A 124,570-nucleotide genomic window follows, 5' to 3' on the forward strand; every position below is an offset into this window, starting at 1 on the left:
AGATGGCTAGTTTCTCTGGATCACTGCATGAACAGCTCAGACAATGGTTAGGACTGTATCTTAACCAACAGGCAGTTCAGGGTCGGGCTGACCCCACACACTATTGTTTGCAGAGTTCTGTGTGGGTCTGAGATGGAGACAGGGTCTCCTGAAAAGCTGGCTGCGCTATGTCAATGCTAAAGATGACAGAGTGGTGACCCTAGAAAGAGCCCTGACTTGTCTTTGGCGTCCTCCCACCTGGTCCGCTGATACTGAAGACCATGCTGGTGCCACACAACAAGCTCATCTCTAAAAAACAAAGTCATGCTTCAGGTTCTCTGGCCAAGCTCTCAGCACTGTAACCCGGGCTCAGAGAGAGATCTCCTCATCCCCTCAAAGAGACCCCACATAGACAAGGTTTTCTTTTCTTTTTTTTTTTTTTTTTTGGTTTTTCGAGACAGGGTTTCTTTGTGTGGCTTTGCACCTTTTCCTGGAGCTCACTTGGTAGCCCAGGCTGGCCTCGAACTCACAGAGTTCCGCCTGGCTCTGCCTCCCGAGTGCTGGGATTAAAGGCGTGCGCCACCACCACCCGGCAACAAGGTTTTCAAAACCACACAAATCCATGTAGGCAGTAGACAAAATTACCTATTTGTTGAAAAAAAAAAAAAAAAAAAAAAAAGCCCAGTAGGTGCAGCGGCACAAGCCCAGAGCCCTGGGCACTTGAGAGGCGAAGACTGAAGGATGGACTTGAACCCAGGAGTTCAAGGCTGGGCTGGGCAACAAAGCCAGAGTGCATATCAAAAACTAAAACAAAACCAACTAAAATCACACCAGCAAATGAAAAAATGAAGGCTGTATTATGATCACAAAAGTTATTGTAGAAATGTCTCCCTACCAAGTGACTTCCACGTGTGTTTTAAGAACAAAAGGAGCTCACAGAAACTGTGAGGAAGAAGACCCCCACCCCCACCCCACAGGAGCAAGGCTAAGACAGGACGGGTGTGATTAAACCCAGCCTGACTGTTGTTTTTATTTTGTACTTGTGACCTTCTCTGTATGTGTCTGGTGGGTGTTGGCAACCCTTCTGTGCACTTGAAAAACAAAACAAAAACCTATGAAATTAAAGTGATTCTGAGTGCCAGAGAAGTCTACAATTACAGAACCACAGAGTCTTTAAGGCGGGGTCTCTGCCATCAGGGATGGGGAGACAGACAAGATCAGGCCAACAGTGAATAAGGCAAACTGGCTTCCGGGTTTGAGACTGTCACCAGGAAGGCCCGCTGAGAAGGAAGAGGAGCCAGCCAATGGCAAATCAGTGGTGAGGTAAATGGGGTAACAATCACAGTTAGTGGGGGTGACTTGGGCAGGCTGTAAGCCCTTGAAACATCAAGGTCCATGTCTTTGCAGGGCACAACTCCAAGCAGCAGTTTCTGGGGTTTGGAGGTTGGTTACTTTTTTGACCTTTTCCACCCCCAAAAGACACGAAGATGGAGCCCATGAAGAGATGAAATCAAGGAAGGAGCCTCTTCTGGGTGAGCTGGGCAAGGGTCAGGTGACTTCCGGTAGCATGGATCTACCATTTCCCCTATGGCTGGCTAGCCAAGTCCTACAAGCGCTTGTAGGTGCCCAGGAGCGCCTTGCAGTTGGGGCAGTAATGGTCCACGTCTTGCAGGGCGTCTACACAGAATGGGATGAAGCAGCAGCCAGCGATGCACCTGGGAGAACAGAGACATAAGGAACTCGTCACCAACACCAAAACATGGGTTCACATCCTTGTGCTGGAACCTCCTGAAGGGTCTTTGATGGGCTGGCGTGGAGCTGAAGACCTGAGCTGGTAGAATTTGTCCCTGTATGAACGAAGCCCAGCATCTGATCCCCAATATCAAGTGTGCGAGCCTATAACCCCAGCACTCAGGAGAGAGGAGGAGAAGCAGGAGTTCAAGGTCATTGTTGACTCCCTGGTGAGTTGGATACATGAGACCCTGACTTAAAAAGGAAGGGGGAGGGTCTTTGCAAAAGTAATTAAGTATCTTGATACAGGACCATGCTGGAAACTCAAAAAGATATGCCACACAGAGTAAAGATGACATGTGGTAGAGCCAGGCATGGTGGTACATCCTATCACTAGAAAGACAGAAGCAGGAAGATTTTGAGTTCAAAGCCAGCCTGGGCTATACAGTGAGACTCAAAAAGCAACAGAGCACCAGCACTCAGAATGTAGCTCAGTGGTGGAACACTTGCCCACCATGTGGGAGGGCTGGGCTCTAGCCTCAGCACTAAAAAAAAAACTTAGGAGGAACATTCTGAGGCTGTAGCTCAATGGGTAGAGGGCTTGCCCGCCATGCACAAAGTCCTGGGTCCCACCCCACACACCACATCAGACCGGATGTGGTGGTGTAGGGCTGTGATCCCTACAGGAGGATCAGGAGTTCAAGGACATCCTTGGGTACACTGTGACTTCAAGGCCAGCCTGAGCTACACTAGACCCTATATAAAAGAAGGAGGAGAAGGATGGAGAGGAAGAGGGGGAGGAGGGAGAGGAGGGTTGGCAAACTGCTTTGTAAAGGGCCGCAGTCCACGTATTGGACACGTTGGACGGCCACATGGCCTGTGTTTCACCTGCTCGGCAGCCCTCCTGGTAGCATGACCGTGAAGAACCAACAAACGAGGCTGGCAGCATCCAAACAGGAGTGGGCTGAGTTTTGCCTGGGGACAAAGTTGTCTTCAGGGTCCCAGTGACCAGGAAATCTATTTCCCCACACGACCCCTCCTCAGAGCCACCTCTGCACACAAATGGGACTTCCACAGCCCCGACCCATGGTGGGGACACTGGCTGCTGCTGCCCGCTCACTCCTCTCACCTGTGAGGTCCCTGTGACCCCAGATACACTGACCTCATCCTCACCACACCCCCAGGAGACAGATGTGGGTGCTCAAACACAGAGAAGGGAAGTCATCTGTCTTGAGGGAATCTGATTCATAGTGAGACCATGTCTCCAAATAATTAAAGTTGGGAAATAAAAGAGGCAGAAAGCCAGCTTCCACTCAGCAGTTGGCTCAGGTGAGGCTGACCTCGTGCCCCATCCCAGTTTCAAAGACAAAAGTTAGTTTTCATACAAATATCTCAAAGCAGTGAAAACAGGGTCTCATGTAGCCCAGATTAGCCTCAAACTCCCTATGTGCTGGAGCTGGCCTTAAACTACCGATCCTCCTGCCTCAGCCTCGGCATGCTGGGAGTGCAGGTGTGCGCCACGATGCACGGCTTTCTTTTTGTTTTGTGGACAGTCTCACTCAGGTGCCCAGGCAGAGCCTGAGCTTGTGATCCTCCTGCCTCACACCTAAGTGCTGGGATGGCAGAGCTGGTTAGCGAAGAACTTTTATTTAAGTCTGCCCAGAGGATGGATGTTAGAGTCCACAACGGAGCCGCACAGGCAAGACAGAGAAGAATGGGTGGACAGGCCTGCGTACGCTTGAGAGCTCCCTTTGAAATAAAGAACAACGCTTTCTTCTCCACCTAAAGTCACAAGCAGACAGTGAGGTGGGCCAGTCACCTAGCAGCTGAGGTACCTGCTCTTCCAGGAAAACACACGCAGCAGTGGCTTCCTAAGTGGACACAGGCCAGAAAGGGCGAGGCTCCTGCTATTACCTGCTTTAGGAAAAACATGCCATTGCTTTTGCTCAGCTTTCTCTCCCAGAGAAGAGACAGCATCTCTTTCAGGGCAGACATAAATATTTATGTAATCCCCTGCACAGGCAACGGGAAAATAGCAGGGTTTTAAGGGAGAAGCATGGCTGAGGAGAGGCCTATAACGTGTGTTAGTGTACAGAGTGTTTGAAGCTTCCCTCGGGGTCACGCAAAAATTAGTATTTAGGTCATGAAATTCTAGAAGGAAAAGAAGCCCGAGGATCCCACCCTCTGCAGATGTGAACAGCTGCTCCGTGGGTCTCTACATGAACATGCCCAGTGATTCCCACATGTGTTTGAGCGGAGTTCCCACCTGGAGGCACCCTGCAGATCCAGGGTGGTTTTTAGTGGCTGCCCTGTGGGGAGGGGGCCGTATGAACGTCTAGAAAGCCAAGAGCAGGGGTGTTGCCCCAGGCTTTCATTTTTAATTTTCATATTCATTCATTCATTGTGTAGATGCGAATACCTATGTGTCACAGCACAAATGTGGAAGTTGGGGGACAACCTTTGGGAGTCAGGTCTCTCTGTGTGGGTTCTGGGGATCAACCCCAGATTGTGAGGCGTGGTGACAAGCACCCTTACCTGCTGGGCCATCTTGCTAGTTCTGTTTTGTGTTTTATTGAGACAAGGTCTCACTCTGTAACCCAGGCTGCCCTCAGATTTTCACCCCCCTGCCTTCACCTCCTGTTAGTGCTGAAATTACAGGAGCATGCCGCCATGCTCAGCCTCCAGCATCCTACACAGGCTGAGGGTGTATAGACAGGGAGCTAGCCTAGCATGCACGTCCTGAGTGCCGCTGGGCCCAGTAGCATAAAACAGAAGAAAAACAATTCCTACAGGAATCTGGGGGATAGCACAGTCGGTAAGGAGCTTGCCTTGCAGGCATGAGGACCTGAGTTCAAGTCCCCTGAACCACACGGTGGAAGCGAACTGACCACTGAAAGTTGTCCTCTGACCTTGACATGTGCACCATGGTACATGTCCATGAACACACATACACAAGAAAGAACAAGGGAAGTCATTTTAAAACTGTCTGTGAGAGAGTAAGGAACCAGACACGAAGGAACCAGCTTGTAATCCTGGGGTTGGGAAGTCAGAGGGCTCTCCAGGGCTCACTGTTCAGCCACCCTAACCCACTTGGCAGGACTAAGAGCAGTGAGCGCTTGTCTCAAGAGAAAAGACAAAGAGCTAACCTCGGCCTCCAGGCTCAGACACACACACTGAATATCAATCACCACATAGGGGGAACCCTCCAGAGGCTAAGGGGGTACACTCACCCCAGCAGACACAGACTGCCACAGGACAGCCAGGTGAGGGCGCCGGCGTTGTAGGACAGCTGGGTCACGATCATCTTGCTGCAGGACGGACAGCACATCTGGACAGGGCGGTCATAAAAGGAGACGGGCTGCTGCACATACACAGTCTGTACGGCAACTGTCGGTGGAAGACAACACTGGTCAGTGAACAGGGAAGGAGCGCTCGCTTGTCCACACACAAGAACCCAAGCTCATAACGCTGTCACTAAATCACCTGTGGCTCCCAAGGATGAAAGGATAAGTAAACTGTAGTTGCCTGGACAACCACAGCTCAGCCTTAAAGGGACACTGTGCTGAGTGAAATAAGCCAGCCACCAAAAGAAAAGCACCGGTTACTCCAGAGATGCCTACAGGAGCCCACTGCAGTCAGCGCCTGGGGGTGGGGGGTGGGGTGGGGGTGAGCGGGGTGAGGGGGTGAGGGGGTGGGAAGACGGAAGGTTCAGAGACTAAGAGTGGAGGTGGACAACATGTGTTTACCTGACACCACTGAGCTGCACTCTCAGATGTTTCAAGAGGTAGGAAGGCCTTGAAGTTGGGAAGAGGACAGCAAGGGGAGGGCGGAGGGAGGTAGAGAGGAATGGATGTGGATATGATCAAGACTATAAATATATGTGTTTATATATATATATATATATATATATAAACACATATATATACACTATAAACATACACACATATGCATAAAATGTTCTAAATACAAGTATTATTTTTTTAAATGGAATAATTAAAATGGTTGATTTTTTTTTTCCATTTTTTTGTGATCATGAGACTCTCATCATATAGCCCACACTATGTTTCAGTTTGTGATCCTCCTGCCTCAGCAGCCTCCTCAGTTCTGGACTTACCATGTAGTCAAATGGTAGATTTTATGCCATGTTGAATCTGTGTGTACACACTGTTTAGGAAGGGGTGGGGTGGAACATGGCCTCACTATGTAGTCCTGGCTAGCCTGGAACTTACTACATGGACCAGGCTGACCTTGAATCTGTGGCAATTCTCCTGCCTCTGCCTCCTAAGTATCATGTACATGTAAAACACCCACGCAGAGAAAAGAAAGAATGAAAAAGGAGATAGAAAACAGTGGCAGATTTTCAGAGGAGTTTTTAAAGTCTACAGAAAGACTTTGTGTCCTGCTGGCAGACCCTGGCTCTCCTGCAGCACCTGTCCTGTGGGGTTCTTACTGAAGACACCAGTTCCCAGGCTCTGGGCCTAGGGGTCGGACTCAAGCGTGAGCAGCAGGGTCCCCAAACTACTTCTTGAGCTCTGCAGATGGCTCTGCTGAGGTGGTTGGCAGAAGGGGTTAGAGAAGCAGGGACATGATGGGTGTGAGCCAAGCGCGGCTGCCAGAAGCTAAGAGGAGGGAGGGACACGCACCACCACTCCTGGTTGGCCTCTGACACCTGATGATAAAGGTATGAAGTTTGCCAACTGGGAAACACAAGCCCACAGCCAGCAAACGGAGCTGACACACAAGTCAAACAAGGCTAAGAGAGCCATGAGCCAAGGAGAAGACACTCATGGAGGTCAGGAGACGATCTCCATGACAGAGGTGCTGAGGCCGCTTCAGCTGTATCCCCGTCAGTGACCCCCCTCCACTGCTAGGTCCTTGGGATGTCATTTACACAACCTGGAGCTGGGGAACCAGAGACTACCTACCGAGAATTCACTCGCCAGCACCAAGACTGCTTCCCGAAAGCAGGAAGAAGCATACTTCAGTTATATAGAAGTTTTGTTTTGGTTCAAGAATAAGTTATTTCTTGATCACAGGATGGTCTAAAGACTAAAGTAGCAGGCTACTGACATGGGCAGTTGGTTGAGTGGTTGTCTAGGATGTGCAACCCCCAGGATTTCAAAAACTGGGCATGGTGACACACTCAGGAGTTAGAGACAATAAAACCAGAAGTCTGAGGCTACCCTGGTCTACATACTGAATTCCAGACCAACTAGGGCTACATAGTAATACCCCATCTCAAAAAAGCTATTAGCTTACTCTCCGCCCCAAGAAGTCAGAACTGGACACAATGACCAGTTTCTTCTTATCAGGTGATGACCCAGGAAGTTAATTTTAACAGAATGACCCACTAACTCAGAGACATGCTGATGATGAAACCGAGCCATTAGAAAGGTGAGTAAGGGGGTTAGAGAGATGTGTCAGCCATTAAGAGCACTGGCTGCTCTTCCAGAGCTCGGGCTCTGTTCCCACACCCACATGATGGCTCACAAGCACCTGCAAGTCCATTCCCAGCGGATACAAGGCTCCTTTGGGCCCTCTTGTGTGTAAGGCACGCAACATCGTGCACATACATGTGTGCGCGCATTTTTACGGAACAAGGTGGATAGCTCCTGTGGTTGACCTCTGACCTCCACAGGTACACACACAAACAAAACTGAAAACAGAAGGGCAGGGCACAAGCTCTGCGGGTCTGAGTCACACACAGGCTTGCTCTCTCAGGTGGCTGTCATCAGCTCACGATGCTGGCCTTCGAGGGCTCTCCCAACGAGGACTCTGGAGAAACCTTCCAAGGGTCCAGGTGAGACCCTGGTCCAACAGAGGGCAGCAGCTTTGCCTCCTTTTCTCACTCAGCACTGTTTCCTGCTCCTGTCCCCACCGCAGCTGGCCTCAGGACAGGAGTTCTCTGTCCACCCTGGCTCTGAACACATAAACTCCCACTCCCAAGTTCTCTGGGTGGTGAGGTGCTGGGAGCCCAGCCGGCATGGGGAGGATCCCACATATTTTGCTGGGGATTTTTGTTTTCGTTGTTTGTTTTGATTACATTTATTGTTAATGTCTGTGCATGTGAATGTGGAGATCAAAGGGCAACTTTGGGGAGCCATTCTTTCCACCATTCGAGTCCTGGGGAGCAAACTCAGGCTTAGCAGCCAGCACCTTGAACCCACTGAGCCACCTTGCTGGCCACTGCATGTGTTCTATGATAGGGGAATTTCAGGCCTCGACAACGGAACGCCTGAAATATCCATGAGAAACCAGGGTGGGGTGGACGTCACAGTGCTTGTCACTTGGCTTTGACGCTTTGTCACCTCACTGCGGTCCTCTACCTCTCAGGGTCCACAGGCTTGGTGACTAAGGAGCTGCAAAGAGGACGGGGGACATACGTACTTGCGTTGGCATTGGGGACAGGCACGGGCTGGGTGTAGTACGAAGGTGGATTCATGCCCTTCCCATCTGGGCCTGTGATGAGCCCTGTGGCCGGCCCCGGAACAGGTGCTGGGGGCACTGGGTAGTAGCTGTTGACACCCACTGTCTCTTCGTAGGTTGGGGGTGCAGTGGGCATTGCAGAAGGGCCTGCAGCCGCCTGGTAAGGTCCTGGAGCCGACATTTTACCTAAAGCAAAGGCAGAAGACACCGTAAGGAGGTCACCTGACCTGGGGGTGGCACATGCCTGAGACCCCAGTGCTGGGGAGGTGGAGCAGACATTCAAGATCATCTCCCACTGTCAACAAGTGTTGGCGACCAGCCTGGGCTACTTAAGACTGTCTCAAAACCAACTCTAAAGGGAGCAGGGAGAAAGATGTTCCCGTGCCCCCTGCCCATCCCCCACAGAACAAGTTTCAATCTCTGATCTGGCAAACAGAACAGCCAAGGAGGCCATCACCTTCACAAGGGCCTTTCAAGCATAGACGAAAAGTAAGTTATTGGCCCAGACAACTGGACTCTCGCAAGCTGCCTCTGAGAAGCTTCCCTCAGGCCACCCACTCCAAACCAGCATTTCTTCTGTTAAACCAATGTGTCATGAGTGACAGAAGTGACAGCAGCCGAGACTTGACCATTTATGTTGTGTTGTTGTGTTTGTTTTCAATGTGAATGTGTGCAGGGTATGGAGGTCCACACTGTAACCTCAGCATTGGGGAGGAAGAGGCAAGTTCAAGGACAGCCTCAGAGACATAACAAAGTGCCCAATGAATCTGCCTCTTTTTTATTCACTCTTGAAAATCTTTCTTTTTAATTATGCGTGTTTCTGTACATGTGTGAGTGCAGTATCAGAAAAGGCCATCAGACGCCCTGGAGCTGGAGTGACAGACAGTTTTCAGCCACTTGCCATGGATGCTGGGGCCTGAACTCAGGTCCTCTGGGAGAGCAATGTATGCTCTTCAAATCACTGAGCCATCACTCCAGTCCTAGGCTGCCTCCTTGTAAAGGAGGACTGCTCTTTCAGGAGCCACATGAGGTCACAATCACCGGAAACTCCAGTTCTAGGAAACTGGTGTTTTCTTCCTGGCCTCTGCAGACAGGGCACATATGTGATGCATAGACATGTGTACTGGCAAAACAAACAAACACATCATTTTTTTAACTCAAAATTTAGCATATTAGCTGGGGCTCTGTTGGTAAAGCACTTGCCTAGCATGCATGAGGCCCAGGGCTTGATCCCCAACATTTCAAAAACCTGATAGGGCAGCAAATATTTGTAATCTCAGTACTTGAGAGGCAGAGGGACAGGCAGGAGGATCAGAAGTTTAAGGCCATCATTGGCTACATACATAGCAACCTGGGATACATAGCAAGATCCTGTCTCAAAACAGCCCCAGAGTAACCCCATCACCACTTCTTGTTTGGAAAGTGGAACCCCAGGGCAGCTAGGATACAGTGCCTTCAGTGAGGGAGAAGGTTTCTGCCCCTGGCAGAAGAACTGTTACCTGCCTGGACTGCTGCCTGCCCAGAATCATATTCCGGGACCCAGGCTGTGCCCTGGCCTGCTGATGCTCGGCAGTCATGGGGCAGCTTCGGTGGGACACAGGGCTGTCCTTTGTGTGGCTGTTTCCCAACCAGACAGGACAGGCTCTACAGCTTTAGAAGAGTTATTCAAGCCTGTCTCAGGAGACATGGGCAGCCGGGACTGAGGGCGGTGTGCTGCGGCATCAGGACTGGGCAGTCCTGACACCTCCATCCACAGAAACCAGTTCCTGTTGCAGAATGTGTGGGAAGCAAAGAGATGGGCCGGGCTACAGGAAGAAGTTCCAAAGGGCATCTCAAAGTGGGCAAGAAGCAAGGGCTGGGGGTGGGGTGCTTGGTAAAACAGCCAGCAGTAAGGTGGCCCAGTGGGTAAAGGTGCTTCACGCTAAGCATGACGATCTGAGTTCAGTCCTCAAGACCCACATGGTGAAGAAAAAGACCCAGTTCCTGCAAACTGTGCTCTCCTGCCTCCCTCCACAGACGTGTCCTGCCACGTGTGCCAGCCACCGATGATAGATAGACGGACAGACAGACAGATACATACGTACATACATACATACATACATAGATGTGTGTTCACTCCCAATAAATAAATAAATAAATATGTATTTAAAAATTAACATCTGCTAGGCAGTGGTGGCGCACGCCTTTAATCTCAGCACTTGGGAGGCAGAGACAGGAAGATCTCTGAGTTCAAAGCCAGCCTGGTCTACAGAGTGAGTTCCAGGACAGCCAGGGCTACACAGAGAAACTCTGTCTCAAAAAACAAAATCAAAAAAACAAAATTAACATCCAATATCAGGTAGGATGTCGAAGTAAAGTACAGCCTAGATTTTAAAAACTTACTACACAAGACTAATGCAAGACAGCCCATCAGAACTTAGACACTGGTGACATGTTCAATGTTGGTTACATATGGGATTAAGTTAATTTCAGCTCCATCGGTGTCTTTTCAAGAGCAAAGCTTTGGAAGAACTTGAAGTGAGCTACATGGTTCAAGATGACGTCTTACATGAAGCAAACCGGAAGCCCCGCGTGTAGGTGGCAGGGAGAAGGAGGCACCAAGTTCTCCAGGAGGGAAGGAAGGGGGATTCAAAAGATCACAGCAGGGTGCTGTGAAAACCACTTCAGAGCTAGAAATAAAAAGACCAAAAGAATGAGACAGGGCCCACAAGCAGTTTGAGGTGCTCTGTGGGTTTCCTCTGACAGGAAAAGAAATGCAGAGAGGCAAGGCGACAGGCTGATCATCTGGAAGATGACCTACCCCACTCCATCTGCTTCTAGCACTGACGCAGCCTGCAGAAACTCCTGACAGAGAGGCAATGCAGTTCCTGCTTGGCAGCAGCAGACATTATCCTGCCATGGGAGGGACGGATGTGAGGGACGCGCTGTCCTTTCCTGGTTCAAGAACAGCCAGCCGCAAACCTGCTTCATAGACTCACTATGAAAATTAGGACACGTAAAAAATTACAAGATGGTGTGTTCAGAAATCCTAAAATTGCCCCTGGCAGGGGCGTGGGGCATTGGGGTCAATGTGCTGGAGGGGAAGAAAGGGCATACAGCTGTGAAGCTGGCCTGGGCCACCAGCTGAGCTGACTCCACGCAGCTGGAGAGCCATCCTGGTACCCACGTTTGATTTTGATTATCCTGAGACAAGACTTCTATGTTGACCAGGCTGGTCTAGAACTGTGACTTGCCACTTCCTCAGCTCCCCAGGGGTGGGATTACAGCCCTGGATCACCATGCCTGGCTTTATACTGCATTTTAAAAGAACTGACCTCCAGGTTTGGGGATGAGGAGGGTGGGGTTCTCACCATCACCTTCAAAGGAAGAAAGGGGATGGACTTCTTGGCCTGGAGAGTAAGGCCTTGACTTCCCCCACCCCTCACACACTCTCATGAACTGAGTCACATTCACATGCTCAGACTGAACTTTCCAGAAAATGCAGACAAACACTGTCTCCCAGGGCACTGCTTTTGGATCCAACAGATGCATAAACGCATTTATAATTCTACCAAAAGAAAGAAAAGCAAAGGCCAGCAAAGGGCTGAGACAGAAAGGGCGCTTGCCCCAAGGCTGGTTCCTCCACCCACATGTGGGGAAAAAGAGCCGATTCCTGCAAGTTGCCCTCTGACCGCCACACCAAAGCTAGCCATGACGTAAGTGTGCCCCGTCGCTCGCAAAATAAATTAATTTTGTTTGTCTAAAGAGAGTCCAGCCTTGTAACATCTCTTTGGTGGCCCTGGGCCGTCGAGTGGCCACACTAGTTAAGTCAGGTGATCCTGGCAGAATCTGGTTGCCATAGTTACTGGGAGCTGTGTGGAGGAAATCGGCTGTACCTTTCCTTCCTCCCCATTGTTTAGCTGTCACTAAGATCTTTCAGACTCACCTTCTCCCAGCATTCACCAAGAAATCACAGGGAGCTGGAGTGGCTGTCCCACCATCTCAGAAGGACTCCTCTGTCCTTAGCAAGTCCCAAACTTGGACGGAGGCATTCCTGTACAAACCTGTCAAGTCCAAATCTTGCTTGTTTGGTTGGTTTTTGTTTTGAAGACAGTCTCATTCTGTAGCCCTGGCTGGCCTGAAACTCAGAGATCCACCTGTCTCCACCTCCCAAATGCTGAGATTAAGGGGGGATACCACTATGCCTAACTCCACATCTACTTCGTAAAGGTAAGAGGTGGAGTCGAGAGGCTGGCTTCAGGGGTGGCATGCGGGGCATGGGGGATGACAAGGCCAGATGCCTAGACATTCCAGGTTCTGCTTTAGAAGGGCCCAGAGCAACAGTTCTCAACCTGTGGGATCTAAGGACACTTTCACAGGGGTCGCCTAAAACCATCAGAAAACATAGATATTTACAATTCATAACAGTAACAAAATTATAGTTATGAGGTAACAACGAAAATAATTTTAAGATTGGGGGTCACCACAACATGAGGAACTGTATTCAAGAGCAGCAGCGTTAGGAAGGCTGAGAAACAGTGGCCTAGAGTCATGCTTGGCACAATGTCCCTGTGTGGCCACCCTAAATACAATTCTTGCCACTTTTGAGGCCAGGCTCTGTGTTAACACACTGTAGAGGGCTTGAGAACTGGGAAACCAACTCCCACCTCCTGCAGACAGCAAGGAGAACTGGAGACTGGGCCGGTTTTGAGAATGCCCCTGTCCTATCCAAACCCACTTAAAATCCCTCGTATCCGGGCCTCAGTGATCTGCTTTGGGGCAGATGGCATCCTAAATGACACCAGGGAGGACGAGGACACACAGATGACAGTCATCTCTGGCCTGCAGGGCTGTGTCTAGGAGACTCAAGTGAACCTGTTACAGAGAAGGGCTTCTCACTCAGGCCTGTTTTCTTTACTGCCACTCCATCCCAGGCAGAATAATTAAGTTATGTTTAACTCAATTAATTAATTAGATATAATTTAATTTCTGCCTAACAAGAGGAACTAAAATTAGGAAATCAGATTTTGTTGGGGAGAGCTGAGGGCCTCACACCACCATCATATTTATTATGACTTTGTCTTCACCCTCTGTCACTCTCTAGTGAGTACACTCTTGAGAAGGTCAGCCTGTCCCTCAGCCAGGGAGAGATGTCACAGCGCTGTCACGGATGTCACCCTTCCGCCACTGACTGAACCTGGCTCTCCTTCCATCTGCCCAGTCTGGGCCCTCCAGGACAGTCGCGGCACACTTGTGGTGACAGACACATGGGACCTGAGGAATGCCCCTCCACTGCTCTGGGGCCAGGCACAGCTGAGCTGGCTGGTGTCCACCTCCACCCTGCCACTGAGTCACCCCTCAGCGTCACCATCCAGTCTTCATCACTGAAAACACTCTGTGCTTGGCGCCAGAAGGAGGAAGGCAGGGCCAGTGGCTCCCAACATTGCTAATTATTTTGTGTGTGCATGTGTGTGCACACACACGTGTGTGCTTGTGCCCACGGAGATCAGACGTCAGGGGTCTCTTTCTTGTCACTCTCAGCAAAGCTGATGCTCAGTGAGGTTGGCTAACTGGCTGGCCGGCGAGCCCTGGATCTTCCCGTCGCCGCCTCCCTGGTGCTGTGGACTACAGGCGTGCCTGGCTTTTATGTGGACTCTGGGGATCTGAACTCGGGCCCTCACTCTCTGCGCAGCAGGCACTTTGCCAACTGAGCCCTACTGGGCATTTCCTTTGTGTGCTGAGATTCTGGCTTGGACAAATTGATTACAGTACTCATCTCTTTTGGTACCCATTCTTCTCCTGGATTCATACCAGGATGGGGGCTTGGGATGTGACTTAGTGGTAGAGTATGCATGTGTGCAGGCCCTGGGTTCCACCTCTAACACCATAAAATAAGACAAAACACCAAGACGAACCTCGCCTCCCTCTTGCATTACCTAACAGACTAATTTGGCCCTTTACATGAGTCGGTGAGACAGAATATTATGATGATTACGATCATCCCAATTTGTACCTAAACAAACGGGCTCAGAGAGGTTAAACTGCTCATTGGAAGTCACACAGGGAGGAAGGTGAGAAACTGGGGCCTGACACGCATCCATTAGACTCCAGAGCTCTTTACACCTTACCGAAGCCCCTCCCACCCGGGAGAACATCAGAAGCAGCAGCCTTACTTTGTACAAGTTGACCACACACCTCGGTGACAGCCCCAAATCTGGCTAGCAAGGGCACCGCTTTTTCCGCCATTCTAACACACGACATATTTTTAGTAAAGAAAGTTTTTTTGTATGGTAAAGTAAGATTTCCACACACCCATACACCAAGTATAAATTTCAACTATTTTATCACCAAGCACTTTTAATTGAAAATTATCTGCTTCTTCTGAATCAGGGGTCTGGCTTGGTTGGGGGTGGGGAGATGCAAAATTCACAGGGCTGGTCCCTCTCCATCTGCTTCAGAGACAAAAAGCCAAAGGCTCTGGGGACCCTCCCCTGAGAGCAAGCTGGTAACGCTGCTGAAGAGAAAACACCCCCAAACCCTGGGCAGACGCTGCATTATCGGCCCCCGTGATCGTTAGTGTTCTCAACTATGCTCAGCAAACGTCAGGGTGTGGAGAGACACCCCATGTTCACGCGGATTTGTTTCTAAGGAATTTGTCCTCAACAGCTCAGGAAACTGACTCAGTTACTCCAGGCGCTGCCTGTAAACCCAGGCCTTCTGGGCCCGTGCCCATGGCAGACATGTCTTCCGTGTTGATTGAGCCAGACTGGCTGTCCCCACACAGGTCAGCTGAGCCCCCAATTTAAAGCTAAAGATGAGGCTGCCAAAGGCTGAGAAGCCGCCAGGCCGCTGGCTCCTCACTAGTGGTTCGGGTTCCCAGCCCTGGCTGCTAATGACCCTCGAAATCATTCTGTTAAGAGTCCAGACACAAAAGACTCTGGCCCTGCAGTCCTGTTGATGCCAAATGCCCAGAACAGGGAAGTCCGCAGACACGGGAAGCAAGCTGGCTGGGCCAGGGACTGGGGGATGGCATGGGAGGGAAACAGGGCACTTTTGGAGGTGATGAGATGTGATAGATGGAGGTGATAGTTACACAGCATGGTGAGGTATAAAAAGCCACTGTTGCCTTTAAATGGTTAATTCTGCCAGGCATGCTAGTACATGCCTATAACCTCAAATTCAGGCAGTAGAGACAAGAGGACCTTAACTCCAAGGCCAGATTGGGCTACACAGTGAGACCCTGTAGTAAAAGCACTCGCTAGGAGCAGGACCCATGGCTCTGTCTGTAAGTACCTGAGTTCTCATGGCCAGCACCCATACATCTGCAACCCCAGCACTGAGGAAGTGTGGAGAGGACAAAGAGCCTTGTGCCCTGGAGAAGCCCTGGACCGTTTAACACACAGCTCACCTCTTCAACAGAATGAGGCGCACACCTGCTCTTCCTGGAATGAAAGGCTGGGAATGATGTCCTTTTACAACCTGGTGAGCCTCTGCAGTCCAGTGAGTCCAGTCCAGGCCCTGACCGTATCTCCCAGAATTTAGGTTTTTACTTATCCAAGACCTTTCCCCCTAAATCTTGAGATCTAAAATGCTTTTAGACCATAAACCCACTCCTATGAGTGAGGTCACTTGTGCTTTACAGCAGCCTAAGTGACTTCTATGTCATCTGAGGGCCAGGCCAATCCTGACACCCACAGGCATTATGTTTACCTCAGTCAAACTCCCTAGATCCTAAATCTTGGGCATTATCTCATCAACAGTACACATTCTTGTGAGAGAAGCCAGGTGTACTTTGTAAGGAATCTCAATGTAAACATGTCTTAAATTGTTGTGCACTCGGGACTGAGTTAATTGTTATCTGAATACTTTTTTCAAAAATTGTGCTGTGCTTAAATACGACTTAAGCAAAATGATATTTTTTTGCCAACTGGAGGATCCAGTTACAACCGGGCAGTGAGGCTGGCCACCTTCACAGCCACAAGTCCTGGTTCAGCACTGGTCACAATAAAATCAGGCTAAGCTGAGTTTCATTCTTGTCTCTTTGAGGATCATTTTGTCCCTGCCTGCTGTAAAGCCTGCAGGGAGTCACCACAGAGGTGGAGACTGGAGCCCCAGAGAACCACAGCCAGTCAGTCTAGCCAGCTGGCAGCTCTGAATTCAGTGAGACCCTATCTCAAAAGATAAAGTGGAGAGAGGTGAAGGAGGACTCCCAACATCACCACACACACACCAAGAGGTCTTGTCTTGGAAAAAATCAGGCGACTCTCCCCTGAGGAGCCAGTACCCAGTGTCTGTCTTACTTGCTGTGACTCTGTCTTTTGGGTGTGTTTTCCTTTCTTCTGAGCACCCCTTTTTCCCCTAGTCCTTGTGCTTAAGCATATATTAAAATGTCTTTACTAAAATCTCCACCCCTGGGGGTAGCGGGAGCATGAAGACATTGCCAGAATGTTCCAGGCACAGCTTAATATTCAAGCCTGCATATCGGTCCTCAGGCCTTCCAAGGACTGAAGATCTGAAACCAAGCCAGTGACCACCCCCACTGTGCCCTGACTAGGGTGATCAATGTCCTGCCTTTCAAAGACCAAGAGGGTTTCCCTTACTGCCCACTCGGTCATCACTGCAAATGTCTGCACTGGCACCTTGCTTCCGTGTCCCCACGCAGGCTTTCTCACTTCGCCTCCACAGACGCCCTGGATGGCTGGGCCAGCCCCTCCTCATTCCCTATACCCAGGTCGGCACTGTGTGCCTTCTGAGAAGCTGCGCTGGCCGCCTCAGAGCACAGCAAGGGCAGGGTGCACACCCCGGCTCCCGTGCCCTGTGGCGGGACGCTAGTGCTGGGTGCCGTACAAGAGGCACACAGTAGGTGCTTCCTCTCCCCTTCGAAGGAGCACACGGGACAGGCGCCCTGCCTAAGCTGCCGCTGTCCCCATTTCTTCTGTAGCTGTCCAGGGCACTTTTTCTTCATCTGTCTTCCTGACTACCCCGTGGGCTCTGTAAGAGCAACAACAGAAACGTTTGGCCAGAACCACAGCCAAACATCACGGTGACGCACAGGTGAGCCATACCCCAGCTTACCTGGGGCAGAGGGCTTCCCTGAAGAGGGAACATTTTGGGTACAAAATCCAGGAAAGTCTCAAGCAATGCAGGACAAGAGGGTCTCCCAGTGGTAGGTAGGAAACACTTGCAGAGAACAGTGGCCATGTTTAAATATCACCCAGCTCCATCAACGTCAAGATTTGGGAGCAGAGAGTGAGGTGTGGTGGCACAGGCCTGTAATTCCTGAGGAGGCTGGGCAAGAGAATCAAGGCCATTCTGGGCTACACAGACTCTCTTCAAAAAAGGGGGTGTCATACATTGGGGAGATAGGTCAGTTGGTGATATGTCTGTCTTGAGTTTGATCCCCAGAAGCCGTTTCAAAAAAGCTAGGCACAGTTGTGATAAAGCCCTGGGGAGGTGGAGACAGGCAGATCTCCCTCCGGGTCACTGGCCAGCCAGCCTAACCTCCTTGGTGACTTCTAGGTCAGTGAGGGACCCTGTTTCAAGAAACAAGGTGGATGACTCCCGGGGGACTACGGCCAAGGCTGACATCTGGCCTCCACATGTGAGCACACACAGACACAGTGGATGATCTGGACACAAAAGCCATTAGGATCTAAGAAGAGGGAGGGTGCATTCACACAGGCACCCTCACACCCTCACACTTCCGTTCAGACACGAGGATCCAGTTACAAGCAGGCAGTGAGGCTGGCCACCTTCAGAACTGAGCCAGCGGCCCTTTGCAGCCTCCAGATTCCGGAGGGGGGAGTAGCCTCAACAGGGTGCCCTGGAATGTCCAGGTAGGAGGTCAAGTCACGATGTGGGTGGACAGACGTGGAACAGGGAAGTGTGGAGGCGGTGGAGCAAGTTGAAATCAGAGGAAGAAAAAGGAAAATGCCGGTCTACCAGCCTCCAGGCTTGGTCATCCCTCAAGAAAGGTCGCAGCAACACAAATCTCCAGCTCTGTGGAAGGGGCTTCTCCCTAGGTTTTGTCTCCACCCACCCTCGGTTCTAGGAAGAATGGGAAGAATGTAGGGAGGGGTGGAAAGGCCCGACCCTTCCTCTCTACATGAGGGTCCAAGGGGCCAAAACCGCTTCAAAGGTACCAGAGAGCAGACAGGGACTTCTGAGCCTCCCAATGTCCTAGGCTAAAGCCTTTCAACAGACCCCAGTGTCACCCCCACAAGCAGCCTGTTCTGAGCCCCACAATGAGATCCCTTCAAAGCTCGACTCAAGAGTCGGCTCTTCCTGGTAGCTCCCTACTTGGCTCAGAAGTACCTGCCATTCTGAACCAACCCTGCCTTTTCCTGGGACGTAAGTAAATCCTGAAATTTTAGCTTGGTGTGCCCCAGGATGCTACACGCCAAAGGCAGTGTGTGGAGGGCTGCAGTCATCATAAATGCCCTTATAAAAGGGAAGGCGTGTCAGAGGCTATAGGCAAAGGGAGAGCTCCCAGCCCCCACCCCAGAAGCCAGGGAAGCCCAAAAGACACTCCCACCAGATTAGAGCCAAGTGAGCACCTAACTTTGGCCCAAGGACACGCCTGAGGATGTGTCTTGTCCCTGGCCATCCCCTAACTGTCAGTTATTTTTATTGTTGTTTTTAGGCAGGGTCTCATGTATCCCAGGCTAGCATCAAACTGACTATGAAGCTGAGGATGACCTTGAACTTATGGCCCTCCTTGCTTCTACCTCTCTAGTACTGGAATAACAGGCCTGCACCACCACAACTGGGGCTTGAACTCAGGTCTTCATACATGCTAGGCAAGCACGCTGCCAACTGAGCTATGTTCTTAGCCCCTCCAGCTCCATTTTGATCTGTGGTCTTCAGGCCTCACAGGGGTCCACCTCTTCTCTGTCACAGTGAAAAGTCCAGTCTTTGGCCCTGCCACCTGCCTCTCTCACAGGTCCACCTTCCACAAGGCTTCTTCTTTCCCTGGCCACATCCTCTTCCTGGTTTCTGTTTGCCTCAGGCTCTGAGCACAGCCTTGGAGACCACATCCTCCTAGCAAGATAATGCCACAGTGGCATGCCAGTTTAATGCCACACTGACCCAGACCTTTCAAAGTGGGTCTCCAAGGACTTGGGGTTCCTTCACTGCTCAACCTCAAACAACCCCACCAATGGAGCACAGTCCTTCTCTGGGCCCATGCATCTGTCTCCAACCTTCTAAGCAGGCTCCATCCCTCTCAAAACAGAGAGATTCCAGAAGACCAGAGTTCACAGTCAGGAGAAGCCAGGTGGGCTCCATTCTCCACACTCCTGGCACATTTGGATCATAAGAAAACCCGTCACGGGGAACACAGTCAGCACACCTCAGAACAGTCCAGATCACAGCCAATGAGCCAGAACAACCACTGTGGCAGTGGAGCGAGACATGACAGCTGAAGACAATGTGGGATCCTGGACAGGACCTCGGAACAGCAGAACTGGAGACATTCAAACGAAATATGGGGTTCAGCTGAAGGGCGGCATGCCCATGTCAGCTCCTCCGTCAGGAGATGTCCCCTGGTGAGGTAAGGCCGAACAACAGACAACGCTGAGCACTGGGTCCAACCTGTCCTCAAAACAGTGTGTTCAAAACCTGCTCCCAACACTTCAGTTCTGGGAATCTGGGTCTAACGAACATACCAATGTACTCTAGTGTACGGGATCATTATAAAAGGCAAGTTAGGTTAGTGCCCTTTCCCCTACCTCAGGCCTCTGCCACGTGATAGGCAGAAGGCCCCCACCAGATACCATTTGCTAATGGACAACTGTGAACCAGTGTCTGTTCATTATAAGTGTACCCTGTCCCAGGAGAAGGACAGGGCTCAATGGGTAGTGCTTGCCTAGCGTACATGAAGCCTTGAGTTTGATCCCCAGCACCTAAACAAGAAGAAGCAGGAGAATGGGAAGTTCAAGGTCATTTTCAGTTATACAGGGAGCTCAAGGGCAGCCAGAGAGTCATGGTGAGACGGTTTCTCAAAGAGAAAGACGGAGAGAGAGGGAAGAGGAAGGGAAGGAGGAAAGAGAAGGGAAAAAGAGAAAAAGAAAGGAGAGAGAGAGAGAGAGAAGAAAAAAGCTTTTTTTAAAAACTAGGATTAGAAGAAGCCAGTGGTGGCGCACGCCTTTAACACCAGTCCTCAGAGGCAGGCGGATCTCTGTGAGCTCAAGGCCAGCCTGGGCTACACATCAAGTTCCAGGCCAGCCAAAGCTACATATAGAGGGACCCTGTCTCAAAAACAATTAGTAAATAAAGTAGGGCTAGAGCTCGGCTGGCAGAATGCTTGGCCTGAGATGGATTGTTTTAATTACAGGAGTTCCATGTATCCTCCCACTGTAGTAAACACAGGATGAGGACTGAGGGGGTGGGTGCTGCCCTAGTGGATGGCTGAAATGTACACATCTTTGGAACTGAGTGACAGGCAGAGGTGGGGAGGCCAGCAGCCAGGGAAAGGGAGAGGAAAGTGGCTTTAAGGGGACTTCTGAGTGAGACCATCCTAAGTCACCAGAGCAGTCACAGCCAGGAGGCCTCAGAGGAAAACTAGAGAGCAGGCCCCGCCTGTTCTAAAGCAGTAAAAGCTGGGCAGAACCATGGGCATACCCTGAGGAGCTACGGGAGGCAGAACGTAAAAGCCACATTTGGCAGAAGATGTTGAAGCGCTATGTGACTGCTTTTAAACACATCTAGCAAAATGAAGAAAGAAATGACTTCGCGGAAGGGGGGCGCAGGCAGAGAGGAGCCTGGGAATCTCAGTCTGGCATCCCCAGAGGAACGAGGGTGTGGCCGGGAACCATCCTCTGAAGAGAAGAGCTTAGAGGGAGTCTGTGGACAACGACAGCAGGCAGCCATGTTGGAGATCCAGGCGAGCTGGAACCTCAAGGCCAGCTTTCCAGAAGAGCCTAGAAGACCTCAAGACAACCTCACCCCAACTCTGGTGAGGAACCCTCAATCCAGCAGGTGCTGAAGCAGATATGGGGTAGGGTCGGCACACAGCTTCTTCCACCTACCTATACCTCAAGGATACACAGGCAACCTGGGTGCTTCCCAGGTGTCACAGGAGACACCACTGTGAGTCCCCATCAGGTTGACAACTGGTGGAACCACAGGGTGAAGCCACCAGACAGTGAGTGAGCCTGTGAGAGCTACTCAGTGGGGGAAGCAGGGCACGTGGCTGCCCCAGGACTTCAGGCGCTGGCACAGGGAAGGAAAGAATATTCTGCCAGGTATGGCAAGGCTTGCCTATAGAAAAAAAACAAAACAAAACAAAACAAAAACAGGTGTGGTGGTGCATGCCTTTGGGAGGCAGAGGTAGGGGGAATCTCTGTGAGTGAGTTCAAGACCTGGTCTACAAATTGAGTTCCAGGACAGCTAGAGCTGTTACACAGAGAAAGCCAGTCTCAAAAACAACAACAATAAACAAACAGGCAAATGAATGAATGAATGAATGAATGAACGAACGAACGAATGCTGGGGGACCAGGAGTCCAAGGCCATTCTGGGGTACATAAGACCATGTCTCAAAAAGAGAAAGAAATGTATATTTAAAAAAAAATCTTGGGGTATGAGCCTATGCTCATATCTTAATTTTCAAGGGGCAGAGGCAGAAAAATCACAAGTTCAAAGTCAGCTTGATACACAGCAAGACCCTGTCTCTAAAAGGGGGTTGGGGGCTAGAAAGATGGCAGAGTGGTTACGAGCACTTACTGCTCTTGCAGAGGACCCAAGTTCAATTCCCAGCACCCACGTCAAGTAGCTCACAGGTGCCTGTAACTAGCTCTGGATGATCCAACACCTCTAGCTTCCACAGGCACTGGCACCAGGATTCTCATACGCGCCCAAAATTTAAAAATAAATAAATCATTTAAAAAAGCAAAAACAAACAAACAAACCCACAACTTTTGGCTTGGGAGAAGGTTCGTCAGAGCTCAACACGTAAGCACAGGGACCCGAGTCGGTGTGACGTCAGAACTGGAGGGTGGGGTGGGATGGGTGGTGGAGCCGGCGGACGGTTCCGTTAACTCGTTAACTCGATCATGAGGAGCAGGTTCAAGCGAGAGGCACTTTCTCAAATGCACACCCGCAGGTTAGACACTCTGTCCTATCAGAGCTGGCTCCTTTCTTCTTACCCGGTCCTCTCTAAGGGAATGTCCTCCACCCACAACTTTTTTCACAGGCTTTTAGCTGAGAGAAAATTGCTGAGTTTGTGTCCGAAGTCTCATCCATATCTGACTTCAGGGAGATATGGACCATGGACTAGAGCTGGGCTGAACAAGCCTTTGACACGATGGGAATGGGATGGACTTCACATGTGACAGGGACATGTGAGAGGCCAGGAGCAGAACACTGTGTTCTGAATGTATTTTATAACCCCCCAGTCCCCACAGGGACCCTGAGAGGGCACAACAAAGAAAACCCTCCCTCACTGGGTACCAATCAGAATCTTGTAGTTCAGCCTCTTGACCCAAGCAGACATGTTTCTATTTGTTCCAATTCACTCAGCCTCTTACTGTAGTGAAGTGCACTAAAGGTGCACAGGAACTTTCTGGGCTAATTTGGCAGCTTTTCTGTAAATCTGAAGCTACTCTAAAGTAAAATGTTTATTTAGGGCTGGAGAGACAGCTGAACAGGTAAAGCGATGGCCTTGTAACTGTAGAGACTTGAGTTTAACGGGTGTGGGGGGGCAGACAAGCACAGATAAAGTGTGGCAACATTCACTTGTAATTCCAGAGCTGGGGGGACAGAAGCGGGTGGGTCCCTGGAGCTGCTGGGTAGTTCTGTTAACCCGGATCACGAGCTGCAGGTTCACTGAGAGACCCTGCCTCAAACGCACACATGTAAGGCCAGCACTGGACTCTCTGGCAAGCTGCGGTGCCCATTTGGTGAGCCCCGGCTAGTGAAAGACGCTATTGCAAAAGAAAGATGTGAGCAGCGCCTGAGGAATAACATCCAGGTTGTCCTCTGGCCTTCACATGCACACACTTGTGCATACACAAACATGAACACACACACACACACACACACACACACACACACTAAAATAAAAAGCTTATCTGGGAGGGAAAAAACCCCAGCCTGGTTAAATCTTATGTGGAGCTGGCTGGGGTGTAGATACACAGGCCTCCACTGACAGCAAACTGAGGCTCGTGGCTAAGAGTGAACGTACATGAGTGTGTGGCCATGGATTTCCCCACCTGTGTGGTGAACCTGGCATGGCTCTGACCACCAGAACCCAGAGCTCTCTCTGTAGAGCTGCTGGACAGGGCTGTGGACCGCCCAGTCACCCTGCCACACAGGGACGTGGATACAGCCTTCAAAGAAGAAGCAGGACATTTGGTGTGCAGAAACACATCTCTGAGAAAGGCTGTGTTGTGAACAAGCCAGAATGGCAACAAGATGCCACCACCTCCATCATCCACAGGTCCTTCTCGCACACGTATAACACACCTGGGACACAAGGAATGATGCGGGGTCCCTGCAGGAAGCAGAGGAGGGCAGAGGAGGGAGGGACCAACCTTTGCCACAGCCAGAATCACATCCAACAAATAAATCCTTTTCTTAGGCGAATACAATGTCCTCGGCCAACCTGTCTCTACCTGCCCCCACTCCCAGGCATCTCTCTTAGGCTAAAGTAACATGACCACAACCCTTTGTCCTGTGAACTGTGTCTCAGGTCCCTCCTGTTTGCAGAGTGCCAAAGGCTCTAATTACAGGCTGAGGAAAGAACCTATCTGTGGTGACCACATCCGCAGTCAACCGACCATGGACTAAAGACATTTGGAAAAAACCAAACCAGCTGCACTAAAAGTATGCACACACTTCTTATTATTCCTGAGACAATACAATAGAGTGATTATTTACCTACTGTTACACTGTTTTAGCATTTTTTTTTTTTGGATTTAAAAAAAAAAAGGATTTTTTACACACACACATATACATATATATTCACACATGAGAATAGTTGCCCACAGAGGCCAGAAAAAGGCCATCGATCCCTGGAGGCTGGAGTTACAGACACTTATGAGTCACCTAACGTGGTTTCTGAGAACTGAACCTTGATCCTTGGCAAGGTGGTAAGGCCTCTTAACCACTGAGCCACCTCTCCAAACTCCTTCTTTTGGGTTTTTGAGACAGCCTTGAACCTGATCCTTTTGCCTCAGCCTCCCCAAGTGCTGGGATTATGGGCAGGTGACACCACATCTGGCTTTGTTTTAGGTCTTATAAGTAATTATTAGAGAGGTTTCTGGGATGATTAGCAGTGTGTGGTGGGAATCTGTAGGTTCAACACAAATACCATACCTTTTTTTTTTTTTTTTTTTTTTTGGTTAGAGGCCAGAGCACCCATAAATTGTGATGTCCAAGGAGTTGTACAATTAAAGAGCAGTTTTATCATTCAGCAAGAGGACTCTTATCCTATCATTCTCCCACTTTGCAGTTTCTTTGCTGGTTTTGTTGTTGTTGTGTTTGTTTTTGTTTTCGAGACAGGGTTTCTCTGTGTAGCTTTGCGCCTTTCCTAGAACTCACTGTGTAGACCAGGCTGGCCTCGAACTCACAGAGATCTGCCTGCCTCTGCCGCCCGAGTGCTGGGATCACAGGTGTGCTCCACCACCGCCTCTGCTGGTATTTTGTGCTATGGCCTGTTCTCATGCCGAGACTTCAGAGGGTCGAGGGTGAGTGAGGCACGGGAAGCTGAGCACCCTTCCTTGCCGGCCTAAGGAGTCTGCAGGGAGGCAAACGCTGACAACCAGCAGGCCCCAGGAGACACAGGAGGCGGGAGCGGGGATGGCAAAGGCAAGAAGCAGGGTTGACATCTGCCCAGAGGCAGCACGTCTGTGTCCTGGGGTGGGGGGCAACAGGGAGGTGGGTCAGGCGGGTACAGTCCAGTTTCCAGGGCCTTCACATCAGGGAGGTACCAGTCTGGGCCTCCGGATGATCCAGCAGTTCCCCAAGTCACTTAACCCTTATCAAGAGGGAGTTCAGATCCTCAAAATAACCCTCCAACCCCAGAATGCCAGGAGCCCCCCAGCAACTCACAACAACACAAAACATATCAAAAGCTGAGGGCGCCACTCACAAATGCAAGAGTCCCAGGCTCCACCCTTTCAGTCCTGCTCTCAAGCTCTTCAAATGTTTCCACGAACCAGGATCTTCTTCTTTTTTTTTTTTTTTTTTTTTTGGGAGGGGGGGTTGTGTTGAGACAGGATTTCTCTGTGTAGCTTTTGGAGCCTATCCTGGATCTTGCTCTGTAGACCAGGCTGGCCTCAAACTCACAGAGATCCGCCTGCCTCTGCCCCCCGAGTGCTGGGATTAAAGGCGTGTGCCACCACCGCCCAGTGAAACAGTATCCTTTCAAAAGACTCATTTATTTTTATTTTATGTGTGGATGTTTTGCCCACATGAAATGTATGTACACCAGATGTACGCCTGGTGCCTGCAGAGACCAGAAGGCGGCACTGGGTACCCTAGATCTGGGGCTACAGAGACAAACATCAAACGTGGGTCCTCTGCAAGAGTAGCCAACACTCTGAACCTCTGAGCCATCTCTCCCTCCCCGAAACAGTATCTTAACTTTTCTTCTAAAATTGACCCCATATTTCTCTCTGCTTTCTTTAAGTCTGGGAGAAGATGGGAAATGAAAAGATGGGGAGAAGGGAGAGAGAGGGTCTGTCTACACTTTTTGGTTCTAATTCATCCCTGGCTACACCGGGGGCCATGGCAGTACACCACCACCACCTTCTCCAACATGCTGCCATGAAGTTTTGAGGACTTGGACCCCATCAGAACCAAGTGTGTAAGAACTCCATACAAACAGTTACTATAGTGTTGTGACTCAAAACACTGGTGCGTCAGGGCTAGGGTGTGACTTGGTTGGTAGGGTGATTGCCCTGCATGCATGAATCCCTGGGTTCAATCCCCACAAACCCTAGTGGTGCAGGTCTGCAATCCCAATACTCAAGAGGCGGAACCAGGAGAATCAGAAGTTCAAGGTCACTCTCAGCTACACAAAGGGTTTGAGTCCAGCCTGGGCTACACAGATCCTGTCTCAAAGGCAAAGGGGCAGGAGAGAAAGAAGACTGCTGTTAGAACACCAGCTGCCCTTGTGAAAAGACCCTGACTGCTGTTCCCCCACACACATCTGGCAGTTCAAAACTCCTGTAATTCCAGTTCCAGGGGACTCCAAGTTCTCTTGAAGCCCTTAAGAGCACTGTATGCAACACACACACACACTTACAGAAAAAATTACCCCCAAAGCCCAGCTCTTTGTTTGACCTAAAGGAGTTTCAGGACTCAGCCTTTTCCATGAAAACAGGAGTGTTCTGACCAACTCCATCGTCTGACAGACTCCATCAATCTGGCCCTCTGCCAGGAAGGCTTCTCATCAGACAGGCTCATACGTACAGCTTAGGAAAGATGACCAAAAGTCAATACCACGTGTGGCTGGACTTTGTCACAGGCTAGCTGTCACCTGTTACACAGACTGTCCCCACAGTCACGTCTGGAGGGCGTGGCTAGATGTTGCCTGCTTCTCTTTCTTGTAATGCATATCCTAACAGTGTAAGTTATCTGTAAACATTTCCTCCTGCCAGAGAAGAGCTGTTCCTACGCTGTAGTACTTCCTGGGAGTGACGAAGCCAGATGGCCATCTGCTCTCGTCACTGGGATCTCTAGTCCCCCAGGGTCCCAAGATCTCCCTTGACATCATTCAGCTACGAGCCCAATATGATGGCGCACACAGGTAATCTGACCATCAAGGGCTACACAATGACTCAAGGCTGAGGCACATGCGTGCTCACACACATACATACATGGGAGATAAATACCTTAAAAATGAAAAGGAGCCCAGACAAGCGGAAGCTCTCGGACAGCGCACACTGGACAAGCACGAGCTGACAGCGGCCCAGGGGATCCGCGCCCACCTCTGCAGGCCTTACTGTAGTCTTTTTCCTTGTTTAAAAATATTTTATTTTGAAATGGTCTTGCTAAGTAGGCCTGGCTTAAACTTGCAGTGATCCTCCTGCCTCTGCTTCCCAGTACTGGGATTACAGGTATGCACCACCACACCTAGCTTATTCTGAACTCTCTAGAACAGTTTTTAAAATGTATCTTTTATTATTATGGGGGTGGGGAGGGAGCTGGTGTGGAAGTCAGAGGACGACTTTCTGGAGTCAGTTCTCTCCTTCCATCTTAGGTGGGTGTCAGGGATTGAATTCAGGTCGACAGGCTTGCACACAAACACACTGACCGGATGGGCCACCTCACCTGCCCCAGAACCAGCGGCTTTCCCTGAGGCACTGTCCTGTCCAGGTGACTGACAGGCGCATTTGGAGTATCTTGTAGTGCTCAGTTCTCAGGCCCCTAGCTAGTCTTCTTCAACCCCAGACCTCAGTAGATGGAGGCATCAGGCCATCTTGGAATACATTAGACCCTGTCAAGAAAGGAGGAGGGAGGGAGGGAGGGAGGGAGGGAGGGAGGGAGGGAAGAAATAAAGGAAGGAAGGAAGGAAGGAAAGCCAGCCAGTAATCCAAGGTGTTTGGAGTCCTGGGACCGGGTTTAGGTAGTTATCTAGTACGGCCTTCCAGGGCCATTCTTCCACCTGTTTACCAGGAGGGAGGGGTCCAGCTACAATGTCCCACAAGCCTATAAACATCTAACAGCTCCCTAATATTTGAGGTGCTGTGGAGTCTGACATCTACTTCCTGGCCCAGTGTTGACAGACTCCAATGGCTGCAGGCGACCAGCTTAGGTGGCTTTGGGAAGGATGCCTTGAGTAAGACTTCGGGTCATGTGAAAACACCTATGACATCCAGCATTCTCTTCAGGCCCACCCTACTTCCCAGGGCCACCCACACACAACCAGTCCTGATGGCACATGACTGCCTCCTGGGCCCTGACTGCTTCTTACTCTAGGCAGGTTCTGTTTCTGCAACTGGACTGTACTATGCTCCTCTGTGGCAAGAGCCCACTTGAACTGGATTCCCAGCACCAACATGGCCGCTCACAACAGTCTGTAACTCCATTTCCAGGGGATCTGATCCCGTCTTCTGACTTGTGTGGGCACCAGGCATGCAAACACACAGGCATATCACTCATACACAAAAAATAAAATTAAGCCAGGCATGGCGGCGCACACCTTTAATCCCAGCACTCAGAGGCAGAAGGAGGCGGAACTCTGTGAGTTCCAGAATAGCCAGGGCTGTTGTTACACAGAGAAACCCTGTCTCAAAAAAAATAAAAATAAAAATAAAGTTAATTTTTTAAAGCTATTTTCTTTAGGCCAAGCAGGAGGGCCAAGATCTATAATCACAGCTCTTAGGAGACTGAGGCAGGAGGTTAATGAATTTAAATCTGACCTGGGATATTCAGGGAGACTGGGGTAGTCTGAATATAATTGGCCCCCATAGTTCATAGGGAATGGTACTATTAGGAGGTGTGGCTTTTTTGGAGTGGGTGTGGCCTTATTGAAGGAAGTGTGTCACAGGGGGTGGGTTTTGAGGTCTTCTATAATCAAAACACTCAGGGTACTCAGTTCACTTCCTGTTGACTGCAGATCAAGATGTAGGACCCTCAGCTACTTCTCCAGCACCATGTCTGCCTGCACACTGCCATGTCCCACCATGATGATAATGGACTGAACCTCTAAACTGTAAGCCACCCCAGTTAAATGTTTTCCTGTATAAGAGTTTCTGTGGTCATGGAGTCTCTTCACAGAAATAGAAACTCTAACTAAGACAGAGACCCTGTCTCAAACAAACAGACATAAATTTTTAAAACTGTGTGCATCTTCTTTTTTTAATCTAGGTGTACTGATGAATGCATGTCTTTAATCCCAGCACTTCTGAGGCAGAGGCAGGTGGATCTCTGTGAGCTGAGGCCAGGCTGGGCTACAGAGTAAGTTCTAGAACAGCCAGAGCTACATAACAGAGACCTTGTTTCAAAAGAAAGAAAGGAAGAAAGAAGGAAAGGAAGAGAAGTAAGGACTGGAGGGATGTCTCAGTGGAAAGAGACTTACCCTACAAGTGTGAGGACCAGAGTTCAGATCCTGGAACCCATGTAAAAAAGGCAGGCATTGCAGCTGCCTGTAATTCCAGCATTCCAGAGTCAGACACAGGGGTTGAGGGTGAGGGTGGGGCAGCTGGCTAGCTAGCCAATGGGGAGCTCTAGGTTCAGCACAAGACCCTGCCTCAACAGTTAAAGTAGAAGTCAAGTGAGGAAGAAGTCTGACATCAACTTTTGGTGTCCACACTCACCCATACAGATATGCACACACACACACACACACACACACACACACACACACACAAATATGCACGTGCATTATATATGTGTATGTATAAATATATATATATATATATATATATATATATGTATGTATAATATATACCACACATACACACACTTAAAAGAAGAAAAGTAGGCCGGGCGGTGGTGGCGCACGCCTTTAATCCCAGCACTCGGGAGGCAGAGGCAGGCGGATCTCTGTAAGTTCGAGGCCAGCCTGGGCTACCAAGTGAGTTCCAGGAAAAGGCGCAAAACTACACAGAGAAACCCTGTCTCGAAAAACCAAAAAAAAAAAAAAGAAAGAAAGAAAAGAAAAGTAGCCATGTTTAGTGGTATATCCCTGTAATTTCAGAACTTAGGAAATGGGGGCAGGAGGACAAGGAGTTCAAACTTAGCCAGACCTGGGGAGTTAGTGGCCAACCTGAGCTATATGAGACCGTCTCAAAAAGAGAGAATGGAAAAAAGTTTAAAACAAATTTAAAAGAGACGAGACCCTAGGATTTAGCAGAAGGAAGGCCTGTCCAAGCTGAACAGCCTCCTGAACCTCCTGCTCTCCGTTTTCAGCCAGGCTTGGGTAGTGCATGCTGTGGGAAATACAGGCTCCCTGGTAGAGAATGGCTTCCTAGATTTAGGTATCAGATCAACACACAAAGGGCAAGGCCTTCGCAGAGATGAATCGGCTTTCAACTACCAATGTAATCCCCTACAACCAATTCTTCCAGAAAGAAAAACAATTCTTCTATCCACGCCGTGCCCACTGCCCACCGCCCCAGCCCTAGAAAGGATGCACAAGGCTGGGTGGTATTAATATGGAGATCACAGAAATGACCGCATTAAGGGAAAGGAGCTGGCACGCAGATGTATGTGAGCCTTAGAAAAGGGCATAGTTTGTAAACAAGACAGAAACCAGCTGAGAGGGCCAACAGGTCTGGTCTTCGAGATCTTGGAAGAAGGAACAAAGTATTCCTTAGGGCAGTGTGTGTGTAACGGAGCAGGACTGAACTAAACCTGGGACTGTATGTCCATGAGAGCAAACATTGCTTAACAATTCTCACGTGCAGAGCACCGGCCATTCAAGGAGGAAGAACGGGGCTTCTCACACACCACAGAATGAGGGGGAGCAGACTGAGACAGCGGTGCGACCCAGGACCCTCTGTGGTTTAGAGGGCTAAGCCTCTTTGGGGAAGGAAGAAACAGCTTTTGCAGGGTGGTGTCTAACCGCCCTGACAAACTTGATTCCATACACCTTGGAGAGGAACTCAGAAGCTCAGTAAAATATTTCAGAGAAATGTTTTCAAATTCCATCTTCTGAATTTCAGTGGTTTCTACAGGGTCATATGTCCCACAAGTCAAAGATAAAGTTACCACAAGCTTAAAGTCAGGTTCAAATATGGCATAACTACAAATTACATTGATTTGTGGAATGGAAAAATGTTCCACGGCAAGCAAAGCTGCACCCTGCAATCAGTGTGGACCACTTCCCTGGGGATCCCGGGTGAAACCACATCCCAGGCTCCCCCATGAATGCCAGCTTTTGATGAAATGGCACCAAAAGCATCAATAAGCCTGTGCCAGGCTATCAGATCCTGTGTGTCCTGATTAGTGCCGGGGTGGGGGGTGGGGACGGTTCAATGACAAAAGATGGGGCCACCGACAAAGAAAGCGGGTGCCAGCCTCAAATTGTCGCTCAAATTATGTCTGATTTCATCTTCCACATTTCCTTAAGTCCTGCTGGGTTTTGTTATTTATTTAATTCTTAAATTGCATTTCTTTAGTTTGTGTGTATGCGTGCTTGTGCGTATGTGCGCCACAGTGCAAGTGTGGAGGTCAAAAAACAGCTTATGCCAGTCAGTTCTGTCCTTCCACTACACAGACTGCGAGGCTGGGACTCAGAGCACAGGACTGGGTGGCAAGTGTCTTTACCTGCTGGGACATCTTGCCAGTCCTACTGCTGGTTCTTTTTTTTTTTTGGTTTTTCAAGACAGGGTTTCTCTGCGTAGCTTTGTGCCTTTCCTGGAGCTCACTTGGTAGCCCAGGCTAGCCTCGAACTCACAGAGATCGGCCTGGCTCTGCCTCCCGAGTGCTGGGATTAAAGGTGTGCGCCACCACCGCCCGGCTACTGCTGGTTCTTAATATAAATTTTCAAATATCAGTCCATGGAATGTCACTGGAATCAGAGATGAGCAGGCCAATGATGATAAGTTTTCTGTTGCTGTTTCAGGTTTTGTTTTTATTTTTGCCAGTTTGGTTTCCTGAGACAGGGTCTCCCTGTGCAGCAGCCCAGACTTGCCATGCAACAATCCTCTGGCCTCAGCCTCCTGAGGGCGGAATGAGAGCTGTGTAGCCTGTGTCCACTAACACTAAAATCTTAAACTCCAAGATCACACACTCAAGAGGCTCCATAGGTCAAATGGCTTACATTTTTCTCAAGTCTTCCAGGTGTGTCCAACCTGTGTCCTGTAGGCCATTTGCACCCCAGGGAGAATAAGACCTGACATAATTCTCTTTTGTAACCTGACTGCAGGGTTCTCCCATGTGAGCTCTGTAGATGGTATCTGTAATGATGCCAGACACGCTTGCTAGGCTTTGGACCCGGGGGAGTTAGCGCTCTACATGGCGTAGGGCTGAGTGGAGAGCTGTTGCCCATTACATGCCAATGCGCAGACAACAAAGTTGTCAAGAATAACACACAGCATGTTGGTGATCGACCAGAAAGGGAGCGGGCTGGGCCTCGGAAGCACAGCCTCCCTGAGTGCTTCCTGCCTTCCCTCCCCACCGGCAGGTCAAGGAACCAGGGTTTCTCTCCGAGGCTGTCACAGAACCTGGGGCTATTACCCTAACTCTGCAGGGGCCACCTGGCTACAGTGGTGCTGTGCTGGCCTGGGGATGGGGTTCAATATCCAGGACCTCCAGAAAAAAACAGGCACTGGGGAGAGAGCCTTCACAGTCTCTGATACTCACTAACCAGGCAGTGAGTTCAGCGAATCTACACGGTAAGCTCCAGGCCCATGAAACATCCTGTTTCAAAGGAGGTAGGCAGTATTCCAGAAGATGACTCAAAGTCCCCAAGTTGGCCTCTAGTCTCTGTACACATGGTTACATGAACCTACCTGCACTTAAAAACGTATTTAAGTTTTTTTTTTTATTTTCAATTATGTATATATTATGTGTCCAGATGTGGGTATGTGTATATGAGTGCAGTGTCCACCGAGGCCAGAAGAGGGCACAAGATCCTCTGGAGCTAGAGTTTCAGGCAGTTGTGACCTGCCTAACATGGATGGTGGAAACCGAACTCAGGTCTTCTGGAATAGCAGCAAGCTATTGCTCCAGACCCCATCCACATGAATTTAAAGAAAGAGAAGAGGAAAAGGAAGAAGAAAAACTCCTCTCTTGCCTGATGATAGTTGTTAAAACGTGAGGTCCTACCCTACCCCAGGAGAAAGAAATCCACAGAGTACCGGAAAGGACTGAGCAGACTTGCTTCAGCCCATCATCTACCATCCCTGTAGCAATAAACATCTACCTCAGGGTCTCTGGTCTTCATACATGAAAACTCTTGGACTTGTTATGCTTTTCTGTAGTTAATTTCTCTTTGGTTGAAGGCATTCTGGATGTGACTCTTGAGACAGGGGCCATACCTTTCTGTGTCTGCAAACCTAATGAAATGACACATAAATCTCCAAAGACCTGTAGCCAGGTGACAACTTCAGTGGGTCTAACGTTGTCATCACTGTGTCTATCCAGAATGTCAATGAATGCTCAACAATAAAATGAAGTTATGAGGACCCCTGGAAAGCAGCACTTGACCTCAAACACCAATTCCACGGTAAGTAAACACCAGTCATGTTCAGAGTCAGCCACGGTGGCCAATGGGCTGCAAGACAGAAGCAGAGAGCAGAGTCTGTTTACCTGTGGACACAGGCCACCTGGCTCCGTGGGCTATTTTCATGGCAGCAGAAAGCCAAAACAAACAGAACTGGAGAGACTGGTGCCAGCACTCCAGGGCTTCCTCTTCCCAGTTCCCTTCAGGGAAATCCGGAAGAGAGGTGGGGGAAGGAAGGGGTCCTGCCCATTCTCACAGTGGCATTGGGCCATGCCCCATCAGCGGGGATGATGGGATTAGATTAAGGTAGAAAAGCAGGAACAGCTTATCCTCTCAGTTTAGGCTGGGAATGCCTGCCGACTCCTTCCGTCTCTGACCCTGGACTTACCTGCACCTCTACCACAGCTTTGCTGGGATTCTTCTGCTTGTGCGCAGTGTGCTCAGACCTCAGCTTTTCCATACAACCTTCCCTGTCTAGGAATGCCTCCTGACTTTAGTGGATTCGGAGCTGAGCTCTGCACTTTTCAACAGCATGCCTGATTTCCACCCATAGCATAAGCCACTCAGGACCAGGAGCCATGTTTTTTTCAGCACCTTTACAGGACAAGGTGTAGTCTTCCACCCTCCCGTGGTCAGTCCATAAGGAAGGACAAAGGGAACGTATGTGCCAAAGACATGAGAGCTACTTCAATCTAGTACTTTAGAGACTCAAGAAACTGATGAGAGATTTTAGAGCAATCACTGGGTCACTTAATCCAGAAAAACATCACACAGATTTTTTTTTTCAGGCAGGAATAAAACTATTCATTATTAATGCTTTTAGTGCAACAGGAAAGAGAGAACAATGGGCCTCTCCCACAGTAGACCTAACAGCAAATGTTTCTTAGATGGCCTGTACACTTTTATAAAGCAAGGACTGGCTGAGACCAGAGCCAGGTGAAGTATGGGTGCACTCTAGGCCAGGCAGAGCAAGCGATACACCCTCTGGATCCTGATCCGGCTGACAAGGCCAAACACAGGAGGAATTCCTGACACCACCCAGTGCCTTTCTTTACAGCCACCTACATTAGTTGTTTTAAAGAGCCAATCTGGGAAGGCTGGAGTGGAGAGCAGAACGGCAGGCCAGCACCTACTGGTGGAAATCATTTTCCTTCAAAGGACTCCAATATGGAGTCCAGGAGTCCCTGAACCAGCTCCCGCTTACCACGCCAAGGGGAGGGCGGTTAGATTTTGAAAAGGCTGGAGGAGCGGGCAGGATCGCACAACGCTGTACTCTCAACACTGAAGGCAGAAAGTCCAGGAGTTCAAGACCAACCTCGGCTACATATGGAGTTGGGATTCCAGCCTGGACTACATAAGACCCTGTCTCACTCAAAACAACACAAAGCTGATGGGAGTTCAGAACGCCTGTGACTCCCACAAACTCTTTCCCAACGACTACCGCTCAATCAACAGTGAATGACATCAGCTCCACTATCCGGAAGCACAAAACCCGACAATATTAGGGAAGGTCCAAGCGGCCTGATCACTGTAGCTCCGCCTTTCTAGAACACACCCATGCCCCTCTAACCCCTTCCTCTTAAGCTTGAACGGAAGGTATGGGCACAACACCAAATGACGATTGAGCGCACCGTCTGGACCCACGCTGACTGGAAACCCCTCAGGAAGCAAGAACTGGGCTGGCTGGGCAGCCAGGGCCACGTCCACCGTCATTACCGGTGGACGTTGGGCTAGGAGCCCCGCGATCACACCGGATCCCCTGCGCACCGGCACGCCCGCACCCTGCTGGGAACCCTCGTGAAACCCACAGGGATAAGAGCAAAAATGCCGACGCGTGGACCCGGAGCAGCTACGGAGCATCTGGAAAGTTGTCCTACTTTTTGTCTGTTCACTTTTGGTTTCAGACTCCGCAAGCGATCGTTCTCCAAATCGCAACTAGTCTAGAGGCGACTAGAGAAAACCGCGCCGTTTCCTATAAGCCCTCCAGGGGCATCATCCGGAGAGATTCAGATGGGAGCTGAGCACTCCGGGCCTGCGGACCAAAGACTACCAGAGCACGGCTGGAACCCCTAACCCTGAATCCCGCCCAGAGCGCGCCACCCGGGTCCCGCGACATCGCCACCCGCCACCCGCGGAGAGCGCGGTGTCCCGGGGCTCTAGGCAGGTGCCAGAGCGCGGCCCCCGCCTCCGAAGCCGCCCCGCGCCCCGCGCCTGGAGTTCCCCACGCAGCACCCAGCAGCGCCACACTCACCGCCGCCCGCGCCGCCAGTCGAGCCGGGAGGTCTGCACTAGCCGCGCGCGCGGGCCGGGAGGGATCCAGGGAGGCAGGGCGAGCCCGGGGCGGGGATGTTTCGGGGCGTGGCTTGGAGGGGGCGGGAGGCCACCTGGGGCGGGGCCTGGGAGGGGCGGGGCGGCAGTCTGGTTGCAGGCGGGGTGGGAAGGAAACTGCGACCAGAAGGGCTCGCAAAAGGCGGGGCGCGGGGAGGCGGGGCCCAGAGGGGCCGGCGCGAGGCGGACTAGAGGAGCCGCGGAGGCCTGGGAGAGGGCGGAGCGAGGAGGTTACTCTTTGTTTCTAACACCCCAACTACACATCCGCCCTCAAAAAGGCATAAAGACAACCTACTCTAGAACGGGAGACAATATTTGTAGGTCGTGTAGCTGATGAAGGCCTAATATTCAAGTTATATAAAGAACTGTACAGGAGATAGAGGCATATGTTTGAGGTCAGCCTGATATACAACAGTGAGTTCCAGGCAAGCTAAGGCTCCATAGTGTCTCAAGACACCAAAAACCAGCCATAGCTGCAGCTCAGCTGTTAAGGGGCTGGCATATCGTGCATGAAAATCTCGGTTCGTCTCCTCATAAAGTATCGGGACACATACTGTGACCCCAACACTCGGGAAGGCTGAGAAACAGTTTATCCAGAAGTTGAGGCTAAGCAGGGAGACAGGAAGTTTGAAGCCAGCCTAGGATACACAGTGAAACACACACACACAAAAAGAAAACTACTCTTACAACATACATGTCTGAATTCGTGTGTGTGTGTGTGTGTGTGTGTGTGTGTGTGTGTGTGTGTGTGTGTGTGTGTGTTAGAATCTGCCAGAGTGCTGGATTTAAAGGCATGCACCACCGCCACCCAGCCCAAGAGACAATTCAGTTTTAAAATGGGCAGTGGGATCTGGTGTAGTGGTGGGCATTTGTAATCTCAGCAATGGAGAAAATGAGGCGGGCCCTGGAGTTCAAGGCCAGCCTGTTCTGCCTAGTAAGACCCTATCTCAGGAAACCAAAGGGACTGGGGTAGGGGCCTAGAACCAAGGAGATGTCTCAGTGGGTGAAAGTTCAGATCCTCACAACTCATATTTTTTATTAAAAAAAAAAAAAAAAAAAAAAAAAAGGCTGGATTCAGGGCATGCATCTGTATCCTAGGACTCCTGCTATGAGAGGAGCAGAGGCAGAACAGCCCGGCCAGGGAGCTCTCAGGCCACCCCTTACAGTAGGCAGCTCAGAAGAGGTAGGAGAGATTCTGCTCAACAAGGCAGACAGTGAGAAAAGAACCCAAAGCTGTCCCCTGACCTCCACATGTGCCTTTCCCGTGACACTCATCTATACCATGACTCTCACATGCCCAAACTCACACGCACAAATACATACATATTTTAAATTATATTTAAAAATAAGTTTAAACCAGGCGGTGGTAGCGCACGCCTTTAATCCCAGCACTAGGGAGGCGGGGGCAGGCGGATCTCTGTGAGTTTGAGGGCAGCATTGTAGTCTACAGAGTGAGTTCCAGAACAGGCTCCAAAGCTACACAGAGAAATCCTGTCTCAGAAAACAAAAACAAACAGACAAACCCTTTCCTCCCGAGTCGATTTTGGAGAGTGTTTTATCATAAGCTAGAGACAAGCAAACCGAGGTGTGTGTGCAAAAGCCTACAGGCTCCTCAGTCATCAGGGAATGTGATGGAAGCCACAGTGAGAAGCCATCACCCTGTGAGAGCTGTAGAATGTTCTGATAAGAGAAAATAAATGGGGGGGGGGTGAGCATGAGGACCTGAGTTCAGTCCTTAGCACACTTAAAAACTGGGTGAGGCAGAGTGAGTCTGTAACCTCAGTGCTAGGACTGCAGAGGCAGGAGGATGCCTGGGTTCATTGGCAGCCAGCCTAGCAGAACTAGAGAGCGTCAGGTTCAGTGAGACATTCTACAAAAAAAAAAAAAGTAGGGTGTACTTTCCTAGCAGGGGAGATAGCATACCATGGTCATGTGACTGCTTTCCAAGGGGAGGCTCGACCGTTGTAGTCCCCATGTGCTGATCCTAGGATTTCTCCAAACATGGGGACCGTAACTGTTTAATTTATGGTGTGGGGCTAGTGGGGGGGCGGGGAGGTACAGACTATATTCAAGCTCTCCCTTAAAATAAGATGGAGGGCAACTGAGGAAATCATGTGACATTGGCTCCTGGCCTCTCTAATATGTGTACTCACACACAGTAAATAAATAAATGTGTGCTGAAGCCAGGTAGTAGTGGTGAATGCCTTTAGTCCCAACACTCAGGAGGCAGAAGCAGATGGATCTCTGTGAGTTTGAGGCCAGCCTGCTCTACAGAGTGAGTTCCAGAACAGCCAGTCCAGAACGGTGAGAGGGTGCAGCTGCTGCCCTGTTTCTAGGTAGCACACAGAACTGAAAACAACTTGTACGTCTGTTCAAGATTGTTGAGAGCAGCACTGTTCAAAGCCAAAGTGGGTAAAACCAAAACAGCCAGCCGATCAATGGATAAACAAATGGGGGGTAGCCACACCAGGAAGTACTACTCAGGCCTCACAAGGGAATGAAGCACGGGTTCCCACCACAGCCAGAGAGACCTCGAAACACTGTGTAACCTGAAGGAAGGCAGACACAAATCATCACCTAGCCTATGGTCTCATTACATAAAATATGCCCAGAACAGGTAAATCGGTGGACAAAGCTGATTAGTGGCTGCTCAGACTGGAAAGATCAGGACGGGGAGGATGAGACCACTGACAGGATGATAATAAAATTGTTCTGGAAGTAGTGGTGATGGGCGCACAGTACTGAATACTTTAGGTGCCACTGGTGTACAGTTCAAAAGTGGTTAAAGTGTTAAACTCTATGTTAGGCGAAATAACTTCCTCATTTCTTTCTTTCCTTTCTTCTCCAGACAGGGTATTGGTTTGTAGCCCTGGCTGGCTTCTACCTCACAGCAATCCTCTGCCTTAGATGCCCAGAGCATCTGCTACCACATCTGGCTTTATCTCACTGTGTTGGTGGAGTGTATACGTGTGTTTGTATGGCTGTGTATGAAAGTAAGTGAGTGCGCGTGTGTGTGTGTGTGTGTGTGTGTGTGTGTGTGTGTGTGTGTGTGTGAAGAAGCCAGAGGTGACTTAAGGTGGGGGACAGTCAAGGAAGACACCTGATGTTTTGTTTTGTTTTTTTTAAAGATTTATTTATTTATTATGTATACAGAAGAGGGCGTCAGGTCTTATTACAGATGGTTGTGAGCCACCATGTGGTTGCTGGGAATTGAACTCAGGACCTCTGGAAGAGCAGTTGGTGCTCTTAACCTCTAAGCCATCTCTCCAGCCCCTGACACCTGATGTTTTTAGCAGGCTTTCTCACTAGACCAGGAGCTCGCTGACTTATCCAGGGTGGCTGGTCCATGAGTGTCAGGGACCTACCTATCTCTGCCTCCCCCAGCCCTGCATTTGGCTTTTATGTGGGCTGGACACCAAACAGAGGTCCTCAAGCTTGAGTAGCAGGCGCTTTACCCACTAGGCCTCGTCCCCAGCCTCTCAATTCTTTAAAAAACACAATCAGGCCAAGTGGCGGTGGCGAACGCCTTTAACTCAGGAGGCAGAGGCAGGCAGATCTCTGTGAGTTCGAGGCCAGCCTGGTCTACAGATTGAGATCCAGGAAAGGCAGCAAAACTACACAGAAACCCTGTTTTGAAAAACCAAAAAAGAAAACAAAAGCACAATCAGGTGCTCTGGACAGGCCCCAACTGGGATTAGACAAGAGAACAGAGCAGTTGGCTGATGTGGGAAAGACACAAACCACGCCCTTCAGAAGTGAGTTTTATTAAGAGACGGGGACTAGAAGTCATGACAGCGTGTCAGACCTTGGCGTGAGTGGACAAGCATTGGAAAGGGACAGCACATCTTATCAGTGACAGCCTGCCAACTGTAAAAGGAAGACAGGCTTCTCTTTAGAACCTGGAAAGGAGTGCCATAGAGAGCTGTCGATGAAGAGGATGATGAGAAAAGGGTAGGGGACACAGGAGAGCCTTCAGAGAGAAATCCTCTGCCATGGTGTGACTGAGAATGGCCCCCAGAGACTCATACATCTGAATGCTTAGTCACCAGGGAGTGCCATTATTTGAAAGGATTAAAAGAATGAGAAGGTGTGTCCTTGTTGGAGGAACTGTGTCACTGAGGGTGGGCTTTAAAGTTTCAAAAGTCCATGGCCCACCCAGTCTCTCTGTCTCTACCTATGGATCACGATGAATCTCTCAGCTACTGCTCCAATGCCTGCCGCATGCTGCCATGCTCCCTGCCGTGATGACGATGGACTAAACCTCTGAAACTGTAAGAGCTACCTTGGTCATGGTGTCTCTCTCCACAGCAATAGAACAGTGACTGAGACATCCCCTAAACCAAAGACAATCCTCGGGCCTCAGCCTCCTGAGGGCGGAAACCAAAGAAACATCTGACCCTTACGTCTTTTCAGGGGTGGTAGGAAGTCCCACACCACATGGTTTATTTCAACATAGCAGAGGCCATGTGACAAAAAGACAGAGAAACCAGGTCCTGGGTAGGATCGTAAACTAGGGGCTGTGAAGCCACAGAGCATGTCTTAACTCTGCCCTGGCCTATGGAGAGACAGGATTTCTCTGTGTAGCCCTGGATTTCCTGAAACTTGCTCTGTAGACCAGGCTGGCCTTGAACACAGAGATCTACCTGCCTCTGCCTCCCAAGTGCTGGAATTAAAGACGTGCACCACTGCTGCCCGGCCAAGTGACCAGTCTCTTAACAGAGCAGGCCCATGATCCCACATGGTAGAGCAGGAGAGGCCAAGACACAGCAGGTGCCGGAGCCTCAAGATCCACATGGCTGAGGAAGAGGCACGTCTCCTCTGGGGCTGCAGAAATGGTGGCAGTCGGGAGAGAAACATGGCGACTGACAGAATGCGGAACAATCCTGCCTTGCTTTTTGTGGCTTAAATAAAAATTACATGTCTATGAGGGGGAAGTACACAGACACATCTGGAAAGTTCTCAAACTTTCCAAGGATAACGAAGACTACAAATAGTGATATCTGTGTAATAGAATCAAAGGATTTTTTTTTATTTTCGGATGTTTTATATGAAAACCCAAATTGTTTGTCTAAAAAATAACAAAAGCAGGGTTGAAGAGATGACTCATTGGTAAAGGACTTGCCGCCAAGCCTGACGATGTGAGTTCAGTCCCAGCGCCCGAGAGGCAGGAGGGTCTCTGTGATTTGAAGCCAGCCTGGTCCACAGAGTGGGTTCCAGGACAGCCAGGACTACAGAGAGAAACTCTGTCTCGGGGTGAGGGTGGGGTGGGAGGACACAACTTCCGGAAACAATCTGCAAAGGGGTCTGTGTCACCACCAAAGCCTGGGAACCAATGTTTCCATAACACCTTTCCATCTCTAAGCACCGGCCTCAAAGAGCCAGAAAGAAAGACAAAAAAACAAAAACACATCAGAGGACAGCATGCAGGACTAGCCAGGGGGCACTTACCCCACCCTGACAACCTGAATTCAGTGCCCGGGACTCACACCAGCCGGAAGAGAACCAGCTCCTGAAAGTTCTCCTCTCACTTCCCTGTGTATGAATGTGTGTGTGTGTGTGTGTGTGTGTGTGTGTGTGTGTGTGTGTGTGTGAGGGTGCAGCTCTGGAGAGAGAAAGAGAAAGAATGATAATGAAGAGAAATGTTTTGTAATAGCCTGGGGGCTGGGAAGGTGGCCCCGTTGTAAAAAGCACTTACTCTGCCAGAGAATCCAAGTTCAGTTCCCTGCACCGGTGTCAGGCAGGTGCAGGGGGTCTGACACCCTCTTCTGACCTCTGCAGGTACCCACATGTGGGTACACAAACACATACATAAATAAAAATAAATTAAATTAAAAATAGCTTGGCATGATATTGCACACTTCAGTCTCCATTACATAGAAGTATGAGGCTAGCCTGGGCTACATGAGCGCCTGCTTAAAACATTCAAAACAATAGAGCTGTTGGGTCTAAAGAGCATTAGGAGTGACAGCTTAAAGCGGAAGAGAAAACAGACCGCCATCATGGGCGGCCTCACAGGGGACCTGGGAGGAAAGCAGACCAGAGAAATCTCTCAAATAAAGGGGTCTCTGAGTTTTATAAGTTTCCTGGGGTTGGTGGGAAATTCCACACCATGTGATTTAGTCCAACAAAACCTGCCTGACAAGAAGCCAGACACTGGATAGGACCTTCAAGGGGGAGGGCTGAGGGCCACAGTACAGCATGGGGGGGGAGACTGGGGGGGGGGAGCACTTCAGGGGTTTGTGGGCCTGGTTTTTGGAAGCGGGGGAGGGGCAGCCGATGTGCATCTGATGTTTTGAACCCCGCCCTGTGCCTCTCTGGTGTGAAAGGTGAGTAGATTCTCATCTCCCCACCGCACATGGCCTTTATCACAGGCAAAGAGGCTGAGCTGGTTGCACAAAACCCAGAAAAGTTCCTGAGGCTTTTAGCCCCAGACCCACCCGGCATCAGCAAGACATTAAACCATAAACTCCTCTCCCTCCCTCTCCTCCTCCCCTCTCTCTCTCCTCCTCCCCCTCTCTTTCTCCCTCCAACCTAAGCCAGACCAAGCCCCTGAAGCCCTGTCCACCTCTCTGGGACAGAGAATTGATTAAAAGCAACAACAGAAGATGCTGTGGCCTTGTACTCACAGGTTTATGGTCCTGCCCATTGTTTGCCTCACTGTCCTTGGCATGTAGGCCAGGCTAGGTTAAATGGTATGAAGCTTGCCAACTCCTCTGAAACAGTGTAAGAATCAGAAACCCCCTTCGTCTCTAGATTTGAGGGGACTGCGCCCTCTCTCCTCTGGGAACCCACTGTGGCTGCCGATTCTGGAAGCTGGGTCTGTCCTAATGAAGCCCCTCTTCAGACCTGAAAGTCTGCTCTGCCCCTTCCAGGTCCCACGTCTAAATGTCATTCTGAAGGGTGCGTGATCCCATGACAGCTCCTTTCTGTGAACTGCAACTTTCTCTAAGCAGAGGCCAGCTGAAGAGTTCCGAGGGGCTAGGGGAGTGGAAGGAGGGCCTGAAGCCAAGAGGCACAGCCCTTTCAGTGGCAAGAGTCCCTGAGAACCAAGACCCAGCCCCTGGAGCTGTGGTACAAGTCTGGAGCAGCCTCCCTTCCCGGAGCCGAGACGCAGATGCCTCAGGCTGGAAGAACAGCACCTCCTCCAATGTATGCACACAGAACCCTGGCTCTGAAAGACAGGCTCTAGTTCTTCCTTAGGGCCTGGAGCTATAAGCCGCTGTGTTTGAAAGCCCGTGGAGAAGCCTGTGACACTTAGAGGTTAGGGAAGCTATCTATGGTTTCATAGGAGAGCAGAAGGACCCTCTGGTCATAGGCCCTGGGCAGCCTCTGCCCCTAATGCAGACAGGGCTGAAGCTAGGTAGGAGGGCCAGAGGAAGGCAGCGGCACCCAGGGGTCCTGCCCTGGCCACAGAGGTTATGGGAGTGCCTCTGTTTGTATTTAAAACACACACACACACACACACACACACACACACACACACACACACACACCATGGCACAGGATACAGTGTGAGCCCAAACAAGAGAAAAAGCAATGTGGGGAGGGCACAGAGGAAGGAGGTGGGGGCTCTCCTGGCAACAACCCCTTTATCCAAGTGAGGAGGGAGAAGGAGGCCCAGGGAAGTTAAGTGCCATACCTGGGACTCACAACAAGGAGGTGGCTGGAGACCAGGCTTGAGCCAGGTGGGGTGGGCTGCTTCTTCAGATTCTCATTCTCTCTCTCTCTCTCTCTCTCTCTCTCTCTCTCCTGACCCCGCCCCCAACTGCTTATTGCTTATGTGTCTCTCGGGCCCTGGGCTCTATGTCAGGGACTGGTTGGAGGGGGACTACAAATCCCTCTGTCCCCATTAGCTTTCTACAACTGTCATAGGCACCATGACCAAAGCAGCTTGGGGAGGAAAGGGTTACAGCTTGTGTCAGGGCAGGAACTCAAGGCAGGAACCTGGAGGCAGGAACTCAAGGCAGGAACCTGGAGGCGGGAACCTGGAGGCAGGAGCAAAGGCCGTGGAGAATGGCTGCAGACTGACTTGCTTTCATGGTTGACTCAGCCTGCTTTCCTATACAGCCCAGGACCACCTACCCAGGGACAGCACTGCCCTCAGTGGCCTGGGTCCCACATCAGTCAAGAAAATGCCCCCACAGGCTTCCCCATAGGGACAATCTGATGGGAACATTTTCTCAGTTGAGATTCCCCTTTTTCAGATGACTCTGGAATGTGTCAAGTTGACTGAAAATCAACACAATGTCCAACTGACCTAAAGAGTTTATATTCTGGTTTGCATAAGGGAGGACAATCCCAATCAATCCCAAAGGAGGGCTGGGGTGCAGTTCAGCAGGGACCACTTGCCTTGCATGTATGAGGCCCTGGCTTGCACATCTAACACAGCAAAACATGAGCAAATAAGTAAATGAGTACTGTGTGGCTTTGAGGTCATCAGCTGGCTCCTCCTGTAGCTTCCAGGAACCATGCATCACATGGTCCAACTGAACTTCATCCTCTGAGTTCCAATCTAGAGGGGAGCAAGTTTGAGGGGGTGGGGATGGCTGAAGCATGACTCATGGAACCATGTTTATTTCATAAACAGTCACATGTTCCACCACACACTGCTGTCTCAACATCCTTACAAGGGAAATAGCTCTCCTTTACAGGGTTACCAGTTGAAGCCCAAAGAGGTCTGGCAAATTGTCAAGGGTCACACAGCTACTGCATGCTAGCAGTGGGATTTGAACCCAGGCTATCTGTCTCCACATTGATACCAGCTTGTGGAGGGCTTGCTTATCAGAGCTTAGGGGTGGTCCAGACCTGTGGCTGTTGGGGCATGTGACCTTAGGACCTTTCCCTGTAATACCATCTCATCCATGGTTCCAACCTACAGAGCAGAAGGGAGCAGTTTGGCATATGGAAGTCAAGAACCAGCTAACCCAGCTTCATTGCTTTACAGCTGGGGCCCAGAAAAGGGCAGGTGTTGTGCCCCATGGCCAGTGCAGGAGTTGAGAGCACACCTCAGCACCCTTGGGGCTTCAAGGGCCCACAGTCTCTCCACAGCCTTGGCATCCCCAAGCCAGGCTTACAGAGGGACATCCATTCTAGGGCTGTCTCTGGGATATAACTGGCTGGGCCATGTCACTGCCATGCTTCTTGGAATTTGACCCTAAATGTCAGTGAATGTCCTTTAACCCTGGGGCACCTGCAGCTGGAGGTTCAAGACCAGGTTCTATTTCAGAGGCCAGGAGAAGCTCAGGTGGGAACAGGCAGTGGGAAGCCTCAGGTTGTCTCGTCTCCTGGGGCAAGGCCAGGGTCCTGGGGAGTTAGGAAGTGGCCTAGAAGAAACAGTGGAGGGGCCACTGAAGATGGTCTCTAGCTGTTGCTCAGGCCAGTCTCCCCGCAGGCCAGTTTCTCAGTGGTCCTGGAATCTCTGCTGTGAAGGGACAGGGGGTCCTGGCAGCACAAAGCTTGCACTCTGAGGCACTTCTGTGACTTTCTCTTTGAAGATGTCCTTCTACAACAAAAGCCTCGGATTACAAGCATGTGCCACCATGTCCAGCTGTACTGATAGATCCCAGGGCTTCATGCAGATTTAGGAAGGAATCTACCAGCTAAACACAGCCTTGGCCCCAGGGACATTTTCTTATTAAATGACTTTTATAATCCCACCTCAAAGAAGAAAATGATCCCAGGCAAGGAAGTCACCCACCCACTCACCCACTCACCCACCCACCCACCCACCCCACCCACCCACTAGTTTTTCCACAGTGGGTGAGCTATGAACCAGTATCCTGTTTCCTCACTCCCGTCATCACCCTAGACATAGTCACTCCACTCTGTTGTGGGATATTGTGATTTCACTCTGACACTCCCAAGACTACCAATAAAGTTTACTTTGACTCAGAGGGTGGAGCTAGCTACTAGCTGACCCAAATTAGCCATAGAGGTTTTGGAGGACCAAGGACATATAGAGAGACATAGGAAGTTGTAGGGAAGGGCTTAGAAAGATTCTCAGTCCTTTTGGATAGAGGACAGAGAGAAAGAGGTCACTGGTCACTTCTCTGCCACTTCCCTAATCAATCAGTTTTTTACCCCAATATCTGACTCTTGAGTTTTTATTGATAAAGAAAAATGAGATAAACACTTCATCTGGCATCCAACGCAGGGCACTAGATCACAAGGGAGCCACTCACTGCCTGCTTTACAGCCCCAAATGTCATTGGAGTTAGCTGCTCACTGCTGGTGGGCTCTGTCATTCAGGTGCCCCTGGGCCCTTGCTTCCTGCCATGTGGGCTTCTGCATGTCCCCTGCGGCTGCTTTTCAGGAGCTCGCTGCCTCTCCCTGTGGGTTGTGGGCTTCCTCTGGACCCCTCCTCAGACCACTGCCACACCAGGTCGGCTGCCATGGATGGTGATGTTTTATTTGTACTGAAATGTGATTTTATTTGTATGTTAATAAATAAAGTTGCCTGGAGGTCAGAGCTAATAGCAAGCCATAACAGAAGTCTGGCAGTGGTAGCACACCTTTAACTTCAATCACATGACAGCAGATCTCTGTATGTTCAAGAACACCACCAACATGGAGACACAAGCCTTTAATCTCAATGCCAACCATAGAAGACCTGGAGGTCTGTATAGATGGGCAGTGAGGAGGAGGTCATGTGGTTGGGTTTACAACCAATGAGAAGGCAGAATAGAAAGTCAATAAAAAGGACAAACACACAGGAAGTAGGTCTCTTGCTGAGGAGGACAGCAGTGGCAGTGAAGGGTAAGGTTTTTAGCACTTAGCTATTACTCTGACCTCTTGGGCTTTCATCTCTGCATTGGGTCTGTGTTTCTTATTTAACAGGACGGTTACATCTACAGCCATGACCCTGGCTCAGGCTTTCACTGCTGCTGCCATGCCATGTACTTTCAACCCCCAGCTGCACTCAAGCAGCTGCAACAGCTCTCGGCCAGGCCATGCACCATGCACCACCTGAGTTCTCTGCCCAGCTGTGAGGCGCAGTGGCAGCCAGCCTCACACTTCGCTGTCATTGTCAGCAGATCTGATGAGACACCCAGGAATTCTTAAGGGAAATTAGTTAAAAAAAAAAAAATTCCCATGTTAAGAATGGAGAACAATATTACAATGCAGAGAGTTGGGTCTTTGTATGGTTCCACATGGATGATTTAAAATTGGAAAAATTATATGAAGGGATAATCAATTTAGTTGAGATTGACATAATGTCAACTATATCATTATCAATATGGTAATTCATGTTTTATCCTTTAAAAAGTGATTTGAGCCAGGCGGTAGTGATATGCCCCTTTAATCCCAGCCCTTGGGAAGAAGAGGCAGGTGGATGTCTGTGAGTTTGAGGCCAACCTGGTCTATAGAGCAAGATCCAGGACAGGTGCCAAAACTACACAGAGAAACCCTGTCTCAAGAAAAAACAAAACAAGCAAACAAACTAACAAAGTTGTTTGATACCAGTACCAAAGACCTACTAATGAAACTAAGAAAAATATTCACACACACAGAGAAGTTTAGAGCAGAACCTACCACACCATTACAAAACTGAAGAGGAGTGGCTCAAGGTTATTAGAAAAACCAGCCTTAATTTATCCAGTTACCATTCAAGAATGATCACCAAATGATAGGCTATTCAGAAAGTTGACTGGGATCCTACAGAAATATTAGATTTGAAGAGATTTAAGGAAGCAATAGTTTTATATGGTATGCATTCACCTTTTGTAAAGCAGTTGTTAAATTCATGGGCCATTCATAACACAATTATTTCACAGGACTGGAAAGGTTTAGATATAGAAGTGTTGGAAGCTGGTCCTCAGTTACAAGGGAAGACATGGTGGAAAGAGGAAGCTAGGGCCATAGAACAATGAAGTAGGGCTATAGGTATGGAAAGTTCCCAAGACCAGCTTCTCAATGAAAGCCAGTATGCTGATTTGTAAAGACAGTTTAGGTTTGATGAGCACACCTTGGCCCTATGCCATATAGCAGCTTTGAACGCTTGGGATAGGGTGGAAGAATCAGGAAAGAGGACTGAGTCATTTACTAAAATTATACAAGACCCAAAAGAAGCCTTCACTGATTTTTTTTTTTTACAAAGATTGACTTCAGCTGTAAATAGAGTGGTATCAGATTCAGAAGTTAGACAAATATTAACTGAATCTTGGGCTTTTGAAAATGCTAAATCAGAATGTAAAAGGGTGATTAGGCCTTTAAAGACAAGATCAGTACCCATAGATGAATGGATTAGAATACAGCTGACAATGGATCTCACACTTATGATGATACTTGAATAGAAGAAGTGATTTCTAGAAATTTTAGGGAAAAAAATCAAAGGTTAGGTTTTTGGTTTTTTTTTTTTTTTTGGTTTTTCAAGACAGGGTTTCTCTGTGTAGCTTTGTGCCTTTCCTGGAACTCGCTTTGGAGACCAGGCTGGCCTCGAACTCACAGAGATCCGCCTGCCTCTGCCTCCTGAGTGCTGGGATTAAAGGCGTGCGCCACCACCGCCCAGCGGTTAGATGTTTTAATTGTTATAAACCAGGTCGTCTAAAAAGGGATTGTAGGCAAGGCATTCCTAGGAATAATGTTTTTCTAGAGATAATCCAAACAGAAGACCCCAGCCTTCTGGCATATGCTGAAGGTGTGGCAAAGGCCGGCATTGGACCAATGCATGCAGATCAATGTGAGACAGCAAGGTAACCCTTTACCATTGGAAAACACCTTATAGGGTCTCTTGTAGGCCTCCATGTCATATTTGGTTCAATCATTCCCTGTCAGCATTGAGTTAACTCCTCCACAGAGCAATTGAAAGACTTAATGCCTATTGTTAAAAGCCATACTGTTCTGGATGACAGAACAGCTTCATTAGATAAAACAAAATTTTCAGGAGAGACCATAAAACAAATATTTTGGCAAACTGCTATGAATGATCAGAGATCAAGGCTAAAAATAAAAATAAATGGCATTGAAATTGAGGGCTTGGTAGACACAAGTGCAGATTAACAATAATTTCACCAGAATCTTGTCATCCAAATTGGCCTCTTCAGGAGGTAAATATTCAACTTCTAAGGATTGGACTTTTATCTCAGGTAAAACAAAGTACAAGGTGGGTTGAGTATATAGGTCCAGAAGGACAGAGAGGAAAATTAAAGCCATATGTGGCTAACATAGCAATGAATTTATAGGGATATGATTAGTTACAACAATGGAAAACCCAGATTAACATTCCTCCAATCTCAGAAACAAATTGTGAAATAAAGAATGCTCTGGGAGAAATATTAAAAGATATTGTCAAGAACAGTCAACAACCATTCAGGTTGTACATAAGCAGGGCACAACAGCTGCTGATCTTTCAGAGGTACCAACTGCCCTACCTTTAAAATTGTTAACTGACAAACCTGTCTAGGTGGAGCAATGACCCTTGACATCAGAAAAATTACAGGTATTAGAAGCAACTAAATGCTCAACATATTGAAGAATCAACCAGTCCTTGGAATTCTCCTATATTTACCATTAAAAAGAAGTCAGGAAAATGGAGACTGTTAACGGATTTAAGAGCTGTTAATAAGGTGATTCAGCCAATGGGCTCTTTACAGCCTAGAATTCCCTTGCCTTCTTTGTTACCTAAAGAATGGTCTGTTATACTGATTGACTTAAAAGACTGCTTTATACTATACCTTTACAAGAATAGTATAGAGAAAAATTTGCCTTCACAGTGCCCATTTATAATAATTCTCAGCCTGTTAAAAAATATCAATGGAAAGTTCTTTCACAAGGAAAGTTAAACAGCCCCATCTTATGTCAATATTTTGTACAACCACCATTGGAAATAATTTGTAAATAATGTCCTCAATCTATAATTTATCATTATATGGATGATATCTTACTAGCTGATTCAGACTCAGATACCTTAGAAAAAGATGTTTGAAGAGGTAAGGAAAATTTTGCCTTGTTTGGGGATTACAAATTGCTCTTGAAAAGATACAAAGAGGAGATTTTATTAATTACCTAGGGTATAGGATATGCTTATAAAAAGCTCAACCACAGAAAGTACAAATCAGGAGAGATCAATTACTAACTCTTAATGATTTTAAAAAAATTGCTTGGAGATATTAACTGGTTATGGTCCACAACTGGATTGGCTACTCAGATTTAAATAATTTATTTCAAACTTTACAAAGTGATAAGAACTTAAATAGTACAAGAAAATTATCAGCTGAGGATGAGAGAGAATTGGCTTTGGTAAAAAAGAAATTATAAGATGCACATGTGGATCACTTGGATCCAGAGCCTGACTGTATTCTGGTTATTTTACCTTCTATGCATTCTCCCACAGTAATTCTTATGTAGAGAGAAGATAATGATATGGAATGGATATTTTTGCCACACAAACAGAGTAAAAAATTAAAGACCTATGTAGAAAAGGTTTCTGAATTGATTCTGAAAGGAAAATTAAGACTTCATCAATTAGCAGGAAAAGACCCAGAAGAAATTATGGTGCCTTTTACTAATGTGGAAATTGCTTCATTATGGACAGGAAATGAACATCTCTCATTTGGAGAGATTAGTGACAAGTGTTACAAAAGCAAGAGACTTCAGTTTATAAAGAGAACTGACTGGGTCCTCCTTCACATTGTACAGGGCATGCACAATGGAGACCCTACATTCTATACTGATGCAAATAAATTAGGAAAGGCAAGTTGTAAGTCAGGAAATTTAAGTAAAGTGGCTCAAAACCCTTATGATTCTGTTCATAAATTAGGATTGTATGCTACTCTCATGGTATTATATTTTCCAGAACCTCTTAATATAGTAACTAACTTTCAATATGCAGACTTGTTTTACACATTGAAACTACTGAAGTTATTTCAGATGATTCAGAATTAACATTGTTATTTATTCAATTACAAGAAATAATCAGAAATAGAAATCATCCCTTGTATATAACACATCAGATCCCTTACAGGTCTTCCAGGCCCTCTAGCACAAGGTTAGGATGAAATTGATCAGCTATGGGTAGAAAATGTGCTAGAAGCCTCAGAATTTCATAAGAAACACCTTACTAGTAGCAAAGCTTTGAAGAAAGATTTTTCTATCACTTAGCAACAAGCCAAGGATATTATAAGGAACTGTCCTACTTGTTCTTTGTATAACCAGACTCTATCACCTGCAGGAAATAACCCAATGGGTACTCAAAGAAATAAAATTTGCAAATGGATGTGTTTCATTTTGTGGAGTTTGAAAAATTAAAGTCTGTGCATCACACCATAGATACATATTCAGCATTTCAATGGGCAACTGCTTTGAGTTCTGAAAAGGCTGATTCTGTAATTACACATTTATTAGAACTTATGGCCATTATAGGAATACCTGTACAAATTAAGACTGACAATGCTCCAGCATATTTCCAAAATCTCTGTCGCATGTCAGAAGAGCCACTCAGTATGGGACAGAATAATAACCAAAATTAAGGGACTATTTTATTGCCACTAATCTCATAATCCTTTGGTTTTATTTTGACTCCTTAAATCTTTTCTTAAGGTATAAATATTATCTCAAAATGTATAAGATTAATAAATATATATATATACATTTTCTGTCATTATATTAATGGTCATATAGAGCACTAACTATTTCTAGAAAAAGGCTTCATCTAGCTTCCTGTACATGATTTCTGGCTTGAGTCTGAAGCAGGTAACTAGGAATTAAGTTTGTGTATCCCAGATGTATTTAACAAATTGTGGTCCTTTAACCACTCCAAGATCTGCTGCATATAATATTTACAATGTTTAAGTTTTCTACAGTGAACTGTAACCATTCCTAACAGTGACCTAGATTGTGGTAATGCCATTAAGCTGATTAACACCACCCAAAGATCAGTTTTGGACTACCAACTGCTCAGGACAACTTCAAAGTTGCCCGCTGAGAGGGTCCAGCCTCACAGACTACTCCAGCCAAGGATTTCAGAAAAGCCCTGCACTTTCCCATTGCACAGAGACTGGACAGCAAATGTTACAGCTAGTTTTCCAGGGACTTGACCATGATCTCAGTTTTCTCAGGGTCCCCTAGAGATGCTGTTGCCCCACACAACAGGAAGTAATTTTAAGAACAAAACGCCCACATTCCCAAAAGATGGGGTGGGTGTTTTTTGGTCATTCACTGGATTATGGATGTTTGTCATCATTTTAGGGTGGTTGGTTGCAACTTGTTACTGGTCATGGTCACAGAAAAAACTGAGCAAAGGAGATATCTGACTCCTGAGTTTATTTATTTTATTTTATTTATTATTATTATTATTTGTTTTTGTTTTTGTTTTGAGACTGGAATTCTCTGTGTAGTTTTGGTGCCTGTCTTGGATCTCGCTCTGTAGACCAGGCTGGCCTCAAACTCACAGAGATCCACCTGGCTTTGCCTCCCAAATGCTGAGATTAAAGGCATGCACCACAGCCACACGGTGACTCCTGCGTTTTTATCAATAAAGAATAATTAGATAAATGCTTCACTACTCCAGCCACATAGAGTCCTTGTGCTAGTTTGGCTTACCACAGGACCTTTGCACCTTGCTCCTGCTTCCTGGCCTGCTGGCATCCAGGTGCCACACTGTTTGTTTCTTCCCTCAAGCATTGCTTCAGCTTCACCGTCTCACCCAGACCCTCCCTAAGCATCTCACCCGAAGTTACAGCCCACTCTTGGCCTCCGAGAGCTGCCCCTTTTCTGTCGCTCTACGACCTGCTCACAGACCACATTATAATTCTCATTCCTGTCTGCAGCTGATTGTAAGCTGGAGCGGCAGCCCTGGCTACATGGGTTCACTGATAAGTCCCAAGGACGGGCATTTGCCTGGCACACACATGAGTGGATGGAGAGCAGCCTGAGCAGTAATGTAAGGGGCGTGAAACCTCACTCCTTTCTCCAAAACCCTTGCTGTTCCCCCTCCCTCCTTCATTTAAGAAAAGGTCTTATGTAGCCTACACTAGCGTAAAGCTTACAGCAGAGGGTGATTTTGAACATTTGATTCTCTGCTTTACCTCTCACTGCTAGGATTACATGTTACAGGATATTTGTTTACACTGCATATAAATGTGTCATTGTGATTGGTTTAATGAAAAGCTGAATGGCCAATAGCTTGGTGGGAGAGAATAGGTGGGACTTCTGGGGAGAGAGAGGAACTCTGGGAAGAAGTGAAGTGGAAAGACACCAGTGAGATGCAGAACATGCCAGACATACAGAATTGGAGAGAAGTAAAAGCCACATGGCAGAACATAGATGCATAGAAACAGGTTAATTTAAGTTATCAGAGCTAGTAGGACAAGCCTAAGCTGAAGGCCAAGCTTTCATAATTAATAATAAGCTCTGTGCCCTTCTTGGTGAGCTGGTGGTCCCCCAAAGGAAAGTCCGACTACAGATGTGTGTCACCACATTTGGTTTTGTTCATGCTGGGTGAGCATCTACCCACGAAGCAATTTCTAACCCCCTTGGGGTTTGCTTCGTTTGTTTGGTTTGGTTTTTTGAGACAGGATTTCTCTGTGTAATCCTGGCAGTCCTGGAACTCACTATGTAGACCAGGCTAGCCTCAAATTCGGAGATCCACCTGCCTCTGCCTCCCAAGTGCTGAGATTAAAGGCATGCGCCATCACCACCCAGTATCCCCTTGTTTTTATTGAAGCAAGTATCACTATGTAGCTCAGGCTCCCTGCCTCCGCCTCTCAAGTGCTGGGATTACAGGTGCACATCACATCTAGCTTCCACTGCCCCCTTCCACTGCCTCATTCGCAGGTGCTTCATCCTGATGGGGTGGGCTCTTTGGGAGGTCTCTTTGGGCTGAGGTGTAGTACAGTGGCAGAGAGATTGCCACATGCACAGAGCCCTGATTTCCATCCTCAGCACTGAAAAAATAAAAAAATAATTACACAAGGGCCAGAGAGATGGCTCAGCGGTTAAGAGCACTGGCTGTCTGCCAGAGGACCAGGGTTCAATTCCCAGGGTGCACATGGTAGCTCATACCATCTGTAACTCCAGTCTCAGGGGATCTAATGCCCTCTTCTGGCCGCATAGGCACTGCACACACCTGGTACACAGATGTGCATGCAGGCAAACCACTCATACACATTAAAAAAATGTAGCTGGGTGGTGATGGCTCACGTCTTTAATCCCAGCACTTGGGAGGCAGAAGCAGGTGGATCTCTGTGAGTTCAAGGCCAGCCTGCTCTGCAGAATGAGTTCCAGGACAGCCAGAGCTGTTACGCAGAGAAACCCTGTTTCAAATAAACCAAAAGAAAGAAAGGGGGGGGGGAGGAGAGAAAAGAAGGAAGGAAGGGAGGGAGGGAGGGAGGGAGGGAAGGAGGAAGGAAGGAAGGAAGGAAGGAAGGAAGGAAGGAAGGAAGGAAGGAAGGAAAAAGTTAAAAATTTTTAATAAATAAAATTTTATTTATAAATGGTCCTTGGGCTGTATATTGCTCCAAATGCTTATTTTAAAAAATAATGCTATGGGCTAGAGAGAGGGCTTGGCAATTAAGAGCAGTTAAGAGCAGATCATGCAGAGGACCTAGGTTTGACTCCCAACACTCACAGGGTGGCTAATAACCATCTGTAACTCCAGTTCCTGAGGATCTGATAGCATCTTCTGATCCACCTTGGGCACACACGTGGTGCACATGCACACATGCAGGCAAACACTCATACACATAAATAAAAAGAAATTAAACGTTTAAAATAACAATGGCTACAAACACAAGCCAATGGTCATCCTCGTGCCCTACCAACTTGCTTAGTCCCTGGGAGAGAGCATGCGGCATCAGCTATCATTACCTGTCCGAGGCAATGAAAACTCAGAGAAGTCAGGCGCTTGCCCACAGTCACACAGCTGGTGGTTCAAAGGCAAGGCTAGAGCCCAGATGGGCTTCCCTGAGCAGGAAACATAAACATTCTGCTCACATATAAGGACAGGCTTTGGAGCCGAGGACCCCAGGGGAGGTGTCCACTCATTTCCTGTAGCCTCTGGGCTCCTGCCGGCGTGGTGCGTGAGCATCAGAAGCCACTTCCGCTCCCTGATGGGGAAGGTTCTATTACCAAGGGTCGCTTCCCCGAAGCCCTAATGGACAAAAGAGGAAATGAGAGGAGGAAGGGAGGAATGACCTCTGTCAGTCCAAAACCAGCTTAGGTGAGTCTCAGCGCCATAGCAGGGTCCTGGGGCCAGCCTGGAGGCCCTGGGAGCCGTGAGCTAAAGAGGCCCAGCTGACTGGAGATGGGCCAGGGCTCCCTTGAGCTCTGCGTGTGTGGGTTGAAGACCTGAGTTTGGTGTGTAACTAAGGATGACCTTGAACTTCTGTCCTTCTCTCATGCTTCCTTCTTCTGAATGCTGGGATTATAGGAGTGTGCTACCATGCCTGGTTCACATGGTATTGGGAATTGAACCCAGGGCCTTGTACATGCTAGGCAACCGTTCTACCAACTGAGCCACATCCATCGCCCTGTGTGCGATGTTGATATTTGTATGTATGTGTGTTACAGGTCAACTCAAGGGGAAGTCTGTAGACAATTTGTGGAGGGAGAAGAGACAGAGGTGGAGAAAGGAGGCTGCTCCCCCCCCTCAGTTCCCCACCCCCTTACTCCCACCCCACCCCCGCTGCCCCGCTCCCCATGAGATGCTCTACCACCTTGGGAGGAGGAAAGGGCCTGCCCAGGCCGTCCATGGAAATGCTAGGAAGAGTGGCTGCCTGCTAAGTCCCACATGCAAAGCCTAGTTGCAGAAAAGGGAACCGAGCCAACCTGGTGACTCAGCACCCAGCAGCTATCTCTGCAAGGCACACAGTGATGAGCCGTGAAGTCACCAGATCAGCGCCATGCCCCCCCCCCCCCACACACACACAGTAGCACTGAGTGCCCTGGAACTCACTCTATAGACCAGGATAGCCTTGAACTCACAGACCCTTCTGCCTCTGCCAGCTTGTGATTAAGGGCCTGTGCCACCACTGCCCGGTGCAGCATCCTTCTTTGTAAACAGAAAGAAACAGCAGAATGGGAGCTGGGCACTGACGCCCCGACTATCACCACTGACTAAAAGTTCTGCTTTAGTTATATGCAAAGTGTGCGTACTGGATTACAATGTAAATTTTGTTCTTTATTGTGTGGCATGTAGCTAAAGAAAACAAATTTAGTTTGGAAAATTTGAATGCAAAATATCTAAAAGAGAAAACACAAATAGCCCAGGGTTGGCTCCCTGGGATGGGAAGAAGGTGTCAGGCCCATGGACTTCACAGAATTGTGTATAGCTTCGTTTTCAAGCCATGAGTGTGCGTTGCTTGCACAGGGGAGGAAGCCTGGTTTTAAGGATTTTAGGACAAATGAACCTCCTGGCCTCATCCCTGGAAAGGACTGTGTGCTGGGCTTCTGGCTGTGAGAAAGGCTGACTACACCCCTAGCCAGCACTGCCCCCAAGGGCTGCACAGTCTCCTGGCTTCTCTTCTACGTCCTCTGCTCCTTCTCCAGTAATCACTCTGAGAAAATCCTCCTACATTTCCAAAAACAGACCAGGTCTGGAAGTGCCACCAGCGTCCCAGCCGGCCTTCCCCACCATCTGGGGCAATGTGACAGAATCCTTCTGAATGCTGGGATTATAGGGGTGTGCTACCATGCCTGGTTCACATGGTATTGGGAATTGAACCCAGGACAGACCTCCCAGCTGACAGGCGGCTCAGCACCAGAGCAACTGTTATCCACACAGCATTGCCCTGAACATCACTGTCCTACAGTCACATGTGGGCTGTTGGGTTTTGTTCTCTCTGGTTATTTTGCTTTGGTTTGTTGGTTTTGAGACTTGGTCTCATGAAGCCCAGGCTACCCTCAAACTGCATATGTAGCTGAGGATAGCAAAGGTGACTTCCTAATCCCCCTGCTTTCACCTCATGAGTGTTGGTGTAGCATGCCACACCACACCTGCTTTATGAGGTACTAGGGATTCAACTGAGCTTTGTGCACACGAGACAAGTGCTCTCCTAACCAAGCTCTAGCCTCAGCCCTACTTTTAAAGAAGTGTGTTGTTGTTTTGGGTTTTTTTTTTTTTTTTTTGAGAAAATCTCATTGTATAGCCCAGGCTGGCCTTGAATTTGAGATCCTCCTGCCTCAGCTTCCCAACTGCTGGGTTCACAAGTGTGTGCCACCACAAACACACACACTCACACACACACACACACACACACACACACACACACACACACACACCTTTTCTTCCCTCTCTTCTTTTCTTTCTACATTTGTAGTGTTTGTTTTTTGTTTTGTTCAGACAAGGTCTCATCCGAAATTCAGATTGTATCCCAGGCTGGCCTAGAGTTTATATCAATCCTCTGCCTCAGCCTCCCAGCTTCCAGGACTGCAGTGTGCCTCATACCTGACTTACTGTTTTCAGGACCCTTTCTAAATTTAGGCAAATTCCCAGAAATGTAACTGCTGAGAAGCCTTTGTTTCCTAGCTGAAAACTCAGGCAGACTGCTGGGAAAGGGGCCAGGCATTTGCCTTTCCAAGGGACTGCCACGCCCTCACAGCAGGGACAAGATCTCTGTCCAGGGATCCAAGACATCTGTTCTCTGTGTCAGGAACCAGAGTGGAGCAGGAAACCCGAGAGACTTTCCCTCCCTCTCCAGGAACTGGCCTCCAGACATCAAGGACTGCAGTGGGACCTCAGCAGGAGCTGGCCAAAGGCCCCTAGAGAGAGGAGGAACCCCACCGCCACCCCACCCCACCCCCACCGTGCGCGCCACGGATCCTGACCTTGGCCCTCCACAGCCACCCAGCTTGTGGGAAGATCCGTGTTCCTTCCTGTACTGACTGGTCCGTGAACTTCTGAGGAATTCTGTTAACGTCACTGGCTGCTAATGTTCCCCTAATAACGTAGCCACAGCTTCTGGAATGTGCTCTAAAGGTGGGTGGGGCTGGGCTGGAGTCTTTCTTCTCTCTGAGATCTTAGGGACACCCTCCCCACCCCACTCCCCACCCCAGGCCAGGTTCCTGGGCAATTGCACTGCTTCCCACTGGCAGGCAGGGCCTTGCCCATTTCCTGGAGGAGGGCAAGAGAGGGAAGTCGTCAACTTCCTGTGTCCCCGGCCCAAAGTGTGTCCTGACTTCTTCTCAGCCCTGGGTCCCTACAGTTCAGTGGGCCAGGAAGCAGGTCCAGGAGTTAAAGGAGAGTGAGAGAGACAGCTGAGGAAGGAAGGGGAGATCAGACAGACAGACAGACAGACAGACAGAACAAAGGGGAACCAAGGAGGGCCAGATGTGATAGAGGGGGAGGCTGAGAGAGAGGAGAGCCATTGCAGGCGTCACTGAGCACCCCAGAGGGTAGGCAGTGGAATGCCCAGATCTGAGGGCTTGTGACTATGATAACAGTAGTCAGCACTTACCAGAGTTAGATCAATAGCTCTTAAATCGCTTTCTTATATCTTTAGAAATAGCATTACACACCTTAAACTTTACACTTTTTTTTAAATCCAATCATTTACCATGAGACACAGAAGACCGGTTACTGAGAAAAATCATTGTAAAGCAAGTTCCTTTAAATAACGGAATAGTAAAAAGTTATATTGAAATCTGTTTTGGGAGTTTATCTCTTTTTAGAGTCTGACAGCAAGGTAAACTGTGTCTAGACCTAGTAGTAGCTGTAGGAGAGTGAGGCCTGTGGCCTGATTTTTACATATGAAGAGAGCTAAGAAGGCAGCTGAGCCTTGGTTAAATTTCACCTGAGTAAGCGGGAAGCACAGACCAAGCAGCTTCCAAATCTATTAAAAATGAGAGACTTACCGCCTACCTGGACAATCACCCTAGCCTCCCCTGTGGTTGTTGGGGGCAGAGGTCCTAGGGCAGCATCAGTCTTTGGCTGCCAGGTCGGAAGATCCAAGAGACTTTCCTGTGGAGGAGGAATTTGGGGAGACCAGCCTACCTTGTCTAGGCAAAGTGGGGCAATCCATTCCCTAGTGTCCTGCTTGTCCACAATCTGGGCAGGGTTCTGACAGCAGACAAGATGAAGGGCAGTTTTCCACCTAGTGGCCAGATTTGCCACATTTACAGCAGGCTCTAGGTGGGGTACGTCTGTGCCCCATCATCTTTGGAGGAGATCTTAGAGCTGCTGCTAGGAGCTGGCACTTCTCTCTATCACAGATTGACAAAAGCCTTTTTATTAAACATTTTAAATGCCATATTCAGCAGATCTCTGAAGAGTTTGAGGACCTTCTACCTATTAAGTATATCAGTTTTTCTTAATCTGAGTAGACCTCTATAACCTTAAAATTTTTATCATCATATACAGTATATTCTAAACCAGAGATGAATCACATATATATGTTACAGCAAATATAACCTTAAATTTTTATTGAACTTCTTCCCAATATTGTAAAAAGCCACGAGAGTGCAGAGAAGTTGCAGGACTTAGCTCCTAGAGGGAGCTTAGGAAATTTGTGAATGCAGGCCCGGGAAAGCACATCAAGAGATAGAGCAGGTAGCTCTGAGTGGGAAGAAAGAGTCCTAGGCTGCCACAGGTGGGCTGCAGCTCTTGGGGGAGGGGAGAGAGCAGGAGAGGAGGGAGATGTCCACGTGGGTGCTGCAGACCAGAGGTGTGGCAGGCTGCAGAAGCCAGAGGAGCACATGGGTGCCCACATGGAGGGCGCAGCAGGCCAGAGGATAGCATCAGCTGAAGAACCAGACTCTAGAATTTGGAATCAAATTCAGAAGCAAGCGATCCGTACATACCTTAGGAGAGTTAGACCAGCATCTTGCTTCAGAGCCGACACTGCAGAGGAGAACAGGTGTGTGCCGGGTGTGTGCGCGTTGCAGCTGGCCTGCTTCCTTGCTTTTTCCCTTCCTGCTAGCTCTGGGCTCCCACTTTGCAATACACTTACAGACCCATCATCAGTAACTTAAGCCAATAAATCTGGAACCCTTCAGGTCAGGTGTCAGGAGAGGCTGGAGGTCTTCCGCAACCATTTCCCATGGTTGAGGAAGAGGGGAAGATCCAAGGCCTGAAGTCCAAGGCATCCCCAGGACTCAGGGGATGGAAAGAGGAAGACACAAGCCATTCATTGGGTCAACACCTCACTAGACAGGGATCAGGGCTAAAAGCCCAAGGAGACATGGCACCTGGTACCAGGACTTTTGAAAGAAACCAAAAGACAAAAACCAAGCTCAAAAACAAAGCCTCACCCAAGGGAAAAGGTCAGAGGTGGGTACCTCTCCTCCAAGAGTACCAGAGACTCAAGGAAGCATTTACGCGTCACTGAGAGGGATCGCTCACAGATTGCTGGTGATGGATGGAGGGCCAATCGATCCATGGGCAGGTGGATCTTTTGTGGGTGAACTGGAGATAAGGATAGGGTCCTAGTGCGGCTTAGACCCCCAGTGGGGAGCACAGGCACCAGGGTGTCTGATCCAGGTCACACAGCGCCATAGTAAGTGGTCGGCAGCAGAGTACTTTGCAGGATCAGAGCCAAGGAATGCAGCAGAAATCACACCCCAAAACAGATCTCACTCAAGAGATTTATTGGGGGTATTGGGGGGGCAAGGATGAGAGGAGGGGAGGGAGGGACAGAGGGAGAGAGGGAAAGAAAGTAAGGGGAGGGAGGGGGAGAGAAGGTGGCCGCGATGGCAGGGAGCTTTTAAAGGGTAGGAGTGTCACATTGTGCAGCTGGTGAAGGTGTGCCGGCAGGGCAGAGGGTGGCTGGGGCGGGAGGGCGCCTGGTTCCTAATGCCAAGAGACCTCCCAGCCACTGGATGGATCTTGGTTTTGTTTTGTTTATTTTTATTTGTTTTGTTTTTGAGACATGGTCTCACTATTTAGCCCTGACTAGCTTGGAACTTTCTATGTAAACCAGGCAGGCTTTTTAACTCAGACAGAGCCACCTGCCTCTGCCTGCAAGTGCTGGAATTACAGGGATGTGCCACCACACCAGCCCTGTTTTTAAGTTTCTCTTGATTTACTATTATTATTATTATTATTATTATTATTATTATTATTATTATTAGTGTGTGTGAGAGAAAGAGAGAGAGTGTGTGTGTTGTTTTTAAGAATGATAAGTGGTACTGTTACTGGGTGGAAAGGTCATGAGACATGAGAAAACCCAGTATCAGAGCTTTATTAGGAGGAAGGGGGAACCAGGCCTAGGGAAGAAGCACGAGCAGAGAGCAGAGAGAGATAGTGGGGGAGGAGAGAACAGAGGGGAGAGAGGAGGAGTCTGCGTCCGGCTTTTTAAGGATTCCCCTGTACATGCGCAGGTGGGCTCACGGAGCTGCACCACACATGCTCTGATTGTGTGACCGCACTGTGCATTTGCCAATCATGCAGCACACTGATGACGTAAGACGTAAGACCCCTTACTTGGCTACTGAACTGTGCATGTGTGGTCATGCAGCTGGAAGAGCAGAGAATCCTAACACAGTACCCTGGTGCCACACTGCATGTGTAGAGGCTAGAGGACAGCTTTAGGAGTCAGTTCTCCCTACTATTGTGAGATCCGGGGACTGAACTTGGGATGTCAGGTCCATCATTTGAGATAAGATCTTGATCCCCCAGCCTCTACTTCCCTAGTGCTGGTGTGACAGCTATGTGGCACTCAGGACCGAACCCAGAGCTTTGTGCATGCTAGGCAAGCACTCGACCAGCTGAGGCACTTAGACTCTGTTAATCTTTACATACACAATGGGTGGGCGCTATGATCAGTTACATTATATAGATGAAGGAACTGAGCTCAGAGAAGTTTCTGGGACAGTCCCAAACGCACAGCTTCTAGAGGGTAAGCCCAGGTCTTGGCCTGGGCATCTGGCTCCAGAGCCTCTGCTCAGTCACTCTTCTGAGCTGCCCATAGTGTGACCTGCTTCCTGTAATCAGCTGGGACAGTGGCCCGCCTAGAGCAGATGATCCATGGACAACCCCCTTAGCCACCGCAGGCTCAGCTTGTCATGCCTGTCCTGCTATGTCCCCTGCATAGCGGCTGACGAGGATGGTGATGTCGGCTCCAGCCTGTTATTCTGACCTGCAGGAGAATTCAGGCCCGAGTCCTTTAGCCCTTGAGAGCTCTGACTGTTTCTAACATTAAGCTGGTAAAAACAAATGTCAAAATTGATTGCACTGTTCTTTTCTCTGGCTGCTAGGACGCTCACAGCACATCCTACTTCTGCACATCCCAGTGTGTCTTAACCTGGGTATCATCTGTGTGCGGTTTAATGTCCTTGCCTTGTGTTTTAACCACAATTTCCTTATTTCCCATTGATTTTGTTGGTACCTCAAATCCATGCCAGGAAGTGGCAGGAGTATAGACGCACACGCCTTGTAACGGACACATTGCAAGCTCTCCACTTGCACACGGGCACACTTCCCGGTTGGGGTCAGGTTCTTCCTCATTGTCAGGTGGCCTGTGTGACGTGGAGTGTTTGCCCTGGCCTCTACTCTTGTGGGTCACAAGAATATATTATAGAGATTCAGCTGTGTATTAAAGCTATACTTTGAACGGCCAAGGGTCTGTCAAAAGGCAAGCCATTTATCATGGAATATTTGGTGTTATTCAGTTTTTAATATTTCAGCTGTCTTCTGCTACAAAATTCTTGTGTGCCCAAATACTTCCCAACCATTTTGGTAAACAGCTAAGCTTCTCAGAAACTGTTCCACTAGGTACTAAATCCCCTACTGAGCCAAGGAGACTAACAGGCCACTAGATGCATAGCTTTGTTTATTGTGAAAATCAAGTTCAGATCTTCCACTGCCCCAGAGCAACTTCTTAGGTCAAAGGGTTTCCTCTCACCAGGTGCTTCCAGCTGGGATGCAGACAGACTGGCTATCAGTCCTCCTCCCCACCCTGTCAGAAAGCTGGTGCAGAGAAAAACAGGGGCGGTTTTATTTTTAGTGACTTACAGATTTCTTTACCCTGTCACCTGCGAGTTTATAGTTTGAGCACATTTGTGATAGACTCGTAACGTTTTCACCTAACCACAGTAAGGATAGATTCCTAGCACATAAATTCCTTCTCTGATTTACTCCAGCTCCTAACTCCACCTTTATTCTCTTCCCCTTCTGGGGTTGCAAAAGAAGTTGCCAGGAAGTTTCTGGTGGGGACCTTGCAATTCATATGTTGCATTGTAAACATGAAGGAGTTCCTGTCTTGGGAAAGATATAGACCAGTCCCGAGAGAAGCGGGAGGAGTTATGATGGCAGAATGATGGCGGCGGACGAATAAACGAGTTGGACGAAAGAGCTCCGTGTATCTAGATTCATTCCCATGCCGCTGGTAGTGTCACTTCCGGGCCCCTGGGATAGTATAATATTAAGGCTGGACCTATAATATTATACAAAACTCTACCTAATAGTTGCCATGAATATACACAGCACACACTGCCATGGTGACCCGAGATGTTTCTGGGTGATGCCAAGGGACCTCTGGAGGCAAAAGCCTAGGCTCCTTGGAGCTAAGGGACTTAGCCACTGCACCGGTGGGGCCCAGCACGGGTGGATCCTGAGCAGGGGACCTCCCGCTGAAGCCACATCCCCTCCAGGTTTCTCAGTCGCAGAGCTCTTGCCCTCACGACTCTCACGGAAACTCCGGGGACAGAACAGGTCCTTGCTTCTTAACTGTTCTTCAGTAGAGTTCACAGAGGTCAAACCGATGGCTAACATCACTCTGCAAGGAGAGAACACAAAGGAAGGAAAAAAACATTGATTCAGGGCAGCAATCTAAGCCAGATTTGTCCTGCTTCAACCTTCCAAGTGCTAGGATGGTAGGCGTGTGTGATCCCATCCAGCAGCAGCCAGGTTTACCTAGGGCATCCTACATAGGATGGCGCAGCATGAACAGGAAGCTGAGCAGCCCGCTGGAGTGGAGAGTCCAGAGATAGTGAAGACACTGCCATTCACTGGAGAACCCGTGCTCAGAGCTCCTGAGTGCATTCCCCACAGCAGCCTGACCGCCAAACGCCCCGGCTTCAGTCACCACAGAGACACATGACGTGAAGTACTGATGTATCTCTGAAACCCTAGAACACCACACACCTTGGGAGGAAGAACAGACCCAGAAGGCTTAGGGCAGAGTGCCCATGGAGGACCACAGGGACCAGGGGGGTCAGCTAAGAGAATCAAGGGTCTTTAGAGAGATGGAATTTTTGGAATGGACCAGAGGCCTAGCTGTGCTATCCTCAGTATAAGAAAAACTATTGGCTGCCTATTTATCTTTGCAAAAGAAGCAAGACAATTTGTATTTAGAGCAAGCAATAATGGTACAGATTAAAGAAAGATTGACAGCAGACCATTTGAATGAGGATACTCAAGGGCTGTCTGTCATTTTAAATGGATGAATGTATCTCAGTAAAGCTATAGATTTTTAAAATAAGGTAGGGAGGGCAAAGATTCATTCAAAGCACTGGCTGAGTGGTCATAGGTGAGTTACTTTAACGGAGCCTTGACTTTCCTGTCTGTAAATGGGCATGAAGTGGTCCCGCTAGCTGGGGTAGGAAATGAGGAAAGAGGAAGGTGTCCTGCCAGAGCCAGCCTGAGAAGCTGTCGCTGGAACTAAGACCCAGCTTCTGAGTGTGTCTCCTTTCCACTACACCCTTTGCCAGAAGTCTGCCAAGGTTGGCTCCAGGAAGGGGGCAAGGCCCTGAAATCAGCAGACCTCACTAGAAAGGACACTAAAGCCTTTCCTGTCCAAGTGCCAGGCTCTGATCCATGCCCAATCTACCCTCCCCAAATATGAGTGTGACCTCCCATTTCTGGTATTAAGACAACAAAGTGTTCAGGAATTGTGAGGCATGCCTGTAAATCCAGCACTCAGGAAACTGAGACAGAAGGATTGCTGTGAGTTTGAGGGTAGCTTGGGCTACAAACTGAGTTCTAAGCCACCAGGGCTACCAAGCCAGACCTTGTCTCTAACAAACTACCTAATTAACTGACTAGATAAATTGAATGAATGAATGAATGAATGAATGAATGGTGGCAAGTGGTCGCATGGCCATCAACATCTTGGTCCTCCAAGTCTATTCCCATCGCTACTGTTGGCTTTGGGGAGAGGGCCGCTAACAACTGCCACTAATCCTGCATGGTCATCCAGGCTGACAGGGCAGTGTGGTGGGGACCCACAAAGAGGCGAGTGTGTAAAAAGCTGTCCTCATACAATGGCCCTTCAGAAGCCGGTCCCTGGGGAAGACAGAGGATCTCAATCAACAAGGCTGAAGAAAGAAATGTCTGTCTCCTTTTGGGACCCACCCCCACAGGCACAGGGCCAAGAATGCAGCCAACATCTATTAAGTTTCTAAAATTATGCCTAGGCTGGGGGTGGGCACGGGTGAGGGTTGGAAGAGGATGTAGTGGACGGGTGGGCAGGCAGGAAGTTTGCAGCCCAGTCCCTCGTGTTAGCTGGGTAGTGGGCAGGGAGCACCGGCCTGCAGATGTCACATAGGCACAGAGAATCAAAAGCCCTTCTGTGCATGGCTGCCTGGGTGCTGAACTCTGTTCAGACATTGCCACTGTGTCGTCTCAGGTTACTAGGCTTTCCATAGAATGAAAGAGGAACGGAATGGTGACCTTTGGCTGCTCTGTTTAAGAAATATTTGTAAGAGAAAACTCAGTGTCCAAACCAGCAAGTGGAACCAGGGTCACTGTGTTAGCTTGTACAGGTTGTATATTGTACTACTGTGGGGGCACTCTTCTGAAATAGAGTCCCATGGGGTAAAAACCTACAGACCTGTTCAAGGTGGCCCATAATATCCCAGAAGGTACCAGGTGCCCTGTGTGGCCGGGTCCTCACTCTTCCATGGGTCTGTGAGCAGTGGTCAACAGGCATATGGAAGACAGAACAAAGCCTAATCACAAACAAGAGCCCTCATCAAGTACCCTGACCCTCTGCATCTAAGGTGGGGGTGGGCGAGTTCAGGGGAGTCCTCAAAATGCAGGGCAGTCCTGCTCTTTGGGCATGTTACCTGATTCAGCTTGTCTGGTGGTGCTGCTGTGTATGCAACCATTCTTTCCTTCGGTTCATTTTTAGGGTGCGTTCGGAACAAGGGGCTGCACCATCATGGCTCACGTCTGAGTGTCTTCACAGTTTCCTCTCATTTGTTCCCTTCCTTCACTGCCCAGCCGAGGCCCTTCTTTCTCCCACATAGTGCCTCCTGCAAAATGAGTTCCTCTACCCTGCCACCTCCTTCCTGAGGTCGCCTCCTCCCTTAAGACCCTCTTTTCCATTTCTCAGTCAGCAAATACACATGTAGAGACATACGTGCACATATATAGATAGGGATATGTACACTCATATATAGATAGATAAATATATGCATACATATATAGATATATACATACACACATATACAAATAGAGACACATGTATATAATTTGCACACACACATATATATATAGATATGCATGCACACATATAAAGATATGCATGTTCATATATAGATAGATGTATATGCACACATATATAAATAGAGGCATATACACACCTAAATACAAATAGAGGCATACATGCATACATATATAATTTAAAATTTAGGTTCAGTGTATAAGAGAAAACAAGGGGTATTTGTCACCCTGAGTCTGGCTTATGATTTCCAACTCCATCCATCTTTCTGCACATACCGTAATTTCATTTCTCTTTGCAGATACACGAAATTCCATTGTGTGCATGTGCCACGTGTTGTTTGTTTATTCCTGTGTTGATGGGTATCTTAGCTGCTTCTGTCTCCTAACAGTTGTGGATAGAGTAGCCATAAACATTGATAAGAGGGCATCTCTTTGGTACAGTCCTCCAGAATCCACCCAGGAGTGGTACAGCAGGCCATGAGGTTGTGTACCACCCCCCACTGGTGTGTGTGTGTGTGTGTGTGTGTGTGTGTGTGTGTGTGTGTGTTTTGAGACAGAGTCCTGTTAGAGCAGTAATAAAGGCCAATAACTGCTCGGGTCAGAGGATAGAATCTCTGGCCTGAGTGGAGAACTTCCAACAGGGCCATGTCAATCATTTGGCTAAGAGACCATGTTAATCCCACTAAATAAGACCACTACCACAGTTTAGAGTCAAATTTGAAGCAAGCTTGTAGATGTAAGTCTTATTAAATAAGAAACACAGAACCAAATGCAGAGTTAAAAGCTCAAGAGGTCAGAGCAGTAGCTAAGAGCTGAGACTAAAAACCCTTTCTTACCCTTTGCTGCTGCAGTCATTCTTCCCCTCAGAAAGAGAGCTACTTCCTGTGTATATCTTTTTATTGACTTTCTGTTCTGCCTTCTCATTGGTTGTAAACCCAACCACATGACCTCCTCAACACTGCCTGTCTATACAGACCTCCAGGTCTTCTATGGTTGGTATTGAGATTAAAGGCGTGTGTCTCCATGCTGGCTGTATTCTTGAACACACAGAGATATATCTGTCATGTGATTGGGATTAAAGGTGTGCACCACCACCACCATCACCCGGCTTCTGCTATGGCTTGCTATTAGCTCTAAGCCCTAGGCAACTTTATTTATTAACATACAAATAAAATCACATTTCAGTACAAATAAAATATCACCATACAAGCTCTAATTAAATACTGGCCAGGTGGATGGACTCTGGCCAGATTCATACCCAGGTTCCTGGGAAATGGCCCAGAATCAAGTATGGCAAGGGCTTAAGAAGGAAAACCCATAATTCATTGCATTTCCCATCAGGTCCAATCAGGGGCAAGTGTACATCCTGACGTATTTCCTGCTTATGTACCTCCCACCCACATGTGATCAAGCACATTGGTGCAGAGGGGTCAAACATACTTGTTTAGGGGAGTGAAAACATGTGGCTTGTTATCTCCCATAAACAGTAGCCTCCAGCATTTCAGGAACTAACTAACTGTCCTTGGGCAAGGGGCTTGCAGATCAGAGGCGTTTTTGCTTCATGGATCTCTAAGGCACAGTAACTAAAACTTAAAATGTAATTTTGGTTCTCACAACCACCCCTCAGGAAGTTGGACTTACTCCTCACCTTAGTCATGTTGAAGAGACAGGCGTACTTTCTTCTTCTTTGGAAGAACACCAAATGGCAGATGAGACCAGTGCAGTGGGAGAGCCCAGAGGACCTGGGGACCCAGGCTTCCATGGAGGTCAGCAGCAGTTTGGTTGTGGTTGTGTAGATGGGTGTTTCCTGTCTCAACTGCCTGGTCCCAAATAACCAACTCAGAGGCTGAATATGAATTACAAATGCTCGATCCATAGCTCAGGCTTGTTACTAGCTAACTCTTACACTTAAATTAACCCATATTTCTATTTATGCTTTGCCACATGGCTCATGGCTTGTTGCCTCATTTTTACATGTTCTGCTAGCTCAGTGGCTGGCTGGTGTCTCTCCTGACTCCACCCTCCTTTTTCCCATCATCCTCAGTTTGGTTTTCCCGTCTAACTTCCTGCCTAGCTACCAGCCTGCTAGCTTTTTATTAACCAATGAGAGTAAGACATATTCATAGTATAGAAAAGGATTGTTCCACAGCATGGTTGAGGCTGAGACCATGGTTAAGGCCATGGGGCTCATGGAGGTAAAGTCAAAGACAAGGAGTGAAAGCTTGTCACCACGCTGGGCCACCTGGTTGAGGACACAAGGATCAATCCCTGGAGGAGACCTACCTGTTCTCGCTGCCCATTAAGGAATCAGAGATTATTGGGGTTTTTTTTTCTTGTGTATGTCCCTGAAGGATGAGGTTCTAAAGATCATGCCAGTGCAGAAGCAGGGCTGGCCAGCGGACCAGGTTCAAGCTTTTGTCTCTATTGGGGACGATAGTGGTCACATTGGTCTTCATGTTAGGTGCTCCAAAGAGGTAGCCACTGCCATCCAAGAGGCCATCATCTTGGCCAAGTTTTCCATCACCCCTCTGGAGAGGCTACTGGGGAAATAAGATTGGCAAGCCCCACACTGCTCTGTGCAAGATGACAGGCCGCTGTGGCTCTGTGTTGGTGGTCTCATTCCTCCACCCCCAGGCACTGGCATCATCTCTGTTCCTGTGCCCAAGAAGCTGCTGCTGATGGCCAGTACTGATGACTGCTACATATCAGCCAGGGGCTGCACTGCCACCCTGGGAACCTTTGCCAAGGCCACCTTTGATGCCATCTCCAAAACCTACAGCTACCTGACCCCTGACCTCTGGAAAGAGACTGTGTTCACAAAGTCTCCCCATCGGGAATTCAGTGACCATTTTGTGAAAACCCACACCAGAATCTTTATTCACAGACTCAGGCTCCAGCTGTGGCTACCACATAAGGATTTTCATACTAGAAAAATAAAGTGAATTAAGTCTAAAAAGAGAGGGGGGGTGCAATATTATCCTTCAATGGGATAAGGTAACTTTATTTTATCCCTTTAATAGTATCATCCGTTCAATGAGATAAGGTAATTGTCCTTCCCAGAGCCCCTGCCTCCCAGCACTCTTTTAGACAGCACAGCCACGCAGCTTTGTGAAACGACTTGCTTCTCTGAATTATTCAGGAAAGTGTAACTTCCTTCTCTTCATCTGCTCTCTAAGCACGCCTTCCCTAGCACTCCAGGCTTCCTCATGTTTTGTCAACTTGACACAAGTTCGGATGATCTGGGAAGAGGAACCTCAACTGAGGCCATGCCTCCCTTAGATTGGCCTGTGGCCGAGTCTGGGGGCGTTTTCATAATGACAGATGTGGGCAGGGCCAGCCCAATGTGAGTGAGCCACTACAGGGCAGCAGATGTGAGCCATGGGAGCAAGTCCTGTGGCCTCTGCGTCAGTTCCCGGCCCCAGGTTCCTGCCGGGACTTCCTGCCCTGACTGCCCTCGGTGTTTTTAGGCCGGTGCTTTACCACAGCAACAGGAAGCAAACTGGGAATATACAGTCTTTCTCGAAAGCTCCCTCCCCGACGTGAGTCTGTCATGTGGCTGACCCCTGCCAGTGTAACTCAAACAGGAAGGCTTTCTCCCCGCCCCCGGCGCCCCCCCCCCCCTCTGCCCTTCTGGCAGCTGCTGAGGTTTGCGGAGCCTGCCCTGGAGGCTTTTCTTCATACTCTAATAAAATCTTCCTCAAGCTTCCTTTTGAGTCCGTTCTTAAATTCTCTCATTAATGAGAATAGGCACCCCAAAGCCCCCCTGCTATATAGCCCAGACTGGCCTGGAATTCACTATATAGCCAAGGCTGGCTTTGAACTCATGACAATCCTTCTGCTTTGACCTCCCAAGTGCTTGGATTACAGGATGTGACAGGGTCTCACATATGATACCTAGCTCAATTTGAATGCCAGGTAAACAATGATCAATTTCTAGTACCACGGTTGCCTCACTGTGACATATGATACACTTAAAAAGCCATTTATGGGGCTGGAGAGATGGCTCAGCAGTTAGGAGCACTGGCTGCTCTCCCAGAAGACCCAGGTTCAATTCCCAGCACCCACATGGCAGCTCACAACTATCTGTAATTCCTGTTTCAGGGGGATCCGACACCCTCACACAGACATACATACATACAAAACACCAATGTATATAAAATAAAAATAAATAAATAATATATATATGCCAGTTGCTGCTCATCAGACATTCAGGCATAGCTGGAGGTCCTGTGTTTTCATTAATCCAGCACCCACCAGGGCCAGGCCCGTGAGGAGTCTACCACCTGTCATTGCGGGGAAATACCAGTAAACCTGCGACTACTTAAGAGCAAAACCTCCCCTACCCTCTACCTTTTGGGAACAGCAACTCTCTCTCTCTCTCTCTCTCTCTCTCTCACACACACACACACACACACACACACACACACACACCTCTGTGGGCTCTTTCTTTCCCTGGTAGCTGTGGAATCACCACCTGGTATCACAAAAGGTTGTTGATGCCTGGCACCAACAGGTTCATGGGGACCACTGTGTTCCCAAACCAATCTGTAAGTCCTGTCCAGACTTCCACCCAGGGCTGCTTCTGAAAGTCAGGTCAGGTGACCTTCCAGGACAGTGACAGGAGCATTCTGGGGCCTCTGTGACAAGGCAATGAGGATCCACTGGGGAGGGCAGGCTCCTCCCTCTCTGGACTTGTGGGATAGAGAAGGAGGAAAGCACCCAGGTAACTCCGGGGCTGTTTCCATGGCAACAGCTGCTGACTTAGGTGGGGACACCAGTGCTCAGAGGACACTGCATACTTGTGGCCAGGTAGCCCAGCCCAGCACCCACACACAGGGTTATTTCCTGGATGGAAATAACCTCCGTCCTGCCCTCCCCCACCCACAGCCTCCGGGGAACACCCACCTGCTCCAGCTCCAGCACAGACTGGCTTCCCTATGCACCACTCCCGCATCTCTCCCAGCTTGACCCTGAGAGGACAGAGGGACAGAGGACTGCTTAGGGCATGAGTCAGCTGCTCCAGGATTCCACTGGAGGCCAGGCTGGACCCAAGTGAGCACTCAGCTGATACCTCTGACCTCCTAGTGGCTTCCTATCACCCCAGAGTTCTGATCTCTGGAGACACTGGGGCACTTTGTAGCAACAAAAGTGACCGTCAAAGCCTAGGGTGCCCCTCCCAGGAGATGCTGCGCTGTCCTCACAGGAGCCTCGCAGGACACTGTGTCCCTCCCGCCTCCCTCTCGCTGTCAGACTGTTGAAACAGTGGTCCCCAAGAAACTGCAGTTCCCCAGGATCTCATGCTGGAGGAAGGAAGGGCAGCCAGAGGAACTTGTTCGCCCACCTTCAGGAGGGTCTGGGGCCCAGACAATGAAGATGGGTGGGACCGTACCTTGATTAGGCCGCTCAGCCATGTAGGCCTCTGGCCCTGTATTTAAACCTGAACTTTATATCAGGATCCTGAAGATGGACTTGGGGACTGAGGACCCCAAATTGTCACCGGACCTCTCTGTCCCTCTTCCTGGCATGGTCTCATTGGATAAATCTCCTGTCTCCTCAATATCACTTGTCTGTTTAATTGACGATGGGTAGCCCAGCAGTCAGGGATGCCCTGGCCCAGGCTTGACCCTGACAACTCCAATACCTACAGCAGCCGATCAAGGGCTTAGCTGTTTGGGGTTTTGCAGCTAAGGGGATGGAACCCAGGGTCTTCTCCAGGCCAGGCATCAGCTCTGCAGAGAGCAAGTCCTGGGGAAGGAGCAGTCTAGCTGTAGGGTGGGCCCCGGCACACTCTCCTGAGGTGGAGCTCCAGAAGCTCCTGGGGGCTGGCTGTCAGCGTTTCTGGAGGAGGCTGCTCTTGAAGTTTCAACCTTTGTGAGTAGCTGAGGAACAGCAAGGTTGTTGCCACTGGGGACACGGCATCTGAGGTGACATTCCCTGCGGCAGGCTATGAGGTCCGTCACAGAGTGGTGGCCAAGGGACAGAACAGGCTCTCAGAAGCCAAGATCTGCACACAGAGCTGGCCCTGCCCATGCTGTCCCGGACAGGCAGCCTCTCCCTGACCTTCAGCTCCTCATCTTCTTCACTGTCACCACGAGCAAGTGGATGGGACAGATTGATTGGACAGACTGACGAGAAGGGCAAAGGTTCAGAAACCTGCCTGGTGAAGGTGCCAGCTGCCCACCTGTCCAGGAGACAAGCAGCTGCTCCCTGGACCGCCCACGGGCCCAGCTGCAGGGACAAGTGGCCTGACCTCTGGCTGTCAGCTTGCTGGCAGGCTGTGCGAGGTGGGACACTCCCATCATCCAGCACTTGGGAGGCTGTGAGTTGTGGGCCAGCCTGGGCTGCAAAGTGAGACCCTGTGGTGGTTTGAAAGAAAATGGCCCCCATAGGGAGCGGCACTATTAGGAGGCGTGGCCTTGTTGGAGGAAGTGTGTCACTATGGGGGTGGGCTTTGAGGTCTTATATATGCTCAAGCCACACCCAATATCTGAGTTCACTTCCTGTTGCCTGTGGGATCAAGATGTAGCTTCTTCTCTTTTCTCAGCTCCTCCAGCACCATGTCTGCCTGCATGCTACCATGTCCCGCCATGATGATAATGGACTAAACCTCTGAACTGTAAGTGAGCCCCCTCAATTAAATGTTTTCCTTTATAAGAGTTGCCGTGGTCATGGTGTCTCTTCACGGCAATAGAAACTCTAACTAAGACAGACCCTATCTCAAAAGACACAGGCCAGGGCTGAAGGGAGGGCTTAGGGCTTGCTGCATAACTCTGAGAGCTCAGGTTCGGATCCCAGCAGCCACTTAACAAGCCAGGTGTGTCTCCTGCTCACGCGCAGCCCAGGGCTGTGAAGGCAGAGACGAGAGCATCGTTAGGGCTTACCATTCTAGCCAGGGAGAACCAAAAGGTGAGCTGGGTATTCAGGCAGAGACCCTGCCTCAAAGGAACAGGGTAGGGAGGGTGGCAAGGAGAACCCCAGACACTCTCCCCTGGCCTCCACGAATACACAGGCACACACACTTGCACACATATATGCATACACCACACAAACACACACCAAAAACCATAACTGAAAAAATAAAAGCCGGATGTGCCACTTCAGAGGAAGAGGCAAGAGGATCAAGAGTTCAAGGCCAGCGTGGGCTACATGAAGCCCTTTCTCAAAACAAAACAAACAAAGTGTGTTGTGGAATAACCTTTTTGTACACAGTGAAGATGTGTCTCTTGGATTCGTTTAGTAAAAAGCTGAACAGCCAATAGCTAGGCAGGATTTTCAGGGCAGAGAGGTTGCTGGGAAGAAGGGAGGAGTCATAGCCAGATACAGAGGAAACAGGACATGTAGAAGATGACCACAAGTCATGTGGCAGAAAATAAATTAATAGAAATGGCTTAATTTAAGTTATAAGAGCTAGTTAGGAACAAGCCTAAGCTATTGGCCAAGCTTTCATAATTAATAAGAAGTCTTCATGTGGTTATTTGGGAGCTGGCAGGCAGGACAGAAAAAGCCCATCTAGAGAAGTGTGGGGAGCAGAGGAAGTCCTGAGTCAATGTGTGCTATTGACATAGACTCATGGGAAAATGGCAAAGCTTTCCTTCCTAGTCCACATACAAATGTTGATACTATGTGAAGAAAATGACCACCATAGCACCACCCCAGATGTTTACAGCCTGAAGACTGCTCCTCCTCTCCTTGATTCAGCTCTATAGCAAAAAGCCTGCCTCCTGTTGACCTGTGTGTGATAGTCCTGCCTCCCTTCACCCATCCCCAGCTTTCCTTTGTGTCTGCCTGTGTTTGTCGTTTCTTCATATTCTCATGGAGCCCAGTCAGGGCAAGTCCCTGGAGCAGTACGTGGATGCAGCAACCAAAGGCTGGTGCTCTTCCAGAGGACCATGTCAGGCAGTTCATAGCCACCTTGTGACTTCAGCTCCACAGGACTTGGTGCCTCTAGGCCCAGCAAGCACCTGCACATGATTTAAAGTAATGAAAACAACCAAAGCCGTCAAAGGCAGAGGTGGTGGTGCACATCTGCAATCCCAGTACGTGGGAGGCAGAGGCAGATAGACTCCCGATTCTCCTGCCCCCACTCCTTGAGTGCTGGGGTGACAGGTGTGTGCGGCCAGGCCTGGCTCGCTCTTGCCTCCCCTGTGTCTCTCCCCAGCCCTCCCTGGAGATTTCTAGGACCCTAGCCCTATAAACCAACTGTTCCAGATCCTGATATGTCCTCCTCTCAGGTTTAAAAGGGGAACTGAAGAGTCAGTGGTTTTGGATATAGCCTATTTATTCTGGGTAGGAAAGTTGGTGAGTCCCTCTGATTTTTTTTTCCAAGAGAGACCAAAAGGTGGAGAGAGGTTTCCTCTAATTTTTAAAATCTTTATGAACTAGGTGTGGTGGTATCCACTTTTAATACCGGCAGAGGCAGGTAGATCTCTGTAAGTTCCAGGCTAGCCAAGGGAGATCTTATCTCAAAAAAAAAAAAAAAAAAAAAAAGACAGAAACAAAAATAAAAGAAAAAGAAAAAACAAGCAAACAGACCCAAAAGTATTTTATTCCTTTAGCATGTTTGTAGGTCACCTCTCTGTCTCTGTCTCTGTCTCTGTCTCTGTCTCTGTCTCTGTCTCTCTCTCTCTCTCCCTGATGGTGTACATGTGGAGATCAGAGGACAACTTGTAGGAGTCAGTTCCCTCCTTCCCATTAGTATTCTGACTCGCCCCTTGGAGACCCGCCCAGCATCATCTTACGTTAAAGCCCCCTTAAGAGGAAACCCCTCCCTTCTCCCCTCTCGCCAGAGGTAGAAAGAACCTCTCTGTTTCTCTCTTCTTCTTCTTCTCCTCCTCCTCCTCCTCCTCCTCCTCCTCCTCCTCCTCTCCTCCTCCTCCTTCTTCTTTTTCTTCTCTCTCTCTCTCTCCCCCCTTTTCCCTTCCTTCCATTCCCTCTACCCTCCCCCCCCAGATAAACTTGCCCTGTGAGTAACTTTCCACCATCTGCGCAGTATAGCGAGTCTCACCCGCCATGGGGCACCTTGGCTCCAAAACCCACCTAGGTAGGCCTCCTGCGCTGTATCGTTACATTGGTTCCGTGACTCGGATAGGCCCTCCCGGCAGCCCCTGGCATGCCAGGATCCCGGACCAGTCTACTCACAGCAGGCTCCGGCTCACCCGATCGCTCACTACCCCATTCACTGGTGGCAATCATCTAAGTTTCAGTTGGGTTGTCACACCTCCTCTGGAACTGCCCACAGCTCCTTTAGGCCTTTCAGCTTTGGCGGACCTTTTCCTGTGGTTGAGATTCTCTCTCAGAGCTCGATTCTTGTTCTTGCCCGTTCAAAAATCCTAGTACTAGGTGCTGAGACTCCTGCTTAGCCAGGCTAAGCCCACCGCCGTTGAGTGTGGCGATGGCCCTCTTCGACGGCTTGGTCCTCGGTCTGTTCGGTCTGTTCCCCGCCAGCCCTGGGGACGCCCACGGCTGCAGGCTGTAGTGACTCCTCCCCCCCCCATCCATGGGAACCGTACTGTATTTTTACATTTACGGCTAAGGTAAGTGATCAGGGCTTGCCCCTCCCAAGCCCCCACTCTGACCCGGGTCTTTCACTCTCCCTTTCCTCCCTCAAACCTCTTCCACTAACTCTGCTGCATGTGGCATGTCTGTTTTTGGCATACCTTGGCAGGGCCCGCCAAAGGTACCCACTTACTTGCCTCCACCCAAGGCAAATCGCTCCCTCCTGCCTGTAACAATTCTGCTTTCTTGGTCACTGGCTGCTTCACCTTCCATTCAACACCACCACTCGGGTCTCTGGTGAAGATACCAGCCTCTGACCGGCCCCCTGGATGTGAAACTGGCCTCAGTGTTTCTTAGGTCAGACAGTGGGGAAACTGGGAAAAAATTCTCTCCTGCAGCTGCCTGTCCCTCTTGCCGGACCAGTGTGGGGGCCAGGAATGTCCCACCTTGGCGTGGTAGCCCAATGGGGAGCACTCGAGCTCTCTGGGTGAATGATGGCACACGGCCCTGAGCCCAGCCCCAGGCCAGCAAGTGAGCTGGGAGCCGGTGAATTGGGGGTCCCAGGCCCCTCCAGCTGCTGAGCGGAAGGGGTGGGGGATGAGCCACAGAAATGTATTTGGCTGTATTTCTACCTGATTTTTAAATGCTTGAGGTTCTCTATTCCTTATCTGTTCATTTTGTCTTGGGGAAAAAAAAAAAACAAAAAACCCACATGACCATGTGATCAGTTGCCATATTTGATAAGGGCAATCACATGGTCAGGGGCCATCTTTACTAAGTGTGGCAAAAGGTCACTTCCTGTCAATGGCTCAAGCATGGCTGGGGCACCCAGTGCTCAGGTCTTCTGTACAGAGGAGGTCAGGAAAGCTCCACCTGAGGCCATGAATTGACTCGAGCCTCCAGTCAAGGCCTGCTTTCCTCTGCTACTGCTCTCAAGCTCCTATGTGTGGGGCCCAGTGACCCCCCCACAGTGGCTCCTTTAATAGAGTTCTGATGCAGTTTGGATCACAAACTCAGGATTTTGGACTTTCTTTGGTTGTCTTCCAAATATAAACGTGTAGGTATGAGTCTACTGCTGTTTTTCAGATGTCCCACCCCTGCTCCAGATCAAGGAGTTTTCCTTGCCTCTCTATTCCTGAGGATGGTATTTCTCTCTCTCCTGGTCTCCCTTTTCCAATTACTTAAGACCATGGGACTAAAGGCTCCAAACAGGTTCATAAATTTTAACTTCTGTCTCTAGTCTACCTGCTTCAGCAGGTTTCCACTTGCTGGCAGGCACATCCAAACATCAATGGCTGCAACCTGATCCAAAGCACCACAAGCTCTAGATGTGCTGAAGGATGATATGATGTGGACCAGTCCAGCCAAATGTAATTGTTCCCTCTCTCTACAACCAGGACAGATGACCACATATTTCTGATAAATACCCTGTTGCCTGGGTTCCCTCCATACCTTTGACTGGCCTTTTTAGCCTCCCTGGGCTCTGACCACCTGCACCCCATTTCAGCTTGAAGCAGCTACAGAAGAGAGTATATCGCCCCCCCACCCCCACCCCTGCCTCAAATAGGCTGAAGGCCAAGTTAAAGATACAAAAAAACCTGGCATAGGGGACTAATTGACTACCCAATGCCCACTGATTGATATACCAGGAAACTGGACCCAATATTGTCAATTAATAGATTTATTAACTAAAATGGTTCTTCAATAGAATAAGACACTTGACCTTCTCTATGCAGAACCAAAAAGGTATTTATATATATGACCTTAAGAAATTATTATTTCTATATAAATCATTCAGGATTATAATCTGGCTATACTCAAAGATCAGAACTCAGGGCCTTAAAAATGGTAATAGATGCAGATATCTCTGCCAATGACTTAAAAGTGTCTCTCCTTACTCAAGGTCTATTCAGGCATAAGAATGTAAGCTTTCTTGTCCTTGCCAAATTTATCTGTTTAGATTAACAAAAGCTAACTTAGAGATTTATACCTCTAGAGAATTTAAATAAATGATGGCATGTGCTTGATAAATAAGATATTTGATAAACAAGATATATATCCTATGATGGAGTTTCTGCCCCCTCCACCCAGAGAGAGTCCTTTTCTCAGAGTTGGGCTACACCCCGACTCACAAGCCCATTTTCTCCTGTTCCCATTCGGCCCTGGGATCTTTCCCCTGTCACTCTTCTGTGCCTTCTCAGGAGACAGCAAGTCTTATGGAAGCTGCTGAAATATTGGAGACTACAAGCTGATAGTCAGCCATTCCTACCTAATAGACAAGCAGTCCTCAGATGCTCAGAGATCTGCAGAATATGGCATTTAAAATGTTGATCAAAAAGCTTATTATATCAGACAGAGACTCCCAGATCCCAATAGTGACCCAAGGTCTCCGAAGAAAATGTCTCCACTGGGATGATGGCAATGCTGACCTCTGGGCAAGATGCTCCAATGTGACACCTGCCACTAGGACCCAGGCCAGACTGTGGACAAATAGCTGGACATCAGAGAATTGATTGCACCCCTTTTGCCTAGACAAAGTAAGATCATTCTTCTCTATGTCCCTCTTCCACAGAAAAAACTCCCACCTTATGGGCCTGGTGGCTGAAGATTGATGCTGTTCTGATACTTCTGCCTCCAATGATGTGGAGACCTGGGTATGGCTAACTGGGTATGAACTGGTCCCTGTCATTTTTAGCAGATTCTAAAGCTGCTTGGTCTGCACTCAGATATAATCCTTCTCAGATCTCTGATTCCATTTGATGACCAGGCTTTGCTTCAGCTGCCTTCTCAGTTCTCTATGTAAAATTCACTTGCCTCCCTCTCCTAGGGCTATTACTAGGTCTAGACACAACTTACCTTGTTACCAGATCAGATAAACTCACAGAACAGAATTCAATGTAACGTTTTACTATTGACTGCTCTCAGTATCTCCTGGGGAATTAGATAAAATAAAAAGCTTTAAGGTTTGTTTATATGAGTATAGGAAAGCTGTCTCACTTCTGTTCACTTACACATCCTTCTCAGATCTGATGATGTTTAGGGAAGCCTCCCTCCTCCTTCACTCACTCAACCACTTCCATTCAGTAAATTTCCTCTGGTTATAGATTTAAAGACATGTTTCATTGGGCTGAAACCAGGCTCTAAAACAATTTCATGCCTTTTAACCAAAGCCACAGCCTTTTGCTGTGTCACCAAGATGTAAATCTGTTTCTGTTTTACACACTTGCAGGTTCCTGCACAGGTCCACCCCTCCCGCCAGACTTGGGCCAAGACCAACCCTCAGGGGTTCTTCAGATACACCACCAGCCCCTGCGCCAGCTCAGGATGCCAACCAGGTGAATACTGACAGGTTAACTTCACGCACATGCCCACTCATAAAAACTGTTATCTCCTAATTCATTGACACTTTTACAGGTGAACAGAGGCATTTCCACCTCCAGAGGAACAGCAGATGAAATGGCTCCTGTACTCCTGATTTGGTATGCTGTTCCCCCAAGCTCCTGGAACATCACTGCTGAAACCTGCCTTCTCAGCCCCCTCGGGGAACAGATGTCTGAGGTCTCCATGATAATGCTTCTTCACTCACACCTCCTGACATGTGTGACCCCGACTCCCAACTCTCCCCCCTACTTCACCCCAAAATCAGCAGGAAGCAATCTCGGGAATCCAGCGCCCTTGTTCCCACACTTGCTATCCATAACTCACTTTTTTATAATAATCAAAATGGAGGACCTGCCCCTTGAGGACCCACCCAGCATCCTGACATCATCTTGCATTAAAGTCCCCTTAAAAGGAAAAAACCCCTCCCCCCTCCCCAGAAGTAGTGCACACCTCTCTCTTTCTCTCTCCCTCTCTCTTTCTATCTCTCTCTCTCTTCTTTCTTCTTTCTTCCATTCTCCCCCCCCCCCCCCGAAATAAACTTGGCACATGGACATCTCATCATGCAGTGCATTTCCACTGTTATTGCCTGCATGGTGAGTCTCACCCACCACAGGGCACCATGGCTCCAAAACCCGCCAAGGCCTCCTGTGCTCTATCATTACACTTCCACCATGAGGGATCAAACTCAGATCATCGGGCTTGGCAGCAAGCACTTTCAGCCACAGGAGACACTGGGCAGACCACTGCCTGCTCACTGGCCCCTGGAGACCTAGAATAAACAGTCAGCTGCAAGGCTTTCTACACACGCACACTCCAGGCTGGGATGCCAAACCTGCTTCCTGGGTGGGAGTCCCTGGTTCATCTGACTTCCAAGCTTAAGCCCAGGAAAAACAAACTTGGACAGCTAGGGCTCCAGGGGAGTACAAGGCATGAGGGTCACTGCCACGCTGTCCCGCCTCCTGTGAGGATGGACATGACTGTCCCCACTTCTTTTCGTTGTTGTTTGGGTTTTTTGTTTGTTTGTTTGTTTTTCGAGACAGGGTTTCTCTGTGTTGTTTTGGTGCCTGTCCTAGCTCTCGCTCTGTAGACCAGGCTGGGCTTGAACTCACAGAGATCCACCTGGCTCTGCCTCCTGAGTGCTGGGACTAAAGGTGTGCACCACCACCACCACCACCCCACTTCTTTAGCACACCATCTCCTCTCCTGTTAAATTTGACGCCCCTCCCTGCAGTACTACAGGTACTAGTACCCACTGGAGGAGGGAAGCCCTGGAAGATTAAAGTTTTTGACTTTCCAGGTTTATGGGGAAGGCAGAGAATAAAGATGTATCTTAGTTGGGTTACCTAGATAGATCTTTTTAAAGTAATTCCATTGTTTTGAGTACTAGTTACAATCATGTTGTGCAGTACCCAGATGATGGTATTCGAAAAGCTATAATAGCCCACTATAATTTCACTTTGAACTGGCAACATTCTAACTTTCCACACTTGATGCTATCCATCCCAGAAACAAACAAAGCAGGCACAGCTTGCTGAAGGTCCAGCACAGACGGCTTCTTATTCAAAGCCTGAGCTTTGTGGTGGCCAATGTGCCCTGTGACTAGGAGTTTATCCTTGAATCTAAAAAGGCTGAGCTATCAGGAAGGTAGATCCGCAGGAGAGAGAAATAGTTACCTAAAGCCACTAAGGAAGACATTTCTGGATTGTATTATCTATTAGCCACATAGTAATGATTGTTCTAGTAGCTGTAAGATTGCAGGGAAGTGTGGTCTGATCCTCCTAGCTCAAACTGAACCCTTCCTCCCCTCCCTTCCTCTCCCCTCCCCTCCCCTCCCATTCCTCCTCCACTCCCATCCCTGTCTTCTCCTCTCTCCCCTCCCCTCCCTTGCCCTCCCCTCCCCTCCCCTCCCATTCCTCCTCCACTCCCATCCCTGTCTTCTCCTCTCTCCCCTCCCCTCCCCTCCCTTCCCTCCTCCCCTCCCCCCATTCCTCCTCCCCTCCCATCCCTGTCTTCTCCTCTCTCCCCTCCCCTCCCTTTCCCTCCCACTCCTCCTCCCCTCCCATCCCTGTCTTCTCCTCTCTCCCCTCCCCTCCCTTCCCTCCTCCCCTCCCCCCATTCCTCCTCCCCTCCATCCCTGTCTTCTCCTCTCTCCCCTCCCCTCCTTTTCCCTCCCACTCCTCCTCCCCTCCCATCCCTGTCTTCTCCTCTCTCCCCTCCCCTCCCCTCCCTTCCCTCCTCCCCTCCCCTCCTTTTCCCTCCCACTCCTCCTCCCCTCCCATCCCTGTCTTCTCCTCTCTCTCCTTCCCTCCCCTCCCTTCTCTCTTCTCCCAAAGACAATAAAATAGGATCATCTTTCAGGATCAGTTACTTAAAACCATCACTTTCCTGTGGGCTTTTCAGAATGCCTAATCCAAAGGAGAAGCTGGACCCTCTATGGCGGCACACACCAGCACTCCCAGCTCTCTCCATCTCTTGGCTGTCTCACCCTCGGGCATGCCTTTCCCCTGTGACTGCCAAGATTGTCCCCAGCAACCCCAGGTATGCCCAGTGAGCTGGGCATTCTCATGGGAAGAACCTTTGTTTCCCAACTGTCCCAGCAAAGGTTTTTTGGTCCTATGTGGCCATGTGCCTATATCCCTGCTCAGTCGCTATAGAGACAGGGACCAGATTCCTGATCACATGCCACCCCTGAGTTTGAAAGGGCAGCCCACTATAATGCAAGAGGACACAGGTAGCTACTGTCCCAGAAAGGATGCTGGACATTCAAAAATAAGAGGTTGCAACAGAGTGGTAGTGGCCTATGCCTTTAATCCCAGCACCCAGGAGGCAGAGGCAGGTAGATCTCTGAGTTCAAGGCCAGCCTGATCTATAGAGTGAGTTCCAGGACAGCCAGAGCTACATAGTGAGACCCTGTCTTGAAAAACCAATAATAATAATAATAATAATAATAATAATAATAACAACAACAGATGGCTGCTACAGTGGGGCATTTGAGAGCAGATGGACTCACCCCAGCGGTTGGAAATAGCACTTACCCAGGGCTGTTTTTTTTCTCTCACTACCACTGAACACTTACATCTTTATCACAACTGTTCCACAATTGACAGGATCTTTCTTTTTTTTTTTTTTTTTTTTTTTTGGTTTTTCGAGACAGGGTTTCTCTGTGTAGCTTTGCGCCTTTCCTGGAGCTCACTTGGTAGCCCAGGCTGGCCTCGAACTCACAGAGATCCACCTGGCTCTGCCTCCCAAGTGCTGGGATTAAAGGCGTGCGCCACCAACGCCCGGCCGACAGGATCTTTCTTAAGGAGGGAAACATGACAGATTGAAAAACATGACCACAGTATTTGGCAACCCTTCCCATCAAGGCCAGTGCCAATTTCCTCACACCTCACCTGGGCTGGCCTAGTGACCCACATGCAAACCCGTGCTTGTGGCACTGCAGAGTAGCCTGAAGCAGCCAGTGGTGGCAGACACTGGTCATCTGAGCACTCAGGAAGCTGAGGCAGGAGGATTGATGTGAGTTCAAAGCTAGTTTAAGTAACAGTGAGGCTGTTTCAGAAAACCAAAAGAGAGACGGGTGTGGCCATGGGTAGAGTGCTTGTCAGGCATGAGTAATACCCTAGGTTTAGTCCCATCATCTTATAGACCAGGCAAGGTGGTGCACATCTGTAATCTCAGCACTGTGTAGTCAAGGCATGGTGGTGCACATCTGTAATCCCAACACTGTATAGACCAGGCATGGTGGTGCACATCTGTAATCCCAGCACTGTGTAGTCAAGGCATGGTGGTGCACATCTGTAATCCCAACACTGTATAGACCAGGCATGGTGGTGCACATCTGTAATTCAGTACTTGGGAGGTAGAGACAGGAAGATCAAGAGCTCAAGGTCTTTCATGGCTACATAGTGAGTTCTAAAGTAGCCTGGGCCACAGGAGACCCTTGCCTCAGAAAAAGGAAGAGGAAGAAGCAGGAGAGTGGGGAAAAGGAGGAGGGGAGAGAGTAGAAGGGGAGGAAGAGTGGGGAGGGGGAAGAGAAGAAGGGGAGAGGGAGGAATGAGAGGGGGAGGAGGAGGGGAGGGAAAGGGGGTGTCAAAGAACAGTGGTGGAGGCAGCAGCTGGGTTCAGCCAGGCAGGATCCCACAGGCCTGTAGTCCCAGCCCTTAGAACAAGAAGCAGGAGAATCATGAATAGGGCCAGCCTGGACTAATAGGAAGACCCTGCTCAAAACCCAGCTCCGAATACACCAGGAGCCTGAGTCCCATCATGACCCTCTGCACACTCAGAGCAGCACGCAGAGGACAGAGCTGTAGCGGATGAGAGTCACGGAGCGGAAGCCAAGGTGCACAGCAGCCCAGCTGTGGACAAAAGGACCCGGAAGTGGGCAGACAACTGGGTGAACTGTGCCGTGCTGCTTCCTATAAACTGAGCAGATCGTATTCCCAATTTGTCCTTGTGTGGCTCCCAGCTAGAGCTGGCCAGAAGAGAAAGGAGCCTGGGGCACAGAGGAGAAGCAGAAACAGTGCAAGTCTTTGAAGGTCACAGTGGCCGGGCGTCACAATGGTGTGTCACAGCCTAACGTCACCCAGATCTGCTCCTGGGGAACTGAGTCCAGGACAGAAGGGAGTAGACGGGACCCCTCAGTGGTTCAGAGTCAGCATGGGCTCCCTTCTGACCATCCCCGCATCCACTCGGCAAGCCCCAGCCCCCCAATAGGGAGCCCTGTCGCTGCTGTTTTCTTTACTCTTTACTCTTATGGCTCCTAGCTCTTCTGGGGTCCCCACCAAGCTCTCAAATAAATCACACGTGGAGGCTTCTTCTTACTTACAAATGCCTGGCTTTAGCTTGGATTCTTTCTTCTTCTTCTTTTTTTTTTTTTTTTAAAGATTTATTTATTTATTATGTATACAGTGTTCTGCATGCATGTGTCCTTGCAGGCCAGAAGAGGGCACCAGATCTTATTACGGGTGGTTGTGAGCCACCATGTGGTTGCTGGGAATTGAACTCTGGTCCTTTGGAAGAGCAGTCAGTGCTCTTAACCACTGAGCCATCTCTCCAGCCCTAGCTTGGATTATTTCTAGCCAGCTTTTCTTAAATTATCCCATCTACCTTTTGCCTCTAGGCTCTTATCTTTATCTGTTTCTGTATACCTTTTCTTTACCTCTTACTCTATGGCTGGCTGTGTAACTGGGTGGCTGGCCCCTGGGGTCCTCCTCTTTCTCTTGCTCCTTGATGGCTCATGCTTTTTTTCTTCTCTATATCCTCTCTGCCTTCCAGCCCTGCCTATTTCTCTCTCCTGCCTTGCTATTGGCCATTCAGCTCTTTATTAGACCAATCAGGTGTTTTAGACAGGCAAAGTAACACAGCTTCACAGAGTAAAACAAATGCAACATAAAAGAATGCAACACACTTTGCATCATTAAACAAATGTTCCACAGCATAAATGAATGTAACACATCTTAAAATAATACTCCACAACAAAGCCCAGAACCAGGAGTCAGCCCACAGAGCTGGATCTCAGCCTCCGCACACACAGGTCACCCAGCTCTGGGAGCCTCATTGAATCCTTGCGGTGGACACAGGAGGCAGGAAATCTCAGGATCCGTGTGTGTGTGTGTGTGTGTGTGTGTGTGTGTGTGTGTGTGTGTGTGTCTGTCTGTCTGTCTGTCTGTCTGTCCATCCGTCCAGATAAAAGAACACAGGCACAGAGAGTTTGAGAAACAAGCCCTCAGTCATACAGGTCATCAGGGCAGAGGATGGGATTTAAACTCAGGAGCTGCCATCAGCTGCCAGGTTCCTAATCAAGTCCCCAGTGGTTTCTGAGACAAGGGCAGTGGAGGACAGTCTCAGATGTAGAACTCTTCCCCACAAACGGTGTGAGCTAGCTTCTTGGCATTTGGGAGAGAGATGACTTTTCCAGTCTGATGAAATTAGGATTTGAGACCTTCTTCTAGGGGACAGGCCTCGGCCAGCTTTTTTTTTCCACCCCCAATACCTCCCATGAGCCCCTTCCAGCCCACCTCTACCCTTCTGGAAACCTGGGGATCCCTGAGTCACTGACCTTAGTTGTGAAGTGTTCCTCCTTCCTGGGCCCAACCCAGGCTCTCCTGCCACATCCTGCATGCAGCCACAGCTGGCCGATGATGGCATGGCTTTCTGGATCACCTAGTCCAAATTCAGCTAGTAAACTGTTCCCTGAGACTCTTACCTGAGCTTCTGAGCAAGGGCATTCTCTCTTAGGCTGGTAGGAGGCAATCAGTCTGGGAGCTCAAAGGACTCACTCACCCAGCAGGTGGGGACAGGCCCCTGGAGGAAGTACAGATCTTAGCTTTGCTGCCAGAACCCTGGATCCAGCCATGCCTCAAGATACCCCATGACATACAAGATACATTGTTTTCGTATAAGACAATTTAGTTCTGATTCTGTCCTTTGCAACATTTACCAGTCCTGAATAATGTACTACAGTTAACACACACACACACACACACACACACACACACACACAGGCTTCACTGGCCCAAAGCAAACACAGCTGCTGAGAATACACATAGTACTTTTCAAAGGAGATGAGGGAGGGGAAATGTTTCCCGTTCTGGGATGAATCAGCAGATAAAAGTAGAGCCTGCTGGTTTCCCAAGCAGGTCATCTTGCCTGAGAACCCTGACTCACATCAGCACCGAGCAGTGGGGAGGAGCTGAGAAGGCGGCACACTCAGAGCCTTCCCAGGGCTTCCACGGTCTGCCTGTGTCATCTCCCCGCTCCCCCGGACTCAGCTCCCAGCCTCGGGAGCTGAGTTATGTTTCAGTTTCTCTGTGTTTTACTTTGTTTTTGAGACAAGGCCTTATGTAGCTCAGATTGACTTCAAACTCTCTATGTAGTCAAGGATGACCTTGAACTTCCGACCCTCCTGTCTCCATCTCTCATTTACTGGAGTTACATGTATGCCATCATGCCTGGTTTACATGGTACTAGGGATGGAACGTAGGTCCGGCACTTCGTGTATGCTAAGCGAGTGTTCTCCTGACAGCTATATCTCCAGCCCAGTAGCGGGTTTAAAGCTTCCAGAAAACATCTTGTGTGTTGTCTTAGTTAAGTTTCCATTGCTGTAATGAAATACCACGACCAAAAGCAAACCTTGGAAGGAAAGGGATTATGTGGGTTACACTTACACGTCACAGTTCATCAGTGAGGGAAGTAGAGATTCAAGGAGGGAATGTTAGACCTGGGGGGGGGATTTCCACAGCTGTCACATTAAAGCAAGCTGTATTTAGGAGTGCACAAGGAACTGGCCAGATGACTGCCTCCCTGAGTCGGGGTTCCCGAGAGCAGCCCCTCACTGGCTTTTGGGGTCTCTTTTATGGGGAAGGGTTAGGGTTGATAGAATAACTGCTGAGATAATTGGCTGTTAGGACCTGGACAGAAGAGTGGAGACCCGGGGCTCAAGGCTGCCTGCGGGGTAGATGAGCACAAGAACATGTCATGTGGAAGGGGACTCATCACGGTGTTCAGGAGTTTAGCAAGACAAAGCGGCCCATGCCATACTTCATTGTACAGAAGGACCGCCCTGGCTTCCACCGGAAGTTCTGGTACCAAAGAATAGGCACATGGTGGCTTTGCTCTTCCTTCCAAGCACTGGGTTCCCATCAAAACCCCAGAAACACTAGAGTCAGCAGGAGCCAGACAAGAAGGGACACTTTCTGGAAGCCTCTGAAGACTCTTAGGAAGTCACATGGCTAGGGACATCAGACATGATGTCATTTTAGGCTGGGTCTCAGAGGAGCATGAGGGTGGGAGCCAGAAACTCATCGGGGGCCAGGCCCAGCAGGGTATCACTCGATCTGATCCCAGTTGGTTCTGTAAGAGACTTCATCAAGCCCTCCACTGGAGGAAGGGTTCAGGGCCAGAAGTATGAGGAGTGAGGGAGCCGAGGAAAGTTGAACACACTGACTGTTCCCCCTCTTCTCAGCCTGCTCACCTGCTTCCAGAAATTTGCTGGTCAAGAAGGGTGCACATGAGGCTGAGAAGCTAGTGCCTGTGTGCCCAGGCTTTGGGGCACACGGAAGTAGGCTCTAATTCTACATCTGGGCTGCCTGCCTCTGGAGCTGGGGGGATGGTGTGGAGCGTCTGGATCAAGGTGAGGAATATGGGGTGAATGCTTTTTAGCCAGAGCTCATGCAGGAAGCACCTGCATGTTTCAGCTTTGCCTGTCTTCAGGTGTGGAAGGCCTGAGCCCCAGGGGAAATTCCGATATCGATTAGTAGTTCTGGAGGAGAGTAAGGTGTCTTCTTGGTCCATGCCAGCATCCACAGAGTCTGACAGGCTCCCATGTAAGCCAAGTCTTGGCTCTGCTTTCCAGGGCCATGGGACTCCAGAAGCAGGGAGGTCAGCGTCAGGCAAATGTCATCCAGACACAAGCCTCCGGATGCCAGACGCTCCCAGTTGGAGAATCCTGGCCCTCTACTTCTCCTCCCACCCCAAGTGGCATAAAGAGTCTGCTGGTCTAGAATACAAAATGGGGCACTAAGGAGCAACTCATTAATTGGGGGTGCTAATATGAATTTGCTTAAAGCACCCAGAGGTCATGGTGGCACACACTTGTGATCCTAGCACTTGGGAAGTAAAGGCAGAGGATCCGAATTCAAGGTTATCCCCAGTTACTCTGAGAGTTCCATGACAGCCTGGGCTACATGAAATTCTGTCTCAAAAGACAGCAGCATTACCAACACCTCCCAGTGATGCCCTGAGACCCAAGGTCATGTTCTAGAGCAAGGGATCCCTGCTGTGAAGAGATCTCTCGGTCCTCAGCACAAACCACCCGGGATCCTAGCTTGTCAAATAGACCACATCACCCTGTACCCTGGCCCTTGCACACTGTTTTCCCTGCCCAGAATGCCTGCCCGACTCTCTCCTGTCCCTTCTCTTTTGACCTCAGGCCTCCTCTGACCTGAGAAAGCCTTCCGGACCCAAGCACCTCTAGGTGGCTCTTCCTATTCCCTGCACATCTCCCCACCCCCTGCACGTCTTTGCTGTTTATCTGACCCCACCCACACACCCTCATTGAGATGGCACACTCTTCCAGGAAGTCCTTGGGCTGGGTGTACACAGATCTGGCTCCGGCCCAGAGAAGCAACAGGTGGGCTCCTGACAGTCATTTCTCCTAGAGCCCAGCTCGGCAGGGTACTGCCAAGTAATTGGTGATGTTTCTATCTGTGCTGGTTAGTTTTTCGTCAACATGACACAAACGGGTCATTCGGGAGGAGGGACCATCAGTTGAGAAAGCACTCTCACCAGAATGGCCTGTGGGCAAGCCTGGGGAGCATTTGCTGAGTGATGACTGATGTGGGTGGGTTGATCCCATGGAGTGGGGTGGGGGTGCTCCCGGGTCAGATGGTCCTGGGTTGTATAAGAAAGCAAGCTAAGGCAGCCGCAAAGAGCAAGTCAATAAACTGTTCATCGATGGCCTCTGCCATCTTCCGTGGGCTCCTGCCTCCAGGTTCCTACCTTGAGTTCCTACCCTGACTGCCTTCAGTGACGGCTGTAATGTGGAGGCGTAAGATGAAATAAGCCCTTTCCTACCCAAGTTGCTTTTGGCCAGGGTGTTTATCACAGCAGCAGAAACCCTAAGTAAGACCTGTCCCTGCTTTACATTCTGGGAACTGGACTTTGACATGCTCAGGGCTCTAGTCCATAGCACACGATTGAATCAGAATTTGAATGGACGGTTGCAGAAAACAAATAGCCTGGCTGATGATTATGCTCTGGCAGGCCCGGGGTACAAGGTAATGTGGTCTATTTGACAAGCTAGGATACAGGATGGTTTGTGTGGAGGACAAAGCGATCTCCCTATACAGCAGGAATCCCTTGCTCTAGAACATGACCTTGGGGGCCCAGCGGAGGTGCCTCAGGCCAGCCAGGGTCACACAGTGAAACCCTGTTTCATGAAGGGGGATGGGGGCAGCGACAGTAATGTTATGGTCCTAAGGCTGCTATGATAAATGACCAACTGCGGAATGCCTTAGAGCAGTGGTTCTCAACCTTCCCAATGCTGTGACCCTTTAATACAGTTCTTCATGGTGTGGTGACTGACCGCCCCCAGCCATAAAATTATTTTCTTTGCTGTTTCTTAACTGTAATTTTGCTACTGTTATGAATCATAATGTAAACATCTGTGTTTTCCTATGGTCTTAGGTGACCCTGTGAAACGGTCACTGGACCTCCCCAAAGGGGTCTCGACCCACAGGTTGAGAACCACTGGCTTGGAGCAACCGTGATGTAGCAGGGTGTGGTGGTGTATGCCCGCAATCCCAGCACTCAGGAAGCAGAGACAGGAGGCTCCAGGTGTGGAGCCAGTGTGGCCTGCACAGTGGGATGTGTCAAAAGGGAAGCCGACCCCCGGCTTGATTACCTCTGCAAAGGCCATTTTTTGTTTTGTTTCAACGTGGTCTCCTCAGACCTCGCTCAGATTTGACCATGAACTTCTGATCTCCTCCAGAGCACTGATTTATGTGGCTTAGGGGTCAAACCAGGGCTTACTACATGCTAGAGAGGCATTTCACCCACCAGACGAGGCCTTGTTCAAATTCAAGTCTCATCTCGAGGTAACAGGATTGAGGGCACCGTGCAAGCAGGGGCAGTTGCTGAGGGTTGCTGAGTAGCTGGCCCCTCTCCAGGTGGACTCTTCACCAGGGAGAGTGTGAGAGGCTGGGGAGAGCAGAGGCAGGATGTCCCCCACCTCACAGCTGAAGACAGGCAGCTCTGCCTGATGCCCCTTTGCTGCCTGTAGCCAGCTGTAGCCCTGCGTGCTGGGAGCCCCAGCATGTGGGACCCTTGGCTTGGTCTGAAGAAGGCCCCACTGGGTCAGGCTCCAGGCCCAAGGCAGATGCAAGCTCCGCAGGTCCATGAGTTCCAAAAACACCACCAGCCCGACTTGCTCGGAGAATGAAAAGCAGACCCTGTCTTCATGACTGCATGGCCCTCTCCTCCTCCTTGAAAGGATGAATGCCTGGGATTCCACAGGCCTGCCCACTCTAGACCCCTAGTAACGGAAACAAAGGCCACCCTCAGGGCCGTAGGAGGGCTGGGCTGAGCCACCAGGAGCCACCCAGGCTGTGTTACATGATCCCTCTGCAGCCCTCTGCCATTGACCAGAGGAAAGAGAAAGTCCTGACCCTATCCTAAGTGTACTCCTCGCACAGGGACACGGACACACGGACGGTCACACACGGACACACACACAGACACACACACACACGGACACACACGGACACACACACAGACACAGACACAGACCTAGGAGCCAACGGTCAAGCCCCAACATTTCTGACCATGTAAGCGTGGAAACTCCTGCCCCATGCACACATCACTCCAGAGGGTGGTATGGGTCATGCTCCCAGAGTGGACACAAGGCACACAGAGCCTCTGCATAGAAAAACAGCAAGTCAGTTCAAATCCACACTCTGCAGCCTTAGGATAGTTACTCAGCCTCTCTGTGCCTCAGTTTCTTCATCTGCAAACTGTACCTGCAAGGCTTGGAAGATGGCAGCAGGCCAGTGATACAAATAAATTATCAAAAAGACCCAAAAAGGTGGAAATAAAGTGTTGATTAAACACATTTTGGTGCAACAGCAGCCACCAGTGGCTCCAGGAGGCGGGACCTCGAGACTGTGTGCAAATCTTTTGCAACAGTTGAGGGGTTACTCGGTCGTACAGGCCATTCATAGGGGTCAGGCTGACTTCTCACCATCCATTAGGAAGTGAATCTTACAGCACCAGCTGCCTCTCTTGACACTGGTCACTTGCGGGAGGCTCCCTGGGTAACTGGGAGATGGGCGCTACATTTTATATAGTTGGGCGTGGCTCCAGGCAATCAGGGGCTTCCTGTACAGGTGCAGGCTTTGTCTTTGCCTTGGGTGCCAGTGTTGCTCTGAAGACCGAGCTGATCCTTGGAAAGCACTGGCATCTGCCGTGAATAGTGGTGTGAACACCAGGCCTGTGTGAGGCTGCTTACCGACAGCACGTGTGTAAACTCCAGTGAAGGCTCATGTGCAGGCCTGGAAAGCTCAGCAGTGAAGAGCACCTACAGTTTCGTTCCCAAGACTGCCTAGAACTCAAGCTCCAGGGAAGCTGACGTCCTCTTCTGGTCTATGGGAGTAACTAACTGCACACATGTGTAACACACACACACACACACACACACACACACACGGGGGGGGGGGGGGGGGGGAGAAGGCTGACATGCAGAGCTGGGCGTGGTGACATGTCTGTCATCCCAGCACTCAGGAGGTAGGGACAAAAGATCAGGAGCTGAAGATCATCCTTGGGAGTTTTGGGGCCAGCATGGGCTACATGAGATCCTGTCTCAAAAAATAAGCAAACGCAGGCTCAGTAAAATGCTTGTCACACAAGCAAGAGGACCGAGTTCAATCCCTAGAACTCATGTAAAAAGCTGCACAGTGGTGCATGCTTATGGCGAGGCAGAGACACACACACATAAACACAACACACACACACACACACACACACACACACACACACACACACATATAAACAGATACATGGCTACACACGTGAAAATACAACATACCAGGGCTGGAGAGATAACTCAGAGGTTAGGAACACTGGCTGCTCTTCCAGAGGTCCTGAGTTCAATTCCCAGCAACCACATGGTGGCTCACAACCATCTGTAATGAGATCTGGTGCCCTCTTCTGGTGTGTAGGCAGAACACTGTATTCATAATAAAAAAAATATTAAAAAAAGAGAATACAACATACTCTTATCATCACACATGTACACAGGTACACAAACACTTATTTAGGATATAGAACGGAGGTGCTGCACACTCACTCACGCACACACATACATGAACATGGGAAGCCATCTCCTTTCAACCCTCCAGGCCACAGCCAACCCTGCTTGTTCCTCGCCATCTGGACAGTGGCCTCCCCAGTCCTTCCACAGGCCGTATCACCTCACAGGCTATAACATGCCAGTACGTTCAGTCCATCTGACTGCAGATAACCCAAAGAGAAAAGCAACTATGGGGTCACAGTGCTTTCTGCCCTGTTCCCCACCAAAGCGCACACCGAGGGGCAGGTGGATGGACACTCACAGATTGTATACCCATGAATTGTATTCAGATTACTTACAGGAATGTGGGTGAGGGGTTACTTACAGGAGCAGAAATGACTCAAAGACAGCTGCATCACCAAAGCCCACCCCAGCATGGGGGACAGCCCACAAGGCCGGGGACCTTAACACACTGCACAGCCTGCAGGCAGCTCACAGGCTGGAGATGTCCTTTCCAGGTGCCTCGGTTGGTCTAAACCTCTTCGAGCAGCTGGGTTGGTTTCTGCTTCCCTAGGTAGCTGGTCTTGTCTGAGAATCTTCTTTGCAGCTTGACTCTGCTCTTAAGAGGGACTCTCAGCGTTTTTTTTTTTGTTTTTTTTTTTTTTTTGTTTTTTTTTTTTTTTTTTTGGCTGGAAAGACAGCCGTGGGTGCTGGGAACCGAACTCTTATATTTTTGGTTGTGAGCCTAGCCTTTAACGGCTGAGCCATCTCTCCAGCCCAGGACTCTCAGCTTTTATTGCTTACTCTGGCAGGGAGAGGCCCAGTGGATCTGGTGGGTTTCAGGGACTTCCTGAAGCTCTTTTGAGTTGTTTACCTTTCTGCTTTCTTGAGTTGCTGAGCCTCTCTGAAGGATGGAACATGTCAATCTTGGAGGAAATGTTACACAACAGAGTGATGGAGTGGGAACAGAGAGTCATGCAGAGGTTTGCAGAGGGCTACTCCCTGGGAAACTGCAGTTGCTGGACAGAACTTTCTGGAACTGTCTCGGGAAACTTATTAAACCAAGGTCACGATAAACTCGCATCTCTGGGACAGTGTGATGAACCTTCAGCAATGGTCTTAGCGTTGTCTCTCAGCATTGCTCTTGTTGATGTCCGGCTGGCCGATGCGCAGTAGGATGTGTAATCCTGACCCCTCTCCCCCCAACACTGAACGCTGGTAGTACCCAAAATGCCAGACCACTAAAAATGCCCACAGACGTTGTAACCGTGATCTGGGAGTAAAATGGCCCCAGGCTGCAGTCCTGCCCCAACCCCAGCAGGTGGCACTGCTGCGGAGCAGTGCAGCATCCTTGTGAGCCTGCCTTGTGCTGGGACCAAAGCTTGGGCTCCTCAGTATAGTTTCAAGTCCTAACCACTACCATGCAAGCAGTGGCTCCACCTCCCCGAGAGACATGCGATAGGCAGGCCACCCAGGCCACCTGACTCCAAACCACCCTCTGTGAGCTGAGTCGGATTTCCCTGGAGGCATTACAATAAGCAGGCAGCGAACTGCTCCCACCCACAGGTCTATAATTACATGCAAACATCATGTGGCCTTGCTGGATTCCACGAGTTCCCTCCTGTCCCTGCCCTGACCCCTCACAGTTTGCAGACAGTGGGCTTGGACCTGATGGGCACCTTAGCCTGAATTTCTCTGGGTCTCATTGAGCAGGTGGCATGGTCAAACAATGTAGACATCTATCAAGCAAGACTAAAGCTGGAATACCCTTGGGTACTCCTGAGTCAACCTCTATGGCACCAGATGGGAAACTGAGGCCCACAGAGGTACAGTCCTTCACCCTGGCTTCACAGGGAGCTGGACAGAGCTGAACTAGACCTTGGGGCTACTACCTACAATGCTTTTCCTTATCGAACAAGATAAGGAAATCAAAAACAAGGTATCAATTAAGATAAAACTCACACAATTCACAGTTCACCATGCAAGATGGGCCATTCCATAGCTTTTAGCCCCTGTGATATTGTATTCCCCAATATATCGTGCATCCTAATAAATTTATCTGGGGCCAGAGAACAGACAGCCACTAGACAGACATAGAGGCCAGAAAATGGTGGCACTCACACCTTTAATCCTAGCATTCCAGAGGCAGAGGTCCGCCTGGATCTCTGTAAATTCAAGGCCACACTGGAAACAGCCAGGTGTGGTAACAAGAGCCTTTAATCCCAAGAAGTAATGCCAGAAAGCAGAAAGGTATATAAGGCATGAAAACCAGGAGGTAGCCTGGTTAAGCTTTTAGGCTTTTGAGCTGTACAGTTCAGCTGAGAGGCATCCAGTCTGAGGAAACAGGATCAGCTGAGGAATTGGCGAGGTGAGGTAGCTGTGACTTGTTCTGCTTCTCTGACCTTCCAGCTTCACCCCAATACCTTGCTCCAGGTTTATTTTCATTAATAAGACCTTTTAAGATTCATGCTACAAGCCCCTGTGTAGATAATCATGACCATTCTCAGGATCAATTTTGGACATTTTATTATCACTCCTAAAAAAACTAATACTCAGCCAGGCGGTGGTGGCACACACCTTTAATTCCAGCACTCAGGAGGCAGAGGCTGGTGAATCTCTGTGAACTCAAGGCCAGCCTGGTCTACAGAGCTAATTCCAGGGCAGCCAAGGCTACACACACACAAAAAAAAAACCCTGCCTCGAACAAACAAACAAACCCAGCACTCACAAAAGCTCTATCTCCATGCCGTCACTCCCCCAACCTCCCAGTTCCCAGCAGCTTTGAAGTCACTGCTTCCTCCTTGGATCACCTTTTCTGAAGGTTTCTTTACATCTTTTTCTTACTACATTTATTTATTGTGTGTGTGCACGTGCACATGTAAACACATGTACATGCCATAGTGTGTATGTATGTCGAGCTCAGAGGACAACTTGTGGGAGCTGGTTCTCTCCTACATGGGGGACCTGGGAATCAAACTCAGGTTGTGTGTAGACTTGGCAGGCAGCAGGCTCCCTCACCTGCTGAGCTATCTTTACGGCCCCTGGGATTTCTTAGGAGAGGAACAGAAGGGTGTGCAGCCTGTCATGTCAGCCATCCTCCTCTGGGAACAATGCAGTAGAACGGGACAATTCTTCTCCTTTTTTTTTTTTTTTTTTCTAAGACATGGTTTCTCTATATAACAGTCCTGGTTGTCCTGGAACTCGCTCTGTAGACCAGACTGGCCTCAAACTCACAGAGATCTGTCTGCCTCTGCCTCCCGAGTGCTGGGATTACAGGTTTGTGCCTCCACCACCTGGTTCTTCTTTCTTTTTTATGGCTGAGTAATATTCAAGTTTATCCACTGCTCCATGGTCCAGTGGTCCATTTTCTTTTGAATGACAGCTTCCTATATGTAGGCTTGACATGCTCCAGACCACATGGCCCACAAAATAAGCAAGACTGGTTCCATTTCACAGTCATGGAAAAGGGATTATGTAGTCCTACTCCCAAACGTCTCAAACTGGCAGCCTGGTGCCAAGATGGCAATTATCATGTTTGATTTGGCTTGAGAAGAATTTTGCAGTTGTTTGGGGGACTTTGTGGTTTTTCTCCTTGTTTGTGAGCACACAGAGACCAGAGGCTGACATCTTGTGTCTTGCTAGAATAGCCACATAATAACTGGCTGTAATAACTCTCTCCACTATAGTTTTGAGTCAGGGTCTCTCACTGAACCTGGAGCTCAGAGAAAACCTGGGGATCCTCCTGTCTCTGCCTTTCCAGCATTCAGATCACAGATGTATGCTACTGCACATGGCTTTTTCTACAGGTGGTCATGGATGAACACTGTTTACTGGCTTGCTCCTCACAGCTTGCTCAGCCTGCTTTTTGACACAACCCAGGACCACCTGTCCAAGGTGGCACCACCATCAGTGGGCTGGACACTTATCAGTCATTAATCAGGAAAATGACCCCACATTCTTGCCTACAGGCCATCTTGAGAAAGTGTCTTCTCAGCTGGGATCCCTCTTCCCAGATGACTCTAGCTTGTGACAAGATGACCAAAAATGTAAGCAGAGCCCCCCAGCGTGGTTAGCTTGTCCAGGTCTGCTGAGTTTCAAAACTGAAAATCGTACCAGGAAAACTGGTCACCCTCTTGTCTCCAAAGTCCCCACCTGCCATTGTGTCCCACCTCCACCAACACCTGGCACTCCAGATCTCTAAGGACATCTCCAGTCTCAACCATCTAGAGGGCTACATTCCATCCTTAACCAGGCCCACATTCTCCAGGGTTCATGGTTCCCAACACCAACTCCAGCATCTCCTGATTTCTGTTAGGCGAGACATATGAGGAGTCTCGGGGACTCGTTGGCTAGATAGGGCCTGCTTCCTGCCTTCTATTCCCGGAGAGGCAGCCGTGATTCCCAACAGCTCTTTATTGGGCCTTGGAGGAGTAGCTTGCTGAGGTGTGCTCTTCACAAGTTAGCCAGCCCATGTCCTCCCTCAATGCTTTAAATGAACTTTCATTATAGCCTTAAGCTCACATCCCATTGTGGAGGTAGCAGAATTAGCAGAGTTGTGTGCAGTGTCCCGGCTTATCACTGTCTTCTACAACATCAACAATGTTGGGATGTAGAAACAATATCCCAAATCGTGCTGGGCCTGCTAGGGCCTCTGCAGGGGACTGGGCCTCAGAAGCAGTGTCGCTCTGGCCAGCCCCTGGACCTCCTACTTCCCTTCCTCCACCAAGGCCGGAAGAACTCAAACTCTTCCCCAAAGGCTCTGGAGAACCCTGTAGCAGCCAGCTGTGAGGAACTCCTCTACATTCCTTGTCTGGTTGCAAGTGATATGACCTGTATACCACAGGGACCCTGCACCACCTGCCAGGGGAGGGAATCCACAGGCTTGCTGCATCCCTGTCTGGCCACCCACGTTGGCCCCCTCCTGCTTCTACCGTTGTCCTGCTTTGCGGAGCCTGTTTTCCTTAAGGTAGCCTGTCTTTGTTACGAGAGTGTCTGCCTTGGTGTTTATGACTAGAGGGAGGAATGGATGGCATCTCTACCTCCCTCTTTTTCTCTCCCTCTCCCTCTGTGAGTGTGTGTGTGTGTGTGTGTGTGTGTGTGTGTGTCTATGTGAGTACTGGTACCTACAGATTCCAGAAGAGGGTGTCACATCCCTTGGTGCTGGAGTTACAGGTAGCTGCCAGGACGCTCTGACTCTTTCTCCTGTCTCCACCTCACATCCCAGTTCAGCAGAGCGGGGATGAACGATGCCAACCACTGATCGTGTTTTTACGTGGGTTCAGGGATCAGACTCAGGTGGTCAGGCTTGTGTGACAAGTGCTGAGCCATCTCCAACCCCGCTGAAGACATTTTTGGTTTATCTGTTTATTTTTGAGGTACTGGGGATCAAACCCAAAGGCATGTATGCTCTGCATGTGTTCTCCTACATTTGTCTGCCCTGTCTCTCTGGCTCCTCTAGGCTGACAGTCCTCGGATTCTTCTTGTCCTCATTCTCTTCACAGTTCTGATGACTGCCTCCAGAACACTCTCTGAGTGTTCCTCACTGCGGGTTTGCCTCCTGCTTGCCTCAAGAGCAGACTGGTGGTGGACGGGTAGGCTGTGGGAGGAAGACGCCAGAGGGAAGCGTCCTCGTTGTCCTGTGATCCTGAGTGTTACTGTTTCAAAGACTCATCACTGAGACTGGCGAGCTTGGTCACCTAGCTGAGCAAGGTGAATTGTTTGGCAATCTTCTCCTCGATGGAGTCACCGTGTCCGTAACACACAGTCAATCACCCCGTGTGGAAACCTTGACAATGTCTGTTATCAGTTAGCTCCGCAGGTTCTACATGAGTCTGCCTGAGGACAGAGGTGTGAAACTGGGGGACATTTTTATGTCACATGAGACTGCTTTCTGTTTCCACTTCTGCAGAATTGGGTTCAGACTTTCCTGTGTGCAGAAGAGGCTCATAGAGCCAAGTGCCAAGCCCCGGTCAAGTGACAGGCATATCCCCTGCAGGCCAGAAGATAAGCCCAGACCTTGTACCTTGACTGCAGCCACCAGCCCTCAGAGAATATATCAGGGTGCAAGAGCCCGGAGAGCTCCCGACTGCTGCTGCTCAGGGCCCTTGCTTAGAGAATGCAAAGGGTGGGGCTCATCAATGGCTCATTTGGTAAAGTGCTTGCTATTTCAAGCATTGGGAGCTGGATTCCACCCCAGCACAATGTGAAAAGGGCATGGTGGAATGCACCTGTAATCCCAGTGATGTGGAGGTGGAAACAAGTGACCCGTGGGGCTCTCAGTCTTGTCTAATGGTGGGTTCCAGGACCAGTGACAGACACTGTATTGAAAAACAAGGTGGAGAGGAAGATAGCCAATGTCAGCCTCTGGTCTCTGTACATAGACACATGTATGTGCATGTACGTACACACACACACACACACACACACACACACACACACACACACACACACACACACACACACACACGGAGAGAGAGAACCTAAACATCAAAAGATCCAAGATGGGCTGCAAGATGACTTAGACTGAGCTGGGTGTAGTGGTGCGTGCCCTTAACCACAGCACTTGAAGGCAGAGGCAGGCAGATCTCTTGAATTTGAGGCTAGGCCTGGTCTACAGAGCTAGTTCCAGGACAGCCAGAGCTACACAGTGATATACTATCAAGCAGAGGCAGGCAGATCTGGCAGGTGGATCTGTTGAGTTCAAGGCTAGCCTGGTTTACAGAGCTGGTTCTGGACAACCTGGGCTACATCTGTTGCTGTCTTGAAAACAACAGCAACAAAGATGCCTTAGCCTAGAAGGAAGGTGCCGCATGATGCCACCACCCTATACCACCCGCTGTACAAAGCAGGTAGAGCCCAGCGCAGGAAGAGGCCCACACAGTGTGTTCAGGAACCCTGCCCAGTCTTTGCCTTGGTTTGCACAGTGTTCCCAGCAGGGCTGCTGGTGGCAGAGGGGGTCTGAGATGTTGAGTCACCCTGAGGCTGCCCTTTCTCCTCTCTTGCTCTCTAGGACCGGACTCCTCCTCTGTAAAATGAGGGCTAATTCTAGTTTGTGTCTCCAGCCTCCGGTGGCTGCCTCTGGCGCTCAGCTGACCCAGACACCTAGGCTTCCCTTGCTCCTAGGGCTGCTGCGCCCCCTGCTGGCCAGGTGCCGCCTGGTGCTCTCTGGGCACCTCGGCTCTCTGACTCCCCTGCAGGCCGTTTGGGGAAGGGCAGCTTGGTTGACCTCCACAAGAAGGCTGCAGGCAACATGAATTCCAGTCTCAACCCCTTCCTTCTTCGGGGCCGAAAGAGCTGCTCAAAACCCAGCCCAATGCTTGCTACCTGTAATATACATAACTTTTTGCTTTTTAAAATATGTATTCATTTTTAGTTTAGGTGTATGCTTGTTTGTCTACGTGTATACGTGCCATGTGTGTCTGAAAGCATCAGATCCCTATCCCCTGGAACCTGCAGGTTACAGAGGGTTGTGAGCTGCTCTGTGGGAACCCAGCTCCGGTCCTCTGTGAGGAGGTACTCTTAGCTGTTGCGTCATCTCTCCAGCCATGTTCTTTTTTGTTTGTCACCAGTGAGGGTCCAAATAGAGTCTTAGCAACACCTACCAAAATGATGAGCACATCACTGATCCCAGCACTGAGGATCATGAGTCCCAGGTTCTTGGCCCCTGATGGCTTCACCGCAATCTCTGCCCATGACTTTAGATGATCTTCTCCAGGGGCTTTTCATTGACACTGCTGTCCCTTCAGGTATCTGTTTCCTCTTCTTCGGGGGACCATGGACACTGGTGGGGACCTTGATCCAGTGTCTTCCATTTATCTCTATTCCATCACCGTGGCAAGGCCCAGTTTCCAAATAAGGTCATATCCTGGGGTTCTGGGCCTGCATTGTGTGCAGGGACCCTCCTCCAGTAGTTCCTGAGACTCATGGGATCCCTACCCAATGCCAAGGGAACATTCTTGCCAATGAGAAGGGAAGAGGAGCTTCTCTGTCAATCCTGAGTTGTCCTCCAGAGGGCGTTGAGTCACGCTGGAAGTGTCCAGCTCCATGCTAGGCACAGCCTCAACTGCTCCTCTCTGAAGCCAAGTACCCAAGCAAGCCTGCCCAGTGACAGGGATGGAGATGGCCAGGCCCAGGGGGCTCCAGGTCCAACTTCTGTGCCTGACCGAGGAATAAACGAAGACTCAAAGAGGGACAGAGACTTCCTGAGGTCACACAGGTGACTTAGGACCAGAGCTCGAGCCCAGCCAGTGTCCCCAGAGCTCTAGAGCACTGGGAGGCCAGTCCAGCCTCCATCCTTGTGCACACCATGCTCTTATGCACACACACATTCACACTCAGCTCCACACCAGGCCACCTCACTTAACCAACCTCCCACCACTTAAGCCCACCCCTTAGGGCCAAGGAAACAGAGGCGGCCGCTCTCCTGAAGCTGTGCTAATAACTGACCACAAGCTCAGGGGAGTGTACCCTTCACAAATCCTTTTATAGGCCTCGAAGTAGAAACCCACAGTGATTTTCTTGTGGCTAAAAGCCTTTGGGAGGCTCTTCAGCTCCCTGAGGCTGCTGCCTCCCTTGCTTACGGCTCTTTCATTATGGTCTCTTCTGTAACTCTTGCTCCTGGTGCCCACCCTACCCATACTTGCCTCTGTGTCTCTGTGACTGTAGCGGACACCCCTGGCTCCTTCAGCGCCTCTCAAAGTCCTTTTTGACATATAGTGAACAGTGGCAGGTACCAGAATTGGGGGCATGGAAGTCCTCAGGGGCCATTATTCATGTCTGATTTTATGTATTTTTTGGTTTAAAATTTTAAAATGATTTGCTTATTGTTTTGTGTAGATTAAACACATTAGTGATTAACTCTCCATCACCAATAATACATCAATATCACATTAAGGGAAGAAATCCTTGGTGTCATTTAAACCAAGAGCGAGTGAGCCCCATTCCAATTCTCTGCTTCATGCTCCCTCTGTCTCTCTGTCTCTGTCCTCTTGTCTGTCCATTGTATGAGTCTGAATCTGTGCTGCCTTAAGGCTGTCTGGTAAATGTGTCCCTGTGTGTCTGTGTCTGTCTGTCTGTCTGAATGTGTCTGTCCCTAACAAAGGCCTTTGCCCCATTTTTTACTGCACAGAAAATGTCACATGGGGAAGAAATGGGACACTTCACAGAAATCTTCAACAGAGTTTACAAGGGATGACGTCACTGACTGCAACTGACCCGGATAGCAAACAGAACTACAAACACTGTCATTTATTAAGCAATATCCAAATGTTTTGTTCAACATTTATGGTGGGTAACCATTTTATAAGGTCACCTTTGACGTCTATTTTTGCTGTCTGCAGCAAATGATTATCGGAACACAAATGCATTACTGTGGGCCCGGGGCATGGAGGAGTGCATAATTTAAGATTACAGGTTTGCATTAGCTTAGGTTATAAAGGTTAGTTACAGAGGAAATTCAAGGCAAGTAGTAGTGGTTGTTACATTGTTGTTCTCTTGAAGGCCTTAGGCAAACAGGCTGAGTAGACATGAGGAAAACAGTCTTAAGTCTTACATGACCTCAGGGTATACTAACAACTGCCTGTGAGGCCCAGCAGAAGTTCCAGTCTCTTAGAACGTAAGAGATATCTTCTTAATATTGCATCTCCACAATTTGTTTGTTTTCTTTTGAAGACAGGGTCTCACTGCAGCTCTGGCTATCCTGGAACTCACTGTGTAGACCAGGCTGGCCTCGAATTTGAACTAGACCAGAGATCCACCTGCCTCTGCTTTCTGGGTGCTGGGATTAAAGGTGTGTGCCACTACTCCCAGCCCAACATCACCATGTATGTGAGTGTTTTGCCTGTATGTATGTTTGTATACCATGTATTTTCAGTACCTGAGAACGCCAAAAGAAGGCATCAGATCCTCTGGAACAGTAGTTACAATTGTTAGTTGCCAGGTAGGGACTAGGACTTGAACCCGGGTCCTCTGCAAGTCTTCATAACCACTGAGCCATCTCTCCAGCCCCTTATTCATGTTTTACAGTACTGAGGATGAAATCCTGGCCTTGTGCATTCCAGTCAAGTGTTCTGTCATTGAGCTATACTCCAGCCCTCGGAGAGCACCACTTAGCCTCCCACACACCGTAACTCCTCTCTCTCCTCTCTCTCCTCTCTCTCCCCTCTCTCCGCTCTCTCCCCTCTCTCCCAGTAACTCCTGCACGTCTATGCACCAGGTCCTTATGACCACTGCTGCTCGGAATGAAAGGGAAAAACTGGCTGTCGCTCTTCCAGAAAAGGACACAGAAGCTGCAAGAGAAGTGACTTCTGCAAAGTCACCCGACAAGGAGAAGGCAATCCAGCCAATTTCCACACTCAGGAGAGTGTGCCCTCTCAGGGCACCACATGGACCTGCCAAGCTGTTGCCTCGACAGTAACTAAATTAAGGGTTCAGTGTGTGTCAGGTCCTTAAATACCTGTGGTTTGAGGCACACACCAGCCTGTTGTTAGCAAGGATTCTCCAAAAGAGTAGAAGCAATAGAGTTTATTATGGACATACAACCACAGAGGCCATGAAGTCCTACAATCTGCCAGCCACAAGCTGGAGATACAGAGATTCTGGACAAGTGGCTTAGTTGGAGCCAGAAGGCCTGAGAACCAGGGATGTGTACTGCAGCTGCTGTTGGGGTATTTATTATTATTATTATTATTATTATTATTATTATTATTACCACTTTACTACTTTTTTGTTATTTGAGACATGATCTTTTTGTTGTTGTTGTTTGGTTGGTTGGTAGGTTTGGTTTGTTTCTCAAGACAGGGCTTCTCTGTGTAACAGCCCTGGCTGTCCTGGAACTTATGCTGTAGACCAGGATGTCCTGGAACTCACAGAGATCCACCTGTCTCTGCACCACCACCATCACCCACCTTGGATCTCTCTATTCTATAGCCCTGCCTGTCCTGGAACTCACTATGTAGACCAGGCTGGCCTCAAACTCAGAGATCCACTTGCCTTTGCCTCTCAGGTGCTGGGGTTAAAGGCATGTGCTGCCATGTCCAGCTTATTATTACATCAAGTGTGTGTGTGTGTGTGTGTGTGTGTGTGTGTGTGTGTGTGTGTGTGATGTACATGGAGATTAGAGGACAACTTGCATGCAGGAGTCAGTTCTCTCCTTCCACTATGTGTCCCAGAGATCAAACTTAGGTTGTCAGCCTTGGTGGCAAGCACCTTTCTTTCCCTGCTGATCCATCTTGCTGGCCTTGGGGCTGTTGTTTAAGTACTGGAGTCCATAGGCCCAAGAATCCAGAGCTCTTATGTCCAAAGATGGAAGAAGAGTGGTGTCGAGCTTCAGAGGCAAGAGAAGAGCAAATTTTTCCCTCCCTACTCTGGGAAGAGAGGATCTGGCCGATGGTGAAGGCAGAGCTCTATACTCGGGCACCTCCAGGAACCCTCACACATGCAGCAGAGAGCATGTCTACCAGCCACCAGGGCATTACCAGCCCAGCTGGGCAGACACTCTAATTAACTACCACATGCCCTAGGAGGCTGGCCATGTGGAAGCCTTGTCTTCCCTCTGAAGAAACTGAGGCCCACAGAGGCAGAGTGACTTCACCATGGTCACAGGGTCTGCTCCCCAGGCTCGTATGTCCATGTTCATGGGGTGCTGAAGGACTATCTGTGTGACAGGACACAAGGAAGGAGGGCCTAGGACATGCTGTGCCCAAGGTCATCTGGCTGGGGGGCCTTGGTATGGGACCCTCAACACCCACTGTGTCCGGCAGAGCTACTGTCCAGGTGTTAATCCTCCTGTCCTCTACACACCTGCTGCCCACCCCATCCATGGCCAGCTGTCCCTAAGCAGCTTCCCTCTATCAGATGAGCCCAATCCACCACCACAGCCTGGGGACATGCAGATGGTGGCCCAGCTGCAGCCATGAGGTCCAGAGCCCCATGGGACCTTGATTAAAGCCAGAAACAGCTGACCTCCTTTTTTTCTTCTGAGGCAGGGCTTCAGGTATCCCAGGCTGGCATTAAACTCACAGCTGAGGATGACCTTGAATTTCTGATCCTCCAGGCTCTACCTCCTGATTGTGAGATTACAGTGAGTGATCACATCCAGTTTCTGAGGTGCTGGGTGGGGACTGAACCCAGGGCTTTGTCAAGCTAGCACTCTACCAACTGAGCCACATCCCCAGCCCTGACTTCTGAGGACCTGACGAACATTTCCCCAATCTCTGATAACTTAATCTTTAGTTTTGATTTGGTTTTTGGTTGTTGGTTTTTCTGCTTTGGTTTTGGGTTTCCAAGACAGGGTTTCTCTATGTAACAGCCCTGGCTGCCCTTGATCTCGCTCTGTAGACACTCTGGCCTGGAACTCACAGAGATCTGCCTGCCTCTGCCTCCTGAGTGCTGGGATTAAAGGCATGTGCCACCACTGCCCGGCAATTTAATCTTTTTTTTTTTTTTTAATTTTATGTGCATTGTTTTTTTTCTTTTCTTTTCTTTTTTCTTTTTTCTTTCTTTTTTTTTTTTTTTTTTTTTTTTTTTTTTTTTTTTTTTTTTTTTGCCTACATGTAGGTCTATGTGAGGGTGTCAGATCCCCTGGAACCTGAGTTATAGACAGTTGTGAGCTGCCAGGGAATTGGACCTGGGTCCTTTAGAAAAGCAACCAGTGCTCTTAATTTCTGAGCCATCTCTCCAGCCCCTGGCAATTTAATCTTAAAAGCTAAATTGAGATAACTTGCCATGAGATTGGCTCTGTTACTTTACAGGAAGACTTAGGCTCGAGTCTGCAAAGTATAGGGTGGAACTCAAACCAGATTGGCCCACTGGAGCCGATCTACTTTCCAGGCAACAGTCAGGAGGCAGGAAATAAGTCTGCTAGACAGAGGGACCCCAGCTCAGAGAGGGGCTTGGAGGTCAGCAAGACGTTGTTGGGTGGAGGAGGGGTGGGAAAGTGCATTGCAGCAGGGACAGCTGGAGCAAGGCGTGGGATGCCAAGAAGACACACTCATCCAGAGGCAGGCAGATGTGTCACCTGCAGAGGTGACCACAGCCCCAGGGAGCAGCTCTGCATCTATCTGTGAATTCCTCTCAGTATTCTTTTGTTGTTGTTTATCTTTTTGTTTTGTTTGTTTGTTCCTTTTTCTGAAACAGGGTTTCTCTGTGTAACAGCCCTGGCTGTCCTGAACTCTGTAGCCCAGGCTGGCCTCCAACTCATAGAGATCCGCCTGCCTCTGCCTTCCGAGTGCTGGGATTAAAGGTGTGCGCCACAACATCCGGCTCCTTTCAGCACTCTTTTTTTTTTTTTTTTTTTAATTTTTTTTAAGATTTAATTATTTATTAAGTATACAGTGTTCTGTTTGCATGTACCCCTGCAGGCCAGAAGAGGGCGCCAGATCTCACTACAGATGATTGTGAGCCACCATGTGGTTGCTGGGAATTGAACTCAGGATCTCTGGAAGAGCAGTCAGTGCTCTTAACCTCTGAGCCATCTCTCCAGCCCCCCCTTTCAGCACTCTTGATGGCTGTTTTTGAAGTATCCTTTGATTAGTAGTAAAATCTTATTAGTCCTCAAAAATAAGTAAAATAAACAAGCAAACTCAAGTTTGCAAGGCAAGAATTTATCGACTGAGTTACCAACTCAGCCTCTACCTTTGTCTTTTCAAGACAGCATCTCATGTAGCCATGCTGCTCTGAAACTCACTGTGTAACCCAGGCTGGCACTGAACTCATGGCAAATGGTGATGGCTGGGTCTGTCTGGGCCTCTCTGCCTGAGGGGGCTGCTGTCTGCGGCCAGCTGGACGCGTCAGTGACGTGAAGGGTGTGAGGACGGGCTCACAGGTGGTACTCAAGGGTCGCTTTTTGGTTTGGTTTTGTCAGGATGTCAGGAGTTCCCCAGCACCTTCAGCTACCTCATCAACATGTTTTCACACATCCAACCCTCTGAGCGAATTTCAGCCTCCTAACATCCCCAAGGGACAGGTGATCTCATGATGCCCAACAAACAGAAGGTTGACTGAAGATTTGGGCAGAGAAAAGGGCCGAATGAGGATCTGAACCCCAGCAGGGCAATGGGTTTTTCGGGAACCCCTGGACCTAGCTTGCATGGGCAGCGGTCTGTCCGGGCGAGGTCCTCATTTGGAACAACTCTCCTGTCACCTTGTAGAGCCGAGCCAGGGCCTGGGACCACTGGTGTAACCAGCTCCAGCCAGCCTTGTCTCCAGGCAGCCCTGCACTGGGCGGGTGGCTGGCATGGCTGTCCAGCTCAGCCCTCATGCTGTCGTGGGGCAGCAGGACAGACTTCCTTAGCAGTGGCTCTCAACCTTCCCGATGCTGCCACCCTTTAATTCATTCCTCATGCAGTGGTGACCCCAACCATAACATTATTTTCATTGCTACTATTATGAATCCTAATGTAAATATCGGTGTTTTCCTATGGTCTTAGGCAACCTCTGTGAAAGTGCCGGCCAACCCCCAAGGGCGTCATGACCCACAGATTGAGACTGCTGCTCTATCAGAAGGCAACTTCTTCCTGTGCACCCACTGAATGGGAGGCCCTTGGCCAGGCTCCTACAGCAGCATTGTCACCATGAAGGCAGGTCACACAGGAAGCTGAGGCTAAGGGACATTAAGCAGCTTGTCCAGGGTCATACGGCACAGCTGGAGTTTAGACCCAATCCAGTATCTCTCAGGTCCCAGCCTGCGACTTTAAAGAGGGTTTTTTGTGTGGGGGACGGTTGGTGGGTGTTTGTTTATTTTGAGAGAGGGTCTTCCTAATACACCTAAGGATGGCTTGGAATTCACTGTGTGGCCAAGGTTGCCCTTGAACTCCAAATCCTCACACCTCTGCCTTCCAAGTGCTGGGACTATAGATATGTGCCACCACACCTTGCTAAAAACAGCATTTAAATGATTTAATTAAATTAATTTACATCTTAAATGATTAACCTTTTAATTAATCTATTTTAAAATAACTAAATAGCAATTAGCTTATCATATGTGTATGTGTTTTTGCTACATGTATATGTACATACTGTGTGGTGCCTGACCTGTGGAGGTCAAAGTCCCTGGAATTGAAGTTATTGATGGTTATGAGCCACCATGTAGGCACTGGGAACCAAACCAGAGCCCTCTGAAAAAGAAACAGGTGCTCTTAACTGCCAACCCAACTCTCAACCCCAAGCTTAGTTTACTTTTATTTTATGTGTATGAGTATGAGTGTCTTTCCTCCATGTGCGTATGAGAACCACATGTAAGCTCGGGGCTTACAGAGGCAAGAAGAAGGCATTAGATCCCCTAGAGCCGGGGTTACAGATGGTTGTGGGCTATCACGTGGGTGCTAGGACCCAAACTCGGGTCCTCTGGAAGAGCAGCCAGTGTTCTTAATTGCTGAGTCAACTCTCCAGCCCCTAAAACAGAATTTTGCTTATACATCCCTGGAGTACTCAACTCTATGGACAATGATCGTCAAGAAAGAGAACCACGACAAAATCCCAAACTTCACTTAGATGTCTTGATGGTAAAGATGATCCTATGATGATCTGTTTTACATTAGCAGCTTTTTTTTTTTTTAAAAAAAAAGACAGGGTTTCTCTGTCTAGACCTGGCTGTCCTGGATCTCGCTCTGTAGACCACGTTGGCCTCGAACTCACAGAGATCCGCCTGGCTCTGCCTCCCAAGTGCTGGGATTAAAGGTGTGCGCCATCACCGCCCAGCACATTAGTAGCTTTATAACACAGGATAAAGAGGATGAGAAACAATAACCACAACACTCAGGACACTGAGGAAGAAGGATAATGAGTTTGAAGCCAGCCCGGGAAACAAAGCAAGATCCTATCTCAAAACAAATGAACAAACAAACAAAAACAAAGACAAAACAAAAACAAAAACAATCAAACAAGCAAAAGAAATTTGTCTTAAAGAATGAGCTTCTCCAGCCTCAGGCTGGGGCAGCAAGAAGGCAGAGCAGAAGGAGAAGGTCACAGAGGACAAGGCTCTCAGTCTAAGGGTCTAGAGGCGCAAAGACACTGGAGTCTTCTGGTAAGGCTGCCACTCATCAGGTGGAATCGTCAACAGAACCCTCGTCAGGGACACACAGTGATGTGAAAAGGCCTTGAAGGAAGACGTCAAGAAGAAAGAACTACAGGAACTAAATGAGTTGTTCAAACCTGTAGCTGCTGCACAAAAAGCTAAGGCAAAGCGCCCGAATCTGTGGTGTGTGCATTCTTCAAACAAGGACAGTGCACTAAAGGAGAAAAGTGTAAGCTCTCTCCTGACCTCATCTGGGAGAGAAGGGGGGAAAAGCGACGTGTCTACACTGATGCCAGAGATGAAGAACTTGAAATACATACTATGGGTAATGAGGAGGAGAAAAAGATGAAGAACTTGAAATACATACTATGGGTAATGAGGAGGAGAAGGAGGAAGTAGTAAACGAGAAACTTGGTGAGGCGGAAAAGAAAAAACCAAAACTCACATAGTGTGCAGACATTTCCTTGAAGCTACTGAAAACAGCAAGGACGGCTGGTTGGGCATCCTGGAGGTGAGAACAGTCACATGCATCACCTTGCACTTCCTTCCGGGTTTGTGCTGAAAAAAGACAGAAAGAAAAGAGAAAGAAGATGAAATTTTTTTAGATGATCTAATTGAAAGATCAATCTGCCGCCCTATGTCCAAATGTTACCAATCTCACTGTAGAATCTTGTCTCAAGTGGAAGTGTAGGGTCCGAGGAAACACTGAAGGAAGACCCCAGACTCAAACAGTACGCAAGACAAAGAGCATTTATTAATATTCGTGTGGGGTCATTCACTTGTACAAAATGGCAATGACCCCGAGAGGAGTGTGTAGGCTCCTTTTAAACACAGCTAAGGGGGTTCAGGGACAGTTAGGTCATCTCCAATATGATCGGTTATACAAGCAGCAGTTACATTAGTATACTTTTAATTGGCTGAGGTTTAGTCTCATCATTTTTGGACACATCTGCACAAGCATGGGAAAGTCTGGATGTGATTTAGAAGGGGCTGCTGGATTTGTCCTTGAGACATTGTGAGGCTAGCTCAGGCCTCATCCCTGAATGCAAGGGCCTTGTGGATAAATGATCCTTTGTTGGACAGACACTTGTTTTGCCCTTCTCAGGGGACTGAAACCTAAACTCAGTTGTGAGAGTAGGAGAGTTTAACCCCTTCAGAAGAAAAGGAAAAGACAAGAAAAGATTGATATACTTGAACAGGACATGGAGAGATGGAAAGCTGACTTCAAAGCAGGGTGGTGACCAGTGGTCATGAGGTGTTTGAATTTGGTTCCGAGCTGGTCAATGAGGAGGAGAGGAGGAAACGACGGTACCCACTACACTCAGGGGACAGGTGATTCTATGAGTGTAAATGACACGGATTTAAGCCTGCACATCCCAAGAGATGTAGAAGAGACTGGTATCTCTGGGGCCAGTCTTGAAAGGTTCAGCACACACACTTCAGATAAAGACCAAAACAAATTAAGTAAAGCGTCTGGAGGTCGGACTGAGGATGGCGAAAGAAGCGATTTGGATGAGGACAGTGGAGGAGGGAGCCAAGAAAATGGAAAAAAAAGAAAAAACAAAACAAAAAACCCAGGATCAATGCTGTTCCCTTGATGAAAATCTGCCACTGGGGAAGATCAGGAAGAGCTAGAAGAAGAATTACACACACTTGATCTAGAAGAATGACACCAGACAAGTCAAGGAAGAAAATCAGGTCAGCTCAACACAATCAACACGAATTGAATTGACTCCGTTTGATGTTCTGCCACCGAGATCAACAGGATGCTTTCTCCCCTGATGGTACTGGAGGGGTGCTGCCCCTCAGTCTTCTCTTCTGACTCTAACGACATCTCAAAATAAGTTCTGAGTAGCTGATAAACTGAAAATGGTCTTAGGTAGATGGTGGTTGTATCTGTCCACTCCCATAGGGAGTGTAACTGCTTCTCCAGGGTTTGGGTTTCAATGGGCATGGATTATTTCCAGGAAGAACAAATTCGTACTTAAAATACTTTCCATTTGTGGCGGTTTTTAATGAGTGGTTTCCTTTCCTTTGTATTTATCTGTTTTAAAGACTGCCTGAAAGGCAAACACTGTGCTTGATAAAGTAAACTGCATATGCAGATTCAGTATTGATCAGCTGGACAATTGGATGAACACGGAATGAACTTGTCCAAGCTGACAGGGTAGCTGCAATGCCCTGTGTTAAAGCTGTTCAAAGTTCTGCCCCTTTTTGCCAATAATGTTGTAAATGAAGACTATTACACATCCAAATCCAACTATGAGCCTCTTTTTTCCTTTAAGTTTTTCTATGGAAAGTTTTTTAACATGCCTAGCTTGGTATTTTAATTAGATATTGACTGTGTTGGTTGTAGGTATCACAGAAGGCAAAGATTTAATGGATTGTCTTAGTGAATGCATGTTACATATCGGAATACTGACAGTGTTAACAATTGTTAATTTTCATTTCCAAAAAGACTGAGCTTTAATTTCTCAATTGTCAGATCATCAACCTAATTAAATGCTACAATTAAACAAACAAACAAACAAAGAACACGTTTTTCCAGTTTCAAGTCCACGTGCAGTGACAACCCAGTGCCGCTGAGCGTTCTGTGCTGATGACATGGTCTCCCAAATCCTCTTGTCACCCAAAGGAGCACCACCTCTTGGGGAAAATGGCTAGTCCTGTGTGGAAAACGTGTAAGACATGTCCGTCATGTAGAGACCAAGGACACTGACACATAATGAGGTTGTGTCTTAGCAGAGGAGACCCAGGCTCGGCAGCGGTGGCGCACGCCTTTAATCCCAGCACTCGGGAGGCAGAGCCAGGCGGATCTCTGTGAGTTCGAGGCCAGCCTGGGCTACCAAGTGAGCTCCAGGAAAGGCGCAAAGCTACACAGAGAAACCCTGTCTCGAAAAACCAAAAAAAAAAAAAAAAAAAAAAGAAAAAAAAGAAAAAAACCAAAGGGGTGGGGGAAGCCGAGGGGACCCAGAGCAAGGAGCTCCAAACTGCTTGTGCTGGGCAGTCCTGAGCGCTCTAAAGTGTTAACTCAGACTAGGAAAAGGCCTCCGGCCTCCACCAAAACTGCTTTTATGGATGAAAAACCTGAGTCACTGGGTGACAACTAAGAAATTTACCCAGAGTCCTGCAGCTGGTGGGTGGCTGAGATGAGATTTAAATCCAGGAAGTGTGCCTCTGGGATCAATCTTCAGCAGTGCAGGGTCTCCAGCAGCAAGATAGAAATGGAAAAATCTAGGAAGCCCCCAAGACTCTCAGCCATTCTAAGAGTGGCTTCAGACCCACAGCACCCCACCCTAGTTCAGCTGTGTGTGTGTGTGTGTGTGTGTGTGTGTGTGTGTGTGTGTACCAGGGCTTCAGAGGCCAGCACTAGTGGGAACCCAGGAACTTAGGATGGACCTGGGTCCTTATCTTGGGCAGCAGCAGACAGAGCCTTCACTAACCCAGATTCCCTGCCAGTCACACCTCAAGGCTCTATTCTTCAAGACCATACCTCAAGGAGCCACTGGAATGGCTCAGAGGTGGCCACCAAGCCTGGTAACCCACTGGATCCCAGGGACCCATACGGTGGAAGGAGAGAACCAACTCCTGAAAGCTGTCCTCTGATTCCACATATATACACTGTGGCACTCACAATCCCTACCCTACTCACCCAGATAAATAAATTTTAAAAAAATTAAAGACCATCCCTAAATAGTAGTGATTGTCATTTAGTTCCTGGAAACAGCCAGAGAAGACTGTGCACTACTTCTCAAGTAGGAATACTGAGGCTGGGCAGAACAATAAACAGCTGGAGCTCGTGTCTTTGACCCTGGTATCTGTGCCCTTGTTCACCTCTTCCTGCGGGATAGCTCAGCCTTCTAGGGAGGGTGGGAGTGCTGAGGGTCACCCCCCAGCTGCAGCTGGGGAGCACAGTGGCAGGATGGGCGAGAAGTGAGAAGTGAGGAGAGAAGGACCCCGCTGCCTCCTTCCTTCCCTGTGCCTCACCCCACCAGAGCCTCGGACCTCATCTGCCTCCAGGACATCTCATTCCTGGGGTTCCAGGCCACCATGGGTGAGCAGAATGCCCCCATACCTATCTCCTCCCTCATTCCCCTCAGTCCACTTTCACAAGAAATGCTGGCAGAGCCCAGACACTGAGCACACAGGGCTTTTGACAAAATGGAGAAGTGACTCATTTAGCTGCTGGCGAGAATTTATGCAAGTCCCTTTCTGCCCAGGTGTAGCTTTCTTGCTGACTTTGAAAATAATGAATACAATCCCCGTCCCACATTCAAGGTCAAAGCTGGGGAGACTTTGCTGACTTCAGCTGGAGACCATTTAGGGGCAGCGAATGAATGACTGGATGGTCAGGCACTTCGCAGGGACTAAAGGCAAGGAACTGGAGTGCGACTCATTCTAGATTAGAAGTGATGTGAGACTTAGCAACTAAACACAATGTCTTTTGTCGCCGAACTTGATCCAATCAGCCAACAAAACATAATTAGCAAGCCAGATATGCAGTACATGCCTTTAACTGCAGCACTCAGGAGGCTGAGGCAGGAGGATTGTGAGTTCCGGCCACACTGATAAAATTCCAGGCCAGCCTGAGCTATATAGTGAGACCTTGTGCCAAAAAAAACAAAACAAAAGATTGGCTTGACGTTACCACAGTGAACAGACAGTGTCTAGGACTTGGGCCAGTTATGGCTTCTTGGTGCCAGTGAAGAATATGATGGACGCTGCTGAGAGGGCTCAGTGGCAAAAATGCCTGCCACACTGAGTTTGACCTCTGGAATACACAAGGTGGAAGCAAAGAACTGATTCCTGAAAACTGTCCTCTGACTTCCTCAGGCAAGTCGTGGTACTTGCACCCCTCCCCATGCTATACACCCTCCCCATGCTATACACCCTCCCCATGTTATACACCCTCCCCATGTTATACACCCTCCCCATGTTATACACCCTCCCCATGTTATACACCCTCCCCATGCTATACACCCTCCTCATGCTGTTCACCCTCCCCATGTTATACACCCTCCCCATGTTATACACCCTCCTCATGCTATACACCCTCCCCATGTTATACACCCTCCCCATGCTATACACCCTCCCCATGCTATACACCCTCCTCATGCTGTTCACCCTCCCCATGCTATACACCCTCCCCATGTTATACACCCTCCCCATGCTATACACCCTCCCCATGTTATACACCCTCCCCATGTTATACACCCTCCCCATGCTATACACCCTCCCCATGTTATACACCCTCCCCATGCTATACACCCTCCCCATGCTATACACCCTCCCCATGTTATACACCCTCCCCAAGTAAGCACCCCTCATGCTATACACCCTCCCCATGCTATACACCCTCCCCATGCTATACACCCTTCCCATGCTATACACCCTCCCCATGCTATACACCCTCCCCATGTTATACACCCTCCCCATGTTATACACCCTCCCCATGCTATACACCCTCCCCAAGTAAGCACCATCTGACCCCATGTTATACACTTAGAACAAGGCCCGGCAGGTCCCAGGCATTCCAGGAACTGCAGCTCGGCTTACAGTCACTGAGGTAATTATTTTTGAAGTTGGGAGGTTGTGTGGTTCATTTTAACTTTTTGTTTATATGAGCAGATCTGGACTCTTGTGTTTTGGGAGAAGGGTGTAGGGTATCTGGGGTGTTTCTGTATTGTTTGGTTGTTTTGCTACAAGGCCCTGCAAATTCCTTTGTTTTGAATTGTTGGTTTTGTTTTGATTTTTTGAGATAGGGTTTGGTTTCTCTGTGTAACAGCCTTGGCTGTCCTGGAACTCAATTTGTATACCAGGCTGGTCCCAAACTCACAGATACTTGACTCTGCCTCTTGAGTGCTGGAATTAAAGGCATGCTTCACTATTCCAAACCCAAGTGACTTTTTTTTTTTTGATGGGGGTGATTGGTCCTCACTATGTAGCCCAAGATAGACTTGAACTCTGAATAAGTCCCCTGCCTCAGCCGCCTGAGTATCACCAATGTTGTTTGTGATGAAGGTCTTTCTTTGCAGCCGTGATAGTTAGCAATACTTGTCGACTAGACACAGCCTAGGACCGTCTGAGAGCAAAGTCTGAAGATCGGCCTAGGTCAGGTTGGCCTGCAGGCCTGTCTAGAAGGACTGTCCTGATTGCTGATGGATGTAAGAGGGTCCTTCTCACTGAAGGCAGCCCCATCCTTAGGCGGGCAGCCTAGCATGAGCACCATTTCTCAGGGGTATCTTGTCCAAGTTCCTGCAATGACTTCCTCAGTGATGGACTGTGCCCCATCAGTGTGAGCTGAAATAAACCCTCTGTTGCCCTCAGCTGCCTTTTATCAAAGTGTTTTATCACAGCACGGCCAAGGAGACTACAGCAGTATCCCGGGCTCACCTGAAATTAACAATCCCCCTGAGTCAGCGCCCCAAGTGCTGGAATTATGGCTCTCACTACACTCTGCTCAGGGTGTTTAATGGGCTTATTTGGATGTGACTCACATCCCACAGGAGTCACCCATTTGAAGTGTCCAGCTTGGTGAATGTTTCAGCACAGCTGGTGACTGTGGTCAACAAAGTTTGAACCATTATCCACACTCAGGACATGGTTAGAGAGGTCCTGGCCTGCTTATGGCTTCCCTAAAACAAACATATCTGCCGATGGGGGCTGCCACCTTGCCACTGCTCCACAGGGTGGGGTGGCAGGCAGCCTGGAGGGGTCACTGGCCCGCAAGGCACCAGCTGGCCCGGCTTCTAGACACTGCATTTACTGCAGTCCTGTGAAGTGCGTCTTTAGACAGTGGCGCCCACAGGCCTCACTGAGGCTCTCAGATCAACTGTCAGTTAAGGTCCTCCTTCCTCCTCCAGAGGGAGCGAGCACTGGAGGGCAGGCTGCCTGCCAGGCCTGAGGAGGTCAGGCCTCAGCCACAGGGGGTTGACTGCAGCACTAGGAAAGGGACTAACGAACCCCAGTGCCCCCCATCCTTATGAGGCATAACAAGGCTTGGCAAGCTTTTGGGGTGCAGCTGTGCTGGGCCTACCCTGCCTCCCAAACCCTGTGGGTTCAACTGACTTGCTCTGGGCCTGCTCGGTCGCTTGTAGAGTCTGGCTGCCATAGGTGGGCTGTGAGGGTCTGATGACCTACATCACTCCCACCACTTAGCAAGTACACAGTAGGCAGGAATCTCACTCACAGACCTTTTAGAATGCAAGTCCCCTGGGCTATCACCCACAGGGAAACTCCAGCTCAGAGAGCACCAGACTTGAGCTGAGAGGAAAGGAAAGGCCCTTGGAAAGAGGAAGCAGGAAGGAGAAAGCAGGGCAGTGTGGGTGAGGGGCCTCCCAGCTGGTTGGAGAAAAAAGACTGTGCTAGCCGAGGGAAAGGACACAGTTCTCAAGCTGGAAACCCTGGACACCTCTCAGGCCACATTCTCTAGGGCGCTTCTCACCTATGGGCCTGGCCTACTGTGATCCCCTCCTCCAGCCCCTTCCCCTACCCTTGGTTTCCTCCAAGCTTCCCCACTACCAGCTCCTGGGGGACGTTTGAAGACTGCCTTCTTGGCATTTGTCAGGCCTGAGCTGTTGTGTGTCTAGAGGGTACCCACTGATCCTTCAAATCCAGTCTGCAGCCCCTGCCACTTCATAATCTCTTGATTCCTCTCTGAGATGATACCATAGGGCTCATTTATCCATGTCCTCTTTGGAAGGGCAGCCATGATGGCTGGAATCTGTCTCCAGGACTTGGCCTGTTCCTCCTAGATAGATAGGTGGAGATTCAGTTGGGACCAGGCTGTGTCTGGGCTAGGCTTATCAGGAGGAGGTCTCATGAGGATCCTGGGGGTCTCAACGATGGTCCCTCAGGCACTGCCAACAGGGAAGGTCACTGTCCAGTGTGGAGGCCACAAAGGTTTCCTAGTGAGATCCGAGTCTGCTTCACCCAGCAGAGCTGCATCAGAGGATTGCTTGACCATGTGCATGGTTTCCAGGTGATTCGAAGGGTCTGCACTTGGCTGTGCTAGGAGGATGTCTTTTGCTCCACCCCTTGGCATTCTTACAAATAGCTCTTTAGAAGAGACAGGAGGGGCTGGTGGATAAGGATCCAGACTCTCCTGAGGCTATCCTGTGTTTCTATCTGTTTCTCTCCCCTCTATTCTTCTATCTAAATCAATATCTCAGCTCTGCCTCCCGAGCGCTGGGATTAAAGGCAGGCGCCACCACCGCCCGGCTCTATCTAAATCTCTTATCCCTCACTCCTCAAGAGTACCCTGGGGTAAAATATGGGAGCCGATCTCCCAGCTGGCCTCCCACAGTCCAGGAGGGAACTTGATGCTTGCTGTAATGTATTCTTGTGTCCACACTCTGTTGTCCTCAGCTCCTGCTTCCAGATAGCCGGGTTCCGGCTTGGCCCCTCCCAAGGCAGGAGACAGGATGGGTGAGTTTCCTGAAGGCAGAAGGCTGGAGGTGAAGGTGCACAGCAGAAGTGGCTGAGCCAGAGAGCCAAGGTCTACAGAAGCTGAGGGCTCGTGTCCTGTCCTGCCCACTAACACATTCTCTGGCTGGGCTTATTCACTTATCCACTGCTCAGGATCCTGCTTGCTCTAGGGCCTTTTGGAAGAACTTCCCCAAATGCCCAACAGAACAGTCACATCATGGGGAGGGGCTATGCCTTCATGGGCGTGGTCAGGTCAGATGGCTAAATATCAATCAGCAATTGCTAAGCACCAAGTCTGGACATTTGGAAGCAGGTAAATGGCCTGTAAGCCTTCTGAGACTGAGGCTTTGTGGGGTCTTGTGTGTTCTTTCCCTGGTCCTGTCTGCTGGCCTGTATCCATTTATTTGCTTATGATGAACATTTACAGAGAATCTACTGTCCCTGGTTACCCAGATGGAACTCGTGCTGTTCCTCAGAGGTTCCAGGGTCTGGTGGGGACCATCGGGTAAGGTAAGACCTGGCTGGGCACACGGAGGTGTGCTGAAAGGGTAGGGTGTGGGCATGCTTGCCAGAGCAGAGCCTTGAATGGAAGGAAGGAGTTAGTGGAGAGACGAACAGCATCCCAGGCCCAGAAACGGCTCATGTAAGGGTAGGGAGACTGTAGAAGACAGAAGTTAGGGAGACGTGGCTGCAGTGGAGGATGCAGGGAGGATGGTGGTGCTGAGGCTGAGCTCTGTGGCTTCAATAGTTTGAGGAGGAACTGGAGACCTAGGGCTGACAGCTGCTCCCGCTGCTCACTCCTCTCCCGCAGGAAGCAGAGCCACAGTAAAGACAGGCTTGTCAGAAGCCCAGGGCAGCACAAGTAACTCTGAAATGAGCTCCAGGAACTTCGCTCCATGCAGGATTTATCCCAGTTTTCTTCATTTTCATGGTGGTATATTTAATACGGTCATGTGTGTGCACATGCATGTGGAGGTGGGAGGTCAACACGGGATGTCTTCCACTGTCCCTTTCCACCTTGTTTTTGAGACAAGGTCTCTCCCTGAAGCTGAATGTCACCAGTTCAGGAAGACTAGCTGGCCAATGATCCCCAGGGAATCCTGTCTCTACCACCACATCTGAACTTTCACAAGGATGACAAATACTTTACCGACAACACCCTTACCCTTCTGCATCCTGCCGTTCCTGTTAGAGGCACCGCCCAGGCAGGACTCTGAGCAATTACCCAGTCTGCCAGCATCCCAAGCCCATGCTACCCATGCAGAAACTAAGGCTCAGAACCACTGTGCTGAATCAGTGTCTTGTGGGGCCCACCCCAGCTGAGCAGCCATGGATTCTCAGGGCCTCTGAGGGCACAGGGGCAGCAGCAGGACCTGCATGAGCTCTTCACACATGCGCTCTGATCTCACCTGGCCAGATGAAGCAGGCAGTTCTATGACCCCGTCCAGCTACTGCACAGTCACCTGGTTCTCCATCATCCAGGTTGCCAGGAACCTGGCAGTGGCAGAGCACTGGGACACCGCACACAGGAGGAACCATATGCCTGGAGCGCAGGGGTTCTAGGGCTCTGGGCTGGAGTACACTGTCACAGGAATGCACTGCCTCTCGCCTCACAGGCACCCAGGCCAGCAGGAAGGTTCAACCTTCATTCCAGATACTACTTCACTTCTGGAAGTTTCTTTCTGCCTAAGATCAGATCCTGCCAGACTCCAAAACCCCAGGATTCTGCCCCTATAAAACAACCTAGAACCACCACTGGGACCTGCTACCCCACCCTCAGAGTCTGATTGAGGAAGCTCTTAGCTCTGCCTAGTTTGGCTCTTTTCCCAGTAATTTTCCTTAATTATTTAATTTCCTGTTATTTTATGATCTCACATATTTTCTTATATATTACACATTTATAACATGAAATATCATTAGTCTTACCATACATATTTGTTATATATTAAATATATTATGTTAATAGATTCTACTACATATTAATACTATACATTATAATACTGTATTAGTCTTTTGTATGACAAGGAGATCTCTCAAACCCAACCATTTGCTAGTACCAAATTCCTGAGTTTGCCGTTTCTCTACAGTTAGTAGTTGTGGTAGTTTGAAAGAAAACAGCCCCCATAGGGAATGGCACTATTAGAGGGGTGGCTTTGTTGGAGTGGGTGTGGCCTTTCTGGAAGAAGTGGGGGTGGGCTTTGAGGTCGCCTTTGCTCAAACTTCTCTCAGTGTGACACACAGTCACTTCCTGCTGCCTGTGGATCAAGACGTAGGCTTTCACGTCCTTCTCCAGCACCATGCCTGTCTGCATGCCACCGTGTCCCGCCATGATGACAATGGACCAAACCTCTGAAAACAGTTTCAGAGCCACCCACACTTAAATGTTTCCTTTAGAAGAGTTGCTGTGGCCATGGTGTCTCTTCACAGCAATAGAAACCCTAAGACAGTAGTTTTTCAGCGTCTACTTATTCACAGATGCTATCCATGTACCTCAATTTCTCTAGCCAGGGCTACACAGAGAAACCCTGTCTTAAAATAACAATTTTAATGTGTGTGTGTGTGTGTGTGTGTGTGTGTGCTGGATAAATGCATGAACTAAGGGCTGAGGGTATAGTTTAGTGCTAGAGCACTTCCCTAGTCTTTTCAGGACACTGGGCTCCAGCTCTAGCACTGAAATAAATAAAGAGATCAGGAGGGAGGAAGGAGAGATGGATGAGCCAGCGAGCTGGGCCTGGTGGAGGACACCTGTAGTCCCAGCACTCAAGAGGCTGAGATAGGAGGATGGAGAGCTTGAAGCCATCTTGGGCTCCCATCTCCAAAATAAATCAGTCTATTAGCTAATAAAATATTTTCCTAATTCTTCCATTTAGAAATGAAGTGACTGTCCTTGGGAAATGACCACAGAACAGGAATGATATAGTCTTTGATTTCAGTATGAATTTGATTATATTCATTCTAAGAATCTTCTTTGAGGGGTTGGGGATTTTGCTCAGTGGTAGAGCACTTGCCTAGCAAGGGCAAGGCCCTGGGTTCAGTCCTCAGCTCCAGAAAAAAAAAAAAAAAAAAAAGAAGAAGAAAGAAAAGAATCTTCTTTGAAACAGAAAGATCTAAAATAAAATACAATGAAACACCTGCTGTAATGACTTAATATATTAAGACAAAACAGCAGCCCCACTCACAGACTTCAATCCTTCTGTTATAAGTCTGATCATACCAGCCACCGGTGCAACAGCCTGAGAACTAACCGGGCCAACACGGGGTGGGGGTCCTCCTCCATGCCCTAGGCATTGTTGGGGACACAGAGTGGTCCAGGGACAGCACCTCGGTGTCTACAGCTTTGTGTCCCTGACCCTTCTGACCCCCCTATTCACTTCATGGGGTTGCCTTGACCATGTTATGCCTGCCATATTATAAAACTATGTGGAATTCCAAACCTACACTAAAACACAGTGACTAGAAGCCTCCATACACACTGCCCACCCCAAGGCCCCAGCAACCATTAGTTTGCAGCCAGCCATTCTGTCTTACACATTCTATGCAGGTTATTTTGAAGCAAACTTCTAAAAGCATTTCACTTCAAATGTCAGTGTTTGAACAGATATCTCTAAAAATGCCTGTCTTTAAGTCTTTTAATTGTATGCATATGAATGTTTGCCTGCATATATGTATGTGCGCCCCCATGCATGCCTAGTGTCCTCAGAGGTCAGAAGAGGGCACTCGGCCCCCTGGAACTGAAGCCAGCATGTGGGTGCTGGGGAAAGGTCCTCTGCAAGAGCAGTGGGTGTTCTTAACTGCTGCGCCATTTCTCCGGCCCCCAAAGGGCGGCTCCCACTGCTGCTTCCACCCTCTGGACATCAGCTGCACCTGTGCCTCTATGCACTTGTTCCTGCACCTGCTGCAAAAGCAGATGCACCTCCTGCAAGAAGAGCTGTGTGCCTGCTCTCTGTCACATGGACTGTGTGAAGTGCACCCAGGGTTGTACACGCGACCAGTGTAGCTGCCGCACCTGATGTGGGGCATCCCTGGGTCCACGTCTAAACAGTGATGTGTGAAACCCTGGGTTTTTCTTATGACTCTGATCCATTCTCCATACTCTAACTGGTGCATTAATGGATAATAAAAGTCCTTGACTTGGTTAACTAAAGAATTTTGTGTGTGTGTGTGTGTGTGTGTGTGTGTGTGTGTGTGTTCGCTAATTTTATGTCAAGGACACAATCTACAGTCATATGAGAGGAGGGGACCTCAATTAAGAAAATGCTCCCAGGGGCTGGAGAGAAGGCTCTGTGGTTAAGAGCACTGGCTGCTCTTCTGCTCTTCCAGAGGACCCAGGTGCAATTCCCAGCATCCACATGGCAGCTCACAACTGTCTGTAACTCCAGTTCCAGGGGATATGACATCTCACATCAATGGACATAAAATAAAAGTTAAATAAATTATCTTAAAAAAGAAAAAGAAAATGCTTCCATAAAATTGGGCTGCAGGTAAGCCTATAGAGCATCTTCTTAATTAGTAATTGAGCCATTGTGGGTGGGGCCATCCCTGGGGTGGTGGTCCTGGGTTCTATAAGAAAGCAGGTTGAGCAAGCCATGATGAGCAAGCCAGTAAGCAGCATCCTCCATGGCCTCTGCATCAGCTCCTGCCTCCAGATTCCTGCCCTGCTTGAGTTTTGTCCTGACTTCCTTCTGTGATGAACAGTAAGATGAAAGTGTAAACAAATAAATCCTTTCCTCTCCAACTTGCTTTGGTCATGGTATTTTATTACAGCAATAGTAACCCTGAATAGGAATATGTGTGTGTGTGTGTGTGTGTGTGTGTGTGTACACATACATTTATATACACATGCATGTATATACATGCATATGTATATGTACATGTATGTATACCTACCTACATACACACACATAAATACATAGTGTCCAAATCAGGCCTATATCTTGAAATTGGCTTGTTTCTCAACTCTCTTTAGCATAAATTTTAGAATATCTCTGAAGCTTCCCTTGCCCCACTAATATCCACTATATTAGTTATCTATTTAATTCCAACACTCAGGAGGAAGAGGCAAGAGAGTGCGTTCAAGGCCAGCCTGATCTACTGGGGAGATGGTTCCATGGGTAAAGCACTTGCTGAGCAAGTTGAGGACAGGTGTTTGCATCCCCAGATGGGTGTGAACAGGAGGCAGAGACTGTGAGAGACCCTGCCTCAGTACACAAAGTGGGGTGCAGTGGAGGAGGAGACTGTGAGAGACCCTGCCTCAATACACAAAGTGGGGCGCAGTGGAGGAAGACACAACATCAACCTCAGGCCTCCACTTGCATGTGCACACAAAAGTATGCCTACGTGCATACACCTTTGCTCACACATGAGAACACACCACACACACTCAGAAAAAGTGCATGCACACACCACACACATAAGAATGTGCACCACCACCACCCCACACACGAGAATATGCATGCACACCACACACACACACACATCAGAAAAAAAATAGACCCTTCCTTTGCCTGTGTGGTTTGGTGCCTCACTAAGGAATAGAATGAGATGATGGACTAGGTCACAAAAGGCATTCTTGTGGTCTATGGGGAATTACCCCAGGGAAGCCAGCCACTAAGTAGTCAAGACACCAAAGCAGCCCTAAGACAGGTGCGCACAGCAAAGATCTGAGGCCCCGCCCACAGTCCAGCGAATGAGTCATCTCGGAAGAAGTAAGAGCATATGTCACCAGAAATGTTGGCACATGTCTATAATCAAAACACTCTGGACATAGAGGCAGGATGGTTAGAAGTTCAAGGCAAGTCTTGGCTACATGAGACAATGTCTCAAAAAATTAAAACTTAAAACATTTTTTAAAAAGCACATGAGTGTAAAACTCCTGAGACCAAGTCCAACATAGCTGCTCCAGGTTCGTGTGTACAGTATGTCTAAGGTCTTAGCAAGCCCAGGCAGACATTTATATTTTATAGATAAGGACATTCCAGCCCAGAGAAGGTAGGTGAGAATCCCAAGGCTGCAGAGCTGGCAAATGGCAATGCTAGGCTCGTATGCAGCTCCCAATCCTGTGTCAGTGTGTCCACCAGCTCTGGTTCCATTTGGCTTCTCCATCCCCTCTCTGCTGGAGACCCCAGGTTTGGATCCAGAGAACAGGACATCCTGTGCTGGGCTCAGCCACAGATAAAAGCCCCGATGGGCCTGGGGAACAGCTCCTGCCAGAAGTTAAGCTGATACCATGGTGGCGTGAATACCGCATGACTGAGCGTTGCATTAGCTTTTCCTAGGGAGCTGTGAGCAACGTCTACTTGCCTCAGGGCACAGAACAGACTGAAAAAACAGTTCCATCCAGGTCTAGCTTGTGAGCAGATGAGTTTATTTAGCTTACTGACAGAAGCTTGGTGGGATTACTTACAGGAGCACAGGTGATCATCATCCCCAGCTAGCTGTGTCACAGAAGGGTCTCAGGCCAGCATGGATGACGTCCTTCCTGTGGCCTCGGCTTTCCGGCAACCTTCCTCTTCTATACACTCTAGCACCACTGGAAGATCAGAATAGTTGGGGCAGAATTGCATACACCTGGAGGGGAAGAGCAGGGCAGCGTGGCTGGGGCCTCAGAGAGGGGTCTAATGCCCCTTCCCAACCCTTCCATCTATAAAAGGTCACAGGCCCCTTCTTGAAGGTCTCTTGTGGATAGTAACAACTGCTCTGATAAAGATGGCAATGGCTACCACGCTTGCAGGACGGCAGTCCACCACACCCAGGGACCCCGGGGATTCATCTCCACTGTGATTGGACAGTTGCACAGGATGAGGAGGTCTTTCTTTTTTGTTCTTCCTTCCTTCCCTCCTCCCTTTCTTTCCTCCTCTTTCCCTTTAGACAGTCTCACATTCACCCAGAACGGTCCAGAACTCTCAGTCCTCCTGGCCTCCATCTCCTGAGTGCCAGGATGAGAGGTGTGGGCCAGGACACCAGGCAAGACCATTCCTCCTGCTCCTATTAGCCATGGTTCTGGACTATGGAGGACAAATGCAGGGCTTAGTGCTCTTTGTGGAAGACATGAGAGAATACAGGCTGGGGCTGCAGTGCAGTCAGCAGAGGCCCACCTCGTCTACACAAAACCCTAGGTTCCATCTACGTCGAGGATTACTGAAACTGGGCCCCGTGGTGGTCATCCCAGCACTTGAGCAAGGAGGAAAGTAATTCATACATGTTCCAGCATTCCAGCCAGGTGGTGGTGGCGCACGCCTTTATTTCCAGCACTCGGGAGGCAGAGACAGGTGGATCTTTGTGAGTTCGAGGCCAGCCGGGTCTACAGAGTGAGTTCCAGGACAGCCAGGGATACACAGAGAAACCATGTCTCGAAAAAACAGAAAGAAAAATAAAAGGACAGAGTGTGCTACTTATCAAAAATGAAAAAGCAACACGTGGCTCATAAATCAAAGAGAACTGAGACATAAATGCATAGAAAACAACACATTCTAGCTCAAGGGTGGCAGCTACCTGAGGTGGGCCAGCAAGCCCTCTCTGGTTCTAAGGGGCTGAAGCAACCATAGATAAATCAGTAAAGCCATCAGCCAGTGAGGCCCGCTTCTCCCTGAGAGAGAAGCTTGTTCCTCAGAGCAACGGGAAGCTCTCCGTGCCACTGAGCCTCATTCTGTAGAATTCACCAGTGGTTCCCATCTCACCCATCAGGAAACTCCCCTGTGGCTAACTAATTTTCACTTTGTTTTTAACCCTAAACCCTCTTGGGAATGCCTGGGAAACAGCTGACCAGCTCAGACTGGTGACTGCCAGCTATGCAGGAGGCCCAGCTGCAGGGTGTCTCCTCTGAGGCTAGTGAGGACGCTCTACTCCCAGTCCCAGCAAGCCCCTTCTTGTCCCTGTGTCCCTGGAACGCTGGGAAAGTGGCACAGGGCCAGACTGCCCTAAAGCAGGCCCAGCTGGGCCCCAGCAAGCCCCTAATTATCTTTCTTGTTAATGAAAATCTGAGAAGCTCCAGCCAGTCCCACTGGGAAGACCCTGGGCCAGATGTCACCATGGAGGAAGAAGGGACGAGAGGAAATGGGTTGCAGGAGCAGAGCAAGACTTCCTGCCTGCTTGTCAGGGGGAGAAAGCTAGGGTACAGGATCAGTAGTTAGGTTCATAGTTACAAGTGCAGGGCTCCCATCTGGCCACGTGGGCTTAACCACAGGCGGGATGCCTGCTGCCTCTGTCACCTTCAGTAGCCGACAGCCCCTGACTGCTCAAAGTGTGGTTCCCACATGATCAATACCTCCCGGGAGCTCATAGGAAATATCAGATGGGTGGTGGTGGCCCACACTTTTAATCCCAGCACTCGGGAGGCAGAGGCAGATCTCTGGTCCACATAGTGAATTACAGGACAGCCAGGGCTACCTAGTGAGACCTGTCTTCAACACCAAACCAAACCAAACAGAACAAGCAGAAGCTCGGGTTCAAACGGCGACTGAAACATCCGCACTGTGACGTGCTCTCCTGGGTGACTTTGAGGCATGCACCTCTCAATGTCTGTTTCCTGTCTGTGCAGTGGCAGCTGAGTTTGGGAAGATGCAGAGCTTAGGAAAGGAGTCAACTCGTGGTTAGT

General features: G+C 49.2%; 1 protein-coding gene and 1 long non-coding RNA gene across 8 annotated transcripts; one reads left to right on the plus strand and one right to left on the minus strand.

The window, feature by feature from the left end:
* Window positions 1-636: 636 nt before the first annotated feature.
* Window positions 637-57,404, minus strand: Litaf (lipopolysaccharide induced TNF factor). Of its 3 annotated transcripts, none has more exons than XM_037201589.1 (4): window positions 57,325-57,404; window positions 8,098-8,322; window positions 4,941-5,097; window positions 637-1,694 (listed from the first exon to the last, which is right to left on the minus strand). In XM_037201589.1, exons 2-4 carry the CDS (start codon window positions 8,315-8,317, stop codon window positions 1,586-1,588), a joined length of 486 nt encoding a protein of 161 aa, XP_037057484.1. In that variant the 5' UTR covers window positions 8,318-8,322; window positions 57,325-57,404; the 3' UTR covers window positions 637-1,585. The 3 variants fall into 3 exon arrangements, with proteins under 3 accessions (XP_037057484.1, XP_028728730.1, XP_037057482.1); XM_028872897.2 differs by lacking the exon at window positions 57,325-57,404 and adding an exon at window positions 35,486-35,587; XM_037201587.1 differs by lacking the exon at window positions 57,325-57,404 and adding an exon at window positions 10,937-11,744.
* Window positions 54,559-79,228, plus strand: LOC119087050. Of its 5 annotated transcripts, none has more exons than XR_005090499.1 (4): window positions 54,559-54,718; window positions 77,946-78,027; window positions 78,603-78,708; window positions 78,788-79,228. It is a non-coding gene; the product is annotated as an uncharacterized LOC119087050 (long non-coding RNA). The 5 variants fall into 5 exon arrangements; XR_005090495.1 differs by lacking the exon at window positions 54,559-54,718 and adding an exon at window positions 72,455-72,494 and having other exon boundaries at window positions 77,946-78,041; XR_005090498.1 differs by lacking the exon at window positions 54,559-54,718 and adding an exon at window positions 72,455-72,494.
* Window positions 79,229-124,570: the final 45,342 nt, after the last annotated feature.

This window comes from Peromyscus leucopus, chromosome 8b (assembly GCF_004664715.2).
Source record: "Peromyscus leucopus breed LL Stock chromosome 8b, UCI_PerLeu_2.1, whole genome shotgun sequence".
In the NCBI taxonomy this organism is placed as follows: domain Eukaryota; kingdom Metazoa; phylum Chordata; class Mammalia; order Rodentia; family Cricetidae; genus Peromyscus; species Peromyscus leucopus.

Bases quoted from the DNA above. Each gene is read 5' to 3' on its own strand.
- Litaf (XM_037201587.1), bottom strand. The intron at 5,098-8,097 runs GTACGTATGTCC...TTCCACCGACAG, and splicing joins TGTCCCCAATGCCAACGCAA to TTGCCGTACAGACTGTGTAT. The intron at 1,695-4,940 runs GTGAGTGTACCC...CTGTTCTCCCAG, and splicing joins GGCAGTCTGTGTCTGCTGGG to GTGCATCGCTGGCTGCTGCT.